This window comes from Nuphar pumila, chromosome 2, assembly GCF_984573655.1.
Source record: "Nuphar pumila chromosome 2, dmNupPumi1.hap1.1, whole genome shotgun sequence".
In the NCBI taxonomy this organism is placed as follows: domain Eukaryota; kingdom Viridiplantae; phylum Streptophyta; class Magnoliopsida; order Nymphaeales; family Nymphaeaceae; genus Nuphar; species Nuphar pumila.
The window spans coordinates 141188199-141303043 of NC_143250.1; the positions used below are offsets into that span (position 1 = coordinate 141188199).

General features: G+C 38.1%; 5 protein-coding genes and 1 long non-coding RNA gene across 7 annotated transcripts; 4 read left to right on the plus strand and 2 right to left on the minus strand.

The window, feature by feature from the left end:
• Positions 1-9932: 9932 nt before the first annotated feature.
• Positions 9933-21168, minus strand: LOC149847358 (uncharacterized). Its single transcript, XM_089998395.1, has 8 exons — positions 21018-21168; positions 20514-20731; positions 19074-19582; positions 17438-18225; positions 13155-13241; positions 12520-12737; positions 11456-11955; positions 9933-10904 (listed from the first exon to the last, which is right to left on the minus strand). The coding sequence occupies exons 1-8, from the start codon at positions 21145-21147 to the stop codon at positions 10013-10015; spliced, it is 3342 nt and encodes a 1113-aa protein (XP_089854521.1). The 5' UTR covers positions 21148-21168; the 3' UTR covers positions 9933-10012.
• A 2977-nt stretch (positions 21169-24145) lies between these two features.
• On the plus strand, positions 24146-31816 carry LOC149847359 (protein neprosin-like). Its single transcript, XM_089994007.1, has 6 exons — positions 24146-24289; positions 24394-24480; positions 25360-25584; positions 25827-25997; positions 28135-28188; positions 31436-31816. The coding sequence occupies exons 1-6, from the start codon at positions 24146-24148 to the stop codon at positions 31814-31816; spliced, it is 1062 nt and encodes a 353-aa protein (XP_089850133.1).
• A 9189-nt stretch (positions 31817-41005) lies between these two features.
• On the plus strand, positions 41006-59695 carry LOC149847360 (protein neprosin-like). Its single transcript, XM_089994008.1, has 6 exons — positions 41006-41149; positions 41261-41347; positions 48738-48941; positions 50642-50757; positions 57186-57414; positions 59315-59695. The coding sequence occupies exons 1-6, from the start codon at positions 41006-41008 to the stop codon at positions 59693-59695; spliced, it is 1161 nt and encodes a 386-aa protein (XP_089850134.1).
• Positions 59696-64747: 5052 nt separating this feature from the next.
• LOC149847361 (uncharacterized) lies at positions 64748-74139 on the plus strand. The gene is made up of 2 exons (XM_089996964.1): positions 64748-64834; positions 73652-74139. Exons 1-2 carry the CDS (start codon positions 64765-64767, stop codon positions 73870-73872), a joined length of 291 nt encoding a protein of 96 aa, XP_089853090.1. The 5' UTR covers positions 64748-64764; the 3' UTR covers positions 73873-74139.
• A 733-nt stretch (positions 74140-74872) lies between these two features.
• On the minus strand, positions 74873-98749 carry LOC149847362 (receptor homology region, transmembrane domain- and RING domain-containing protein 2-like). Of its 2 annotated transcripts, none has more exons than XM_089996963.1 (5): positions 98529-98749; positions 97819-98077; positions 91455-91685; positions 76394-76798; positions 74873-75729 (listed from the first exon to the last, which is right to left on the minus strand). In XM_089996963.1, the coding sequence occupies exons 2-5, from the start codon at positions 97973-97975 to the stop codon at positions 75134-75136; spliced, it is 1389 nt and encodes a 462-aa protein (XP_089853089.1). In that variant the 5' UTR covers positions 97976-98077; positions 98529-98749; the 3' UTR covers positions 74873-75133. The 2 variants fall into 2 exon arrangements, with proteins under 2 accessions (XP_089853089.1, XP_089853088.1); XM_089996962.1 differs by having other exon boundaries at positions 98546-98732.
• LOC149847363 (uncharacterized) lies at positions 76726-77677 on the plus strand. Its single transcript, XR_016430373.1, has 2 exons — positions 76726-76858; positions 76956-77677. It is a non-coding gene; the product is annotated as an uncharacterized LOC149847363 (long non-coding RNA).
• Positions 98750-114845: the final 16096 nt, after the last annotated feature.

Here is a 114845-nt window from a genome sequence, read left to right on the forward strand (position 1 = left end):
TTATTAATATAATTATAAGATAATGGATTCATTTCTTGTTCCCATTCTAGGCATGGACAATGGGTGACAGTGATGTCTCATTCTCCATGCTTACCTTGACCTAACCATATGTGCTCTCATGCTCTTGTAGATGAACCAATAAAATCAAACATATGGTACATAAAGTTTTCAAATATCAGGATTCATCAACTTTCAACCAACTTTACTTGCCGTTTTGGGTATTAACATTAATAAAGAATAAAGTCAACAACACCAAAATTCATAATCAAAATTGAGTGTATGTGCATAATCTATTTTCATCACATCAAGGTACCTTTTAATATACATCATATGAAACTTTGTTAGTATATACATATCATACACACTAAAAAAGTTTCCTATGATGTATATTAAAAAGGTACCGTGACAAACTTATCTAACCAACATAATATATAATCATCCAATCCTATCTTCAAGCAAAGAATATGCTAAAGTACCATGTAGATGAGTGAAAACCCAGTTAGGATACAAAAACCAAGTTTTTGAACTGCTTGGAAGCTAAAATCTTGGTTTTGTTTAACCAGGTTTTAATGAAAACGAAAACCTGGTTAGGTAAAAACACTTTGCAAACCTGGTTTATCGGGGGAGAGTGTTCCTATCCCCTTCCCAAAGTTTTCCACCACCCCCTTCCTCAGCTACACTTGACTCCAGCCATTTTCGGCCGAACTAGTATCGCCTGGTCAGGGCAGTACCATCTGGCGACTTTCTGGCTGGTTGCCGGCCAAAAATGTGTATTTTTTTTTTTGAAAAAAATTGATTGTCTGACCATTTCTCAGCTACCCACCGATTTAAAAATAGACAGCCATTGTTCTTCATTTTTAAGTTTTTGTTAGAAAGATGGATTGTTGGCCATTTTCGGCTAGTGGCTGGCCGGAAAATAGACTGTCAATATATATTTTTTCTTAGAAAATGAAGGCTGGCCGCTTTCTGGCTTTGTTTCTTGTAATGTATATATATATATATAGAAAATGAGGTGGTGGTGGTGGTGGGGTGGGGGGGGGGGCGGTGGTGGGGGTGTAGGGTAAGTGTCTCGGTTCTCAGCAAGGGTTCTAAACTTCTAATCATAAAATAAAAATTCTTTAATCAAACAAAATAGCTAAAATGCCTCATTTTGATGTGTTTAATAAAAGACTGTAAAATGACATGAGATGAGCTGTTTTATGAAAAAAAAACCAAGAATATCTCAGGCAAGTATTTGAAATGCATTCAGATAAAGGAAGCAGCTAAGTGAAACAATCCAAATGTTAGGAGACTTCTTGTAAATAACTGACTAGTTAGGAATCCTTTTATAAATTACTCTATTTTTTTTCGTTCGGATTAATATGTTAATTAAACAATCTTGTAAGCTTAGAATATATACCCCCAAAATGCACAAGGGCCATGAGGATATATTTTTGGAAAAAATGTATTGGGGGCCAACTTTTCCCTTAAAATTCAAAAGTAAGACTAGCTTTTCTGAATTTCTTAATACGGGTTGCCGGTTTCCTGAAAACTGCCAAATAGACACTCCATGTTAGCATCCATCAATAGTTTCTGAATTTCCTGATATAATAACAATAGGTATCCGTTTGGCAGTTTTTAGAAAACCTGAAGCTCATGTCAAGAAATTCAGAAATGTGAGGCCTGTTTTTAAAATTAAGGGCTAAATGTTGGCCCATAAATACAAATTTAACTTTCCCTATATTTTTCCACTCAAAGAAGAAAGCACCATTCCGTCTTTCAGGTAAGGGTGTCAATGGGTCATGTTTGGTTCAGACTCAGGTAAAACCAGATCCAGACCTGATTTAAGATGATGGTATCAAGTTTAATCAGGCCCACCGTAAGAGAAACCATATTAATCAGACCCTTTTAGTTCAAGCCAGATTCTAATCGGACCTTCTTATTTATCACCAAACCCTAAACCTTATAAGATTTGGTGCAGGTCAACCTGCCTCAAACCCGACCAATTGACAGCCCTACTTTCAGGTAGGCATGGGCATCGAGCTGGCCCAGGCCAGTTTAGAGCTCGGCCCGTTGAGCATTAAGTGTGGACCGGATCAGATATCTCGGTTCTTAATGGGCTTCCCATGTACCTTACTAATTATCTTTCTAGTTTCCATACAAATAATGCAACTAATTAGGTAAATTGTACTAGTCACCAAATTACTATGCAATAGTTATTTTTTTAATATTTTTTAATATTAAAAAATTAATAAATAACTAAGACTCATCGGACCAGGCCAGTAGCTTGCGGGCCAGGCTGATAGCCCACGGGCCAGCCCGAGCCCAACCCACATATATAACGGGCCAGGTTTCATCCTGATACCTAACGGACCTGGGCCTAAAATCTTGGCCCAAACCGGCCCATGGCCGGGCCGGGTTGGCTTCGCCCATGGGGCTGCCCTGCACATGGATTATGACAAACCAAACACATTGTACATGACGATATGGTCCTCAAGCAACACTCTAGTGTTTATGTTTTAACAGTTAGCCTCACCAAACACGCATCTCCTTTACATCAACCACTTTGGAGTAATCATGGTGGTGGTTAATAAGCATATTAATTTACCAACAACCTGTTATCTGCAAGTGAATTATAGAATGATGTACACACGCAAAGATACCTTCTGTCTTACCACGGTTCATGACCTCAAAAACACTTCAAATATTGACTATTTGTGAACCCTATGCTTCTACAACTACTTTGGTAAGTCACCTAGGATAGCCTCTATACTTTAGTAGGTGGATTGGAGTAGTTCCGATTAAGACCCACAAATTTTCAATGTAAAAATGATAAAAATACGGTTTTAGCGGGTCTGGTTCATGTAGTTTTTATCTCTGGGTATGGTTTTTCTTATAGTGAACCTGATTAAACCCAAGTCCTTGGGTCCAAGCCTGGTTTCACCGGGTTCCAAACTAAACCCAACCCGTTGACGCACCTAATTATGAGTTCTGAAGAAGGGGACAGAAATCTAAATTAGAGTGAGCACAAATGTGTGTACGTCAGTCTGCATGTCTTTGAATATATATATATATATATATATAAAGAGAGAGAGTCACTATAATATGGGAACTGAAAATATGAGAACTAATGTGTGAACCACAATTTTTATGATTTTTTTGTTCTTTTTTCCTTAAATCTAAACATACTGATGTGATCTACATGTTTGGTTTTATAAGAACCCGCTATTGAATCATCCGATTTTGATAAATAAATGAGATTTTTTTTAAGATTTTAAAATCAATGGCTCATAATCTTCATAAATATTCAAGCATTCAAAAATCACATTTTTCATCTAAAATACACGATCCAATGGTTGATTCCTAGTAAATTCACCATGCCAAGCACATCCACATGGTTGGATTTGCAAAAAAAAAAAGTATTGAAAATGCTCATATTTCTAATTCTCATATTCTAGCGACACACACACACACACACACACATATATATATATACACACACACACCAAACCCATAAAGTGTTTTTTTTCTACTTTTAGCGAGCCAAGGCCAATGAAAAGAGTGACGAAACCATGAGTTGAACTCAACCAAAAGGTGTTTAGATTCCTCTTCAACATCCAAAACAGTGAGTAATATGCAGCCAAACAGCTGAAGCTATAGAACATGAGATTAAAATATGTTGAACAGATTCCTCATGCTTCATACAAAGATAACAACGATTTGCCCATGGAATGCCTAGCCACTGAAACCGATCTTGCGTAAGAAGGCAATCCTCACATGCATGCTAACAAAACCCATGTGGTAAACAGAGTCTTATGTCAAGCTGAAGGCCCAGGATCGAATCCCTCTGCCACATGAGGCGGCTGTTATTCTGGTAGGGGTTCGCCTAACCCCAGCTTGCCTTTCAAAAAAAAAAAACCATGAAGCATGTGAAGACTCTTTAGAGGCCTAGAGATAATCTGGCCATGCTTGAACAGAAAACCTGTGTCTTACTTGATTCTAAAGAATGCGTTGAGAGATAGTAGGTACCATTTGACCTTTTAACAATAATTGATCTGGAAGGTGAAAAAGGTTGGTAGAACAAACATCAAGCCAATTAGGTGGAAGAGATAAAAGGAGGCTGTTGGTTGTAAACTTGCAAGGCCTGTAGAACTGAATAATGTAACTGATTGAAGATAACACTGTAGCTAATCGTATTCAGATCGGCAAGAAGAGGTTGATTGAGCCAAGGGTCTGTCCAAAACTTAACTGCAGACCCTTCTTGGACATGCCAAGAGACCAAAGAAGAAATGAGACCCATGCCCATATAATGTCTTTCCATGACCAAAGACTCTTAGGTGAAAAATATTTAACATGCATGAATTTAGCCCAGAGAGAAGATTTTGCGAGTATCGACAATGCCAAAAAGGCAAGGTCTGTTTATTGAAAATTATATATTGAATTGAGTGGTTTTGATTAGGGGTGTCACCAAACCCTATAGGGTTAGGGTATGGTGGTAAATTAGAAGACCCAATTAAGACATGGGTCCGGACCCAAAAGCCTGATTAATATATGGAGTCAGGTATAGTTTGTGAAATTTTATGCTAGACCCGAGCCCGACCCGAGTTCCAATTAAGACCCACAAAATTTCAATGTAAAAATGATAAAAAAATATTATTTTATCAGGTATGGCCCGAGTTTGGTTTATGTAGTTTTTATCGGGTGTGGGTATGGTTTCTCTTACGGTGGGTTCGATTAGACCCGATACCATACCCAAAAATGAAGGTCGGGTTTCACCTGGGTCCGAACCAAACCCGACCGGTTGGCACCCCTACTTTTGAAAGTAAAAACTTAAAATATTTTCTAATTATAAAATTAAAACATAATATGGTAATATTTATTAACTAGTTCATTTGTCTAGGATGAAATTGTTGGGAAGAATTTCATTGTTGGCCACGGCCTTTTGCCTATAATTTTAAAAATGGGCTGCGCTTTTCTAAAATTCCAGAAACGGTTCGAAAGGAACCTCAAGTCAATATCTATTTTCTTGGAAAACATTATTCTTTTTGGTTTCTTCTCTTGTATTGCCCCTTAAAAATTAAAAGGTATTCATTTATGCTCATTACAAATTATAAAAAGAAAAAGTAAACATTTTCAATTCATACGTACATTTGGAAGCAAGAAAGATCCTCATAGAGAAAAGAAATTTTGCTTATGAAAAATTTTGATATGATAATTTTTCTAAATGAAAAATTTTAACTTGTGTAGCATGAGAAATTTTGATAAAATAAATTTTCTAAATGAAAAATGCTAGAAAAATGAGAGAGAGGCGGTGAATGGATTTCCCGCTGGTGGGCCATCTGTTTCCGGCCAGAACACAAGAATCCACACGCACTTGAGAGGGTGGCCTTCTTGCCGCTGCTGTCGCTAGGAGGCCTCACTTCCTTTTCTTCAACGAACGATTGGGTGGTGGTGGTGCTGCTGCGGATGAAGTTACAGACATACCCAGAAAGATCAAGTTCCTTAATTCAAATTGGGTGATCCCCCAAAGAAGTTTTTACATCATAAACACGATCAAACCAATGAAAGGATGAGGCATGTTCCTTCACTGCACAAACCATGAACCCTTTTATGGAGGGGTTGAAAAGCGCGAATTGGGATCAATCTATTGTTGGTATCTTGCAATCGAGAGGATGGTTGCAACTGTTTCTGGTACCTGTCATTGGATCTGCTGTTGTTATAGGCCTCAAGCTGCTCATAGTAGATATCCACGCACAGGGATTGCACCCACCGCTGCAGCAGTTCCCTGGTAGAGGCTTCTCTGGCAGGCAATCCACCTTTTTGCTGCTCTGCGTCTCGAAGTGAGACCGCCCATTGTGTGGTGGTGCGGCCTGGCTTGTTGATTAGGGGCCGTCTTCTTCCTTTTCTTCCACAATTGGGTGGTGGACCGGTGGTGCTGCTGAAGAGAGGTGACTAGATAAGTGGTGATGGTTAGGAGGGCTGAGTCCTGGCGATGGGTGGTGGTGAGATGGGTTGGAAGAAGAGTAGCAGCAATACTGGTTAGGAGGGCTGTGGTGGACATGTGTGTTAAATTAACATTTTCTTTCCGTAAAAAACATTCCTCCACTCTCTCAGGTGGATGAATGTTTCCTATCAAAACTCTAAAAAATATTGTAGTTTAACGGTAAAAAAACAGTACATTTTTTTTCTTCCTACCTGCACTTTTTCTAAGTCTTTCTTACTTTCAAACGTGCCCTTAATGATAAAGGGTCACTATTGTGATTTGACTCCTGATTTAACCCAAGTTAAAACGACAATAATAAATGAAAGCCATTGATTGACAGTTTTCAGAAAAACAATGACTATATTTTGAATTTCGTTTCTGTTCATCATTTTCTTGCAAGGGTTTCATAATGTAGTCTCTATTTACCACCAAGAGAGAGAGAGCATTCACCATTCAACATTACCAAAATACATCCAAGAGAATATTGGATGGGAGAGACAAAAGAGAAACATAAGAGCAAAACAACCACAATTATCAGAGTACAAGCCGATCAGCCCCTCCCCCCTACTATGTAACTTAAGAGCCAGATACACATCAGACATGACCCGTTGCCAAAGCCTTCCGAAATCGAATTTGATGCCCCTGAAAAAGATGTTGTTTCTTTCGGTCCATATGACCCACCATGCTGAAAGCAACCAAACCCACCACAATAATCTCCATTTTTTTTGTGACGTACAATCCTGGGACCAAGCAAGAGGTCCCGAATAACGGAGCATGGACGAGTTTGAACAAGTGGCGCACCCCAAGTTTGAAAAAATAAGTCTAGAACGACCGGGCAGAGCCAAAATAGGTGAGTCGTGTCCTCTACAGCCTTCTCGCAAAGAACGCACATGCTTGGAAATTGAATCCCCCGTTTCCTGACATTAATTTGGGTTTGAACACGATCCAGAGCCATCAGCCACGCCAAAGCTTTTGCCCTTGGAGCTGGCTCCTTACCCCACATACAATCACTGGGAAACCAGTCCATCCCGGACGACAACAAGGAATGGTAAACTTGCTTAATGGAGAACCTATCTCCGCTCGCCATGGCCCAGTGAAGCCACGGCAGGCCATGAACCGGCCTAAGATCTCTGTCACTGAAGGATCGAAGTGTCTTCCGCCACTCCAGCCAGAGGGACGAGTGACACACTGAACTAGGTGTGGAAAGAAGGGATTCATGTAGACTACCATATTTTTGCCTAACAAACGTAGCCCAAGAAGATTGAGATGTGGAAGCTTCCCAAGCCCACTTCGAGACTAAAACGATGCTCCTCTTTCTCAGAGCTGGAATCTCCAAGCCGCCTCGCTGCCTCGGGAGAACGATCAGTTGCCAAGAAACAAACGGGTACTTTTTGTGCGACACATTCCCAGACCAAAGAAAGTGCGCAAGCAAACGGTTAATCGTCTGCTCTACTATCGTCGGTATAATAGACATGCTCATTCGAAACTCTGGTAATCTGGCTAAAACATGGCGAATGAGCGTCACTCGTCCCGCAAAAGATAAATATCAAGCCTTCCAAGCCTGCAATCTCCCTTGCACCCGCTCTATGGTAGACATCCAAGTAGAAGTTCCTGCTGGCTGCAGAGAGTGCAACGATAGACCCAAGAAATTGACAGGAAGGTCGGATATTGAGCAGTTGAAGATCCTTGCAGCAGCCGATTGGAGAAGAGGGTCAGCATTGAGTAAGACCAGAGTACACTTACTCTCGTTCAGGTGAAAGCCTGAAATTGCAGCGAAGACTTTAATAATGAAGCGCAACCTGGACATTTGATTAACATTCACATGTCCAAATATTAAAGTATCGTCTGCATATTGAATTGTGTGACCAACAAAACCAGGAATGCCCAAGGATTCCAAGAAACCTGTTTCTTCTGCCATTTTCATGAGAATAGGTAAACCATCTACCGCGATATTAAAAAGGATAGGTGCTAGAGGACAACCCTGTCGTACACCTCTAGCCAACTTGAATTTTTCCCCTCTCATTCCATTGATGCAAACTGATGATACGGATTTTGTGACCAACTCCTTAACCCATGCTATAAATCGGCTGCCAAACCCCATATTTGTTAGAGATTCAATCAGAAAATCCCATGCCAGACTGTCATAAGCCTTGTGAAAATCCAATTTTAGCATGAAGTGCGGTGATCCAGTCGACTGTAAAGAGTGAAGAAGCTCAGTTGCACAAATAAAAAATCCTTGCAAACTTCGACCTGGAATAAAAGCACCCTGGTTCGGAGAAACAAGTTGATCAATGACAGCGAGCAATCGATTAGCCAACACTTTAGATATAATGCGATACAGAGCACCCATCACTGAAATCGGCCTGAAGTTGGATATGTCTGACGCCCCTTGCCTCTTAGGAATCAAAGAGATGACTGCCACATGATATGGTTTAGGCAACCTCGCATTACGATAGAATTCATCGAACAAGTGGAGCAGGTCAGTTTTAACACTTGACCAAAATGCTTTAAAGAAGTCGATGTGAAAACCATCAAGGCTTGGTGCCTTCCATCCCGATAGTTCGCTAATAGCATTCGAAAGCTCCACTTCAGTGAATCTAACCTGCAAAGAAACAGATTGGTTTGCCGCCAACCGCTTATACCCCATATCGCCAATGACACCCCCGACGCCTAAGTCGACCGAATACAACCTGGAGAAATAAGAAGTAATAGCTGGCAGACAATTGTGCGGACCAAACTGACATTCATCGATCTCGATCGAGAGTATCCGGTTCTTACTGTATTTATTTGATGCGTTCATATGAAAAAATCGTGTATTATCATCGCCATTAGCCAACCATGCAACTCTAGCCCTCAACTTCCATCTAAGCTCATCTCGTGCTCTCCATTCTGCAACGAGAGCAAAGAGTACGACAATACGCTCCTGCAACTGAAGCACTTGACCCTCCGGTACACCAACAAGATCGACCTGACGTTGGGCCAAATCGGAGAGCTCGGCTTCCCACTGGCCGATGAACCTAAACTTGTTCAGGTTATTAAAACTTAGCCATTTCTTAATACGTTTCCGAAGACGAAGAAGCTTAGCATGGGTGCAGATGGCCACCCAAGATCCCGTAGCAGGTTGAGCCCACGATTGACCTACCAACTGCTGAAAGTCTGGCACCCGAAGCCACCATTCCTCAAAGAAGAACCTACGACACGCCTTGAAGCCTGCGCCCCACGAAACAATCATTTGTCCATGATCGGACATGGTCCATGGCAGCAGACAAGCAGTGACATCCAGAACTGCGTGAAATAGTTCTGGGGAGAGAAAAACGCGATCAAGTATCCGCAAGCAAGGGCGAAACCCCATATTTGACCATGAGAATTGCTCCCCCACATGAGGTACTGAGTAAAGTTGGTTCCGCTGAACAAACTCCTGAAACCCCCTAATGGAGGGGTTGAGAAGAACCGGTAAACTAGAATCTTGCATGGACAACAGACAATTGAAATCCCCTCCTAAACACTGAAGAGCTCCAAATGTAACCAGAACTCGATCCAAATCAGCCCAAAACATTGGTCGCGAAGTAGACACGACAGGACCATACACAAAGGTGAGAACAACATCTTGCAGCGACGACAACAAGTTTACAGAAAGGGAGATTGAATAAAGACCAATATCTACTAGAGAAAGAGAGAGAGAGAGAGAGAGAGAGAGATTTAACTCCACAAGGAATGGAAGCAGATCAGGTCATGCTGAACATGAGCGTTTTTGCTCATGCTGACATCGTGGCCATCGGATTTGCATTTTAAAAAGCTCAAAAGTCAACAAAACCACGTGGCATTCATCCAAAATGCAAACAGACGGCCACGATGTCCGCATGAGCAAAAACGCTCATGTTCAGCATGACCTGATCTGCGCTAGTCAAGTTTTTCCTATTTTGAGGAAATGACTTCAAACAATTTCTACAATTCTTACATTTCACTATAGTAAAATATTGCAATTACAAATCTATAATGAGAATCCCTCAAATTGGAATGGAAGGATTCCATCAAAGCCAACAATGCAGCTCATATATTCACATTAGTTGTGTTGGAACAAGTACCCCCATGATGGGACTCATCCTTGTAACTAAGCTGCCTGCTCTTATAAACATAGGGTTGAGCAAAGAATAGATACAAGCAAAATTCAAGAAGACTAAGGCAAGCCAAAATCCAGTAAAAGTAGTCTAGATGAGCTTTATTAAGATTGTCGGAGAACCAACTTCCTCCACTAGTTGTACTGCTCAACTTCTCTAGTAGGGAGACCAAAAGACCACTTAAGAAGTATCCCACCCCCAATGTGCTAAGATAAAGGGCAATCCCCATACTCCTCAGTGTCTCTGGCATCTCATCATAAAAGAATTCTTGCAGACCCACAACCGTAAAGACATCAGCGAGTCCAAATATGAGATATTGCGGCAACAACCACCATATGCTCATAGGCACAGTCACCATTGGCAAATCTACTAAACCTGCATCTCTTGCAACCTTGAGTCTCTTCAGTTCCACCAGAGCTGCTACTACCATACACAATATTGACAAGAACATCCCAGTCCCTATTCTCTGGAGCATTGTTATACCAGAGGGGATGCCTGTGAAATGCCTAGCAATTGGAACAAGGATTCCCTCATAGATTGGGATGAAGAGAACTATGGTGACACCAATGAAGCTTTGAAGGGTTGCTGCTGGAAAAATGAAGCTTGAACCAATTTTTCTATCCATGGTGCTACCTTGCTTTGTGAAGAAAGTTGAACATTGAGCAAAAACAACTCCATACATCAAACATGTAGCCCATATGGGTATCAACTGTAGAACTCCTTTCACCTCTTCCACTTGTGCTACAGAGCATACCATCCATTTGTTTCTTTTCAGTGGAGAAGAACAATCAGAGTTCAGTGGGATAGCAGCTTTATTTAGGAACCTATGCAACATGAGAAACAATAGTCTCTGAGATTACAATCACAGCATAAAAGCTTAAATAATGACATGTCCCCCATATTCATGCATAATTCAAAAAGCTTCCTTCAATGCTGCCCACATTTCAGCTTGTCTAAAATAATATTATGAAGAGCTCAAAGAGATCCAAGGTATATAATCTCCAAGTCGGCCTGGTTCTAAGAACAGTATCGCCTTTTCCTCGGCTATAAGCAGAGGAATATTTGTATGCTAAAAAAAAGAGAATTTTACACCTTCAACCTAAACAATGTGGTATCATCATTGAAAAATAATGGCCTATATTTCTATCAACTCAAACCAGGGACATGTTTCCCATCAAGATGGAAGCTTTGTGCATATTCTGTGCAGGAAGTGGGAAACAGCAATCTCCCATAGCTGTGCATACCCTTAATCAACAGTGTAGGTGAGGTGTGGATTTCGTGAGAGTTAGCAGAAGTACCATGATCTTGGGGGAGCAGAGAAAACTGTCATGCAGGCTAAGGATATCAATAGGCAAGTTTTTGCATTGTTTTTTACCTGTATTGCCTGGTAAGGCCAGAGGAGCACTTGAAATCTTCTATTGGCCATCTTGATTTACGAATAGTTGCAACAAACACTTCTGCAATCCTTGTAAAAGGACTTTCCTTTTGAGCAAGATTAAACCGGTAAGTAAAGGTTCCAACCAAGAAAATTGCAAGTGCCAATGCCATTGACAAGCATGGGATACCATATCCAAGTCCCCAGCCCACATCTTCTTGAATATAATTAACAACCATTATGGAGATCATACTTCCAAAACACAACCCAAAATACCACCAATTGAAAAAGGAACTTTTTGACTTCTTCTCTTTTGGATTGGTTTCATCAAACTGATCTGCACCAAATGCCTGCACACATGGCTTATGCCCACCTTGACCTATAGCAACCAAGTAGAGAGAGAAGAAGAAGAAGGCCACTTGAAACTTGGATGAAGAAGCATCACCGGCGCCATTGCAATCAAATGGAAGCACAACTGATAGAGTCAATAACACCAATCCCTGTGAAATTCATGCCAGTCCCAGTCATCAAACATTGGAAAAAGACTTTAGACCCTATAATCTGGTAGACCACACTGCCACAAACAACTTGATCATTGACAACCCTAGTTTTCATAGTTGCAGCAATCTTGAAGTATACTTAATTCAAGTTGGTTTAAGAAAGGTGTTGCAGTTCAACTCTATACACTGTACAACTATACTTGATAATAATAGCTTTAGAAAGATAGGATTGGATACAACATAAACTGTACAAATACGCTTCATGACAAAAATCTTAGAGAGATTGATCCATGTGGACTAATTGTATCTAAACTCATGCTGCCATGCATGGTAAAAATTGCCTATAGCAAATAGGGAACTTCTCTTAAGCATGCAATAACAAATATCTACATCTATTGACCATTTTCCTTTGTGTAAAGAAGAATCCCTTCCATCTTTCTTGTTTTTGTATTGCAATTTGCACGGCTAGAGAGAGAGAGAGAGAGAGAGAGAGAGAGAGAGAGAGAGAGAGAGAGAGAGAGAGAGAGAGAGAGAGAGAGAGAGAGAGAGTCTCGTTTCTCTTACTAGGAGGTAGATAACAGAGGAGAAGAGGATGGTTCTGTATCGCCCCAGGTAGGAATCAGCCACAAACGCTCCCAACAAAGGGAGCAACCACCCCACGCCCGCCCACACGTTTACGTTCTCTGCTGCAGTTGCGTTCGACAGGTGCAGCGATCCAGTGAGATACGTAATGAGATTTGATGAGATCCCATAATAAGCAAACCTCTCCGACAACTCAACACCTTCACCAATCCGTCAAAACGAATTAATCAACAATGATGCCAAACCCCATAGAACAAACAGACAGTTCTTCACATAATATATTTCAGGATAAGTGGCAGAAAACCAGGATAAGTCGGGATATTGCAATATGGGAGCATAACAAACAGACTGGTTTTTCACATAATGGATTTCTAGATGCACCCACTTATCCAGAAAATCAGGATAAGTAGGGATATTGCATTATGGCGTATAACAAAATACCCCAACTTATCCAGATTGTTTGGACAAGTGGGTGCATCCAAAACCTTATTTCAATGAGGGAAGTGAGATTTAACCCAAATTCCTTGCCTTATTATGTCTAATTCTTAATTTGCAGATACAAAGACAATAGCTGAAGTGCTGAACAGAGGGAGTCATTAGTTCTCCTTTCTTCTTACCTATTATGAAGAGGGAGGATCTCCACCCGCCGGATCTCGACCGGATGGCCGGACGGCCATTGAAATCGAGGGCACCATCGACGTAATAACCACCACCAGCACCACCAACAAGAAGAGGAGATGATGTTTCAGAGATTGCCATGAAATTTCTTCTCTCCCCACAATCGTCGTTTGCAACGCAAACCTCTTTGTGTTCTTAATTCCTTTAAAAATTTGTTTCTTTTGGCTCTTATTCTGGTCGTTTGATGTGTTGGAGTTTCTCACTTAAGCCAAAGATCGTGAATTGTGTCCCCTTGCTTAGCAGATTTTCTATTCGACGATCGAGCGCGCTTTGCGCCGAAAATTGAACAGCCAATCACTTCACTGCCCATTTTTTATTGAGAAAAAATCAAAATATTATTTTTTTTCGATTTATTACCGGAGAAACCGCTACCATGATTAAAGACTTGGTCTCACTGGCTCTGCCTGGGTGGCTGTACTGGTAACGTAAGACTCTGTGGGCTTACCTTTCACCGCTGACTCCGGCGAATCACATTGCTTCAGCTTGCAGAAGGGGGTGACACCCATAGGATTTGAACTTGGACCATTGGCCTGATGGCCTAGGCCCAACCCAAGTACGCCAGACCCCTTAGGCTAAAAATCATGCATCATTATAGCAATTCTAGATATTGTGATTTTCTCTGCAAGAAAAAACTGGTGGAATTCAAAGTTTTGTGTTTTCCTTAAGAAAATAAATTATAAAATATGAGGATTTTTTTATCAAAATATAGAAATTTTAGAAAATGAATACTTGTTCATATCATGGTATTTCCATAATATCAAGGGAAAAGTACTTGGTATTGAATGCCTATGCCGTATCATCAAGGTGAAACTCATAAGTGTAAATCGTTTTGATTTCATGTGACTATATAGATGTATTTAACATATTTGATTTGTTAGGGGACAATCATTTGATGGTTTATTTCTAGAAAAAAAAGTTTAAGTTAAAATGTTTGGTGCATTTATGACAGTTGATATTTTAATCTGAAAAAAACTTGTACATAAAAAGCAGAATTTGGTTATGAAAAAGCTAATTCCCACTCTACAAACTATGTAGATCACATCTATAAGACAAGATTCAGTCAGAAAGACCTGAACATTGAGTTATTATTCATTTCAACTTATTAAAACTATGCATGCATTCGCACCATCATGATGTTTTTTTTTAGAGTATTTGCACTATCATGATGTCGTGTCACATCTGAAAATCATAAACGCAAATTGTTTCAATTTAATCGGATCTCATGGATGAGTTCAGCATAGTCCAAATGACAGGGATCATTTTTTTTGACAGCGAAAGCTGGGGTTAGTCCGACCCCTACCAGTTATACAGCTATACCATTAGTTTTTGAATATGCAACATTCCAACACAAGGTGATGTGCAAGGGCGGATCGGGGTGCGAGGAGGGGCTCGAGCCCCTCCTAAAGTTTTGAAAAAAATCATTATTTTATTATAAAAATTTATATTGGCCCCTTTTATATTTTAGTTTATTATAATTTTTTTGCCTCCCTTTAAGAAAAATCCTAGATATATTTTATTTTATTATAAAATATTTTGCCCTCTTTAAGAAAGTTTTGAAAATTTTATTATTTTATTATAAAAATTTATATTGCCCCCTTTTATTATTTATTTTATTATAAATTTTTTAGCCCCCTTTAAGCAAAATCTTGGATATATTTTAGTTTTAATTTTATTTTATTATCAATTTTTTTTCTGCGCCCCTTTAAGCAAAATCTTTGAATCATGTTTTTTTTTTTTATTAAAAAAGAGAAAAATATTATGAGTTAGAAAAATATCATGCATTGTAGACCTTAGATTTTTCAAACCTTATAAAATTCTACGCATATATCATAATTTTTTATGCATGGATGGCATAAAAAATTAAGAATAAAAAGTGAGATCCATCAAAGTGATGCACATGCACGATGAGTGACTTCTAGGGCAACCCCCGTGGTAGTGAAGTTCCAAGTGCCTTGAAACTGATCCCTCTTGCCAATTTCATATATTTTTAGCTAAATTTGGTCAAGTCATGTCAAATCCATAACAAGAAAAGTTCAAAAATGGAAAATGTAATTTTTTCATTTTTAAAATGAAAACTTTTTATTGTTCTCGCATTTTATTGAGAAATGCTAGGAAAATGGTTTTTTTATATTTACATGGAGAAACCACCCCAGGATTAGAGAGACCTAGTCGCGCTGGTTCGGCCTGCCATGCTAGGAGTCATTGTTCTGGCAGTGTAAAATTCCATGATCTTTATTGAATAGTTACAGGTAAACGATTCACGTGAGATAAGGTAATCATGAAACTTTGACCAATGTATCTTGCAGCTCGTACTGTCTGTTGACCATATTTCATGAACCCAGTCACCATAGGAAACATATCGCGAATATCCATGAATAATTTGATGTTTCTTTCTCTTGCTTGAGAGAGGATATGAATCTGGAATATCCTATTCTGTTACAGTGAAACGAGTTGGGAAGAAGTTGTCAATAATAGATTACCGAGAGCAATAGGTAAAAGAGATTTCCACCCAAGATTTAATAGTTGGTCCATTCTCATCTTGCCCCCAAGGAGTGCTATGAAAATAGTTTAAAAATATAAAAATTAATTTTTATAAAGATTATGCTTATAGTTAAGATCTTTATTGGTTGGTAAAACACCATGTTCTTTTTCATTAAAAAAATGCTATTATTTTTTCCCCCAAAAAATACTTACTTTGGATGTCGTTATCTGTCATTATGGTCAAATATATGGTACAGGATTTGTCAACATTTTGGTTATATTCAAGACTTAAGCAACTTTGTCTGGCATTGTTTGGATAAGGGAACATGGACCCACCTTTGGACGATGTTAAAGTTGACAACAATGCATGGATAGGGTATTGGGTCCCAATCAGATCTTTTTGGATCCAATGTATTTTACACCCACATTATTTCCCATCAATGCGCTGCCTAAGCACACAGTTTTTTTTTAACATTTTCAAATAAGTGCTAACAGTAAGAGTCATAAAATTTAATTTTATTGGATATTTTCTTTTGGAATCAGGCCTTTCAGGTGTGATCTACATGTTTTGTTTAGTAAGAATTTGCTTTTGAATCAACTGAATATAACATGGGAGCAGGTTTTTATGAGGATTAAAAAAACAACAGCTTATAATTTTTATAAACTTTAAAGCTCAAAAATTCATATTTGTTTATCAAAAAAGCATTATCCAACAATTGATATTTAATAAATTGAACATGTTGAACACATTTGTGAAGTCCAGTTTATTTAACATACTTGGAACATGTTATATAACTGGTCCGGGTTTGCCTAACCCCAGCTTGTCTATAAAAAAAACTTTAACATTGAAAATCAATATAGACTACACCTTATGGATGGTTAGGAGGAAACAATTCCCACACCACCAAGTAACCAAAAGTCAGACTTTCCATGGGTGGTGGCAGAGAGAGAGAGAGAGAGAGAGAGACAGAGAGAGAGAGAGAGAGAGAGAGAGAGAGACTAACTATATATAACCTACACCCACCTATAGTATAAACCATGAGTGTAGGCTGCTTCGTCACAAACATATGCAAAAAGCATCACATTTGCTAATTTTGACCAAAATCTAGTTAAACACTTTTCAACAAAAAGGAAAGGGTTCATCTTATTCATGTACAAAATTATTTTTCATGTACATATTAGATGGTAAATTAGTGGTAGTAATATTGTTACCCAAAGTTAGCGTATGAGAGAAGTGGCTAATCCATTAGTTTCTTTAATAGGTTTTATGGGAGGTTGCGGCTAATACATTGGTTTAGTGACTTAACTTTTAGTTATTTCTTCATATATTTTAATAATCAGTAAATTACCAATAAATTAATGAAAGATATGCTCCATGTAGCAAATACTTGATATCTGGATAATTACAATAATGGTTTATTGACTTGTGACTGTGGGTAATTACTTCAAACATTTTGTATATCACTAATGTAAAACATTAGAATTGCGATCACACAGTATACATGACATTCAATAGAAACAGAATGATAGGATTCTTTATGCATATTTGGTTTTAATGAGGAGGCTTGCAGCATGAGGACTTTTCATAACTTGACTTAACTAGTACAACTATTTCCACCAAAAGTACACAACACTGCTCATATCTTCACATCATTTGTGCTGAAATTAGCCTTCTGTTGCAGGCACCCATCCATATATACGGGGTATCTACTCCTGTAAACATATGATTGAGCAAAAAACAGATACAAGCACAATTCAAGAACACTAAGCCCTGCCAACATCCAATAAAAGTAATCTAAATGAGCTCTATTTAGATTAGTGGAGAACCAACTGCCCCTGCTTGTTGCACTGCTCAGCTTCTCTATCAGAGAGATCAAAAGGCCACTTAGAAAGCTCCCCACACCAAGTATGCTAATATAAAGCGCAATCCCCATACTGCGCAGCGTGTCTGGCATCTGATCATAAAAGAACTCTTGCAATCCCACCATTGCAAAGACCTCAGAAATTCCACATAAGAGATACTGAGGTAACAACCACCATATACTCATAGGTACAGTCACCATAGGCAGGTCTATCAAATCTGACTCTCTTGCAATATTCAGTCTCTTCAGCTCTACTAAAGCTGCCACTACCATAGACAATATTGAGAAGAACATCCCAGTTCCTACCCTCTGCAGCTGTGTTATGCCAGAGGGATGCCCTGTGAAACTCCTAGCAATTGGAACAAGGATGCGGTCATAGATTGGGATGAAGAGAATTACAGAGATACCAATGAAGCACTGGAGGGATGCTGCTGGGACAAGGAAACTGAAACTGATTTTTCTGTCCATAGTGCTACCTTGTTTCGTGAAGAAAGTTGCTTGCTGACCAAAAACAACTCCATACATTAAACAAGCAGCCCATATAGGAATCAGGCGTAAAACTCCTTTCACTTCTTCCACTTGTGCAACAGAGCATACAATCCAGTTGGTCCTCTTTGATGGAGAGGAACAATCTGAATTTAATGGAATAGCAGCTCTATTTAGGAACCTATTCATCACAAGAAAAAAAAATAAAAACATATGATATAACCATGACCACGTCAGTGAAATTGATCAAAAAATGTAATTCTCCAAGCTTCATTAGTACCTCGTCACATTTCAGCATGCCTAAATATTATAATCTTCTATGGATTCACTGTACATTGTTTGCAAGGCCTCTCATAATACACCAAACCCAAGAAAAAATAACAAATGATATGTTGCAGAGAACTTTTTCTTCTCTTCTAATTATTTGTTATTAGGACATTAGGTTGTTTCGATTACTATCACATTATCCATGTCTAGTAACGCTGATGCCTTTTTTGTGATTTCTGATAGAATGTCTCATAATGTGTTAAGAGTTAATCGCAGATGAAAATTTCTTGTTCAAAATAGAGCCTTAGGATGACAATGCAGCAGCATATTTTACCAAAAGAATGATTTCATTACTCACAAGAGGGGTTTGATTTGCTGAGTTTTTATTATCTTAAACTAAGAATATGGTGCCCATGGAAAAAAATTGTGCTTGCACTAAAAAAAAACGTATGCTGCAAAAAGGGTTCTGTAAAAGGGAGAATTTATTAATGCCACATGAGGATTAATAATTATCTATAACATCATGCTCATAGAAGAAGAAGATAGGCTACCTCCCTTTCTATACTCCAACATTTGAAAACAGCTGCCAACTGTTACTGCATGTTAGAATGCCTATATGTCTAGTTGATAAAAATGCAACATTAAAAAGTGTATTCTCTTATAATGGGCAGTTCAGAATGGGAGGACAATAGCAATATCTGTGGAAGCAGATAAAACAGAGGACACTAGGCAAACCACAGGAAGTTTAGACAGTTTTTTTACCTGAACTGACTGGTAGCACCAAAGGAACCCTCTGATTCTTCTATATGCCATTTTGATTTACGAATAGCTGCAACAAACACTTGTACAATCCTTTTGAAGGGGCTTTCTTCTTGAGTAAATTTAAACCGGTACGTAAAGGTTCCAACCAAGAAAACTGCCATCGACAATGCCATCGACAAGCATGGGATACCATATCCAAGTCCCCAACCCACATCTTCTTGAATGTAATTTACAGCCACTAGGGAGGCCAGACTTCCAACCCACACTCCAAGATACCACCAATTGAAAAAAGAAGTCTTGAACTTCTGCTCTTCGGGATTGGTCTCGTCAAATTGGTCTGCGCCGAATGCCTGGATGCATGGCTTATGTCCTCCAAAGCCTATCGCAACCAAGTAAAGAGAGAAGAAGAAGAAGGCAACATGGAACTTTGACGGAGAACATGTGGAGGTGTTGCTGTCACCATTGCAACCAAATGGAAGTATTGCTGATAAAGTCAAGAGGACCAAGCCCTGAACAATTCACACTGGTCTCAGTCTTCAGACATTGGGCATCAATTTTTCACTATTTTTTTGGCTAAGCCAAGGAAAATGCCATCCCTCAATCACCAACCGCATATTGGCAGGCCTCAGGTTGGTAAAAGTAAAACCCTAGAGGTTCCCCCTGCTCATGGGGAGTACAACCAGATTCGAGTTGTGGCACACAATGCCCCCAGTACGTTTCAAACCATGAACGTCCCATGTCAGGTGACAACAACTAACCAGGAAGGCAGAACCCTGGGCTAAATTTTTCACAAGGTGACTCCCTGGGGCAAGAGGTGCGCTACGTAAGTAGCGCAGGCATAGCCGGTGTGACTGGGCCTCTGATCCCAAGGGTGGTTTCTCCGCTCTTCATATTAAAAAACATAGACCAAACCGGTGCAGAGAATGGGCCTTGTCATCCCAAATTGTAGCACAAATCACAATAGCATTGGAGTTGAAGCCACAAATCTAAGGCCAATGAAACAGGGCCCATTAACAGGATAGCGGCAAATGCATGCTCAACACTACAAGGGGAAGTCTTGCAGTGCAACTATGTAAGTTTTACAGCAAGATGCAGTACTCTTTAATTTTACAAAGCTGGCATCATTGTCACACAAAGTTTTGAATGGCAAGAGATGTTCCACAATGGCAGGATCACTTCTTTAAACTCCCTCTAAACTCTGTTTCTATTGTACAGTTCAAGATGAGCATGCCAACTAAGAGAGAGAGAGAGCCCCAAGGGGGTTGGCGTAGTGGGGTGGGGGCCTTGGCTACTAGACGGACAGTCAATGTTCGATTCCCATGGGCGTCGCTCCTCTCCCCAAGCCAACGTGTAGCATAGACCCAGGGGCAGGGTCTGGGTGCGGTTTCTTCGAGTTATAAATCCAAAAAAACTGAGAGAGAGAGGTCTTGTTTCTCTTACTAGGAGGTAGATGAGAGAGGAGAAGAGGATGGTTCTGTAACGCCCCGAGTAGGAATCCGCCACAAACGCTCCCAACAAAGGGAGCATGTCCGCCACACCAGCCCACACGTTCACGTTCCGTGCCGCTGTTGCGTTCGACTGGTGCAGCGGTCCCGTTAGGTACGTGATGAGGTTAGAACCCACCCCATAGCAAGCAAATCTCTCTGTCATCTCAGCACCTTCATTCAAATGATTTCCATTCAACTTAATCAATAAGATACCCAAAAACAGAAGAAAAAAAAAAACAAATTTTCTATGCAACCATTTATCCAAAAAACTGGGATATTGCAAGATGGGGCATAACACAACATCGTGCATCCAAACACCCAATTAGATACAAAAGCTTTTTCAATGATAGTAGTCGGGACTCTGCACAAACTATCATTTTTCATATGTCCTATTTTTTAACTAAACAAGAAAGTAATCAGACCTTCTATGTTTGCTTTCTTTCCTTTTTCTTCTTACCGATGAGGAAGAGAGAGGATCTCCATCCTCCTGATTTGGACCGGAAAGCAGGACGGCCTTTGAAATCGGTGGTGTCTTCTACATAATAACCACCACCAAGAAGAGGAGATGCTGCTTCAGAGATATCCATGAGTTCCTTTCCTCTCTCCTCAATTACTGTTGCAATGCAAGACTGTAGATTTGTAGCCCTTGTTTTTTTGTTATTTTGGAAAGTTTATAAACACAAGCCTAAATTTTGGCCAAATTACAAAAACAGCTTAAGTATTGATTGAATTTACAAATCCCGGCCAGTGGTTAGTGAAACAATTCACAAACAGCCGCTTCTTTCAACTCTCTCTCCCCCGTTCTTTTTGATATTTTACTAAAGAAACCTATTGGATTATATTACGGATCACACGGTTTCACAATCAACATCATAATATAAAACAACATATAAATCATGATTAACAGTAGATCGAAACACAAACAGAGAGCAAGCATGACATTTTTCACATCAGACCAAAATCCAGACAAGTGCAAAAGAACAAACAGATGCAAAAAACATAATAGAAACAACAAGAACATGTTTAGATTATGTAAAAGGCTAAGGCGTACAAAAGTACTCCCCTTAGAGAAGATTCACCCCCACATACAGTGCAAGACAGGGTCCGGCGTCCTTCCCCCAAGATACAATAGCCATGACGATCTGAACGGTGCATTCCGACGGATCGTCCTTCGAAAACAGCCTCTTCGAACCAATATTGCAGAATAACTCCGTTCGGGATAACTCAGGAAAGAGAGAGAGCAACAGGGGAGATGAGAAATCGCAGAGCTTCAGAAATGCGTCTGTCTCAGCCTATTCGTAACCCCAGCCCTTACCATGCTTTTATAACCCACGAACGGTTATGAAACGTGGAAGGACCCGTTACGGATTCTGAGGAGGCGTGATCCGTTAACGGACTTTGAAAGATCGAGGTCCGTTACGGAATCCGAAGAGCCATAACGGACACAGAATACGAGGAGTCGTGATCCGTTATCCTTTCTCATAACCCGTTACAGAATCCAAATCTCCAAAGAAACTTTGAGTAAAAAGGTACTTTGTCGTGATTGGATATGGCCCTAAAGGGCCAATTACCCGAACCCAAACCCGAACCCGAGCCCGGCCTGGCTCGGCTCGGCACGGCACGGCACGACACGAACCCGTTTATTAAACGTAAACGGGTTGGCGGGCGGATTGGTGGGTCGGATAAAAGTAAACGGGTTGGCGGGTGGGTCGGGTAAACGGGTTGGCGGGTCGAGTTCTGGTAAACGGGTTGGCCTGCCCGCTTAACCCGTTTATTAAACGGGTCAGCCGGGTTGGCATACCCCTAACACGAACCCGGCCCGTTTAATAAACGGGTTAGATGTCTCAACCTGTTTGCGACACGATGCAGTTTAAGCCAAACCCGAACCCGGCTAAGAAGCGGGTTGGTGGGTCGTGTCAGATTTTGCCACCCCTATTCAAACCTATAATCCAACGCAAACACACACAAGAAGTCTGAAGTGGATCACAAGTGGGGTCAGGGGTAGAGCATCGATGAGAGAGAGAGAGAGAGAGAGAGAGAGAGAGAGATTAGGGCATCATTGGGGTAGGGGGAATTGGTGAACGAAAGGGAGCCGTCAGCTCCTTTGGGTCGGGCACCAGTGCCCACCCTGACTCGCTTAGGATGCGCACTGCCCAGGTTTTACGCGGGTTAGCGTAGCTACTGCTAACCCTGACCCATATGCCCTTAAGATTTTTGTGGGTCAGGGTCGGCACTGCCCCGTAACATGACACTGTCCGTGCCTACCACCATCTTACCAAGCTTTTAAAGGGTGTTTGTTTTTTATGTTTTTCTCAAAATATGACTATATATATGTATTCTAACTATAGACTCTTGGACCATTCAATTCCGATACGTAGAGTGCTTTTTATAAGGTTTTATAATTGATGGCTTAAAATTTTGAAGCATTCACTTAAGAATGTAATGGAAGTATAGGCAGCAAAAGGGACATGGGGAATAAGATTTGGGTTGAGTGCTAGGAAAACAAGGGAGAAAGAACAAGAGGGTCAACTAGCTTGAGAGAGAGAGAGAGATATGCTGGATTGGGTTGGTTGGGGTGAGAGGTTAGGGTTGGTATAAAAATGTTATTCAGTTTGCTCTTTGAGACCCAACTAATGCATTTTCTTAGCTAAGTCTAAAATAACACCCGACCATGACTTAATTCTCCTTTCGATGTGGAACAGTTCGCTGCAGTGTTAGGCACCGTTTGGCATCCGAGTCATTTTCAGAGAATTTAGTTCCAATATGGTTGCTCTGGCAAGTGGTGATGCTACCAAGTTCTATGAATATATTACAGTTGGAGAATTTAGTTCCAATATATATATATATATATATATATATATATATATATATATATAGAGAGAGAGAGAGAGAGAGAGAGAGAGAGAGAGAGAGAGAGCTGCACATCCCTTAGTGTCAGTGAAAAAGTGCTTTTACTAGAATGGCAGTAAAAGTGTTATTTTTTGTTGTGCTATATATATATGTATTAGATTTTAATTTTTTATTTATTTAAACAAAAACTTGTTTTTAAAAGATTGAATCAACCCATCGATTCGATTCACTTCAGATTTAGTTTTTTTTTTTTTTTGGGAAAATAGATTTGGTTCAAAACTGATAATATATATAGCACACACATGCATACGCATATAACATCTTAAAATATTTTGTATTTCGGAATTCCTTGGTATTTTATTTTGGAATTCCTTGATATTCTTAGTCTCCATACAGCTGTACATTATCCCTTCCTAAACCATGTTCTTCCCTGCGGTAAATATCATATATAGTTGCCTTTTTTTTTTTGCATAGTCTAGTCTGTATATGCAGAGGTGGCTTGGGCCGTTGGGCGTTGCATAGTCTGAATTTATGGTAAAAAATTTTGTAATCTGCTGTTGTCAAACATAGTAAAGCCTTAATTAAGATATTAAGGAAGTCTTAGTATGTCAATTTTATGGAGAATCATTTCTTCCCTTTTATTCGTTGATTGTTACCATTTTGGAAGAATTATTCCCCATGTATCAATCGTTATAAATAGTTTCTCTCCCTGTACATCCTGCAATATCACACACCATGGGTGAAGCTCTAAGACTATCTATTTTCTTTTTCATTTCACTTGTTCTATGCCATGGAGTGCATGGGAAAACGAACTCCAGGAAGGCTTATGAATTGGAGAGGCCTGCAGTGACAAAAAAGGCACCAGTCAAGACTATTCAGGTCCATCTTTTTACCATGGTCATCATTGTCATCATCATCATGGTCAATTGTCATGTATGTCGACCATGATTTTGATTTGAAAAAAATAAATGTTTGTTTTGCAGAACGAAGTTGGGGATGTGATTGACTGTGTGGATATTTATAGCCAACCAGCTTTTGATCATCCTTTGCTGAAGGATCACAAAATTCAGGTAAATAGTTTTCCTTGGATTAATCAATGCCATATTTATTAATAAGTAATCGATCGAACACTATGCGAGAGTGGTTCAGAAATGTAATGCTCTTGAAAATTTCAGTTTCCGTTGTACCATTTGTATCCATGTGCCTTAAGAGTGTTTTCTTGAGAACAAATCAACTGATATATGCATTGAAATGAGTTTCTAAGATTCTACATGAATTTTAGAACCATCTGCTTGGCTCCAAAAAGTAAGGCTGTACACATTCATGTTTTTTTTTTTAATACAAAGAAAAATGACAGTTATGACTAGTTGTCAGAGGATTGAGAGATCCAGGGATCCCTTAAGTGCCTTTCTATGTGACACAGGCCAATCATGACAGATTTCTATGTGCCTCACAGAAACATAATTTAAACCCCACACAGAATGTTATATGATTGGCCTGTATCACATAGTTAGGCACTGCAAGATGAAGTAGGAGTCTCCTATGAGTTAAGGGGTGCCCACAGAGCATTATATCATTAGGACAGCAACCGTAGGTATGGCAGGCTAAGATCAGTGCGGCCGGGTCTCCTTTCTCAGACGCTGTTTATTTATGTAAAGAAAAAAGAAATTATGTCAAGTCGCATTTTGCCACAATCTCCATTTATGGTGAGATCAAGCAGCAATATTGATGACATCATGAGCAAGTTATTGTGGATCCCCATTGTGCAGTGGATGATGGATATGGGTGCTGCCAACGGCGGCGACCCCAAAAGACCAACAAAACATGATTTGGCATATCACTTGATCCGTTCTCGTATTATCTTAACCTGCAATTTTTTATGTTCATATATGTTTATCTATTAGATGATAACTTGCATGATCTTATACATTTGGAAATGTTGGATGCAGATGAGACCAGCTATGTTGTCCAAGAGAACCAAGGCCTTTGCTGCTTCATCTGAGGCACCGACATTCAGTCAGCTGGCCTGGCCCAAGAGAGCAGAGTGCCCAGAAGGGACAATCCCCATTATGAGACCTCCATCTGATTATGACCCAAAAAGCATTTCATATCCATCTGTGTACAGACATGCTCCACTCCCTACAGATTCAACAAATTTGGATCCAGCTCGTGAGGTTGAAACCCTTTATGTGTGATCACACTTAAATAAGGGCAGCATGCGTAATTTAAAATGAAGCATTTAGAACAATAACTATTTTAAGTAAACAAAGCATATTTAAGCGTGATTCCTATAAATAGTTTAGTGTGATTCTTTACTTAAATAGTTTTGCCCTTTCAAATCCAACGAATGCATTTTCCTAGCTAAGCCAACAATAAAACCAGACAATGACTTGATTTTCCTTTCTATCTGGAACAGTTTGCTGCCGTGTTAGGCAAATTTGATCAAGATTATGGCGTGTTTGGTGCAAGGGCAGACATCTCCGTTTGGAATCCGCGAGTCCTTTCCGGAGAATTTAGTTCCAATCTGGTTGCTGTTGCAAGTGGTGATGCCACCAATATCAATGAATTTATTGCAGTTGGATGGATGGTTACCTCTCTCTCTCTGTGTGTGTGTGTGTGTGTGTGGACGTGTTAGTTTTCTTTTTTTTTACTTATTTGGATGGATGGTTACTCCTCTCTCTCTCTCTCTCTCTCTCTCTCTCTCTCTCTATATATATATATATATATATATATATATATATATATATATATATATATATATATATATATATGTGGACGTTTTAGTTTTCTTTTTTTACTCATCTTTGATAAAAAGTATAAAGTTCAGATTATTATTATTTGAAAGATTTTTAGAGACAAGTTTTTGGTGTGGATAAAAAAACTTTATGACTTTGATTTGGTTTCGTCTCTTAGTTTTATGTTTTTCTCATGACAAAGAAACCCTCATTGAAAACCGGGTCAATTAATGGGCTCGGTTTATATGTTTCTTTCATTCTAGAAGGGCACGTTTGGAAAAGAGAAACTCTCATATGAAAAAACAGTTTTGCCTACGAAAAGTTTTTTGATAGAAGTTTAAAAAAAAAAAAGCTTTTTTTTGCTTGTTTGTGTAGTATGAGAAAAATAGAGTGGAAAAATGTGAAAAAAAATGAAAGAGAGGAGGGTGTTGGTGATGGTGGTGGATGGTGGTGACGCGAAACCGTGGGTAGGGGTGAGAGTGTAAAAATAAATTTTCTCTTGGTAGGAAACGTTCTTACTCTTCTTATAGAGGAATGTTTTTGTTCAAAAAAATATACTTTCTACTCTCAGCAAAAAAGTCTCTACTTTGGAAGGTCAAAAAATTCATTTGGATTTTCTATTTTTCCACACTTTTTCTACATCTTTCTCTCTTTCAAACGTGTCCAAAGTGTTTGCTGCTACAATAGTTTGTTTCTTATTTATAAACTCTTTAGTATCTAGGATAGAGCAAAGGATGACACTGTAACTAGGAGAAGATTTTCATGCACACTTTTTTCATCTTCTTTTATTTTTTATTGTTATTAGAAAGCAAAGTGTCACGGGGGCTCAGCTTGTCTGTCAGCAGTAGTTAGTGCACGTCACCTTGTGTTGAGTAGTTGCAAGTTAGAACCCCAAATGGTATAATTGTATAATTGGCAAGGGTCAGCCTAACCCCAACTCTCTATCGACAAAAAGAAGAGCAAAGTGTGATATCACATTTTTATTGTGATACTGCACTTGATCACCCACCATCTTCATGATACTGCCCTTCAGCTGTGGGGCAGATATATGGTGAGTGATTAGATGAAAGTGACACACGAGAAGTGTGCAATCACATTGCACCTGATCTGCCCTCTGGGAGGACGGGCATCACATGATCTTGAGAACTTCAGGTCAAGTTTGATGTGTCCCCAGAGGAAAAAGCGCGTCCAGCAGGACATCCATGCTTGGCATCCCCACCATCCATCCTAGTGATCAACAGTGGCTATTGATGTTATCATGTGTAGGCCCCACTATTTGTCTAATGAAAGAAAACATGTTTTGCTCTATCACCTGATCCGTGCTCTCAGCAAAGTGGGTGAGGTCCCCAAAACCAAGGCCCTCCAACCCATTTGGGGATGGGAGGATGGAGACAGGGTAGGCATCAAAATCTAGGAATTGGGGTTCTCAAATCCTTGATTTCTGCCTGGGTCACCCTTGTAGCCGCAAACTTGACCAGAAGGTGCTGAACCTTTCGTCCTAGGTTTGACTCCAACTGGGTGTGTGGGTGCCTTTAACTGATAAGATCCCTAAGATATTATTATCTGTCAATGACCCACCCAGGTTTTTTTTTGAAAGGCAAGCTGGGGTTAGCCAGACCCCTAGCAGTTATCTTTATGTGACCCAGTTCTTGGCAAGGGTTCCTTGTTTACAAAAAAACATTGAATTCATAATACACCCGATATGAGCCACATCTGTTTAACTATTTAAAAGAAGATATTCAAATTAAATTAAGAATGTAAGATCCGTACGTGCCATCGTTTATGTACAAACTGTGTGTACCCAGTAGAAACTAAAAGAAAAGGACTCCAAGCATCAAACAGTATCAGGAAATCTACTGCTCAGCGTCTGGGAAATCTATTGCTGTTTCTTTTCCATGGCTAAATTGGCTGCTCATGTATTTCCTTCTTGATCTTCATGTTGTTTGTTATTGACCATGTATCTGCTATGATAATTAAGCTGCTATGCAGGTCTATGACAAGTTATATGGTGATTCTCAAACCAGACTTTTTGCTTTCTGGCAAGTAAGTCTCTCTCTCTCTCTCTCTCTCCATACATCAAATATACCTACATATATACATACTGCATGCAGTATTGTCAGAATCAAATCTAGTTGGCTCCTTTTTATTCATTGAAGGGGCCAATTCAGACTCCATAGCTATGAAGTTCGCTGATTCAGGCTGAATCTGACCAATTTGGCTTGAATAATGTCTGAGACTACCTGCACATATATATAGGAAAATGTTTGCTACCCTTGTGGTAAGGAACCCTCTAGTGAAAAACTGTAATATTTTTATTTTTTTCAGTATTTTTGCATACCGAACTTTCAAACCCTAAAACAACATGATTTTATAACCAAAAGCTATGGTTCAAGAGTTGACCATGTTTGAACACATCAAAGAGGTCAGATGTGGTCAAAACAACCATCCCTTATGAGTTTTAAGTTCTTACTAAGAGGTTCCTTACCCAGAGCTTACTAAACTATCCCTCTCTCTCTCTCTCTCTATATATATATATATATTAGATTTTATTTATTTATTTAAACAAAAACTTGTCTTCAAAAGATTCACTTCAGACCGATTTAGGTTCTTTTTGGAAAATATATTTGGTTAAAAAACTGTATACAGCACCCACATGCATACGCATATAACATCTTCTTAAAAGTATTTTGTTTATTGCAGAATGCGAATCATACTGCCTGCTACAACATCAAATGCCCAGGTTTCGTACAAGTGAACCCTTATGTTACACTGGGAGTAACATTACCTGTCTCAATCTATGCTGGAGAATCAAGCTACTTATCGGTCAAACTATACAAGGTGATTTATGGTTTCTCTTATCATAGTAATTCATGCAATTAGTCCACATTGTAGATGAAGTTAATTAAAAAGTTAAATAATTAATGTGCTTTCTTTAACCAAGTTCTGGTTTAATTTTTTTCTTGTCAAATGTCTTCCATCATGCCCCAAGTAGTAGTCGGCATCAGGCAGTGGCTGGTCTGGCCCGAGTCCATTTAGAGCTCAGCCCGCTGGGCTTTAGGTGTGGCCCATTCCGGAGATGGCCAGGTTCTTAACGGGCTCGGGTTTGAAGAGCAAGCCATGCTCTGGCCCATTATCCCGATGAGCCAATGTGAAACAGGCCACAGGCCGGGTCTGGCTTGTTCCGACCCAAAACCATTTGTAAATAGTAATAGTGCAACTAATTATCTTCTCATGTACCCAACTAATTATCTTTCCAGTTTTCTTAAAATTAATGTAACTAATTAAGTAAATAATAATAGTTTCCAAGTTACTAAGCAATAGTTAATTTTTAAAATTTATATTATTAAAATTTTAATAAATAACTCAGGCTCATTGGGCTGGCCTGTTAGCCCATGGGCCAGCTTGGACCCGGTCTACATATATAACGGGCTGGGATTCGGCCCAGTACCTAATGGGCCTGGGCCTAAAATCTTGGCCTAAACCCAGCTCATGGCAATGCCGGGTCCGCTTGACCCACTTCGCCTGGCCCATTGCCCACCCTATCCCCAAGTGCCTACAAGGGCATGTTCCCATGATTCATCTCAACGAATTTTCTTTTCTGTTTTTGGACAACCAAGTTCACAAGGGTTAATCTGATTTAGAAAAATTTAAGCCCCCCATTCATTGGGGTTAACATTTGGTCAGGTCGCCATTTTCTTTTTCAAAATTTTTAGTTTTTTTTCTGGTGTGTTTTGAAACTAACATTACAGATGTGATCTATATGGTTTTGGTTTGTGGGAATTGCCTCTTGGATCATCAGATTACAACACAGGCATGATTTTTTGAGCCATGAAAAATCAATGGCTTGCAATATATGATTTTGCCTTGGCTCATAAAATCTTGTATTTTTATCAAATGAACACGATCCAAAAGCCTGTTTCTAGCATTTCGGCCATGTTGATTCCATCTACGAGGCTTGATTGGGTCGACATGACCTGAACCTATGATTGCTTGTTCATTGGACAGTAAGGCCAACATCATCAAATATTGCCCCCATTTTTTGACCAATTTTTTTTTGCTTCGGACATCAAGTACCCTATAAGTTATATGACTTGGTACATGAAGTATCCCAGGGGCTGGTTCGAACCCACCTGGAATGGTCCAGCACCTTGGACAAGTTTCTGCCCATTAGACGGGAAAACCTGGACTGAGTTGTAGATTGAGCTCGAACCCAGTTTGGTGCCTGCAAAAACCTTGTACGGTTCTCCATGGCCCGAGGTTAATTCACTTGCTTCATATCATCCAGACCTACTAGTCCCTGGCAGGTGATCGACTTTCAGTCCCCATTGGCCTAGGAGGCCAAGGAAATATGTGTACTAATGTGTTCTACATGTTTGATTTTATAGGAAACCGACTCTTGGAAGTAGGTTTTTATAAGGTTTAAAATATAGGCTATTTAAGATTTTTCTAAATATTTGAAACTTAAAAATTTCTGTTTTTAATTGATAAAACATGATCCAAGTGTCATTTTCGAGTAAATCAACCGTGCCCAATATATTTGTGTGGTCAGATTTAAGTAATACATGAAAAACCCTTCTCTCTCTCTCTCTCTTACTTTCGTCTCTCTCTCTCTCTCTCTCTCTCTCTCTCTCTCTCTCTCTCTCTCTCTATATATATATATATATATATATATATATATATATATATATATAATGTGTCAGCCATTTTTCTCCCAAACGACCCCTTCAAAAAACATATTTACAAGTATTTTTTTACTTAATCTAAAAGCATAAATGTGATCCCTATGCTTTATTTAGTAGAAAACAAATATCAGCTTAAACATTTTTCATGTTTAGATGTGCTTTTAGTTGAACAAAAAAAAAAACAATGGTTCATATTACACCAATAATTTGATTAATAAAAAATCAAGAATTTTATTAAAATGATCTGATCCAAAATATGGTTCTAAGCGAATAAGTAATAATAAACACATCTACAGGTTCGGATTAAGCATTAAACACATGCAAGACTGTTTTTTTAAAAGGGTGATGGTCTGGGTGAAAAATGATCTAATAACTTACACGTTACTCTCTCTCTCTCTCTCTCTCTCTCTCTCTCTCTATATATATATATATATATATATATATATATATATATATATATATAGAGAGAGAGAGAGAGAGAGAGAGAGAGAGAGAGAGGTTTGGTTTCAAACTCCGGTTCAAACACAATTTTTTTCTTAAAGTGTTATATTTTTATTGGAGGTTGGAATTCTATATATGGTGACAGTACTGCTCTTAAGCCTTTGCAGGACTGGAGAGAAGATTGGTGGCTCGAAATTAACCAAGAGTTAATTGGATATTGGCCTAATTCATTGTTTAGCTACTTGAATTTCTGGGCCAATTCAACCTTATATGGAGGGCAGGTTTATAATTCGAAGCCAGGAGGGTACCATACTCTAACTCAAATGGGCAGTGGCCATTTTGCAGAAGAAGGCTATTGCAAAGCCAGCTTCGTCAGTCGTATCGGATACCTGAACGGCGACCGGAAAGTGAAGAGAATTCCTGATGCTACAATTATACAAGACAGGCCTGAATGCTACACTGTAGATTATAATGATGAAGAAATTTTGAATGACCCGGGCGAGTTCTTGTACAATGGTGGCCCTGGTCTTAGCCAAGACTGCTTGTGAAATTTGCTGTCACGAAAACACGGGATACACCATTTGTTTGTATGAATTTTCTATTAAGAATTAGTATATAAGAGGACAAGCCTTGAGAATGAATTGGAGTATCCTGTGACATGGGAAATCTGAGCAATAATGCTGGCTGAGATATAGAATGAATAAATGATGCTCTCTTCCTTCAACGATTAAAAATTGTTTTGGTGATAATGGCACTAAAATATATTTTTCATATACTATTTATTGGTGCTAATCTTTTTTATTTTCTAAATTGATGTGCTGGTTACTTTATATATTCTTTACTGTAAGGATGCTTTGTAAATAGAATCTCCTGCAGCTAAAACTCTCATGATTAAAACATTTTAAGGTGAGATTTTAAGCATCGGTTGCTCAAATGCTTCTTGACATGATGGCAATGTTGAAGGGAAATCTGTGGTCTAACACATGGTTGTTGTTCAGCTGTTCATGGTTTCAGTTGGGTCATTTAGGCTCCATTTGGCACTCTCACATTGAGGTGGAAACACAATTTTCATGTGGTGCCAAAATATGGTTTTGCCAAAATGTGGTGCTGAAGATGGAGTTGCCAAAAACATTCGCTTGTGAATGATGTTGACATGTGGTGCTGTGGCTGCCATCTCCATTCCCAATCTAGTGTTTTGGCAACACTGCTCCCAAACAGCAGAGATCATGAGAGCATGGGTAGAAACCACAACGCACCTCTGATTCAAGGCGCCCAAGCAGAACCTTGATGATTTTTATGAGCTGAGATTCTTATGCCCACATCTGTATTACCTGTCAAAAATTAAAATCTTTATGTAATTTTTGTCTCTTAAAAGATGTGTATACTGAGATAGCATCGTGATATGCATTTGAAAATTCATGATATCTTGATCCAGCCTACTTGGTAGAGCTCCTCTCTTGTGATTGGGTTGATGCGTGTATGGTTTGAATGTATAATGTAAGTGGTAAATATAGTATGGAAAATATCAGAAAAAGGACATGTTTGTTGTGATCACAAAGTTATTTAGCAGTGAAAGTTTTGTCCTTGAGAAAGTGATTTGTGATTCACATTCTCAGGCATTAACTTTCTCTTGTTTGCTTTTAGGTTGTGAATTTGACTTGTGTAAATCTATCATGTCATGTCATGTCACTGCATTATCACATTCACAGCTAAGTTTCTAATTCTTGAGAAAGTTATTCACAAGGTAAAACTTGTATAAAACTTTCACAAGTTTTGAGGCTTCAACATTCATAGATAGAATCACATTCATGGGTTGCATTTTTAAGTGTTAGCAATGCCCTTGTGAAAGTTGTAAAACGTGAAAAAATCACAAGAAACTTGTGAAAATTACAAAATTACAGGCATTGCAAAATCCCTAAGTTGTTATTGTTTACCCAAATATCACTATCTTTTGTCTTTTTGAAAATACCATATTTGACGACTTGGTCAAACTCAATTGATTCCATAAGATTTGTCTCAAAGGGTGTTTTATGGAGGGTATCAGATCAGTGGTGTCCCTAAGTTTGCCACCTTTAGGGTCTCAATACATGCCATTCATCTTCGTGCTGAACAATTCATCCAAAATAAAAGACAAATCTTGGGGCCAACCAATTATCACCTTTGTGCTGCCACACATTCATTGTAACACCGACTTATTATTTCTTAGAGGATAGAGTACAAAGTGAGCATCATAGAAACATGGTATAATTTATTTTTTTTAAATAGCATCAAGTTTCATAAATTCAAACCTCTCACAGGTTATATTATTCAACTATAGCATAAGTTCAATAAAATAAAACATAAAGTAAAGTCTTATCTCCATCAAGCTACTTAAGAACACTTGCTAAAACAGTGACGACTTTTGTCGGTCTCTGGTCAATCACCTGAAACAGTCTATAGCTCAATAAGAAATATTTATAAACAACTAAAAACCTCAACTTACAACTTTAGTGAGTTCTAAGCGCTTAGTCTTACTTTAGTTTTTCACATCACATATGTAACACCCCAATAAATTGGACAATTTTTTTTGGATAAATTATTTTTTTTCAAATAGCGGAAGTGACAAGTCCAAGTGTCGGGCGAATTACAGGGTAAAACAGAGAAGTACTGAATCATTTCATTTATTAATTAAAAGTATCAACTACATCTCATAAATGAAAATACTAATCTACTAATCAGAGTCTGAATAGGAAAACATTGAAAAAGAGAGATCTTTTGGCAACATTCATATGCGACGCCATGATGCTCCGATTTATTTGCTAGCTGAAAAAATTTAAAGCAGAAGGGCCTCTGTCTGCGTAAGAAGCATTATATTTATATGTTGTGCTCAGTGTCCTGTGTACAAATATGTGCAACGTTTGCAATGATTACAATCACAAACTTTCATACAATGTAACTTACTAAGAAGGAATTTTCTACTGAGACATGCATATTTTCTACTTTTCAATAAAACAGAGAAAAAATACCAGTTACAAGCTCATTCTTACATGCATTACATATTTCTATCATTTCTACGATTAAATACAAGCATTTACAACATTTACTCAGAAACAATTACGAGAATACAATAAAGCTTTTATGTTTATCTTTCACTTACCCTGTGGGTACGCACAGGCATTCGACATCGTATCAGACCAAGACCATACAGGGGTCTCTTATTTAATAACCTGTATGACTAGCTGTACGGATATCTAAAGGGGACGGTCCGTGACCGAGAGAGAACTCCCCAGTTATTAGAACAAGAATTAGGATGCACCATGTAACTTCTGCAGAAGACTTGGACCTACCATTTAGGACACATTGGTAGTCCTGCCCCCGTAACTCCGTGGACTGAGGACCGGGTGAGACGCCTAGCTCTCACAAAAACTCAATTGTTCCACGAAGCTTGTACCATCTACCCTCTCCAAGGTAGACCACGGGTCTGGTAACATACACCATTTTTTAGGTGTACCTAGAGCCCAAAAAATTTAGTAACATATACCATTTTCAGGTATACCCAGATTCTCAAAAATTTTATATTTATGCATATATTTATATTTTTGTGTGAGCCATCGCACCATGAGAGTTTTGATAACATACATCGTCCTTCAGGTGTACCCAGTGCCCAAAGAGTCCGGTAACATATACTGTTTTTCAGGTATACCCAGAATCTCGCAGACTTTATGATTATGCATACATTTTTATTGTTCATTTATTCTCTTGTGCAAGCCATCGCACCACAAGGGATTTCCAAAATCTTGAACCCATGTTTGGGTTTAAGCACATAATATGCATCTTACTATTTGGGGTGTCTCAAAACTATTGCCCAGTTATGTATATTTCTCAAAACTTGGCTCGACTCGGAGCTCATATTTAAACATTCGTTTTTCAAGCTATGGCATACACATTCATACCCACTACCCATGCCATCCACATGGCATGGTTTGCTTGATTATATATATATATATATATATATATATATATATATCTTCAAGAGTGCCCTTACTAAGGTCACAGAGACTCATCGCAACAAGTCGGGCTGTAATGAGCCCTCTCATGTCGTGGCCTTGTGGCTGCCACCTCCAGGTGATGCCATCCACAAAAGGTGTTAACCGTCACTATTGCTCGTTAAGGAGACCACCTACCACCTATGTGTGCAAGGCCCAGCAAACACCCAAAGTGGATTTTCTTCCTACTGCTGTCGCACCCCTACTCGTGGTACTGCAACACCACCATTTGGATCTTGTAGGTCATAGCAGACCCTTATGGGTCAATCGACCGTCATAATCAGTGGCTTTCGCCTCTGCTGCAACCTCTCCAAATCCTGCAGCACGCTGCCTGGGTGAGATTGATCAACTCCGAAGCTTTAAACTAGCCGAAAGTAGGTTGTTGTTGTTGAATGACGAACCCAGGCCACCACATACATTTAAAATGACACAATGCACCCTAAGCACCAACTCAGTCGTATTGTTGTGGGGTTGTTTGAAAGCCGATGGCTATACTGTATACAAAATTATAACTGGGTTGTATTTTACAAATTAATTTTTCAAATATTTTATGCAGCGGTTTTAAACACGTATGCATACATTAACCCTTTTTTTTTATATGTATATCTCTCAACTGTCATGGATGATGGCATGTGTGCACATGCATCCATGTCCAACGCCCACTTTTGGACAGACCCCTACCTGCAACACCCAACCAGGTAATGCCTAATAAACCTCGACTGAATAGTATGGGGGTGGACAAACCCCTGCTTATCAGAGTAAGCTAATCACCCATTCTTTTTTTTTCATACTTGAAACCTACGGATGTTGTTCCAAGCCATGTTAGAAAATACAAAGTGCAGCATGGCAAAAGGGTCAATCAAAGATCTTATATTCATATAAAGTTTGGAACTACACAAAAATATAATAGCATAGCTATATGCAAGTGAAATTTAAAATCTTTCTTAATATGCAGGTTCACGTTTAATAGCGTGTGTTTATACATGAAACATTGTATCGATACCCCTAGGCATGTTCATATTCAACATCATGCGGCCCTGCAGATTCATGTCTATTAGCATAGGTAAAGATCGATAAACTTCTACCTTTCCCTAATACGTAAGATATGCGATATTAATGTATGCAGACCCATAAGTGCATGCCCATCATGACATTCATGTATATTACATCAGACATATCAAATAACCGAAAGTAAATGAACGGGTACTAAGTCCAGGGTAACATTTCAAATCGTTATTTCAAATTACAACATGGTTAGGCATGCGATATACATCTCAGATCACTCACTCAAATTTTCTGAATATCTAACGATAATGCACTTGCTATAGAATAAAAAATAACAAATCTAATATTGGTAGATCATTGCATCATTGTCATGTTTTTGTTTCCTCTTTTTTTTTTTTCATATGTGCAGCTTAGCACAAGACTGTGTTGGTGATGAAACCTCCATTGATGTTCATTTAGGAGAATGGAGGTTCGACATAAGCCGAACACACCCTACAATGCCTATCATCCCCCCATATCGATGGCGTCGTCCAAACTCAAAATCGACCAAATACGACATATTCATGTTACAAGGCATCTAACACATACATATAGAATAGAATACTCCTTACCTCTTTGGAGTTTCGAGATGGCAACGGTTGCGCTTTCCTTCCTTCGTTGGAGTGACACATCACCACGAGTTGGAAGGTCCTCACGGTCCAACAATGGAGGTCGAACATGGTGGAAGAGAGAGAGAGAGAGAGAGAGAGAGGAGCCCAAATCGTGGATTCATGATTTTCCCTAGGCTTTCCTATTTTATCTTCTATAAAGTAGCAATTCTAAAGTTTTGAACTCCTTCATGAACCGTCCACCAACTCCCATGATTTGTGGGCTTAGTGCATTTTTCTTAATACCCCTCTCAAAGAAGAGCTTTCCTCTCCAACATCTTACCTTTTTTATTGTTGTGGTATCCCTCCACCACTTGTGGTGGGATCTCCCTAAAATATTGGAAGAGAGGAAAAAGGTAGCTACTCCCACATGATTTTCGTGGGAGATGGGCTATAACGTAGGGATTCTTGGAGTCCACGTTTTAACCTTTTTACTGAGGTAAAAACATAGATAATTTGTGCAAAAAGGCTTCATGCACAAGGGGTTTCAACCCATGATCGTCCACCAAAGGGGTAACAAACTCCACCACTTGTGCTATTATTGATTTCATTACAAAGTATGTCAACTTTATTGTATTTATCCCTTTTTTAAACTGTTCCGGATTTCATGTAAAAAGGAAATGTGTTTCCTTTCTACATGGGCGCAAAATGGATTTTGAACTAGGGTTGCAAGTCTACACAACCATGAGTCCTACCACAACACCACTTCACCACTAGTTGTTTGATTTTGCAAGTAAATTTCCTATATGTCTTCTTGGGGCATTTTTCTAGTTGGTGGATTTTTGCATTTCCACGCGGGTTTTTCTCAAGTTTTTTCGTCTCTGCACTATCTTGTATTTAATGTGCTTCTGATCTCACTCTATTGCACTGGAATAATTGAATTCATCAATTTAGCCTTGCGAACCGGGTTGGATCTTTTGATCTCACTAAAGTTTGTATCCAAGTCTCATTTCTAGTATTCATTTTCGGGTTCACTTTAACTAACCGGTGAACATCGAAATCATATTGAATATTACAAAAATCCTATTATTTCACATAATTGCCTATTTTTATTCATTAAAAATTTCTTAAAATTTATGGGTTTTACAACATATCACACATGTTTGTTTCTTTTAAATTCCTCCATTAATCCTCTTAAAACTCATAAGCTAGCAATCCGTCGATGTTAATTATTGTACTAAATTAGCTATACTGGTAATAGCTTATTTTAGATGTAGCAACCCGTGTAGAATAACAAAATTCTACAGTGTTGGCCAAACTATGAACCACTCTATATGCTCCCACAGAAGTCACGAGGCAGTGTAGTGAAAAAGAACATGTCGGTAGCTAGTCAGAAAGTTAGACTAGAAAATTATACGTTTTCCCCAAGGTTTTTGGTTGATCCTACATCGCGATTTGCCTAGAGTCTCAAATGTTATTTAAAACATAATCCCTAAGATGTATTAACCAACTCATTGTTTTTTCACATGAACTACCTCGAGTTCATTCTTTGTAACTTAACTAAGTTTCTCAAGCTCTTTCTGTTATTTTTTTGCATTGTGTGTTTGACTATAAAAACAAGATAATCAAATTCTTCTTCGACTCCTGAATCCAACACATCAAGATTCATTTAGTTTTAAGCTTAAAGTGAAGGGTTATGCCAAATCATCGATAAGAGCAAAAATGTCATTTTACTTTTTAAATGGATCTAGATTCCTTCGAATCTGAACTTCTCACTAACCTAACCCAATACTTGTCTGGTCTAGGTTTAATTTGAACCTGAACCTTCCTGATTCAATTCTGGATTCTTTCACTTGAATTCAGATCCAAATTCATTTATTGTGGATCTGACTGGATAAATATCCAGTCTTTGCTAGGTCCAAATTTTGATACAACAGATCCAGACCTTGGTTCTTTGCTTTAGTGCAAAAGTTAAAACCAGACTGATACAGTCTAGGTTTGAGTCCGAATTGGATCCAACTAGCTCTATTCTGGTTTGGTTCTATAGGATCCAAATCTGTTAACCAGATCCAATCTTGACATGGTCTAGTCTTGGGTTCTATTGGATCTGCTTTATGGTAAAAAAAAGAGATACCCCCTTATCTCTGTTTTCTCCATAATTGTTTGTATTAATAAATACATATATATACTAATACACAATATATATGTATATATATATATATAAAAGTACATACACATGTACATATACATGTATATAATTAAGTCTATAGTTTCCTTCTTCAAGACTGATCGAGTGGGTTCCGCACTTCCTCCATACGCCCCTACCAAAAACCTGGCTCAGTCTGGTCAAACCCAATCCGAGTCGGTCTGCATACTTTTCATCAAATCGAGATAGAGAAAAAATCCGTTTTGTCTCCATGTTGTAGACCCAACTCGGTCTGGTATTATTACCAAATCGATTTGATCTGTGAGTTATACCTAAAACCGAGACATAACCATGCTCTGTCTCATTCACCTTTTTGACCAAACTCAGTCTGCTAACACCGGCCGATCATGCCTCTTAACAGTCCAAGCTTGCTCTGGTTAAACCCAGAACGAGTCCATCTATGTGCTTTTTGACGGACCGAGACAGAGAGAAAATCCTCTTTGTCCCAGAGGACTAGACCTAGCTCGATCTGGCATTACCAGACCGAGTAGGTGTGTGCGTTTTACACATAACCGGGACAGAGAGGAAAATTCACTGTCCCCACTCAATACTTGACTTGAGTCGGTCAGGTATTACCAGACCGAGTCGTGTCTACGAGTCTAACACCCGACCAAGACAGAGACGATGATTCCTCTTTATCCTTGACACACCATACCAGACCCAGTCGATTTGCAGTTTCTTTTTTTAAATAACCCCAGCCAAGGTGGGTCTGCCAGACCGAGTGGGCTAGGTATAATCTGGTTGAATCAAGTCGGAGAGCCCTGGCTCTCCATCTTGATCCTCATCAGACCAGTGCTCACGCAGATCGGTTGGTCTGGTGGTAGTCGCGTTTGTATCGACAACCATTATGGTTGCCGCTCTTAACGGATTTGTCACATGCGCTAGCAAGCACCATGGTTGCCGGAATGCGAAGTCCCACGTTTCTCTCTTCTTTCAGTACTAATCTCCTCCTCCTCTCTTTCTCTCTTTCTCAAACTTCTCACAGAATGCTGGAGAGGTTTGTGGGCCTCTAATAGAGAGAGGCCCACCTGAAATTCCTCCATTAATGGAGGCTCCTCTCTCTCCCCCACTACCAGGATCATGGGTGAGAGAGAGGCTGCCATTAATGGGCCGGGGAGTTTCCCCTTTCTTGCCCCACTACCAACGTGGGGAAGAGGGAGGGACCTCCTCCCCCACCTGCCTCTCTTAAATGATAGGCTAATACATTCATATTATGAACAATAATTAAGATCAATGCAGGGGGTTCATCCAAGTGATGGGCATCTCATTCATGCCTTCTTGGATGGTATTCATTTTATGATGAATGGCGTTTAAGGAGTTGCCATGTTAACTTGGCTTTATTTGCAAGAAAGAAAGAAAAATTGCAGTCTGATATGCTATATCACCGGGATGCCATTTTGATCGTGTGACCCTTATTTTACATTTACACGAAGAAACCACCTCAGGATCAGAGACCCAGCGGTGCCACCATTTCGACATGCTACCACAACTCAGACAGGTACAGCCATTATTAATTTACTAGTAAAACGGCCCATTTCTTGGTACTTTCTTTTGGAATTCCTTGGTCTCCATACAGCTGTTTATTATCCCTTCCTAAATCATGTTCTTCCCCTGTAAATACCATACTGAAGTAGTTGCCTAATTCATTTTTTATATGCATATTCTAGTCTGTATATGCAGAGGTGGCTTCGGCGTTGCATACTCTGAATTTATGGTAGCAAATTTTGTACTCTGGTGCTGCCAAACATAGTGAAGTATCAATTGTGATATTACGGAAGTCTTAGTATGTCAATCCATGGGACATCATTTCTTCCCTTTTATTCGTTGATTGTTACCATTTTGTAAGAATTATTCCACATATATCAATCATTATAAATAGTTTCTCTCCCTTTTCATCCTGCAATATTATACACCATGGGTGAAGCTCTAAGACTGTCCATTTTCTTGTTTATTTTACTTGTTCTATGCCATGGGGTGCATGGGAAAACAACATCCAGGAAGGCTTATGAATTGGAGATGCCTGCAGTATCAAAAAAGGCGCCAGTCAAAATTATTCAGGTCCATCTTTTTACCATGGTCATCATTGTCATCACCATCATCGTCATGGTCAATGGTCATGTATGTCAACCATGATTCTGATTTGAAAAAAAATAAATGTTTGTTTTGCAGAATGAAGATGGGGATGTGATCGACTGTGTGGATATTTACAGCCAACCAGCTTTTGATCATCCTTTGCTTAAGGATCACAAAATTCAGGTGAATACTTTTCCTTTGATTAAAAATTTAATATATATTGATTAATACTTAATCTATCGAAATGGGTCAGAAATGTAATGCTCTTGAAATTTTTCGTTTCCATTATACCATTTGTATTCATGTGCATTAATCGTGTTTCTTGAGAACAAATCAAGTTATATGCCAAATTGCAGACCCCAAGGGGTCATCTACATGGTCTCCACCTCGTCGCGAGGGAATCTTCTCATGCAAGATGAAGTAGGAGGCTCCTAGGGTTACCAATGGGGGCTCCGCTTGTCTGGTAGGAGCAGCTAGTGCACCTCACCTTGTGTTTATGATGTTGTAAGTTCAAATCCAAATGGTATTGTTGTATAACTGGTAAGAGTCTGCCTACAAGAAACTTGCCTTTAAAAAAAAAGGCTTCTAGGGTTCTAAGTTGTGCCCACAGAGCTTTATATCATTAGGACAGCAACCGTGGGTATGGCAGGCTAGGACCAGTGCGGCAGGGTCTTCCTTTCTCAGACACAGTTAGTTTGTATAAACAAAAGGGAAAGCAATTATGTCATCATATTTTGGCACAATCACCATTTATGGTGCGATCAAGCAGCAATATTGATGACATCCTGAGCAAGTTATTGTAGATCCCCATTGTGCAATGGACGATGGATATGGATTCCTGCGACACCAAAAGACCAACAAAACATGATTTGGCATATCACTTGATCCGTTCTCGTATTTTCTTACGTAACCTGCAATTTTATATGTTGTTCCTATATGCTTTTATCTGACAGAAATAAAAACATATATGGTGTTCATATGTGTTGATCTATATGTATGAGAGGATAACTTGCATGATCTTTTACATTTGGAAATGTTGGATGCAGATGAGACCAGCTGTGTTGTCCAAGAGAACCAAGGCCTTTGCTGCTTCATCTGAGGCACCAACATTCGGTCAGCTGGCCTGGCCCAAGAGAGCAGAGTGCCTAGAAGGGACCATCCCCATTATGAGACCTCCATCTGATTATGACCCAAAAAGCATTGCATATCCATCTGCAGGGGCGTAGTTAGGATTCATGTGAGGGGGGAGGGGGGGCAAACAAGGGTGTAGAAAAAAAAGCTGGTCGGGGGTTCTGGGACAGTGCCCCCGAAAAAAAAAATTGAGATAAAATAAAAAAAATCTTGCGCATGAAGTCACGATTCATCTCATGAAAAGGAATGAACAAGTCTTTAAGATCCTGAGCATGACTTCCATTAAATAGCTTATCAAAATAATTTTTTCATCTCTCCTTAATCTCCTCATTTTTTACTAAAACCCTTTATGCTTCATCTTTGATACATCTAACCATACCCAGATCTCTCGATTTCCTATCTCTCATCTTTGTAAGTTTATAAATACCCTTCTCGCCTTTTTTGGTATCCAACTTGTCATAAACTTCCTTATATACCTTATCCTTCGCATTTCAAACTACTTTTTTAGCTTCCTTCTTTGCTATCATTTACTTCTCCAAATTCTCATTATCACAACTCTTACCCAACTTTTATTCAACTTTTCATTGGTTGTGCCTCAAAAAAAATCATTTAAGCAAGTTACTTAGAGTTACCCAAAGGGGTTTGGGGACGGGGCATACGCTGCCTAGTCAGGCGGTCTAGGTTCAAATCCCATGCATGGGTGTTACTCCTTGTGCAAGCTGAAGCATGGTGAAGCAAGGGGTAAGCCAACTGAGTCTTACACTTTCAGAATAGCAACCGTAAGTATGGCAGGCAGCAGGCAGCAGGCACGCTAGGTCTCTGATCTTGTGGGTGGTTTCTATGTGTGAATATAAAAAAAAACAAAGTTACTTGGAGTTACATTTAACATCTCTACTTCTTTCCTCCGCTTTATTCAATTCAATTTGGAAGTTTTCTAATCAAGATTCAACAGGCAAATTCATGCGTCCTATGGATCTTACATCTTACATTGCACTTCCAATTGAAAATTTAAAATCTTTTTTTTTCCAATTTTTGCAGGACTTCACTGAGAATTGGTGGTTCCACTTGAATGATGAGCCAGTTGGGTATTGGCCCAGCTCTTTATTCAAATACTTGAGCTATTGGGCGGCGAGGTTTTGAACACCTGGCCTGGTGGGCATCACACCACAACTCAAATGGGCAATGGCAGATGGTCTGATTTAAATTCGAAGGGGGGTTCCTGCTTCATCAGCAATCTTGGATACATCAATGGTGACCGCAAGGTGAAAAGGATGCAGATTGGCTTATAGACTATGAAACCAATGGAGATTGTAACAGTGTGATGAATGAAAAGGACAATCCTGACGCTAATATGGGTATCTACTCATTTAATGGAGGTCCTGGACTTGGTCCAAAATGTCCCTAAGCATTTTGCAGGACAGGATTATACTCAATGACTAAATAAAAGATTTTCAGTTTTCCTTCTATAAAATGTTATTGGCTTTCGTAAAAGGACAATCAGATGCACACCTTGTTCAACTTCATGTAGTTTTTGACAATCAATAGGGATTATATATATATATGGTTCTGGTTTTTTACTTTCTTGATAGAGTTGTTGGGTTTTATGGACCGGTGTGGTTGTAGAGACCGAAGCTCTCGGTTGACAGAGCAAAAGGAAAATTTAAAAATTTGGTAAACGGCTTGCTTTAGGGGGGGGGGGTGTCGCTTCTCCTAGGCAACCGTTTTCTAGCCATAACTGTTTTATTGGATTCTCAAAACATGTTGAAAATCCAATGAGTTGTAGACCTGCCCTATTTATGTGGCTCATAACTCAGAGGCCCATAAGTAAGTGGATCATTTGGATTCCTGACCCACTACTCTGAGTTATTGGATTCTCTTATAAGATCCAATGATATACTCTCAATCGAATACCTAGATCCAATTTTGAATCCAATACCTGAATCCAACATATGGGTTCCGGTGTGAAACTAGCATTGGATTCTTACCAGGATACAACAAGAGCAGGGCCTACAACATTTTGGCAAAATACCACCTGATTAAAACATGAGGTTGTGTGATATGCCAAAACACAGTTTTTTATTCTGTTTTGAAATCCCCACCATTCATTGTGTAACGATGACAACAGCCAAATTTTTGTGGGCCCCACTGTTTACAGAAAGAATGGTCGTGATGAAGAGCAACGGACCATGGTGAATTTAAAAAAACAAAACAAAAATTGTGTTCTGGCATATTACCTGATCTGCTAGCCGAAGACATTCTCAAATTCGTGACTTGAAAAAAAATCCTACCTTATGTTATATGAAATGGTAAATCCTACCTAATTAGTTGGGTTTGGGCCAGGCCAGACTCGACCCAACCCGTTTCACATTGGCTCATTGGGCCAATGGACCGGTCATGGGCTGCTCTTCAAACCCAATTGGGTTGGGCCAAAGCCCGACCCATTAGTAAATGTGTTGGGGCATCTCGGGGCTGATCCGCACTTAAAGCCCGGGGGGCTGAGCTCTAAATGGGCCCGGTCGGGGCAGGATGCCCAGCTCTAATCAAAGGGCTCTTTGGACGACAAGGGCAAAACCCGGTTTATGGAAAACCAAATTTTTGGCAATCATGGTTTGCCAAAAATTAGCCTGCCTTAAAAGGCTGTTTGGGTGACAAAACCTGGTTTTCAATTGGCCTAAATTAAAAAAAGAAAAAGTAGAAATTTGGAAAAAAAAAAAGGTTTATGCAAGCCAGATTCTTATTTGCTCAACAAAGAGAAAGATGCAGGAAACTAAGAACACAATTTATATATATATATATATATATATATATATTATGTATATTGTATATAAAAATATGATTATACATGTATTAATACAATTCTACATTAAATATATTATAAAAAATATTGTATATTATATATAATATATTAGTAAAATACTATAAAATATAGATAATATATACATATATTTATATATTTTATATAAAATAAAAGTTAACATGACCCGGCCGAGTCACCAAATTGACCCGGCCGTGTGTCGCAAGTCATTCAAGAACGAACCGAGTGACGAGTCACTGGGGTTTTAAAACATTGCAGAAAGAAGAAAGCAATGGCGTGTGTCTGAAAGCTGACTTTGAGCAATGACATTGTTGACCAGTTTCTTTTTCAAACATGAAACATGAAAAACAGGATGAATTTTTTTGTTACATGTACTAGCTGATCTAAGCGTATCTTTGAGTGATGAACCATCTCGGAAAGAAGAAGGCAATGGTGTCTGAAAGCTGACTTTGAGGAATGGCATTGTTAACCAGTTTCTTTTTCAAACATGAAACATGAAAAACAGGATGATTTTTTTTGTTACATGTACTAGCTGATCTAAGCGTATCTTTGAGTGATGAACCATCTCGGAAAGAAGAAGGCAGCGGTGTCTGAAAGCTGACTTTGAGGAATGACATTGTTAACCAGTTTCTTTTTCAAACATGAAAAACAGGATTAATTTTTTGTTACAAGTACTCGCTGATCTAAGCTTATCAGGGCTAGGCGGGCAGTTAAAGTATCTGATCCAGGCTCAATGTGATCAGGTTCAATCGCAGGCCATCATCTTCAGTTGTTTCCACAGGCAGATGCACATGCAGAGAGAGAGAGAGAGAGAGAGAGAGAGAGAGATTTGTTTTCAAGGGTCCATTTGTTTCATTCCCGTGGAAGGGAAGAGCCTTGTAATGAATGTCCTTTCATATGAAGAGGTATCGAGGGAGGAGACGATCAGGTGCAATGTGATTGCACCCTTTTTGTGTGCTGCTGCACCTAATCACCCACCATCTCTGGGATACAGTAGTCTGTCAGCTGTGAAACCCAACATCGGATGGTGGGTGATCGGGTGCAGCAGCACACTTAAAGTGTGCAATGACATTCGACCTAATCTCAATTCCTATCAATGAATTTACACGTGAAAATAGAAAGTTGGTGAGAAAAACTGAGATCTACTTTTGTTAGCATGGCACTTTCTACCAAGATGCTCGAATGTTTGCTGCACTAATGGTAAGAAAGGAAGGCATAAAGGATTCCAACTCGGAAATTTAATTACCATGAAAACTGCATGAAACAAACGGGCCCTTAATAATCAAACTTCTGTCAGTCGAACCTCTGCCAGTTGCAACCAAAACAAAGAAAGCAATGAGAACAACCCAATTACGTACAAGGCATTTTCTGAAGAGAACCAACTACCATGACTTCTACTTCCAAATACGATGTTCTCCTGCCATTGCCAAATTAATTAATTTCTCGCTATTTTTTCATTTTTTAATATTTACATGAAGAAACCACCCCCCAGAATCAGAGACCTAGCCGCTCTAGGTTTTTATGCCGTCATTGTCATGGCAGCTTAAAACTCTGTGGGCTTATTCCTTGCCTCCAGGGAATCACCATGCTTGACTCACCAGCTTGTGCAAGTGGCGATGCCTATGGGATTTGAACCTAGACCACCTACCTAGCGGCATAGGTCTCATTGGACAAAACCCGTTTTCAGCACATGTAGTTTCATGTTTTTTAAGGTCTATTAAAGAAGAACAAATCTTTTCCTTCCTGTCATTACTAAGTTATGGAGGTCGGTACCCAAATAAGACTTTCAGGAGGATAATGTGCGGGATGTAACGGCTTTCATAATATGAGACAGAGACAGTGTGAACAGAGACTTGTAACGCATGGACTTGTTCATGAATGTGTGGCCATTTTTGTTCTGGGCTATACATTCTTTTCTTATAAAAGCCTGCCTGACCAATGACACTTCTAGTAAGCATTAATCATATTATATCATTATAAATAGGTGCCTTCTTCAAGAAGATTTCAATGGTCTGCTTGTAGCTCCTATCTCCCAGTGTGATACCACATTGTGTTCAAATCATGGGAGAAGGACTAACAATCTCAATGTTCATGATTATTCCCTTGATGTTCTTTCATGGAGTGCATGGAAGGACCATGACAACAACTGCATTTGAATTAGAGAGGCCTGCAGTGCCTCCTAACAAGACCCCAGTTAAAACCATTCAGGTTTTAGCACCAACACTGTCTTCCTCTTTTATCTTCTGTTTTCTTTTTCTTTTTCTTTTTGACAGAATTTAGCATTATCATTGTCACCATCATAATCATTGTCATTGTCTTCATCATGGTAGAAGCCTACAGCAAGCAAACAGGGGTTTCGAGGTGTTTTTTTTTTTTCAAATCTAAGCCTGAGATATGCTCGACATAGTCGATTTGCTAGAAAATGACTTTTGGGTTATGTTTTTTTTTATGAAAAACATGAATTTTTAAATTTGAATATTTATGAAAATTTTAGACTGTTGATTTTTAAACCTTATAAAAACCTGCCCAAATATCAGAATCTAACAATCGAAAGGCCTATTCCTATAAAATCAAGTATGTAACGAGTCTTCAAGGTTAGATTTGATAAAAACATGAAAAAATCCTTTTGGAACCCATACGGAATCGGAGTAAGCAGCTATATATATATATATATATATATATAGAGAGAGAGAGAGAGAGAGAGAGGTAACCTTAAAATGTGAAAAACTCGTTAAAACGCAAGTTTTCCGTCTTTAAGGCCTCATCGGTCAAAACACTGTCACTAAAGGCTTTAGTGACAGTTTTTCCACAATTTTTGCATTGGCCGTCCATACGCAGCTACCATTATATAATTATATAATGGGTCGGTGTTAAACCCATTTGGCGCTAAATCATGTGCTAAATGGGTTTTTCAGGTTTTTTCATTTTATTTTTAAATTCTTGATTTTATAGGGATCAGCTCTTCAAGTGTTTGATTACAACACATGGGTGAGTTTTTTATAAAATTTGAAAAATCAATGGTCTAAAATCTTTGTAATTTTGTTAGGCTCCAAACATCATTTTTTGATCGAAAACACATTATCTAAATGTGGAGTCTTAGTAAATCGACTATGCCCAACACATTTATAGGGCTTAAACTGCATAAAAAGCACCGGAAAAGCTGAAAAACCCATTTAGCACGCGGTTTACTACCAAATGGGTTTAGCACGGACCCATATATATATATATATATATATATATATATATATATATATATATATATTCAGGTGAATTAGGCCCAATTAATCTGAATCGACTGATTTTCTAGAGAGGGTCTGAATCAGCCCCTGCACCGAATTGAAAAGGGGCCAATTCTATTCGAGTTAGCCAATTCAAGTGATTCCATTTGATTTTGATATGATTGATTGTAAATGTTGAGTGGATTCTGCTCATTGCCTTTTTGTAGAGTGAGGACGGGGATGTGATCGATTGTGTGGACATTTACAGCCAACCAGCTTTTGGTGATCCTTTGTTTAAGGACCACAAAATACAGGTTATCTAGTTTTAATATTTAGTTTTTCTTTTCTTTTTTTTGTTTGTCACGTTATAAAGTCTGTATTAATCTCACATGAAATTTGATATATGCAGATGAGACCAGCTGTGTTGCCCAAAGGAGTTAAAAGAAGCCCTCCTTCTGAGACACCACTAGCAGAACAGGTGTGGCTCAAGAGTGGTGGCTGCCCAGAAGGAACCATCCCCATTATTAGGTTCCCAAAGCATGACCCAAATGCTATCACACATCCTTCAGTTGATAGAAATGTTGATCTGGGTGCACCCAATCCTAGAAATGAAGTAAGTTTGATTTTTATACATATATGTAAACCATAATTTCTGGATTCTTCTGATTTGGGTAGTTCCCCTGGGAACAATGTTGTCCGTATCGGTGCGTTTCGGACTGTATCGGCAGAAAATCAATACGCTTCACCCCTGAAGAGGCCGTAAATCATCCGGTTAGAAAGAAGGATGGAAACCCAACAAGCAACGGATTGAAGTTTTCTCAACTATCAAAAGGCGAAAATTTTGGTTAAGGGCGCTTTAGCACTTTTGTTTTTTTGCAAAAAATACTTAAAAATATTTTTTAAATATTATTTTAATGGCTTTAACATGTGTCACGTTCTGATTGACACCTAATATTCTTTATTAGCTTTTTTTGGCTGATTCAGAATGATTCACTTGAGTATCGGTATTGTTCCATTCACCTGAATCGTCGGCGAAACGATACATGGCCGATACCAATACTGACAACATTGCCTGGGAATACATGGCTGAACTCCCAACTGGGTGTTATTCACCAAAGCCATGGTGATAAGTTTCTAATCCAATTGAGTTAGACCAATGCCACAAATCATGTTGATCTTAAGAAAATATAGTGATACTTTGAGAATCCTAGTTTTTCTTGAGAAAATCTCGGAATGAATAAGATGTCGAATACAAAAGTAACAGAAAAACTGTTTTTATTCACATTAATATCATAATAAGAAAGTAAGATTTTCAAAATATGTTGTATTTTTTATAATTAGTGTTTTTTCAGTATTATATCAGACTTTGAAAAACTGTCATAAAAATGTTATATTTTCAAAATGTCGGCGATACTTGTGACATATGTTTAGCCCTGCCGGGATGGAAAATTTGAAGCACTCCGTGGAATAATAAAAACATAATACTTTTCACTTTGGGGCAGTTATATGTTAAATATATATCCTGATTTTTTTTAGTGGCCCACAAGGGCTTTGCTCATCTGCCGGCGGCCACTTGTCAAATGTCACCAAGTTGATGGGACGTCACTGATCATGACCACTTGCTGCTAGGGATGGCAGTGGACCGGAGGACAACGCCCCCCGCCTCGCCCCGTTTGGACCGGGGATGAAGGGCATGAAACGGGGATGGAGGCGAGAATGAAGGTTAAAATCTATCCTCGTGCGGGGATGGACTTACGCTTTCCCCTGCCCCGCCCCGCCCCATCCCCAATCGTTTAAGGAATGACTATCGACCGATGGGAAATGAGGGCCCGCCCCACCCCGCCCCATCCCCAATCCTTTAAGGAATGACTATCGACCGATGGGAAATGAGGGCCCGCCCCACCCCACCCCATCCCCAATCCTTTAAGGAATGACTATCGACCGATGGGAAATGAGGGCCCACCCCGCCTCACCCCCGTTTGGACTGGGGATGGAGGTGGGGGTGGAGGTTAAAAATCATCCCCGTGCGGGGATGGAGGCAGGGATGAAGGTTCAGATTTTGAAACGAGTCAGGGGTGGAGACCTTGTCCCCCGCCCCGGTCCACTGCCATCCCTACTTGCTGCAAGGTTAAAGCTGGGCATACTCTCCATTGGGCATGGGGAACTTTAAGGGTTTTACCAACTGCAGGCCGACCAATGTGCGGTCGGTGATAGGGGTCTTTCTATTAGACTATAAAAAAATGAAATTTTCCAGTGATTTTCAATGCAGTAATTAATGTTGTGTGATACATGATTCTCCCACGCAAAAAACAGCTTGCAGTAGTATCGAAGTTGCTTGAACCAGGCTATGGGATATTTGGGGCCGTTGGATATCTCAATGTGTGGAATACGTTGGTCAAAGTAAGGAACATCTTCACGGAGGATGGATGGTACGTTGATCTCTCTCTCAGCATATATATATATATATATATATATATATATATATATATATATATATATATATATATATATATATTGTTAGGAAAGTTTTAAAATATTAATGGTTACTACCAAAAGAGTTTTGAAAAAGTTTAGTCCCATATCTAAGAGAGAAAAGTTATTCAAGAGGTTTAAATAGAGAATTTGTTATCTATTCTTTACTTTGGTAAGCCTTGATTCTTTAGGTGGATTGCGGAGGTTGTTGCGCATCGTGCAGCAACGGACGCGCCGTTCGCGCACACGCGCGCGCGCCCGTGCGCAAGGGCGCTTGAGGCGCAATGTGGCATTTTGATGGCGCACTTTGCACTTCGCACGCTCGCAGCGGTGTGAGGTGATTATGAGGTGAAAATATCCGTTTTGCTTTTCGGTTTGAGTTATTTGGCCGTTTGAAAAGCTTTAAGTTGCATGCATATCGAGTTAATGTAGTATTGTGACTGTTGGGCGGTTTTGGAGGCCTTTGATTGACAGAAAAGGGTTTTCCACTGGTGGTATGTTCAAGATGAGCATAAATGAAGCTACTACTTCTGTTTATATGGTTGACTCCTATTTTCTTTGGCATAAACGATTAGGACATATAAATTCTCGTTGCATTCATAATATGAATAACATTGGTCTTCTTCTGTGTCATGTGAGAATAGAACATAATCATAAGTGTAAGACATGCATTCAAACTAAGCTAACTAGACTCCCATTTTCTAGTGTAGAAAAGAATTATAAATTGCTTGAATTAGTGCATTTTGATGTGTGTACGATGGATAATGTTTTGAGTCATGGTGGCAATAGGTACTTTATTACCTTTATAGATGATTACTCAAAATTTTGTTATGTTTATTTGTTGAAACATAAATCTGAAGCTTTTTCCAAATTTCTTCTTTATCTAGTTGAAGTACAAAATAGGTTTAAAACAAAGATTGTACATTTAAGAACAGATAGAGGAGGTGAATACTTAGGTGGAGAATTTGATAAATTCTATGAAGATAATGGTATTATCCATTAAACGTCAGCTCCTAAAACTCCTGAACAGAATGGAGTAGCAGAAAGAAAAAACAGAACACTTGTAGAAATGATGAATGTTATGCTGCTTAATACGGGTTTGCATTCCAACTTATGGGGAGAGGCTATACTTTCTGCTTGTTATATTCTTAATCGAGTTCCTTATTCCAAATCTAATAAATCACCTTATGAATTATGTTTTGGTAAGAAACCTAATCTTAGTTATTTTCGTGTTTGGGGTTGTTTAGCATATGTTAAAATTCCAGAAAATAAAAGAAAGAAGGTTGGACCTAAAGCATTTAAATGTGCATTTGTTGGGTATGCTGAACATAGTAAAGCATATAGATTTTTGGACATTGTTAATGATGTTATTGTAGAATCTAGATATGCATCTTTCATAGAACATAAAAATGCATTTGATTCTCTTCTTGATGGCAGTTGGATTATAGTAGATGCACTTCCTCTAAATGACATGATTAAATATTCTAATGAATGTGTTGATGAACCAGAAACTGAAGTTAGACTCAGTAAACGCATTAGAAAACCAACTAATTTTGGTTCTGACTTTTATACATTTCTAATTGAGAATGATCCTGTGTCTTTTCAAGAAGCTGTGTCTTCTCAAGATGCTGCCTTTTGGAGAGAAGCTATTAATGATGAAATAAAATCAATTATATCTAATAATTTTTAGAAATTAGTGGATTTACCTGTTGGTTGCAAAAACTATTGGCTGCAAATGGATTTTTAAAAAGAAATTAAAAGCTGATGGTACAATCGATAAATTTAAAGCACGTTTGGTTGAAAAAGGCTTTAAACAAAAAGAAGGTATTGATTATTTTGATACTTTTGCTCCTGTAACCAGAATATCTACTATTAGAATTCTGATTGCCATGGCTGCCATATATAAGCTTCAAATCCATCAAATGGACGTGAAAACGGCCTTTTTGAATGGAGAATTCGATGAAGAGATATATATGGAGCAACCTGAAAGTTTTGTAGTGCTAGGGCAACAGCGCAAAGTTTGCAAACTTGAGAAATCCTTATATGGATTAAAGCATGCCCCTAAGCAGTGGCATGAAAAATTTGATAGTTCTCTGGTGCATAATGGTTTTAAAATTCATGATGCGGACAAATGTGTCTACAGTAAAGTAGATAGTAGCTCAATTATTATTATTTGTTTATATGTTGATGATATGCTTATTTTGGGTAACAATAGTGAATGCATAAATCAAACAAAAAAATTTTTATCTTCCTTGTTTTGTATGAAAGACTTGGGTGTTGCAGATGTTATTTTAGGAATCAAAATTATAAGAAATCAACATGGCATTGTATTATGTCAATCACATTATATTAAGAAAATTCTTACAAAGTATGGATATCTTAATAGTTCACCAGCATGCACCCCATATGATCCAAATATGAAATCGACTCCTAATGATGGTGCTAGTGTTCAACAATTAAAATATGCCAGTGTTGTAGGTAGCCTTATGTATGCAATGAACTGCACAAGGCCTGACATTGCCTATGCAATGACTAAAGTGTGTAGATACACTAATAATCCTGGTCATCAACACTGGAATGCAGTAAACAGGATTCTTTGATATCTAAAGCATACTTTAGACTATGGAATTCACTATACCGAGTTTCCTGCTGTTATTGAAGGGTATAGTGATGCAAGTTGGAATACTGACTTTGAAGATTCCAAGTCTACGAGTGATTGGGTTTTTACCCTTGGAGGAGGAGCAGTTGCATGGGGGTCTAAGAAACAGACCTGTATAACTCATTCTACAATGGAATCTGAGTTTATTGCTTTGGCATCTGCTTGTAGAGAAGCTGAATGGCTTAAGAATATGCTAGTGGATATTCCACTAGGTGAGAAGCCTATACCTACTATTTCAATGTTTTGTGATAGCCAATCAGCTATATGTAAAGCAGGTAATATGAAATACAATGGGAAGTCTAGACATACTAGTCTAAGACACAGTTTTATAAGACAAATGATTGATGACAATATTATTTCATTGAAATATGTGAAGTCATGTCAAAATTTGGCAGACCCATTTACGAAAGGCCTTTCGAGAGATGTCATCAATAAAACATCGAGGGGAATGAGAATTAAGCCAATTAAGTCATCACCTAAGGATACCCAACCTAGAGCGCTGAAGATCCCACATGCATAGGTTCAAATATTGAGCATATTTATGTAAGCCCATTACTGATGTGTGCTCATGAGCTGTAACTAATATGAGGGTTGAGCTAATAGCTCTTAATGAGTTTGTAGGCCTTAAGGCTAAGGTGTGTGTTACAGTACACCTAGACAAACTCACCTATATGAGTGAAGAAATGTGAGCTGTTTCTTATGAGAATTGACAATTCTCTAGAGCACTTATGAATCCAGGAAAGCACAAGGCTCTAAATGTGCCAACATGAAATCCACACAATTGAACTTTTGGAAACCTATGTATGATTGAAAACTCCGTTAACAATATAAGAAGCTAAGTTTAAGGTAAGTCCACTTAGCACCTTGGTTAATTTAGGTTTTCTTTCAAATAGTGGGGGTTCAAGTCATGAAGACACTCTCACTAATGCATAAGTTTCTATGCAAGCCAAATATATTTTAAAACTAGTGGGGATTATTAGGAAAGTTTTAAAATATTAATGGTTACTACCAAAAGAGTTTTGAAAAAGTTTAGTCCCATATCTAAGAGAGAAAAGTTTTTCAAGAGGTTTAAATAGAGAATTTGTTATCTATTCTTTACTTTGGTAAGCCTTGATTCTTTAGGTGGATTGCGGAGGTTGTTGCGCATCGTGCAGCAACGAACGCGCCGTTCACGCACAGGCGCGCGCGCGTGCGTGCGCAAGGGTGCTTGAGGCGCAATGTGACGTTTTGATGGCGCACTTTGCACTTCGCACGCTCGCAGCGGTGCGAGGTGATTATGAGGTGAAAATATCCGTTTTGCTTTTCGGTTTGAGTTATTTGGCCGTTTGAAAAGCTTTAAGTTGCATGCATATCGAGTTAATGTAGCATTGTGACTGTTGGGCGGTTTTGGAGGCCTTTGATTGACAGTCAAAGGTGGGTGACCGTTCAGGTACTTTTTCATCCTATTTTCAAACCGTCAGATTTATGGCCATTAATCTCATTTATCGCAAAACGTTTTGGCTTCTCTAAAAGTCTATAAATATCTTCTATTTTCGTCTTTTGAAAAGGACAAGAATTTTCCGACTCTCCAAAATCTTCTTCTTCCTTCTTCTCGATTTGGCTTGAAGAGTACAAGTGTGGTAGAGATCATCTATCCTTGCGAGGCAGTGACTCTCTGGAGGTTCAAGCCTAGTTGTATCCTGGGAACTCAGTCGCATCAAACCCCTTTTCGCATCTTCGGTCTTCCCGTAGTGGGGTGATTGAAGTTCTAAAGATAGCGATCTTAAGAACGTGCCTCTAGGCTTGAGATCTCTTTTCTGAAATCCATTTTCACAAGGTTGGTGTAACAAATATATATATATATATATATATATTTATAGTCACTAGAATATGAGAACTAACGTGTGAACCACCATTTTTATGAATTTTTTGTTTTTTTATTGAATCTAACCTTACTAATGTGATTTACATGATTGGTTTCATAAGAACCCCGCTCTTGAATCAGCCAATTTTAATGCATAAACGAGATTTTTTTTTTAGACTTTAGAATCAATGGCTCATAATCTTCATAAATATTCAAGCAATCAAAAGTCACATTTTTTCATGGAAAATATACAATCTAATGATCGATTCCTAGAAAATTCACCATGCCAAGCACATTCACATGGTTGGATTTGCAAAATAAGTGTTGGAAATGCCCATATTTCTAGTTCTCATATTCTAATTTTCATATTTCAATTCTTTTTCTAGTATATATATATATATATATATATATATATATATATATATATATATATATATATATGATGTGTCTTTGTGTTTTTTTTTACAAAATAGATCCCCTGCCTTATTGGCAATTTGCAAAATAATTCCTGCATTATGAGATTTTGCAAATTAGTCCTTTCCATTTTATTAACTCTTGCAAATTAGTCCTTGGGGGTTAACAGCCATTTAAGGGAAGGAAAATTGACACTTTTGCCCTCACAGAGTGACCATTCTACATAAATAGAAAAAGAGAGACTAATTTGCAAAAAGTTAATAAAAATAACTGTTTTGCCTTCATTGAAGACCATTTTGCAAAAAGCAAATAAAAAGGGGCTGATTTGCTAAAAAGAGAGAACGATTCAAAGGGTAAAATGGTCTTTTTGTTAATATATAACCATAGTCAATGCTTAACGTTGGTGAGCTTGATGCCAATCAAAGGGAAGGACTATTTTGCACTAAGCGGGGACCAATTTACAAAATCTCATAAGAGTGCTAGTATGTTGCAAATCTTAGACTTTTACAACACATATATATAGTCAAGGAATCGTGCTAGTATGTTGCAAATCTTAGACTTTTGCAACACATATATATAGTCAAGGAATCAACCATTGGCTCGTATATTTTTTCATGCAAAAAACGTGACTTTTGAATGCTTGAATATTTATGAAGTTTATGAGTCATTGATTTTAAGGTAATAATATTTTTTATCAAAAATACATTATTCAATTATTGATTCCTAGCAAATTCACCATGCCAAGCACATCCACATGGTTAGATTTGCAAAAAAAAATATTGAAAAATATCCATATTTCTAATTCTTTTATATATATATATATATATATATATATATATATATATATATATATATATATATATATATATATATATATATATATATATATAGTACTCCCATCGTGCTATAAGACTAAGAGTCAGTAAATTTGTTAGTACCTCAGTAAGTAACAGCCATCAAGCAAGATTGTTGACTCTGGCTGTTCGAACAATTATCATAGGCTTATAGCTAGGGATGGCGATGGACGGATGCAGGGACAAGGTCTCCACCCTCGCCCTGTCTCAAAATTCTACCCTCATGCCTGTCTCCATCCCTGCACGGGTTTTGATTTTAACCACCATCCACGCCTCTATCCCTATTTCACGTCCTCCATCCCCGGTCCAAATGGTGCAAGGCGGGGTGGGGCCCATTTCTCCTCGGCCTACTGCCATCCCTAAAGGCATTTTAATTATTTTACTAACAGGGGTCGGGGATAGAGCGGGGACAAGGCAGGAGAAAGCGTAAGTCCATCCCCACCTCCATCCCCGGTCCAAATGGAACGAGGCCGGGCAGAGCCCTGTTTTCCCCCGTTCCACTGTCATCCCTACTCATAGCCAAGCGATGTACAAGTTTTTTAGCAAAAAGAAAAAATTGTTGCAGTCTGATTGTCTTATTCCGTTCTTAAACTAATACATGACTGCCTTCTGCAGGTCAACTACAACTTATTTGGTGATTCTAAAACCAGACCTTTTAACTACTTTAAGGTTCTCTCTCTCATATCATCATTATAAACTAGCTTTTTGGCAAGACATAAATGAATGCTTCATGGTTTTCTGCTCTGGTTTTGTGCAAGTAAGCCCCAAAGTTGCTCTTGGAGCAGCTCTGCCTGTTTCCACATTTAGAGGATACCAAAGTTTCATCCACGCCCAAGTTTATAAGGTGATTTACTCTTTCCCCACATCTTCCTCCTTAAGAACTACTCTTGAAGTCCTAGTGTTTTTTTTTTTATGACTCTGAGAAATCGCACTCGGCACAAAGACTTGGTCGCACTGGATCAATACTTGCGGTCGTCGTACCAGTAGCATGAAACTCCGAAGCTAGGACTCCCGCCTCCAGCAGCTTGCCAGAGAGGAGAGTCTGCCCATGGGAATGGAACCTTAACCACCTATCTAGTGCCCCCACCCCACCCTTTGGGGGCCTTAAGTGCTAGTGCTTGCCCATTGCTTTAAACAAGGCTGTTCAATTAACCCAATATAACAAACAAAGTTTATGTTTAAACCTGCTTTGGTGATATCAAACTTGGATTCATTTCCTTGATTTTCATTCTTTTGAGATTTTTCTATTCACAATTCACTTTCAAAAGTTTGCTTGCCACACTATTTATATGAACATGAATCTCGAGTCTGCTAACAACTCACTAGGCAGATAAATTTATGTTTCAAAGGTACACTTGGTCCTAAAATCATCAAGTCAATCTTTGTTTAGTTAAACAAAATGATAAACTGCCCTCACTATTGATTTCTTCAATGAAATAATATAAGTTTAGTTATTTCATTAAACAAAAAAACATTTTGCTCTTCAGGGTGTATTTGAAATTCATTGGGATAACGAAGGTGTTAAAATGTAATAACTGAGACATTGTGTAGGTTTTTATAAATTATTGTTTTTGAAATTTTGAGTATTATTTATCCCCATTTGAGGCTGTAGAATAATGAGTAGCTCCTAAATCGTTCTAAATAGTTTCAAAGGCACAAAGTTTGAGTCTCTTGCTTATTCTGAACTCATAGATGTATCCATAGTCACAAATATCGTCAGATTTATGAAAATCTTACGATAATATCGCCAAAAATTGCCTGAAAGTTTAAAACGGCAATTTCTCACATGATTTATAAAAAAACATAAATATTGTGATTTAAACATGATATTTACATTTTAAACAGTAATTTATCATGAAAAAATCATGTTTTTTATTTTTAAATAATTTTTATTAATCTTTTCTTATAAAAAGTATTTTTTATTTTTTTATTGCCAAAAAATGCAAGATTTATGAGAAATTTTCAAATTCTCACGAGTTTTTAAAAAATGATATTTTTGCCATTTTTAACGTTTGTCACTATGGACATATCAACCTACTTAGTAGAAAACATGCATGAGATTAGGCATTTTTCACATTTAAATATGTATTTTTAGCGATTGAAAATCAACGGCATATATTCACTAAAACTTGGTGAAATGCAAATCAAGATATTTTATCAAATCCATTCGATCCAAAACATGGTTCTTAGTAGTAAGCAATGATGAACTCAGCTACATGTTGGGATCAAGCAAAGGCACGTAGAACTATGTTTTCCGAAAAGTCTAGGACGATTAAGGACATAAACTGTTTAGGAGCTACTCATAATTAGGGGTGTCAACGGGTGGGGTTTGGTTCGAACCCAAGTGAAACCAAACCTGGCCCTGATTTTCGGGTATGGTATCAGGTCTGAACCCAAGTATAATCACACCCATCATAAGAAAAACCATACCCGGACCCGATAAGAACTACTTGAAGCCATACCCAGTAAAAGATTACTTTTTTATCATTTTTACATTGAAAATTTACAGGTCTTAATCGGAACTCGGGTCAGGCCCAGGTCTTGTATAAAATTTCACAAACTATACCCGGATCCATGTATTAATCAGACCTTCGGGTCTAAACCCAGGTCTTAATCAGGCCTTCTTTTTTATCACCATACCCGGACCCTATAGGGTTTGGTACGGGTTGGGTTCTGGTAAGCCCGACCCATTGACACCCCCTACTCATGATCCTATGGTTAACTTTTTCTTGGAACTTTCACAGGACAAGACAGAGAATTGGTGGTTTCTCTTCAATGATGAGCCAGTAGGATACTGGCCCAGTTCCCTGTTCACAGTCCTGTGCTTCTGGGCCAATGGGACCGAGTATGGTGGGGAGGTCTACAACACATGGCCTGGTGGGCACCACACTACAACTCAGATGGGGAGTGGTCAATTTCCTACAGAAAAAGAAGGGGTGGCCAGCTTAATCAAAAACATTGGGTACATCAATGGTGACCGTAAGGCTGAGGACCCAAATGCAATTGAGACATTTGAAACCGACTCTGATTGCTATGCAGTGGAGAACTTTTATGATGACTACAAGCAGTCATTAGGCCATCGTCTGTATAATGGTGGTCCTGGTCAGAGTCCAAAGTGTCCCTAAATGTGAAAGTTTGGATCCAAGAAAGAAAACAAATTATTGTATGCTTATTTGAAATTAAAGGTCATAACAATAATTTATTTTAATTTTAGTGAAAATAATCATCTCTTATTATGTTATTTAGAATTGTATAGAATGAATTTGGATGGAGGCTTATACTAATCATTCGCAATATATTTGTGTGGATCTCTTCACGTTTGCATAAATATGTTGCAGGCTTCTGAATAGGGTTAAAATCACTAAGGAGATTCACAATATATTTATGCAGACCTCCTCACATTTGTGCAAATATGTCAAATATGAATAAAATCAGTGAAGTGATTTACAATATATTTGTACAAACTTTCACAAATTTGCACAAATATGTTGTGAACCTTCAACTATAATTAAAAAACATCAAAAAGATTAACAACATATTTGTACGAATTTTCTCACGTTGAAACAAATGTTATAAATCTCCAAATATAGCTAAAATCAAACTAAAAAGATTTACAATATATTTGTGTGAACTTTTTGGCGTTCGTAAAAATATGTTGTAAACTTTCAAATATAGTTAAAATCAAACTAAGAAGATTCATAACATATTTGTTTGAATTTCCACACATTCGCACAAATAGGTTGCAAGCCTCTTGAATATGAATAAAATCATCAAAGATATTAGCAACATAATTGTGTGGACCTCCTCACGTTCGAACAAATATATGTGAATCTTCAAATATGGTTAAAATCATCGAAAACATTTGCAACAAAGTTGAAAAAAAAAATATAAACATTTATGAGTATGAAATCATGCAACTATAAGATGTCAAGATATTTTGTGTGAATATCGAAAGGTACATGTGAATACTTTTAGCTTTATTTTAATCTTTTAGAAGTTTGCAAGATATTTGTATGAATACCAGTAGGTCTCCGCAACATACAAAACTCCTTTAATTGATTTTAATCTTTCGTAAGTTCGCAAGATATTTGTATGAAAATCAGTAGACCCATGTAAATATCATGTGAATGTCTTTAGTTAACCATATTTGAAGATTTTGCACCAAATTTTTGTGCGCACATGAAGAGATTTGCATAAATATGTTGTGAATCTCTTTAGTGATTTAAAACATATTTAAATGTTCTCAACATATTTGTGTGAACGTAAATAAATTTTGTGCAAATATATTATAAAACTCCTATATGATTTTAACTAGATTCAGAGGTTTGCAACGTATTTGTGCAAACTTAAGGCGGGTTGCAAATATATTCGAAGGTTTGAAACATAATATTTGTGAGGATGTGAGGAGGTCTGCACAAAATATTGTGAATCCTCTCGGTGATTTTAACAATATTCGGAGGTTTGCAACATATTTATGTGAATGTAAGTTGGTTCGCTCAAATATGTTACGAATTTTCTCAATAATTTTAACTTTATTCGGAGGTTCGAAACCTATTTGTGTGAACGACAAGAGGTCCACGCAAATATGTTGTGAAGGGTAAAAAGGTCATCAAAATCAATGATTTTGAACATGTAGAGGACTTTGGCATATATATAGGTTTTTACAAGAATGGCTCATTTTTATAAGGCAGTACAATTATTTTTTCTTTAGCAAAACTCATCATTTCAACAAAACTGATATTCACCTATATAGTTTTAACGAAACTCACCATTTTAGCAAAACTTGATTTGGGATTTGCTTATAAATCAAAATAGCCAAACTCATTTTAGTTGTCACAAAACTAACAAATCTCACTTGTGAGACTTTTTTTTTTTCACTCTAACCCCCATCATCCCAGTCAACGCCACCACTTCTTTATTGTCACCATCATCATCACTATCACCACTTTTGGACCATTGTCACCACCACCAGCTGCTATCACTATTGCCATCACCAGTACCACTGCTACCAAGGTTGGCAAGTCAACTCAGTCCACTCAATGACTCATTCTAAAATAGGTACCAAATGAGAATGACTTGTTTTTTTCTTTTATGGGATATTAATTGACAGGTAAACAATTGAGGTTGGGCTTCAGACTTTTGGCCTCTCTCTCTCTCTCTCTCTCTCTCTCTCTCTCTCTCTCTCTCTCTCTCTCTCTCTCTTAATAATATGATCTTTTATTTTTTGTATATTTCCTTCATTTATTAAATATTTTTAATTTGGATGCATTTTGTTTGCTACTTTATTGAAACTTAGTTTTGTTATTCTATCCCAACTGAGTTTCGCTGGCAAAAGTCGAGTTTCACTAACACTTATAGGCAAAACTCTATTTTACTAGCGGTCCAGTTTCATTGAAATGTTGAGTTTTGCTAAAACTGCATAAGCAAATCTCAGTTTTGTTGGTGATGAGTTTGGTTGAAATTGAGTTTCACTAAAATGGTATAAGGTAAATCTCAATTTTGCTGAAATGGTGAGTTTCGTTGTTTCATGTTTTAGCGGAAGTATAAAATTAAAAAAAAAATACTTTCATATTCAACAAAAATAGAGCATGCCTGTATTAGAAGAATATTGTGATATCTTCTAGCTATTATGTGAAATAACATTGTTTTTAGTAGTATGAGCATTTTTAGTTTTGTAAATAATCATGAACTTTATTATTGAGGGGATGAAAAATTAATTAATGTAAGAATTGGGGTTTCCGTGTCAAACTTTTTTATATTTGCTGGAGTACATTCAAAAATTTTCTTTAATGACATTTTTCTTGTCTTTTTTCAAAGCTTGGTTAAAACCAGCTGAAAAAATAGGACCATAGCAAAAATACATATCCAATAACTATATTTTGTTTATATAACACCTGTGGTATTCAAACCCAGGCCACTTAGTTACGATAGAGCAACCTAACCATCTGACCATCTCATTGGAACCAGTTCAGGATTAGATAAGATAGGATTGTGGAAGTCCACCAAATATCAGATCGGGCCCTTAATGTTGAAAGTGGACTTGTTTTCTCTGCCTCAAAGTGTCGGAGCTTGATCCATATTTGGTCTTTATCCATATTTGGTCATTTTCCGTTCTTTTGCATGTGAAAAATCGCAACTTATAAATGATTTACTGGTTTTAAAATATAAAGATGTTTTTTTTTGTAGACTAATCAAATTGAATTGAAGAAAGGGTATTACTCTAATGGATAAGTCATTGGTCATCTTTGAAAGTGGCATAGGTTCAAATCCCATTGCTTTCCTTTCTCTAAAAAAAAAACAATCAAATCCAATAGATTTACATTGGCTGGCTTCTAGTTGATATAACCCTTGAGGTCCTCCCTGCCCACGAGGGAGCACACTCAGCTTCGACCTTATGGCAAGGAACTCCACCCGTAGGTTTCGAACTTGTGGTATTGCGTAAACTTGGTGACATTCACATCTCGCAAATGACTCATTTTTCACACAAAAAAAAATTGCAAGGAAACGTTCCCTAGCAAACTAATGTGAATCTCTTATTATTAGAAATGGATTGCAAATGGGTTTAGCCTAATAAGGTTTGGATTTTCAAACAGCTAACTCAAAACTCAAGCTGTCCTATAATTTTGTTTTTTATAACCCGAAGAAACCACACCCAGCACGAAGACTTGGTTGTGCTGGCTCAGCCTGCTATACCTACGGTCGTCATGCCAGCAGCGTAAAACTCCTATGCTAGGACCCCTGCCCCCAGGGTTTATGCCAAGCTGTTCTAGGTTGAAACTTTAGATTTTAGACCTGTCCAATAACTCACCAAATTTTCATGATTCAAACACTATCAAGAGTTTATGTCTGGCAGGAGTAGTTAGTGCACGTAGTCTTGTGTTGGGACGTTGCAAGTTTGAATCCTAATGTCAATGTTATGAGTGTATAACTGGTTGCGGTCTGCCTAACCCCAGCTTTCTCTATTGAAAAAAAGAGTTTATGTTAGAAAAACATGATTTTTGGTGTGATCCGTAGCAAAAAGGCCATGCTAAACATGTTTATGTGTTCAAATTGATTTGATGTCATTACACCTAATTGACCATGGAGAATATAACCGATACCCGACAATATTCCGAGTTCATTAGGAGGGTTTGGTAGCCAAATCTAGATCCGGGTTTGGTATTAAGTTTTGCATTCAAACCCGAACCCAAATCCAACTGAAAGCCTGGCCCAATTAATTGTAAATACCGGGTTTTACGCTAGTCGAATCCGGGATTGGTTTTATCTTTTTCCATCCAAATCCAAATTCAAATCTCTGATCCTGGGTGTGGTTTATCCATGTAACAAACGAAAAAAGAAGACCGGCTTAGTCTATCAGACGGTCTGGCTTGGTTAGGTCTAGACTTGTGTTTCTCTCGGGTTCGGGTTGGATCTATCCAACCCACTTATTAACAAAGCAGGAACTTAAGCCTAGGGGTGTCAATGGGGTGGGTTTGGTTTGGACCATGCATGGTGAAACGAGACCCAGGCCTGGTTTGAGATGATGGTATCAGGTTTGGACTCGGGTCCAATCGAATCCATTATAACATAAACCATACCCAGTTCTTATAAGAATTAAATGAACCATACCCCGTAAAATAATATTTTTTACCTTTTTTACATTGAAATTTTGTAGATCTTAGTTGAAACTTGAGCCGGGCCCGGGGCTAGTATGAAATTTCACCAACCATACCTGGCTCCATGTATTATTCGAACCCTTCAAGTCCGATACAGATTCTAATCAGACTTTCTCATTTATTACTAAACCCTGACCCTAAAGGATTTGGTACGGGTCGGATCCGAGTGAAATCCGATCCATTGACACCCGTAAGGCGCACAGTCCGGAATAAGAAGTCAACTTTGGGGTTACTGGGTATCGAATCGATCCAAGGATCGGTACGGTGAATCCTTAAAACATGGTAAAGTTACGTACACAAGTTAAACTAGAGCATGTGTGTACGGTTGTGAGGCATTTTAGGAATTGATTTAAAAGATCGAGGTAGTTTCTGGTAAAGTACAATGCGGTTCCACAAGTGGCTACGACAGGAGAGGCTTTTTCTCTTCGTATTCTTCGCTTTCAGCAATCAGTTTTTTTGATTCCCACTTCCGCCCTAGCCTTTCCTGCTATAAATAAAGGGACAGGGAGACGGGAAAGGGCTCTCTCGTCGAAGAAGCGATGGCTGTCAACGGGGTGAGGTCTGGGCTGAAGCTCTTGAGCGGCTCTAGTGGCGGCCTCTCCAGATCCGGTAAATAGATTATTCTTCCTGTTTGGATCAATTATTTCTCTTTGAATGGGTGGAATCTCGTTTCATGTTACAACCTCGTTTCTTGCCTTAGATCGGATGATGATCGTTTTCTTTTCTTTTTTCTGAAAGAAAGATTGGGTAATGATCGATCCCTTATTTTATGGACCCCAACACAATTCAGTGAATTCTTACCTCCGGTTGCTGAAGGGATTCTTTGAAAGTTTTTTCTTCCGTCCAATTTGTTGGTTTCTTTTCGCATTGTCGAAGGTGGCAGAAGAGGTGGTGTTTTTTTATTTCTGGTAGATGTTGAGGTAAACGGTTTCCCTGGTTCAGTAGTGTTGATTATCTCGGCGGCGGCCTGTTTATGCGATTTCATTGTTTTTGAACGTTTTCCTTTTCTTGTTTTTTCACTTTGGGTGGTTTGGAGGATGGGGTAAATGATATGCTTCGCATTTTTGTTGATGGAAGATACGCCCCTTCCTCTACTGAATAGGTGATGATGCTGGATTTGTTTTCGATGCATTTAAGATTTTGTCGATTTTGAAGGATGTGGCTATGAAAGCACCCCCCAACCGTTGATTTATTATTTATATGGGTGACCAGTAAAAAAAAATGTGGTTTTGATCAAGAATTCGACATCATGGAGGATGTGTAGCTGCATTTGTTGATTTCCTTTTTTTTTCATTTTTCTATTGAAAAATACTGATAGTTCAAAGATTCATGGCGAACAAAAGGCAGTGGCATCTGTAGGCCTTAAGATGTCATGAGTACTTATGATTCTTTCCCTTCCTCTAAAAAAAAACTATATTTCTTTTTCCTGGATGCCAGCTGGTTTGAAACGGAAGATAGTTGAGATCATGGTCACACATATAGGCGATATTTTCAAAATACCGATATTGTCGCTGTAAATTCTGCAAACGATAATGTAGGTAAAATATCACGATATTTTGAAAATAATGTCAATTTTATAATATCATGATATCATCACGAGAATATTGTGATATTATCATGATATTATCAATTAGTTTTACTGTTTTATTTTTACATTTTAAATATGTTTTCTTTTTTTTACTTGTTCTACTTATTTATTTTATTATTTATGTATTTTTTGTCTAAACATGATATTTTCCTACTTATGTTTGTTATTTTTTAAGCCTCGAGATTTTTTCTGAGCTTTTCCCAATATTTATCACCAAACCTATAATATCGCAGGAAATAGCCTCACGGAGATATAGCGGATACCATATTTGTGACTATGGTTGAGATATTCCTTGTACTGTAAACCCAAAAACTTGTGGAGAACATATGAAGGATCAACAGCACAATAGCTAACTTTCTAGGTGCAATACTTAAGAACTAGGTGCATTAGATGTGGGCTGCTTTGTTTTGTCCTCGTCTGTTCAGGTTAGTCTTGTACGAGTCGTTGTTGTGCTTCCTGGCTTTCATGTTTCTTCCTCTTATATATATATATATATATATATATATATATATATATATATATATATAGAGAGAGAGAGAGAGAGAGAGAGAGAGAGAGAGTGTGTGAGTATCTGCCTACACAGATCTGTGCTTACTGTTGCCTATGGGGCATTTAAAGGGTTATTTTTCATGTTTTTCTCGAATCTGACTGTATGGATGTGTTCCACGTGTTCGATTTTATAGGAATAGACTCTTGCATCATTCGATTCTGACGCCCAGGTATGTTTTTATACAACAACAACAACTACGCCTTCATCCCAAAACAATTGGGGTCGGCGATATGAACCAAAAAAGAAAATCATTTTGGGTCTTCCACATGAATCCTTCTCCTCCAATCATTTCTATCTAATGCCATGTCCTCGGTGAGGTTCAAAGCATTCATATCCTTTCCTATCATCTCCATCCAAGTTTTCTTAGGCCTACCTCGACCTCTTTTAACTAATATATTTTCCCATTTCTCCATCCTTCTAACTAGAGCATCATTAGGCCTTCGCCGAATATGTCCAAACCACCGTAAACGATTCTCTCTCATCTTATTTTCAATGGATGCAACGCCTACCTACTTACGTATCTTCTCGTTTTGAATCTTATCTTTTATTGTATTACCACACATCTATCTAAGCATACGCATCTCAGCTACACTCATTTTTTGAATATGATGTCTCTTGGCAGCCCAACATTCCGTATCATATAGTAAAGCGGGCTTAATTGTCGTCCTATAAAACTTTCTTTTTAACCACAATGACATTCTACGATCGCACAACACTCCAGTTGCACTTTTTCATTTCATCCACCCAACCTTTATCCTATGATTTACATCTCCATCATTTTCTTCATACTTTTGAATGATAGATCCCAAATATTTGAAACAATCATCCACCGGTATTTCTTGCTCACCAAGATTCACTACAATCTCATCACTACTTCGTTGCTTACTAAACCGACATTCCATATATTTTGTCTTACTCTTACTCAACGTAAAACCTCTTGCTTTCAAAGTCTGTCTCCATAATTCTAACTTAGCATTAACCCCAGCTCTAGACTCATCAATCAAAACAATATCATCAGCAAACAACATACACCACGACACATTTTCTTGAATTGATCTCGTAAGTTCATCTATCACTATAGCAAAAAGGAAAGGGCTTAATGCAGATCCTTGATGTAACCCAACCGTTATAGGAAAATTGTTTGTCACCCCTCCACAAGTGCGGACATTGGTTACTACTCCTTCATACATATCTTTAATTATACTAATGTACTTGAGACAAACACCTTTCTTCATCATTGTCCACCAGAGAACGTCCCTAGGTACTCTATCGTATGCCTTCTCCAAATCAATAAAAACCATATGCAAATCTTTGTTCCTCTCTCTATATCTCTCAATAAGTTGTCTAAGAAGATGTATAGCTTCCATAGTTGATCTTCCAGGCATAAAACCAAATTGATTCTCCGATATCATGACAATCTTCCTCAACCTAGAGTCAATCACCCTCTCCCAAAGTTTCATAGTATGGCTCATGAGTTTTATACCACGATAGTTTGTGCAATCTTGTATATCACCCTTATTCTGATATAGAGGCACCAAAGTACTCTTCCTTCACTCATTAGGCATCTTATTTATCCGCCAAATCTTGTTAAAAAGATTTGTCAACCATTCTAAACATTTCTCTCCCAAGCATTTTCAAGCCTCGATAGGTATACCATCTAGGCCAACTCTCCTTCTTGATTTCATTTTCATCAAAGCCTCTGCAATTTCATTCTTTTGAATCTTGTGCATGAAGTCACGATTCATCTCATGAAAATGAATGGAGATGTCTCCAAGATCCTGAGCATGACTTCCATTAAATAGCTTATCAAAATAATGTTTTCATCTCTCCTTAATCTCCTCATCTTTGACTAAAACCCTTTGCGTTTCATCTTTGATACATCTAACCATACCCAGATCCCTCGATTTCCTATCTCTCATCTTTGCAAGCCTATATATATCCTTCTCGCCCTCTTTGGTATCCAACTTGTCATAAACCTCCTTATATGCCTTATCCCTCGCGTTTCGAACTATTTTTTTAGCTTTCTTTTTTGCTATCATATACTTCTCCAAATTCTCATTATTACGACTCTTACTTAGATTTCTATAACACTCTATTTTAACCTTAATAGCTAATTTGACACCCTCGTTCCACCATGATGTATCCTTACCTAGCGGTGCACCGCCTTTAGACTCACCCAATACCTCCTTAGCCACCTTTCTCATGCTACCCGCTATCTTATTCCACATTGATTCTGAATCATCCTCGAGACACCAATCAGCTTCCTTAACTACTTGCTCTACAAACATTCCTTGTTTAGCTCCTTTCAGTGCCCACCACTTAATTCTAGGATCTATCCTATGTCTATCCCTTTTGCGGCATTGTCTAATTCTAAGATCTAAAATTAAGACTCTATGTTGTGTAGCTACACTTTCTCCCGGTATAACCTTACAATCGATGCAACAACCTCTATCTCTCTTTCTAAGTAGGAAAAAATCTATCTGACTCGTATTAACCCCACTTTTAAATGTTACTAGATGAGACTCTCTCTTCCTAAACCAAGTGTTTGCTAAGATCATATCATAGGACAAACCAAAATCTAAAATCCTTTCTCCACTTTCATTTCTTTCTCCTATACCATAGCCTTCGTGGATACTCTCAAATTCATCCCTACTAATGCCTACATGTCCATTAAGGTCACTGCCGATGAAAAGCTTTTCTCCATAAGATATCCCTTGTACTACTCCATCTAAATCTTTCCAAAATTGACGCTTAGTGAAATCATCTAAACCTACTTGAGGTGCATAAACACTAATAATATTAATAATATTTGTACCTGATACTAATTTAATAAGTAAAATTTTATCACCCTTCCTACGGACCTCAACTATATTATCTATAAACTCACGACTCATAACAATCCCTACTCCATTCTTATTCCTATTTATTCTTGTATACCAAATCTTATATCCCCAAGGTTCTATCACTTTTGCTTTCTCACCTACCCATTTGGTCTCTTGTAGACATAAAATATCAATCTTTCTCCTACACATAACATCTACTAAGTCTACCAACTTACCAGTTAAAGACCCTATGTTCCAAGTGGCTAACCTAATTTTATGGTTTGAAAATTGATGGTGTAGGGGACCTCATTCAGGTCAGCACCTACGATACCTATATAGGCGACCCCATTGCTCAATGTGGTAATCCAGGGTGTGCACTGGTTGGCACGAGCAACCGTCTATGTCTCACGGGTGTGCGATTTAGAATGCATGGGGGCACTTGTGAGCTATGTTACTTGGACATTGACACGAGTATCGATTTTGGACATGAGTAGATATGTAGACACGACTGTATATATATGTATATATAGGAAAATGAAAACCTACAAAATGGGCGCAGTGCTAAATGAAACATGATATTGGATTTTCGGTGTTTTTTCGAAATTCTGACTGTACAGTTGTGATCTATATGCTTGTTTTTATAGGAATCACTTCTTGGAGCATTTGATTCAGATGCATGGATAGGCTTTTATAAGATTTCAAAATCAGCGGCCTACAATTTTCATAAATTTTTTAGGCTCCAAATACCATTTTTTCCAACCGAAATGCATGATCCAAGTGCCAATTTCTATTAAATCAATCATTGCTGAACACCTCTATTGGGTTGGAATTTCGAGAAAAAAAAACAAATTTGCAATATCATGTTTCATTTAGCACAGTGCCCATTTTGTAGGTTTTCACTTCCAGAGTGAGAGAGAGTAATTAACTAAAAAGTAAAAGAAATATTTCAAAAGAAAAAAAAGACATCCTCGGTTCTCTCTTCTTTGTATATGGCATCACACAATTCATCAAAATTGTAAAAAATGAGAGTTAGTTCTTAGGTGAGACTTTTTACCAACTTGACTCCAACTGAGAGAGAAAGAGATTTCTTTTTGTACTGTAAAGGGGCATGCCGACTCATTTTCATGGAGTTAAGACCCAATATAATATATGGAGAGAAAATAAGGTTTGAAAGGTTGAGAAAAAAAGTTTGAGATCAGATACTTTGTGTCTTAGACACTCAAAAGTGTTGCACACACAACACTAAGTGTCCATTTTTTCCTTGGACACTTCTATGTTGAAAAATGAAGTGTTCATGATGTGTCTAAGAGTGTCGATGTCCAAGTGTCGGACACTGGCATGTTGGCCCTCCAGAAGTGCCAAGGTAACATAGTTTGTACGTGAATCTCTTGTGAGGTGCAATGCTTGGGCCAGCCAAGTAGCTTTAACCATGCATGGTAGCATGGGGTGCTGCAAGTGAATGTGGTGTGCCGGCAAGCAAGTTGACCAGCATTGCTTGCTGTGGCGGAAGCCGTCAACTGGCCTGTTATGGTTGGGGACCTTCAGGCCTTGTTGGTGAATATGGAGAGGTCATGTATATGTCACTACTTGGCCACCAAGTCAAAGTTTGTGCATGATAGTTGCAAATGGAACGTTTGATTCTGGTTTGTTGAGGTGATTGTGTCACCTCCTCTTCGGTATTGATGGCAAGACGCTTCCGCCTCATCAAGAGAAAGTGCAGCCGCACATGGGGTGGTTTGCGATGCTGGGTAGTCTGCATGAGTCAGGAGGGCTCATGCCCATCATGGGTGTGTGTGAAAAATGCCCATGCTTTTTTAGTATGATGTATTGCAACAATCTTTATTGGACACAATAGTTTCCCTCAAGTGTAGCATATTGGAGGCAGCCAACTTTCTTGACCTAGTATACAAGTTCTACTCTTGAAAATATAGTATTTCTTCTGGTTACATAGTGACCTTAGTTAACCCAACTACAAATAAGGAATGCAGTGTCTAAAAAATCAGCCAGCGATGTTGATTTTAAAGTCATTAACCTTTATCATGCCTGATGCCTGTGTGTGTAGGTATTCTATTATATATGCTTGTGTCTATGAGCTTGTGATTATTTCATTGGGTTCAAGGCTATGTAACACGGGTTCTTCTAACAGGGCACCGCACCCGCGTCGCACCCACACCCAGTTGGGTGCGATACTTGGACACAACTTTGTTTGTGTTAGGTGAAGTCAACCACACTGAGGTCCATTTTTATCTAAAAATATATTTAGTTAACCCTAATCAAGTCCATTTTTATCTATATTATATATATAAATATATAAATGTACACAAATACACGGAGTGTTAACTTAAAACTGTTAAAATTTATATATATATATGTATATAGATATATAGATATATCCTCCCCGCACTCAAGTGTTTTTAAAGTGCCGCATCCGCACCTATGTGACAGGCTCAAGGAAATTTCTTGTTTCCCCATTTTTTTCATTGATCCAAATGAACAATATCCTTGTGCATTGCAATTACTGCCTCAATTGATTTTTATAGCATCATCATGGCCTAGTGTTTTGTTTTCTATTGTTCCATTCATGTTTATCTCGGTTTAGGTCTATGAGTAGGAAATATCTAAACTGCTTTTGATTCTTCACTTGAGAATTCAGATGTATTATCAGAGACTTCAATATGTTAACTCGTGTCAAAGAAATCTCCCAGCATCATGATGTCAATGAGAATAAGATAGCTGTAACTTTCCCTTTAAAGTGAATTTCTAGGGATCTTGTTTGTTGTTTCTGAAAAATAAAATATCATAAAAGATTTGCAAATAGGAGGCAATTGACCTTGTTGGCTATATATTTCAGACTGGGTGTACGCTTGGACTGTGAGAGGTAATGTCGTATACTTTGCTTTAAGATTTGCAAAAATGACATGTTGCAAGAAGACCTCTCACATCTCTTGTAAGGAACATTGACATGGTACTAGTATAAGCAGGAAAAGAGGAAGACCACTGAAGACTCGGAAGGAGGCATGAAGGATTGTGAAGTCACCGAACTTGTAACTTTGGATAGACAGGAATGGAGAAATAGGACCTGCAAAGCCGACCCCATGTAGTTGGGATAAGGCTTGTTGATGATGATTTTCACATAGCAAAATGTATTGGTTTATTATTTTTATGATCAGGCGTAACAGTTCATCATAGAACCATCTTGCCAATTGAAAATTATGGATACATATTATCAAAATCTGTTTTAAATAGACTTTAGTCTGTCCAGCTGGCCTCAATACATCTTATATCCTTTGATGCATTAAAATAATTTTGTGATTTTTAGTTTACCAACATTACACTTGAATAACTGAAATTCACGTTTGACTTGCTAGGGATGACCTTTTTGGATAGAAAACACAGGGCCCTTCCATACCAATGATGTAAAAACTCCATCATTACCCGAACCAATACTCTCTTCAGTTATCACTTCTTCCTACTTTATAGTTCACTGCAAGGTCTTGATTGTTCTTTCTACATGTGTGATTGGCTCATCTCATTTTCAACTTCCTTGGTTAATGTTACTGGACGCTGTTCTGATTGGGAGCATCACCTAACAAATTTCTCCACTGCACTACCAAAAATTTCATGGCAAACTGAAACTTCATACTCTCTCTCTCTCTCTCTCTCTCTCTCTCTCTCTCTCTCTCAGGGGGACTTGCTGTCGTCCCCCACCCTCCATCATTTAAAAAACAGAAAAAAGAAGAAACAGTTATCCCTTTATCCAGATTGTTAGTTTCTGAATGCGGCAACTTCTTTGGTGTGTAAGAAACCCTTATGTTTTTTATAGTGAGGAAGGGAAGAACTTGCATCTTCAATATATCAGTTGTAGCATGTCTTTTAACAATATCGACATATATTTGCCCTTAACCTGAAAAATTTGCACACTTTTCATAAAATAACTTTATTAAGCTTTTATTTGAATCAACATTTGCTCTGCCACTGCCAATCTAATGAGAAGATATGAATACTTTGGAGTTCTTCCAAAAAGAACTTTGCTTATCAGTTACCAACCTCTTGGGGTTTTATATAGGCATCCTTTTAAGGTGCGTTTGGATGCTGGCTTGAGAGGATTCTCTATGGGGCCCCAACCTTTTCTCTTTCTGTTTTTTTTTGTGATAATATTTTGTCCTGAATTTCTAAAGTCAAAGCCAAAAGGTGGCAACCACCAAGATGTGACTGTTGGATCCATAGCTTTTTACTTTTCCTATGCAGTAACATGTATACGCATGTTAGTTCAGTCTAAGATGGTTACAAACTTTGTACTGTTTTATGCTGTGTTCTTAGCACATTTGACTGTCCATCTGCACTCGCTAGATTCTGTAGACTTTTTTAGATGAATTCGCAGTTTGCGTTTTGAAGAACCATTCTTACATTTCTAGACCTGTGTTTTGAAGGGGTCATAGTTAACTTGTTAACTTTTGGTCTAACAGTGACGAGGGCGGTGCACTCAACTGGTGTGAAGAGAATGGGAGGTGGGCATGGCCATGATTCAGAACCATTTTACATGCATGCGAAGCACATGTACAATCTGGACAGGATGAAGCACCAGAAGTTGAAGATGACGCTTGGTGTCTGGACTTGTTTTACCATTGGAGCAACTGTGCCCATAGTTGCTGTCATATTCCAGCAGAAGAAGACGGCTTCTGCTTGATGCTGTTGTTGGCCATTGGATCCTCTGTGAATTCCTCGGATTTGGTGTCATTCTTTCCTAGACTGAAAGAAATGTGTTTAATTTAAAGGTTTGACGTGGCGTTGCTGAATAATGCCATCTTGATGCTGACACAAGATGAGCAACACTTGAAAAAATCTTCCCTTTTTAGGATATCTTGGTGTGACTTCACCATTTATCTATTTCATTCCATTGGTTAAGATATTGGATGAAGTTTTGGAGGCATCATAACAAGTATAAATTAGTTTACTCTCTCTCTCTCTCTCTCTCTCTCTCTCTCTCTCTCTCTGGAAGTTGAATATTCGTGTTGCCCATTTCCGGATCATAGGCAATTGGGGTAAACTTTCTGAACCAACAATCTGTAAGTAAGCATGCTTACCCAGTCGCTAGCAGGAACAATTGTTTACTAAGTTCTATATACATAAAACCCCAAGGGATACCCTGCTCACCAAGAGGAGCCCCAGCTTCGGGCTTAAGGGAAACACACCGAGTACCAAACTCGTGATATATTTTAAACTTGTGACGTTGGCATACATTTTATGCAAGTTACGTCACCTTCATTGAAGGTGCTGCACCACAATTCTTACTATAGCACCATCACTGATTTTACAAACATAAGCATCGGTATACTTGCATCTCATGGTTCAAGAGGTTTGTGCCTTATAATGCTTGACGTATGAGTCATCTCGAGGAGTCTGTAGCATCAACTGCACCTCAGTCAAACGAGATAGCTGGGTTGGTGGAGTTGTACTATCTTAACTGAGGAGGTTTTTGATTTGTATCCCACAAAGCATTAGCCTCAAATATAGCTAGTGAAGGGGGTGGAAATCAACTGCAGCTTAAGGGTCCTACCAAGAATCCAAAATTTAAGTGATTGGGCTATCGCCAGAATGGATGATCTTTAAGAGTTCTCATGTTGGCCCCAATACAAGAAGGTTTCAATCATTTAAATCAGAAGGAAAATGTATCTGAAGGCTAACCATACCAACACCGAAATCATGTATATTGATATGAAGAAATTTTACAGTAACCAAACCAACTTGACCAAAAACAAATAGGGTTTAGTACATCTGCAAGCGACACACTATTTCCAGCTTCCCAAGTGATCTGTGCAACTCCAACCTCGTGGTTTCCCTCACAGCCGCCATTTACAAAATCAACAAAAACATTCTCAGAAGTATTGAATCGCCGACGCATGATGCGTGTGGTTTAAAGCTTCAGCTACTTACAAAGCAATGGACAATCAGCAACCAGGAAGAGATTGAGCAGAAGCCAATGGAGATAAGCTGGCAGTTGATTCGCTATGGTGCAACAGGCATGGCTGCCTGCTGGATGATCCAACATAGAGTGGTGATGCATTGGTCGAACCGGCAAGATAAGAGGAGCCATATCTTGAACCAGCAGGGGAAACCAAATAAAGTACGCCAAGAGAATGAGGTGAAGCAAGGTGAGAAGCACGAGATCTTTGAGATGCTAAATTTTGCAGATCTGCAGTACTTCGACTGAAACGTACAGCTGGTACAGCTGGAGAGTTACTATAAGACCTAAGTGGATGTGGAATGTTGGGAGTACTTGCAAGGGATTGACTCCGGGAAGCAGCATGAGAATGGTATGAAGCCTGAGCTATTCGTATGGCTGTTGAGGCTGTTAACAATGAGTGAGAGGATGACAACACAGAAGAAGAAGATGGAGATGCAGCAGCAGACACTGATGGGGAAAGCAATGGCGTGCACTCAGAAGCTGGAAGATTCCCCATGCTTGTTCTTGCGTCACGCTTGCACACTGGGCAGAATGTTCTCCAGATTGTAAGCCACGAATCCACACATACAGCATGAAACTCTGAAAAGTGCCAAAAGATTAGAAACTACTCCCGGGCAACATGAAAGATGGAAATAGCCAATTTCAATGTAACAGCATATGTAATTAGTTAATGCAAGATCACATAGTACCCAAACATACCGAAAAAATATAACCCACGGCAAACACCACAATATCCTCAACTTTCTGACTGTTGGCAGGTATAGAGTTAGGAGATAGGGACTTCATTTTTAATCTTCTAACCTGTAGAAACCTTCCATATCTCTGTCAAAGCCTGTTTGTTGTTATTAGCAAGACTGTTTATACAGATTTAAGACAATCTATCTTCAACATGTCAAATCACAATTTCCATTTTTATTAGTTGTTCTATTGATCTGAAATTTATTCCATTTGTTTCTCCCATTATTTCCCATCTTTAATCTAGTGTTCTTGGACAACGAATTTTTCTTTTTCAATTGTCATTGAAATTTGATTGGTATGACAAAAGGGCCTATCTTGTAGAAAGGCTTGAGACTTTCTGCATCCAAGTTGAAAGAGCAAAAAGCAATTCAGCATCATTGTCCCAGTTCATAGAACTTGATGAGGTATTTTCATGAAGATTTGTGTTTTTTCTTTATTCTAGGAAGTCAGTACTGGTGACACATGTAATGATTTATAGAAAGAAGAATATGAGAGCAAAACATACTGTGACGACAAGGAAGTACTCTTAATTTTTCCCCAGGAGCATAGTCTTCAAGGCATATTGCACATGTACATGATGTACAGTTATCTTCAACCACAGAAGTGAATACAACACTTGGCATTGCTTTCACCAGACGACGACTCATTCCATGGAACTCACGAACATGGGGAGTCTGGGGAAGATCTCTTCTTATCCGATGCCTACGTACAAAGAAGCATATTGCCAGCACAGCTGATATTGTAAGTAGAGATATGAAAGAGATAGCCATGATAGACCATGCTGAATTCTCAAAAGTTGGAATAATCCACAACTGAATATCAGGCATGCCAGCATACTTCTTCAGCTCTTCACCAGATGCCATGGAAACAAACACTGCATGGATTTTTATCCCCGCAGAGTTCCCTGCCACTGCAATTTTATTGTCAAGAATTTTGAATTAGTCACAAAGTGCAGCAAGAATATGATAATGTAAGTTTAAACCTGCAAGCTTTCTTCGTACAAATCATCATCTATAGCACAAAGACAGAAAACCCTTGGTTAATTACTTGTATCTTGATGCACGCAGATTTCTCTGTGACCTTGTTATGGAACTAAACCAGCAGACATCAAATCAAAGCACTCACTAGAACTGTCCAACTACTGGACTTTAAGAAATAGAACTGAAGGGTACCAGCAGGACCAATTGTTTCTGCAAAGTGGTGGTCTAAAGTTCCAGGATGTACTACACTAGGTTTCCCTCAGCCCAGTGACTCCAATCAAAACAGATCTCATGAAACAAGAACTATTGCCAAAAGCAAAGTGAACGCACCTGCGTGCACACACACACACACACTCGCATGTGACAGCATAAACACAAGCACACACAAGTATGCCTTCAATTACACAGTATAAGAAAAAGATGTTTTTCTTATTGTTGTACGGTTCACATGCTTATATTATGTATTTTCCTTGAAATTTGAAACTTCTGAATGAAAAACTCTGACTAATTAAGATCTTTAGATATTCCACAATGAGCTTATAAATTATCCAAATCCCTACTATCTCTATAGCTATGTGATCCATCAATGACTTCAAATTGAAGATGTTAGACTCCTTTGGAAGGGAAATAGCAGTAAGAGAGATTCTATGTGATTAACTGGAGATTTGGGATCTGATTATTTCTAAGATCCTGTGTAGCAAAGTGACTGAAGCCAATGTAGTATCACTTATCTATGTAAAATAATGATTACATACTACTACTCAATTGGACACATTCCAAAGACTTCTCTCAGGAAGGATAAGCCAAAATTTATTAATCCCTTGTATCAGTGTCATGTAGAAACATAGATAGTTTCCATATGTATGTGAATGGTTCATTTTATCTGTTGATTATCTATATACCTTTTATAAGAGAACCATTGCCTTCTCCTTTTGTATATACCCTTCCTTCCAGTCTCTAAGGTAAACTCATAGGTTTTCTTTCTATCTCTTGAAGATAGAGATTTCCTTTTATATCTAAAAGTTATCACCAACGAATTACCTCCAAAAGTGGCTTCTAAATGGCATATTTTGATGATAATCTATGTCACATGGATACCGCTGTGGATATGGGCATACAGCTATTCTCATGAAGTTTACAATATGATTGATATATAGGGAAGTACGGAACAGGAGTCAAAATGGAGTATCTATGGGACATAGATGATGTTGCTGACACTCCGAAGTAGTTGAATGATACAAAAAAGATTTATGTAGAAAACATGTTTGTAAACTACGCCCTAGAAATAGTTAGCTAGTATTGAATGCCCTGCTCATGCTCATATGATTGCAGTTGTCTATTCTGAAATTGCACAAGACCTCTTGCATTCCTTGCATCTATTACTATCAACTTATATATCTGACCCGATTTTGCCTTTGTTTTTTTCTCTGAGGTTCGGATCTGCGTTAGACCCGAACCGACACGGTGCAGTGCGGGACCCGACCTGCAGCGTACCCGCATTGCGCATGGTACCCGTATGGCAGCAGAACTATCGTGTCGCAGTTACATAGCTGTTTAGACAAGGACAATAATGTGTATAGTGTACGTACTCCACAAATACTTCCATTTATTATTAAGTTTTGACACTTATTTGAGAGATACTTCTATCTTCTTACCCCTCTTAAGGTGTTAATTTTATATTGGCTCTTCATATTTAAGAGTGACAATGAGATCAGTTTGAAAATTCTTTTTCTTTTCTTCACAAAATCCATTTCTCATCAGTAGCATTGGCAAGATCTAGTCTTGATGTGGCTTTAGTGTGTCAAGACTCCTCAATAGGCCAACTCTCCCTCGATTTGTATGCTTCTAGGGACAACATGCACCTCAAAACCTAGGGTCAACCTGCAACGATAAACAAGTGGATCAGAGTCGCATGCGTGTGAGCATTTTTGTGTGTATAGGTTGCACATGATGCAAATAGTTGTCTGGCAGATCCAGGAAGCAATGGGCAATATTGACCTGGCAAGGTAGGTGACTCGTGGGAATGGTTGTGGTAGATTTAAAAAATTTAAGAACATTGTTTCATTTCTTGAATTAATACATGCTGATTACTTAATTGATGCTAATTGTTGATTACTTAGTTGATGTTAAATGACATTTCCAACAGAAGGATTTGGCAAAAGTTGGTTCTTACTGCTGCTGGTTAATAAGGACAATGGATTGTTGCCTTGACATCCCTAGTGTAAGTCTGTAAGACTATTTTTGTCTTCTTGATTAGACTTTGTTGAATATATAAAAAGCATCGACAAGTGGAATTTGGATGATCAACCTGTTAGTCCCTTTCCACCAGTCCTTGTTGTAGCACACCTTGCTTCATCCACCTTTTTGTATTACCAAGTAAAAGACAAGTGAATTTGCATGTCACATTAAGCTTTATTTACTTTTAATATAAGTAGTCAATGAAATGAAATGAAACCACAAGTGCATAAACACAATGCCACTAAAGGGTTACAAAGAGTACACAACCACAAATACAAGGGCCACTAATTGGCCAAATACAACAAGCCACTAAGGGCTAACACACCACACTCAGAGCACAATCAAAATAAATAAGAATTGTATTATGAAGGCTTAGAAAAGCATAAGTTACATTATAGGTAAGACACCTATTTACAAGCAAAAGAGAGAGCAAAGGGGGGCAGCCCAACTAGTGGTTGGGCTAGCCCCCAACCATCATAAATATGATTGTTGGGAGTGTTAAAATATATATGTGTGTATATATATTCTTTCAGTCTTGTAATAGGTAATGCCTTATAGGGGCATTTTGGATATTTCACATGTAATAGTAATTGTTTATTAGAAACAGTATTTTTTTTTTATTTTTTTTTTATTATTATTATTATTTTATTTTTTTATTTTTTTTTGTCATTTCATTTGGCCATTGGGGTCGTTGGGAGCTCCCAACAGCTCTATTTGGGAGCTCCCAATGGCCTCCCTCTCTTGTATGTTATGTATATATAGGGGTGGTGTTCCCCCTTATTTTTTAATGCTTTTAGCTCAAGCATTTACTCAATAAAACCTTAGTTTTTAACTTTATGTTGCCACCCTATTTTTTAACTTTGTGGTGCCATTATTTGCTCTTGTATTGTCCCATTGTAGACTTGTGCTTGTATACTTTGTAATTGTGTTCTTTTAAACCCTTAGAGGCCTTTGTTTACGGTTTTCGCATATTTCATTACATGGTATCAGAGTCAATGCTCTTGGTCTTGTGAAAAGGGGGCATCAAGTGTTTGTAATTGTAGAAAAGCATCTTCATGTGTTTGTGTGTTCGTGGAGCTCGTCGATCTCATGGTGGGTCAAGTGAACACGTTCTTACACATTCTTTCTCTCTCTTTCTCTCTTCTACCATTCAAAAATGAAACATGAACAAAAAATTGACTTTTCATTCAAGCTAAATGGCTTCAACTACATGGTGAGGGATTCACTATGGAAAATAATCTCAAAGGAAATAAGCTTTGAGGAGATGTGATAGGCGCTATCCCGGAGGCTCAACTTAAACTCACCAAACGAGAAGGAGATTAAGAAACTCGCATGAAAACTATTTAAGATCATCAATCTAAGGTAAAAGATTGAGAAAGTAACCATGCAAAGATTCTTGTATAGTTTATGAATAATGTTGACCTCAAAATATGTAGCAACATAGCAAAATTTCGTAAAGCCAACGAGGCTTGGTTCTTTATGAAGGATATATATACCCAAAAAGACATTGCAAAATGATTTTTCTTGCAAGAGAAAATATGAACCATCAAACAAGGGGACATGAGTGTTCACGATTATTTTAGTGCTCTAGCTCCACTATGGGATGAGTTGACCCTTCTTAAACCCAAGTGGGTCGCTAGTGAAGATGTGGAGCTAAGAAGAAAACAAATGAAAAAGAACACTTTTTTCAATTTTTACATGGGCTTTGTCCCGAATTTAAACAAGTTAGATATCCTCTTCTTCGTAATGCCAAGAATAAACTCGTTTTGGTATGATCAAGGGAGAAGATAAAGTGTTAGTTAACCCAGCAATCATGTGAAGTTTTACAAGCCTCTACACTTTGAGAGGCAAAATAACTATAATGGTTATAGAAAAGCCATTTGTCGCCATTATCATGAGTCGAGACTAATAAGACCTAATTGTCTCAAGCTTAATGATACCTTAAAGAACAAGGTGGCTTCCATTGAAGAATCCACACCAAAGCGAGAAGACTAGATTAAAAAAGAAAGAGACTCTTTTTCACTTTCTCAACTATCAGAGGCACTTCAACAATTGCTCAAATCTCCATTAACTTCGGGTGTTGCTATAGCTTCATCCTCTTCTTCAGGTATGTATTCTTGGATCCTTCATTTAGGAGTTTTCTTTGAGAATGGTACATCTTATTTATGCACTAATTCAAAACCACCATATGTTTCTATTGTTGATGGAACATCTTTGCAAATTAAAAGTATTGAAACCATAAATTATTTTCAAAACTTTTGTGTTCCAAAAGTTAGAGTCGTTCTAAAATTCAATTTAAATCTTTTTTCGGTTTCACAAATCTTCAATCATAAGTGTAAAATCTCCTCATCTAAGGGTTACTCTGTGCAGGATCTCCGGTCCAGGAAGCATATTGGGCAAGGTCATAAAAGGAGAGATATCTACTTCATGGACTCTTTAAATTTTCCTTTAAAATCTTTTTGTAATTATGTCTCAGATATAGATATTAAAACTTGGCATAAAAGACTTGGACATCCAAGTTATTCAAAGATGTAGCTTTTCTCTTTTGGGAAAAAAAATTGTAATGAAAAAGACTTAATTTGCAAAGATTGTATTTTTGGAAAGATGAAATCTATTTTATTTTCTAATAAAACATTTGTCTCTAAAAGACCTTTTGAATTAGTGCATTTGGATATTTGGAGACCTTCTCTGGTCATATCAAAAATAAGTTATTCATATTATGTTACATTTATTGATGATTTCAATAGATAAGTGTGGATCTACTTTCTAAATTTCAAATATGATGTATTCTTTTAAAGAATTTCATATGATTGTTAAAAATCAATTTCAAGGCAATATTTTCATCCTTAGATCCAACTCGGATAGCGAATACTTATCCAATGAATTTCAAAATTATTTAAAATAAAATGTGATTTGTCACAAAAAAACTTGTCCTAAAACTCCTTAACAAAATGAGCTAGCCGAAAGAAAACATAATTATAGAGACCGCTAAAACCCTACTTATCTCTAAAAATATTCCAAAAAGTTTTTGAGCCTAGTTCATTCTAACATCAATCTATTTGATAAATAGAATGCCCTAATCATCTTTACAAAATGTTTCTCTATATGAAAAACTATTTGAAAGAACACCCGATTTTAAGCGTTTGCAAATTTTTGTTGTAAGTGTTTTGCTTTATTACATAAATGAGATAAATTGTCTCCACAAGCCATTGAATATGCCTTTAATGGGCTACGGTGAAAAACAAAAAGGCTATAGATGTTTTGATTTTAAGAACGACAAACTTTATGTTTCTAAGGATGTGACTTTTTTAGAAAATGAAAATGGACTTGTGAAAACTAAGGAGAAAAAAAAAGTAGATTATACCTTTTTATTTGATCTCTTACCACAAAAAGAGTTAACGTCTTGTGATTTTCTTTGAATGATAATGAAGAAAATTTAGATGTTGATAATAATGGGCATCCTACCGAATCACTATAAAGTAATAACGATATTGTTGATAGACCTATACAAGTTTATACCTAGCATGAGTAAAGAAACCCTCAAAGTGCTTTAGAAAAATATTCACATATTCCTCTACAGAAGAAACCCCACTTAGAAGATCCAATCGTGTCTATATCCCACCAAGTAGGTTTGTATCTTATGATACTTTGACAGCAAACTATAAAGCATGTTTAATAGCTATTATGAATCGGCACATTATAATGAAGTCAAAAACCTTCCGCAATGTGTTGAAGCCATGAATATAGAACCAGATGCCCTTGAAAAGGCTAACTACCTAAGACTTGAGAAATAGCTTTGTTACACTTAGGAAAGAAAGCTATAGAATGTAGATGGGTTTTTAAGGTTAAAACCAAGAGCGATGGGACCCTAAAAAGATATAAAGCTAGGTTAGTTGCCAAAGGATATTCACAGAAATACAAAATTGACTATGAGGAAACCTTTGCACCAATAGCTAGAATGACCAGTGTTAGGACCCTCGTAACCATTGCATCTATTAAAAAATTGTTCATGTACCAACTTGATGTTAAAAATGTTTTTCTCAATGAAGAATTAAATGAGAAGGTTTATATGGACCCTCCACCGGGATTTAGTATTGAAAAAGGTAAAACTCTTAGACTTAAAAAGGCCTTATATGGTCTTGAACAAGACCCTAAAGCCTGGTACGATAGATTTAGTAGTGTTGTGTCTCATTTGGGATTTCATTCTTACTATACTAACACTACTCTTTTTGTCAAAAGTACAGGTTCTAAAGTTATTATACTTCTACTTTATGTAGATGATATGATAATCACTAGAAGTAATAAAGAGGGAGTTAGTAATATTAAAAATGTTTAAAAAAAAAATTGATATGCCTGACTTGGTTTTTTTGAGATATATTTTAGGCATTGAAGTTGCTTAATCTCCCATAGGGTATATTTTTTCTCAAATGAAGCTTGTTGCTAATATTTGTGCTAAGTATAGCATTTCAGATGATAATAAAATGGAAACCCCCAAAGTGATCAATACTAAATTAAGGCTTGAAGATGGGAACTCTTCTTAAAGATCCTATACCTTATCGTCAATTAATCGGGTCACTCGCTTACTTGTCTATCACCATACCAAATATAACTCACGCAATTCACTCTGTGAGATAGTTTAAGCATGCTCCAACCACTGTGCACATGAGTGTTGTATTAAGAATTATCATATATATCAAGAATATCATAACAAAAGGACTTTTTTATCTTCATCTTCTTTCCTAAATTTACTTTCTTATACTGATACTGATTGGAGACGAAATCTCAATGATAGAATCTCAACTACGGGTTTTTATGTTTTTTTAAGAGATTCGCTAATTTCGTGGAGATGCAAAGAAGAAGCAAAAAGATTCCTTGTCCTTGACTGAAACTGCATATCGTGCAATGGGTACGACAACAATGGAGCTTTGTGGCTACAAAGTCATTTCAAAGACATGGACGTAATCATCTTAAAGCTTTCGAAGATGTGTTGTGATAATAAGAATGCAATCTACATCAAGGTTGTTAAATAAGATGAGGCGAAGCGAGGCGTTGAGCCTGCGCTTCGCCTCTGAGGCGTACGCCTCAGGTACTGAGGCGTACGCCTCTCACAACTGGTACGGAAGCGAAGCGGTGGGAGGGGAGGCAGTAGGAGAAGGACCATGCGCCCAGCTGGTACGGAAGCGAGGGGGGGCGCGTCCGAAACCAGCTATGTCGGTCGTCCGGTGGTCGGAGAAGACTGAGCAGCCAACGGCGAAGTTCGCCACCGGGGGCTTTCCTGACAGCGTATCGGAGAGGAGGAGGCCGCCGTCGGTGATGCCAGAGCTGGACAGGAGGATGTACGGGGGACAGGGAGCGGCGGAGGAGCAGTTGGTCGGCACGTGGCGGTGGATCCACCGGCACTTGGGGTTAGCACAGCCGACAAATCGGGCGGAGGAGGAAGACTTGGGGATGAAGGAGGGGATTCCGGAGGTTGATGAGGGGCAATTTGCGCATCACAGCAACGCCTCAGTACCTTGAGCGTGCGCCTCGCCTCTGAGGCGTACGCTTCAGGTACTGAGGCGTACGCCTCTCACAACACTGATCTACATTACAAGCAAACAGATCTTCCATAAGTGAACCAAACACATTGAGATGGATTGTCATTTTGTACGTGATGAGTATCTGAGAGGAACTATTATGTTGTCATATGTCACATCAAAGTATCAGCTTGCAAATTTTTTCACCAAAGCTCTTCTTGCACCTCGATTTAAACTTTCAGTCATTTCACCATAAGTTTGACGAGGGTGTTAATATATATATTCTTTCAGTCTTGTAATATTTAATGCCTTATAAGGACATTTTGGTCATTTCACATGCAATAGTAATTATTTATTAGAAGTAGTATTTTTTGTCATTTTATTATTTTTCTTTTTCATTTTTGTTATTTCATTTGGTCATTGGGGGCTCTATGGTCTTTTGACCATAGAGCCACTAGGACTCCCCAATGGTCATAAATATGACCGTTGGGAGCTCCCAACGACTCTATTTGGGAGCTTCCAATGGCCTCCCTCTCTTGTATGTTATGTATATATAGGGGTAGTGTTACCTCCTATTTCTTAATGCTTTTAGCTCAAGCATTTACTCAATAAAACCCTATTTTTTAACTCAATGTTGCCATTATTGTTTTTTGTATTGTCTCATTGTGGACTTGTGCGTAGGCACACTTTGTAATTATGTTCTTGTAAGGTTTCTGCATATTTCATTACCAACAACTAGTTGGGTTGTATCAACAATCACATAGGCTAAAAATAAATAAAAACAAAAGACTATCCTAATAAAACAAAAAACAGAAAGTCAGCCCCTAGTGGGCTGACCCTTATTACAAAAGAAAAAGACTAAAATACCATTACGGGTATTTTAGTTTACATAAAAGGTCAGCCTAATAAAACAAAAGTCAGCCTAAAAAAACAACACTAAACTGTCCCTAGTGGGCAGTATCTATTACAAGATCAAAAAGACTAAAATACCCCTAATAATTAGACCAATTTAGATAACACAGAAAATAGGTATATACATATATATTTGAATATATATATATAGGGAAACTGGAATATGTTTACCAACCAAATATGTTAGATGGTATGAATCGAGGTTTTCATAGCTTTTTTTTGCAAATCTAACCCTGAAGACGCATTCGGCGTGGTCCATTTGCTAGGATACAATGAAGAAATGTGATTTTTTACGCTTGAATATTTATGAAAATTCTAGGGTCTTTAACTGGTAAGTTGGTAGAGTTAGTAGATGTTATGTGTAGGAGAAAGATTGATATTTTATGTCTACAAGAGACCAAATGGGTAGGTGAGAAAGCAAAAGTGATAGAACCTTGGGGATATAAGATTTGGTATACAGGAATAAATAGGAATAGGAATGGAGTAGGGATTGTTATTAGTCGTCAGTTTATAGATAATGTAGTTGAGGTCCGTAGGAAGGGTGATAGAATTTTACTTATTAAATTACTATTAGGTACGGATATTATTAATATTATTAGTGTTTATGCACCTCAAGTAGGTTTAGATGATTCCATTAAGCATCAATTTTGGGAAGATTTAGATAGAGTAGTACAAGGGATATCTTATGGAGAAAAGCTTTTCATCGGCGGTGACCTTAATGGACATGTAGGCATTAGTAGGGATGAATTTGAGAGTATCCACGAAGGCTATGGTATAGGAGAAAGAAATGAAAGTGGAGAAAGGATTTTAGATTTTGGTTTGTCCTATGATATGATCTTAGCAAACACTTGGTTTAGGAAGAGGGAGTCTCACCTAGTAACATTTAAAAGTGGGGTTAATACGAGTCTGATAGATTTTTTTCCTACTTAGAAAGAGAGATAGGGGTTGTTGCATCGATTGTAAGGTTATACCGGGAGAAAGTGTAGCTACACAACATAGAGTCTTAATTTTAGATCTTAGAATTAGACAATGCCGCAAAAGGGATAGACATAGGATAGATCCTAGAATTAAGTGGTGGGCACTGAAAGGAGCTAAACAAGGAATGTATGTAGAGCAAGTAGTTAAGGAAGCTGATTGGTGTCTCGAGGATGATTCAGAATCAATGTGGAATAAGATAGCGGGTAGCATGAGAAAGGTGGCTAAGGAGGTATTGGGTGAGTCTAAAGGCGGTGCACCGCTAGGTAAGGATACATCATGGTGGAACGAGGGTGTCAAATTAGCTATTAAGGTTAAAATAGAGTGTTATAGAAATCTAAGTAAGAGTCGTAATAATGAGAATTTGGAGAAGTATATGATAGCAAAAAAGAAAGCTAAAAAAATAGTTCGAAACGCGAGGGATAAGGCATATAAGGAGGTTTATGACAAGTTGGATACCAAAGAGGGCGAGAAGGATATATATAGGCTTGCAAAGATGAGAGATAGGAAATCGAGGGATCTGGGTATGGTTAGATGTATCAAAGATGAAACGCAAAGGGTTTTAGTCAAAGATGAGGAGATTAAGGAGAGATGAAAACATTATTTTGATAAGCTATTTAATGGAAGTCATGCTCAAGATCTTGGAGACTTCTCCATTCCTTTTCATGAGATAAATCGTGACTTCATGCGCAAGATTCAAAAGAAAGAAATTGCAGAGGCTTTGAAGAAAATGAAATCAAGAAGGGCAGTTGGCCCAGATGGTATATCTATCGAGGCTTGGAAATGCTTGGGAGAGAAAGGTTTAGAATGGTTGACAAATCTTTTTAACTTGATTTGGCGAACAAATAAGATGCCTAACGAGTGGAGGAAAAGTACTTTGGTGCCTTTATATAAGAATAAGGGTGATATACAAGATTGCACAAACTATCGTGGTATAAAACTCATGAGTCATACTATGAAATTTTGGGAGAGGGTGATTGAGTCTAGGTTGAGGAAGGTTGTCATGATATCGGAGAATCAATTTGGTTTTATGCCTGGAAGATCAACTATGGAAGCCATACATCTTCTTAGATAACTTATTGAAAGATATAGAGAGAGGAACAAAGATTTGCATATGGTTTTTATTGATTTAGAGAAGGCATACAATAGAGTACCTAGGGACGTTCTCTGGTGGACAATGATGAAGAAAGGTGTTTCTCTCAAGTACATTAGTATAATTAAAGATACGTATGAGGGAGTAGTAACCAATGTCCGCACTTGTGGAGGGGTGACAACCAATTTTCCGATAACGGTTGGGTTACATCAAGGATCTGCTTTAAGCCCTTTTCTATTTGCGATAGTGATGGATGAGCTTACGAGATCAATTCAAGAAAATGTACCGTGGTGTATGTTGTTTGCTGATGATATTGTTTTGATTGATGAGTCTAGAGCTGGGGTTAATGCTATAAGTTAGAATTATGGAGACAGACATTGGAAGCTAGAGGTTTTAAGTTGAGTAAGAGTAAGACTGAATATATGGAATGTCGGTTTAGTAAGCAACGAAGTAGTGATGGGAGTGTAGTGAAGCTTGGTGAGCAAGAAATACCGGTGAATGATTATTTCAAATATTTGGGATCCATCATTCAAAAGTATGGAGAAATTGATGGAGATGTAAATCATAGGATAAAGGTTGGGTGGATGAAATGGAAAAGTGCAACTGGAGTGTTGTGCGATCGTAGAATGCCATTGCGGTTGAAGGGAAAGTTTTATAGGATGACTATTAGGCCCGCTTTACTATATGGTACGGAATGTTGGGCTGCCAAGAGACATCATATTCAAAAAATGAGTGTAGCTGAGATGCGGATGCTTAGATGGATGTGTGGAAATACAATAAAAGATAAGATTCGGAACGAGGAGATACGTAAGAAGGTAGGTGTTGCACCCATTGAAAATAAGATGCGAGAGAATCGTTTATGGTGGTTTGGACATATTCGGTGAAGGCCTAATGATGCTCCAGTTAGAAGGTTGGAGAAATGGGAAAATATATTAGTTAAAAGAGGTCGGGGTAGGCCTAGGAAGACTTGGATGGAGATGATAGGAAAGGATATGAATGCTTTGAACCTCACCGAGGACATGGCATTGGATAGAAATGATTGGAGGAAAAGGATTCATGTGGAAGACCCAAAATGAATTTCTTTTTTTGGTTCATATCGCCGACCCCAATTGTTTTGGGATGAAGGCGTAGTTGTTGTTGTTGTTGTTGTAAGTCATTAATCCTCAATCCTTAAAAGATTCTTCTTATACACCAAGCGTCTAAATCACATCTGTACGGTGAATTTTTTTTTAAAAAATAAAAAAAACCTATGCAAATCTTGAATCATACCCGTAAGCATATTTGGTTGGTAAACATATTTCAGTTACCCTATATATAACTATATATACAACATAGTTTAACAGCCAAAAGCACCGACTAGTCCGCCTAGCCAGTCTAGGTATAAATAAAATGCCTAGGCATTGCAATTCTTAGGTGAGTACCTTAAAAGATACCAATTTTTCCAATTAGGTGCAAGGGCAGCTTAGTCATTTTTTATTACTATTCCATGTATTCTGACATTTTTTTATATAGAAGTATATATGTGCATGTGTTTTTGTGATTCATTCTATGAAATAATGAAAACATCTTTGCTTTTGGGATTTTGTCTGTGAAACGTTGAAACCATGTACAGTTAATTTTAATTGATTATGTTTTTTATATATGTGTGTGTTACTTTATTTTTGATGATTTTTTCTGTTAAAGGCCGAAAGTGAGATATATGTGTGTGATTTTTATTTGTATATATGTGTGAGTTTCTGTGATTTTTTCTATAAAAGCCTGAAATCAACGTTTAGTATTACTAATTATGTAATATGTTATTTATATATGTATACTATACTGTGCTTCTGTGATTTTTTCTGTGGAAAGCTGAAGGTAAGATTTTTTTTTGTCTATATATATATATATATAGAGAGAGAGAGAGAGTAATGAGTCCGTGTTAAACCCATTTGGTGCTAAACGGCATGCTAAATGGGTTTTTCGGGCTTTTTTCATTTTATTTTAAAATTCTGACTGTACAGATGTGATCTATGTACTTGATTTTAGAGGGATCAGCTCTTGAAGCGCTTGATTCCAACACATGGGTGGGTTTTTATAAAGTTCAAAAAATCAACTGTCCAAAATCTTTGTAAATTTTCGAGGCTCCAAACATCATTTTTTTATCGAAAACACATGATCCAGGTGTGGATTCTTAGTAAATCGACCATGTCCAACACATTATGGGGTCGGAACTGCATAAAAAGCACCGGAGAAGCCCGAAAAACCCATTTAGCACGCGGTTTAGCACCAAATGGGTTTAGCACGGACCCATTTTCCAATATATATATATATATATATATATATATATATATATATATGTGTGTGTGTGTGTGTGTGTGTGTGTGTGCTAAAATCAATTTTTCTATGAAAGGCTGAGAGCATATGTTGTTAATTATACTGAGTATGTTATGAATAATTGAATATATGTGTATGTACAGTTATATATATATGTACATTCTAGTTATGTAGATTTTGTGAAAGCACGAATAATTTTGTACTTGCGAGATGAAAATATCTTATTACAAAAACATAAACATATTTTATGTATATTTTGTATAATTTTTTAATTTTTAATTGGGGTATCGACTAGTCCTTTTAGGGGTCTACTGCCTAGCGCTTTTGACTACTTAGCTTTTACACAAATAAAGAAGGAACAATTTATTAATAATTAAACACTGAAAAATGAAATAATTATTACAAGGATACACATACTATCACAAGAAAAATATACTTTTTGAAACCATGAATGTGAAATCAATTGGAAGATAGAAAAGGTATTAGAAAGACCCCAACAACAACTGTAAGGGCAGAGCATAAGGTATCACATTACAATGGTCTTCAAAAAAAAAGGTCTTGATGCAGCTCCACATGTGACAAGAACCTATGCATGATAAATCTTCATTTGGCCATGCAAAAAAATTCCACACCTTGATGTCACAACTCATTCTAGCATGTAGCCGTGTACATCTAAATAATAAGCGACATTCAATTCACAAATGTCTAGCATTTTGCAGTCAAAAAAGACAGACTGGTTAGAGTTGCAAAATCCTAATCGAGGAGACTTGGGTTTTGAATCCCATTGAGGGCCATTCCCCAGCCTCACTATCAAGCATTTTATTCAAGCCATAATTCCCACCACCAACTTGCTTTCATCTGCCATCTCCAAGGCTCACTCAAATCATCCCCTTTGATCTTCTTCCAAGAAGTCGAAAGGAATTCTCGAGTACATGCGTCCAAGTTCCGCCTGCCACACTGTCCAACCAAAATGCCTAAATGAATGATAGACCATCTGAACATGAATCTTGCAGTAAAAAGATGATTGTTTGAGTTTGAGGTGTAATGTGCCATTTATGAAGGAGGTGTCAAAAGGCATAATTCATGCTTTTGCGTCCTCTTCACTCAGCTGGAGGGCCATAGCATAATACTGCCTCAACATTATGACCTTTAAAAAGTTGAGTTCACAACTAGGCAAAACCAAAGGTACAGTGGTACACAAGTAGCTTTCTTGATGAAAAAATGCTCAGAATGAGAAAACTCAAATGAGAAGGTAAGATATTTAAAAAATAATATAATAATGATAATAAAAAGAAGAGAGATGGTGTGAATGTCGGTCTATCATCAAAAAACAAGTCATGAGGTAGATTGCACATTTACAATGTGATAAAAGAACAAGTGTTCTCGCATTTGTGAACAACTGCATTCATGGCAAGAGTTTTATATTCTGTCTACATACAGCCTATCAATACTTCAAAATAGAATGCCTTTCCCTTGAATGCATAACTAAAGGACAAGAATATGAGATATTACGAGAGAAAAAGAGACCAAACAACTTACTTGAAATCAAATCACCAGTGTCTTCATAATCATAGACAACAACTGCTTTGAATCCAGCATGCTGTGCATTCCTAACCTTATCTTCAAATGTGCATCCCCCTCGAATAATTAATGCAAATGGGGATCTTTTACCTTTTAATGCAGTAATATCATTAGTCAATGGAGCGCAAGCATTAAGAGGTTCAGCTAAATATAGCAACCCAAACTCTCCTGACCCTGCAACTGCTGGAGCTGGAAATGTGCAAACATAATAATCAGCTCAATTTCAAACTGTTGCATATTAGCAAGCCCAACAGGAAGAGAAATCAATTTGATGTATTTTTCTATTTAACAGAATTGCATGTGCATTACCAATATGCTCATTGCATTGTTACCAATAAACTTTCCGAGACCTTTTCAGATACATATGTATATATAGTGATTGGTTCCTCCTAATGGTAGTAGGCACGGACAGTCTTAATTTTCAAGTTTAAAGTTCTTTTTCTTTTTTTCGGAATCCAACATTATAGATGTGATCCACAGAGTCTGTTTAGCAGAAATAGGCTTTTGGATCATCTGACTATGACATGTGATCAGGTTTTTATAATGCTTCAAAAATCAATGGGTTAGAATTTTCATAAATTTAAACTCATAAAATCATAATTTTCCATCAAAAAAACTTGATCCAACAGTTTATTCCTAGCAAATGGAACATGCTGACCACATCTCTGGGGTCAGATTTGCAAACATCGCATGAAGACATTTAAAAAAAAACAGCATTGTCCGCATCGTATGGACAGTTAGGAGGAACCAATTTTCCTTTATATATATATATATATATGTGTGTGTGTGTGTGTGTGTGTGTGTGTGTGTGTGTGTGTGTGTGTGTGTGTGTGTGTGTGGATACAGGATCCATGCTAAATGAAACATTTTATCAGATTCCCTGTGTTTTTTCGAAATTCTGACCGTACAGATGTAACCTATATGCTTGTTTTTATAGGAATCAGTTCTTAGAGGATTTGGTTCCAATGCATGGATAGGTTTTTATAAGGTTTCAAAACCCAACGGCCTACAATTTTCATAAATTTTTTAGGCTCCAAATACCATTTTTTCATCCAAAATGCATGATCCAAGTGTCACTTTCTAGTAAATCAATCATGCTGAACACATCTGGATGGTTAGAATTTCGAAAAAAACACCAGAAATCCGATAAAATGATTCATTTAGCACCATGCCATATTTAGTGCCGATCCCATATCCATATATGTATGTATGCATGTATGTATCATAACAATCCAAGATTCTTCCTTTTCCATTGCATGAAGGAAAAAGCAAATGTAGCAACTACGTCCAACTTTCTGCAACTATACAGCTTAAAAAATTATCATGACAAACACACTCCCTTTTATGGACCTCTTTCAACAAATCCAAGCACTGTAACACATAACACAGTATAAATTTCTATAACACATAACCCAGTATAAATTTCTAACTCAAATCAGGGAAAGAGGCAAAGATATGTGCCCTGTAAGAGCAGCATACGAGAAGAAGCATTTCATCGTTTCTTGGACATGAATACAAGAGCTATAAACAAAATAGTTTCCTGTTAAATTGGGAAAACCAGTTCATCCTCACCGACAACTCATCCAAACAGTCAAGCAAATTTGATCATAACTACAACTAGCTTTTGGGATGGGGAAGCAGAGGAGCAGACTTGGAGGGTAAGAGTTTTGGGGTTGGATTTGAGGATATTTGAGGATATAAAGAGCCAAGGTCAGTAGAAATGAACACAATTACGAATTACCATGCCCATTCTAGGAGAATCTTAAGAGAATTAAATTTCAACATTTTGGTTCATGGTTGATATTAATATGAACAAGGATAATTGAATTTCAACCTCTCGGTTCATGGTTGATATCAAATATGAACAAGGATTATATTTTATGCTAACTAAAGCATAAGGAGATATAAGTACTTCTTCTCTAGTTATAGCCCTTCTCAACTAACACAAAAGTTCTCAATGGATCTCATTCCCATATTTCCATTGGAATTTGTCTTGCATATTCTTTCTTTTCCTGTAACCACTCTCAAATATTCTACCAACAAGAACCTTGATTTCCATGTAAGTCTTATTCATCAGCATAGGAGAACATGTTCACCATGGACATGAAGAGAAAGGATCATAAATCTAAGCATCCCTGGTGTGCCCATTCTCGTATGCCACAAATAGCACAGTTTCAGAGAATATGCTATAAACTAAAATAAAACATTCTTTAGATAACATATTCCCAAAAGAACCATCTTTCTTAAGTTAGATTATCTTTGAAGCAATGAGGAGTCTCTTGGGATCATTGAAACTGCAAGTGAGCTACGATAGCATGTTCAAGTTTTTACAAGGTAAAAGGAGAGAGAGATACATTTTTTTATTGCCTTCGCCTTTTTAAGCTTACTATCTATGTGAGGACTGGGTAGTAAAACTCGGACATTAGGGTGGTTTTCGACACGACTAGTGCCAGTCCCAAACCTGGATAAAGGAGGAGGGTTGGTATAAGTGGCAAACAACCGTGAAACTCTAGCCGTATCCTATGAAAATGAGTCCTAAGAACATTAATTAGTCCATTATCATAAAAAAAACATTAATAGTCACCAATGGCTTTGGTTCTAAAGGCTAGTCTGTATATTAGTATTGTAAGAAGCACCAATGGTCCTCTTTTTCTTTGGCCAACTGTCAAGCAAGCCTATATGGCTATGCTTCCACTGAATTTGCAGGGCTTTGACATTTTGTTGCAGATATGGTTATTGTCTACCCCATCACTGCCATTGGACCTCTCTTCTCATGTGACAAGGAGTGCATATCAGGATGAAATATTTTCATGAGGGTTAACCTTACCAAAAATGGATTTTTTGTGTTTTCTTTTTTTGAGAAGGGAAATGACAGAAAAAAACAGTAACAACTAGTCACCAGCAATACAAGCAGCAGTATAGCAGACCATTGTGGATTAGGAACTAATCTATACAAGTGAACAAAGGACCAGGCTTTGTTGATCGAATCCAGGCCAGGTCAGTATTTGGTCATTTCTTTACGACACACCCATAAATGTCCCTTTATACTAAGACAGATGTTAAAAGAAATTCTTGGAGAGTGCATTCACTTCTTTATATTAAGACTTGGTTGGTAACTTTGTTACAGTGTTCTTATTGTCACCTCATTTATCCATTCCATCTTGGCAAACCATCATCGATGTCACTGCACAATTTGCATTTACTTCTATATTAACATCTTCAGTATATAGTATATACAGGCATACTGGTAGCTAAGATGAGATTAGGGTTACAGAAATTAGCAGAATAAGGGTTTTAGAGGAATGATCAATGATGAAAAAGGAAGGAAGAATGGAGAAGGCAGTTAGAGAGAACGAGCTCCTCTTCGACGGGGAGTTTCCTCCAAAGGTTTCCCAAATTTTCACTATAACCAGAAAATCATGCCCAATACATTTTCAGTTGGGGTCTTATATCATTTTAAGCCAACATGTCAAAGTACCTATCTACACCCAGGTTGCCGACTACATTACTCTCCTTCAGGGGAAAAAAAGAAAAAAATGGTAACTATATGATAGATGACTCCTAGAGAGGGTGTGCATCTATCAAGTCCCTCCCACCTTCGATCTTCACCTTGTCCTCAAGGTGAATACTCAGGATACCTGAGCATCAATTTGTCTTCATTCTCCCAAGTGCTTCCTTCCTTTCCAATTCAGGTCCATTCGATCAGCACCTCTCTTATCATTGTTCAGTTTCTTCGATAAACTATGTCCATGCAATTTCGAATTGGAACTCTTGTTTGCATTTATGTCATGGTACATGAAATGGACCAATTAGACATGAATTGGTTCTAGAGCTTAACCAGATAGACACACGACTTGTTTGAGTACAGTGTGTGGTCTTATTGATGTTATATGTGTGTGTATTCGATTATAAACATGTGATTGTGCATATGTTGTAATTTTTTGTTACAAGGCTAAATAAACTACATGTAGTGTTCACATGCTTGAATGAGTTATGATATGCAACATGATGAAATAACTTGCAGCAACATGCAATGTGATGTTATGGTATGCATCATAATGATTTATGTATTGTTGTTATTAGACATGATAGGCATGCTTGCACGAATGAATGCTAATACTCACAATAGTGCTGGTCTTCAAAGCTTTCAGTCCATATTACGTCAGGTAACTCTTTGGCAGTGTTCCCTTGAAGGGTTTCAGCCGAGTTATGTGAAAGACAGGGTATATTGTCGACCCTTCTGGCAGCTTCAACTTGTATGCAACTTGTCCAATTCGAGCCACCACTAGAAAAGGCCCATAATACAGAGGCGTCAACTTATATTGTTTGCCCTGTCTCAGGCCAAGCTGTCGGTATGGTTGTGGCTTCAAGAGAACCCAGTCTCCCACCTTGAACTCCCTCTCCTGACGTTTTCTATCATGTGTTTGTTTCATCCGATTATGTGACATGGCAAAGTTTCTTCGTAGAATATGTAGTATCTCGTCCCTTTCCCTTAGCTACAGGTCTACTTCGTGCACTCTGGCATGTCTGAGTTCATATGTTTGGATGTGAAGAGGTCTTTCGTAAATAACCTCAAATGGGGTCATCCTAGTGGTTGAATGCATTGTCGTGTTATAAGACCATTCAACCCAGGAAATCCACCTAGGCCAACTCTTGGGTTTCTCCCCCACGAAGCAACGTAGGAAAGTCTTGAGGCACTTGTTAACTACTTTTGTCTTATCATCGGTCTGGGGATGATAGGAACTGCTCATCTTCAACCGAGTCCCCTGAAGTGCATGATACTCCCACCAAAAAGCACTGACAAAGATCAGGCCTCGATCTGAAACAATGGTTCTAGGCATTCTGTGAAGCTTGCCTACCGGTTCATGGAACAATTCAGCCATCATGTTGGCATTGTATGGGTGTGATAAGGTGCCAAAGTGGGCATATCTTGCACTTCTGGAAGTGCCTCTATAAAACCCATAGGCACGTCCTCCCATACCTGCCACAGGATCGAAAGAGGCTGAAGCAGTCCTGTAGGCTGCAGCGTTTCATATTTCTGTTTCTGACAAACTATACATTCGTCTACATATGCTCTTATATCCCGACGCATTCCTTGCCAAAAGAAACTGGGCTTAATTCGTTGATATATCCACTCAAATCCTGCATATCCTCCAGCAGGAGAATCATGATGGTGCTGCATCAATTTGGAAAGGAAGGCAGATTGTCTCGGTACCCAAATTCTATCCTTGTAAAAAACAGGTTTTCTCTAATCGAATATCCTGTCACGCCCTGTGGGTCAGCAGATAACTTCTTGCCAATGGGGGCCAACTCGTCACTACTACTCTATTCATCAATGAGCTCCTCCCAACTATCCAGCTGGGGTTCAGTCATTATCTGCAACTGACCAGTTCTTGCCGTGACAAAGCATCAACTGCATGGTTCTCTTTTAGCTGTCGGTACTGAATGTCAAAATCATAGTCGAGCAGTTTAGATATCCACCTCTCATGTGCACTAGTGACTATTCTCAGGTTCATTAGAAACCACAGGCTATGATCAATTTTAATAACAAAGTGTCGCCCTAGCAGATAAGGTCACCACTTGGTGACTTCTAACACAATGGCTCTCATTTCTCGCTTGTAGGTGGACAGATTTCGGAAGCTCGTCACCATGGCCTTGCTAAAGAAAGCGACCGGGTGATTGCTTTGTGTTAGGATGGCCCCTACACCCTGACCGGGTGATTGCTTTGTGTTCTGACCTATTACATTGCTCTCCTTCAGAAAAAAAATTGGTAAACATATGCAAGATGACTCCTAGAGAGGGTGTGCAGCTATCACATACATTTGTTCTTCATGTGCATGATAATTCCTATCATCTGGAGCTTTTTACATATTCCTATTATATTCTGTTTGTTTGAGGTGATTCCCATAATTCCTTCATTCCATGTAATATAGACTTTAGGCATTATTTTGAATAACGAAAACAGATGGACTACTTGCACTTCACATGGTCCACGTTTCAAATTAGCTATTACCTTAACCACGAACTTCTCCAAGATCATTAGTTCTATATTTTTTGGCAAACACTAAAAACTTAAAGACGACTTCGAACTCTGCCCCCCCCCCCCCAAATCTGTATAAAACAAAGAGACTCATGCGACAACTTTCTATAGAAATAGCACAATTAGATGTAGTAAACAGACGATCAATACAACCTCATGAGAATGCACAGAGAATAGCTAGTAAGAAAATAGCATGGAAGCTAAGAATAAATCATCCAATAGGAAGACAATTTTTTGCCTTAAAATACAGCCTGAAACTTAAAAAACACGCATAAATCTTACTGAAGCTCGCTTCAAGGTCCTCGAATATCAACGAGACGTTCTTCCCAATCAAAACCACGTTTGCAGTTGACATGCCCATGATCAAAGAAACGACAATGCACAAGAGAGGGAGATAAACTAGTCCCCCCTTAACGCCTATGAAAGTGCCCGATCCCATAACAATAATTACTAACAAGAAGCTCCACCTTGGTGATTGTAGGGCGTCCTTAAGGTTCCAATTCACCCAAAGATATATCAAGCTACTCACTAAACCATGACTCTGCAAGCAAGAATGGCCAAAAAAACACCATATGGAAACCATTAAGTAAGCAGAATGGCTAAAATTCAAATCTTTCTTTATTGAAGGAGAAAAGGAAAAGATTCTTCAAAAAAAAATAACTGAAGACAAAAATAACATAAAACAACATACAGCTGAGGCTTATCTACACAGACAATGAAAACCAACAAATCAAGAAACAAAGAGAAACCCCACAAAATTGACTTGAAAAGGAAAAAAAGAGAAAACCTGAATAATGCACACCCACATAAGAAAAACGCAAAACACAAGCAATAAAGGTGCTAATCCGCATAAGGCCCCGAAGAACAACCAGAAAATTCACAAAAAATCCACTACCCACAAAAACAGAGGCGAAGAATAGAAAGAATTAGAAGATGGGTATCACGCCTTCGGCCATAAAAGGCAAAAAAAAAGGTAGAGAGAGAAAGGGGACCTCAGAAACATGGCAACCTCACAGAATATAGCTCTACGCAAGACGAGAAGGGTAGCGCTCAGTGGAGGAGAATCGACACGTCCGCCTCCATTGCTTCTCATCAGCATCGATCTCTAGACGTGGGCTCCCAATAATAGACCAGAGCGACGTTAAGGAAAGAGGAAGAAGACCTCTCTCTCTCTCTCTCTCTCTCTCTCTCTCTTTCTCTCTATTTGGTCCCAGAATTTCCAATGATTGAAATATTAAGAAAAGAAAGAAAAAAAAAAGCTTCTCAAAAAAACATTATTAAGAAAAAAACTGGCCAAAATAGCGGTCCAGGACATGAAAGACTCCCGAAGACAGAGGACGTCTTGAATGACATAATTGCCCCCCTCTCTCTTCCCCTTCTTTTATTTTTTTATTTATTTTTTATTAATTACTTTTGTTTTTCCTTTTTTTTTTTTTTGTTTGGTGAGTATGCTTTTGGTGGTGGGGGCGTTTGTTTGGAAAAGTGATGGCTTGCTACATGTTGAATTTGGAAAAACCAACTCTTGGCAGTCATATTTTTGCCACCTCCACTGTGTCAATAATTCCAAAAGATTACACTGCATGTGGTTGTTTGGGACTGTAAAATTACCCTGTATTTTGACAAACAGGTAGCGCCACATGATAAGAAACAATGTCGCAAATCTCGGTGCCTGGTATCTTTTTTTCGGTGCGTAATAAGCTAAAACTTTTATTTTTCTAAAATATTAAAATTTATAATATGTAAATTTTTGCATGGAAAGCATTAAAAATTAAAATGTTAAAGATTATTTTGATTAGGTGATAACTTGTAAATATCGTGATAATGTAAAATATGTTGTAGCACACAGATTCATTGCGGAAACAAATGAAAATAATGAATCCAAGGCATTTGCCAGGCTGGCAAAGATGCCCCTGCCCTGTAAAAGTGAGATGACCTTGCAATTAGGGCAAGAAAACAAGCCGTGCTGCTTGTGGCGCAGCTCATTGTTCAGTGTTCAGTCCGTAAAGACCTCTTAATCAGGCTCGACAAGCTGAACAATGAACAGTATGTACTCAGCTCTGTCGAGCTCATTAAGTAGTAAAAAGTGTATTTTATATCTATTTTACATTGTATAGTACATGTGAAATATGATTGAACTATTTGGTTTGCAAAAAAATTAGGTTTAATGGTAAAATCTTCTTTTATTTTTAGCTATTAAACAATGCATTTTTGGTAATCTTATTTCTTCTGCAAACAAGCCAGCTGGAAATTGGTTAATTTAACTCAAGCTCATTATTAGCTTGAACTTGGCTTGGCTAGCCTCAATAATGAGCAAGCTTGAACACTTCAAGGTCAGCTTGTTTATCAACCTACTTGCAATTCTTGGAACCGCTCAAAGATAGGGATGGCAGTGGACCAGGGGAAAGCGGGGCCCCACCCCGCTGCACCCCGTTTGGACCGGGGATGGAGGGCATGAAACGGGGATGGTCTGACACTTTCTCCCGCCCCGCCCTGCCCCAGCCCTGCCCCATCCCCGCCCTTTCCTCTCCCAATAGCACACCTTAACCCCGATAAACCCTAATGCAAACCCCCTTTCTCCATTTCTGTTTACCTCCCCTCTCACGCAACTCGATTTTTTCCTCCTTCTACCTCCCCACGTAAGCTCCTCCTACGTTTGGATCCTTCCTCGTTTGCAGATCAGCCAAAGCCGCACCACCGTCATGACCACCACAGCCTCCTCCACCGTCGCGCCACCGTCGAAAGCGAACCGCTGCTGTGAGCCTGATGTTGTTGCGCCACCGTCAGAAGCCAACTGTTGCTGCGAGCCCGCACCACCGTCGGGAACCTCGATTATCGTTAGGTAACCTTCTTCCTCTCTCCCTCCTCTTCTCTGCAACCTCCATTTTTGGGTTGTCGGGGGTGCTAAGAGCCACTGTTACCCCTTCTTCCAATGCTAGCCATCAAGGGTGCACCCCCTTACTTCTAGTTTCTATTGGGAGTCGCGCGAGTGTCCAGGCTCTATCGAGAACAGAGCCACCACCCAGGAGTGACTCTCTCTCTCTCTCTCTCTCTCTCTCTCTCTCTGGGTATTTCCCCTTTCCTCTGTTGTTCCAGCCAAGCGGGGATGTGGCAGGGGCGGGGACGGGGCAGGGACGAGGCGGGGCGGGGGTGGAGGTTCAAAGTCTCCTCCGCCACGAGGATGGACCGGGGATGAAGGTTAATTTTATGAGACGGGGCGGGGGTGGAGACCTTGTCCCCCGCCCCGCCCCGGTCCACTGCCATCCCTACTTAAAGAGGGTGTTTGACAAATTCAGGATGTTCTTTGCAGGATAGAGCACTCACCCTAGGTTTATTATTAAGGAAAGGAGCCCATTAAGTGACCTCTCTTCCTCATCATAAAAAACAAAAAACATAACCAAATATTTTGTATGATTGACAAGGAGAAATCATAGTGTTTCAATAAAGTATTTTTTTAATACTTAAAAGTCTTACATAAACATTTTTTTTTTCAAAATTTAAAAAAAAAAACAGCCCCAAGGGCCTTAAGTGTTTTTGAAAAAAAATGAAATAAGTGCACTTGAATTTATAGCATATCTTAAGATACACCCCATATGGGCGTGTATAGTAAGATCCAGGAGCTTATCTTAAAATATGTACCCATATCAAGATACATGTGTGTGCCATCTAGAAAAACCTCATAAATACAATACACTACAATACTTACAATGGTGTTATAAATATGTGTATATAGCTGTACCCACAACCCTATTGTTATTTGGCTCAAAATTATGCTTATTTGGAACCAAACTTTTTGGCTAAATAACCCCTTATTTTGCCCAATTATTTGAAAAAACATTATGAAAAGAAAAAATTTACGAAAATTGTTTAGTCTCATATATATCATCTTTGGGAAAGTCCAAGTGTTTACATTGAGGAGATTTGTTTGTGAGGCTCAATGTGTTGACAAGTTGGAATGGCTATGCACGTGGCATCTCGTCTTGGGCGGTGGTCACCCTTGATGGAAGGTTGCGAGGATGAGTTCTAAAAACGAAAAAGGAAATGTGAAACTTCTTTTGGGTCTTCCTTTACTTCTCTGTTCTTGTGTTTTTCTTCTTCCTCTTCTTTTTCTTCTCCCCCATTGTGAAGTTCTTCAGGGTGATTATGTCTTGGTGGCTAGCTTACCCAATGCTAGTGGTGGTTAGTATTGCACGAGGAAGTGAGGCTTGTTGTATTCCACAAGCGAAGTTGTGCACAACCCTAATGCACCCGGGCTAGATTCTGGTGGTGCAACTTTCGTTTTTGAGAAAACACATTGTTGCATGCCTCCAAGCAAAGGTTCCACAATCGATACAGAAGGTACGAAATATCCAACAAAACCCACATCTTGGAAAGTCTGTGTCAAATTCCATCTACCAGCACGTGCACCCATACCTATGAACATCATTTTTATAATCCAAGTGCAGTGTGATACTAAATATCTACAGTAGAAGCTTTAGTCATACAAAGGATGCACACCAAAATCTATAGAGTACATCCAGTTAACACTAGTAGAGAGAGCCAGAGGCATAAGGAGAAATCAAGGCTGATAGAAGTTCATGATGGGCTTGCAGATAATTAAGTCAAAATAATAAAGCAAAAACTAAATAAAGTGATCATCTGAGTTTCTGTAATGGATGGTAGTATTCAACAACCTCAAAAAACAGGATTCTCTCCATAACACCAACAACACACAAGTAGGCACCAGTAGAGAAAAATTATGATTTCTGCTGAAGCTTGATGGTTGTGAATTCCTACAGGTCTCGGTACAGGAGAAAATTAGTATACTCACATGAAAACTTAGCATTAAATTTTAGAAGCTTCATGGATGTACATCAGGTTGTGCTCCTGAACTACAGAGCAAAGAATCAACCAAAACAAATCTGAACATTGTGACCATTGTGTTTGTGTGCATAGTTAGTTCATCTTCCATCTAAAACTAAAATGAGACTTGGAAGGATGCAGATATTGTCTTTCACCAAACAACATGACTAGACCCTAAAGGCATTCTAATCCCAAGTGAATGAACATCCTTTTACTGCAGGGAATCCCTCCCCAACTCCCTCCTCTCCCCCATGATTTTGACAAAATATCCCCAAAAAGAAACAACAAAAAGCATCCACTTCCAAATTTTGCAAAATTCCTCCCCACAGAAAAAGAACACAAGCATGACTTCTGCATACCCTAACTCTTAGCTCCTTCATTGGATGATGTGTCAATAAAGCTCAAATATTTGTTACAATAGGTACCTGACAACAACAGAAAAGGATAAGAATGATTTCAACTGATGTATAATCTTCAATGATCATGAAATCAACAATACCCAGATTGCAAATATTACCTGCATACCACGAATAACAATCTGATCTCCCTCGTTAAGCACACCATTAACTAAGACAACAACTATTGTTTTCTCTAACCCTTCAATATCCTTAACCCCCAGGACAGTGCACTGTAGAACAGTTCCATGGTAGTAACATGAACCAATCAGAAAATGTTAAATTGTTAACATTAAAAGAAAAAGAAGATAAAGGCAATATCCATAATATGCATAAAACGGTATGATTGATAAGGACAAAATGATATTTTTCAATGTAGACATTATAGCTCTAAAATGCAAACTTACCACAGTGCAAGCAAGTACAAATAATTGAACATATAAGCACAATACTACAGGCACTAAAATGCAGATATAATGATGCAAATTCGAGCCCATATAGATTCTAACCCAACATGAAAGGAAATGCACCTCTAGTTGCTCGTGAACACAAGCCTTTTTTCCATCATCTTCTGTGTCAACTGAACCAACAACATGAGAAGATATGATATGCCTTCACAATTGAAAACCAGAAATATTCAATTATAGGATGAATTAACCCTGGTAGTTCAATTTTCAAATTCTAAGCACAAGACAGCAGTTGCTATGCATCTAAAGCACCAACCTAACCGTTGCTCCATCAATTGAGTGACAATTTGAAGGAAAAGAAAAAACACTTGAAAACCATGAAATATAAATAATTTGAATAAGAGTTCAAAGAGATAATTAAGAGAAAAGAAATATGTAGAAAGAATAAAGAGTAAGCCTTGTCCCAAACTCCAAATCCACATATTTTGTTGTAAGATCCACGATTCTAATTTTGATGTATATTATGTAATTATATGGGAATCGATGAATTCTTATGTTTTGACAGCTTCTAAAGTTTTGCTTATTTTGAGAACTGGGTTATTCGCGTAATTTTATGTTAAAAGATCAATTTCGGAAAATCCAGACTGAATCAACCTTTGAAATTTTTAGAGTAAGTTTGGAATAGGGTTGTAGTGATACACTCCGGATTTGAGATCCGAACGACGAAAGAACCTCGTCAGTGCATGTAAATTATGAGTTTTGACCCAATTTTGGGCCCGAATCTTAGAACGCTTAATTTTAACGAACGAGAGGTGATTTTCTCAAGAGGCATCAACCATTCTACGTTAATTAAGGTTATAAAGAGAATAAAATAATTTGTTGGGATTAAATTATTATTTTAATTCATTAAATAAGTGTTTTCTTATGATATACATATTATGCGGGTTTTGGTTTTCGGATCCGAAGCACCTAGTGGATCCAAAACCCATGGACGACCCCTATAGTGGACGTCCATGGCCATGGTTGACCAGCTGGTCAATGCTTGACCAGCTGGTCAATGCTTGACCAGCTGGATGACAATTTTGAAAAGATCTTGCATGGATTTTTAAGCTTAGGCCTTCATTGGCCATGTATCATTCCAACACCCTCATGATGAAACCTAGGCTCCATCATGAGGGGCGTCTTTTCCAAAAGAGGGCTATAGGACTGGCGCCCTATGGAAAAATTGCAATGTTTTCAAAAGATTTCAAATCGTTAAAACCCATTGGGCACGTTGGGTGGCAGCCAAGGACGCCCCCTTGTAAAATCCCAAACTTTTAAGGCTTTTAATGAATGACATTTTTGAATTTCTGCAAAATCTTTTTTGAAAGACCAACATGCATTGGATGTTGGGGGGCGTGGAGCTCCCCAACCCTCTATCTTAGAGGGATCAAATCCCAGCCGTCCAACCTTTTTCCAATACCTATAAAACCATTACAAAAAATGGGTCCCCCCTTTTTGCTTTGGGCGATTCTTCCTCTTCACTTTCTCTCATTCTCTCTCTCTCCCTAACTCCCTCCCTTTCCCTCTCACTTGCCTTCATCCTCCATCTGTGGGAGCTCCAAGCTTGGTGTGTATAGCTGCAGCACCTACCTCGTCTCCAGCGAGCTAAGGTGAAGACTCACCTTCCTTGTCGACTTACAGATCTACATGAAGCCATTGGCGCCTTGCATCGATGCATGCAAGCCCAAGTGGCGGATTAGTAAAAAAAAATGCAGTTTTGATTATTGAATCTTCATTGTTTCATAAGCTTTTGTATTGCATGTTCTTGAAATAGATTTCTTTTTTCGATTCCTACATTGACGTTTTTTATCTTGTTCATTTGCTTTTCCTACACATGATTAGTTGTTCATTTTCCATGATAATGCTGTTATGCCATTGTTTTCCTTTGTTTGATTTATTTCATGGCACCCTCATCATAGGGGTGTGATGGACCGAGTTGGGCTCGTCCAGCTTACACCCAACCCGACAGCCCCCTTGCATTTCCTTTTTCTCATTTCTTTTCTTTGTGCATTCTTTCCTTTGGGTTTCGGCAAAACCCAGTCCCAGCACAATGGGACTGAGGTTGCAGCCTAGTCTTGGGTGTGGGTCACTATGTGACCACTTTCTTGAAGACGTGTGAAGGTCAGGCTGATGATGGTTGAGGTGTTAGCCTCTAGGGTTTCTTTTAGCTATAATGTTCTCTTTTTTCTTTTTTTCTTTTTTTCTTTTTTTCTTTTTCGGTTTTTCCTTTTGAGAACCCGGACTGGAGCTAGCTGGGCCGGCTTTAGGCGTGCCCAACATATACTCTTAGTTGTTGTGAACCGAGCCCTGGGGCTCTGGTTCACGCGGGCAAGAGTGGCTTGGTCTGGTCCAGTGGACCCAACCCCCCCCCCCCCCCCCTTTTCGCTCCAAGATGGAGTTGGCGCCACCCGGGTAGTCGGTGCATGCGCATAGGGATTGGCCCTAGCCTTCTTTTTTTTGTTGTTGTGACTGTGTTTCGACTAGACTTTTTGGTTCAGGTCTGAACCGAGGTCCAGATCTGATGTGTTGACCGCCTGAGCGTGGCACAAGGTGCCAACCCTACCTACCCTTTCGTGGGAGCCGGATGGAGCCCTGTGGTGCCAAGCACCCAGGCCCTTTTCATTCGGCCATTGTGGGTTGCATGCAGGACCGAACCAAATGGTTCAGACCTGTGCATGTGTTAGAAACCAGGTTGGCGCTTGGTGCCAGCCATGGTTTTGATTCAGGATGGGTTGGGTGCCAGCCGAATGGTGCTGGGCACCCGGGCCACGCTAGCTGACCCTTGCGGGTCCGAGTCCGAACCAAGGAGTTCAGACCTATTACTGGTTAACTGTCGCCCGATCTTATAGATCAGGTTGTTTGAGTCCAACTCCTTGGGCTCAACTCGCGGACTTAGCCACGGTTGCCTTTGTCGAGGCTGGGACCAGCCCCAACCAAACACCTTGACAGGTAGGGTCCAAACCGTGAGTTGGACCAGACCTGGATGGTAGGCACGGCCATCGGGTCCGTAGGACCAGACTACCCTTAGCTAGAGCTTGTTGGCAGCAAGTGTGTGTGGACCTTCATTTTGGCACCCTCGCAGCCCGTTATGCCATTAATTGCGGCATATAACCCCTTAACACTATCAAACCAGTCGGTACCAACCGTGATCCAAACCATGGTGGGTTCGGGTTGACCTTTGACTTATCCTGCACCCTCTTGTTAGTTGATTAGGGTTTGGCATAAGTATTCATGCCTCGGGTTTTAGAGAATTTGATATGTATATGTATATATATATATATATACATATATCTATAAATATATATGCCAATGTAATCCCCATTAGATGGGTTACTTCAATAGCACCTTCGACACGTAAGTGTGTCATGTTGCGTAAGGAAGATCCTTACGCCTTGATTTACATGCAATGGCCTAGTTAAAGAATATAGACGAACACCATTGCAAATCCACATATCTGGAAACTCCATGGAATTACAAGTTTAGTTGTAATATCCTTGCTTCGGGTCCGCAGGTGCGGCACCCCATATCGTGGAAATAGCTAATGTTGTTCCCATAAGACGGTATATCCAAGATTCACTTCAAACACCTAAGTGTGTTGAATCACGTGTAATGGTCTTTTGGGTCATAATTGCATCTTCCCTACAAGAGCAACGATCCACCTTGGGGAAAGCAATGTTATTCCCATTAGACAGGATGATTGGTTAAATTCAATTTCAAACCCTTGAGTATGAAAATGTTGATAAATGCAATCTTAACACTGAAGTATGTAATATAGTGCAATTTAATATCATGTAATGCCTCTGTGGTTATACTTATGCAAAAGATAGAAACCTGTGATATTCTTTCACTTTGCACTTAGCACATCCTGACACTGTTATTGAGTAGTGTGTACCCTAAGGAGGTACATCACTGAGGCATTGGTAAGCGCATGCACTTACCTTATGAAATGAAAAGAAAGGAAATTGAACACCATAGGGTATGAATATTGAAATGTTTTGATGTGGGCTCAGTTGGAGTCTTCGGGCAGTGGCCTTTGTGTTGTTGTGTGAACTCTTGTGTCATATACCCTAAACAGAAACAAAATAATATGGTGTTTTGACTGCTTTCACGAGCGGTGTGCTCCGTTGGCTGTGTGAGGCTGAGCACATGGATGGGCAGGCCAAGTCCTCGTTTTGCGTACCCTACGGGGACCACGAGGCAGATTCCTCATTGTGAGGTATGATTGAACATGAGCCTTAAGAAAGATAAACCTGCTTCGCCCCATTCACAAAATGGTTCACCTTGGGAGAGGGTGGATGGTACAATCCTGAGTGACTTGTCGTTACTACGACACGTGTTTGATAGGAGTTGTAGCGTCCTTTGGCCTTCAGTCACTCAGAGTCAGAGAGGTCGAGGTTGCCTTCTTAGGACCTCACTACTGCAGTAGTATGGATTGCAATCCTTGCCTATGCGAGTATTTTCTCCTAGCCGTGTGTTGCTCGCATGTGGTTGACTTGGTCTATAGCTTCCCCGGTTACCACACTAGAATTATAATAACAGACGTCGGGTGCATGTCTCACAGAATGCGAGGTTTCCTTCACATAGCCGGAGGAGTAATCAGAAGAACTTAAAGACTAACCAATCAACTGACTTACTGTAGTTACTACTTCCCTTGTGTTGTGGACTCTACTCCAGTTGCTTTACTTGCTTCAGTTGTTACTTGGTTACTTTGTTGCTCAGTACCTGTGATAGATGTTACTACCTTGAGCACTTGATTTACAGTTATTGTTGCTTTCTTAGTTATTTGTTGCTCAGTTAGTTGCTTTAGCTACTTACTTTCTCTGTTGCTATAGCTTGTTGACTAGTACTTGTCACTTTACTCTTACCCGACACAGGCACTTACACTTGTTAGCTTTCCTGTTTTTCATATGCACATGATACATGTATATCTGCTTGTGGTTGTTTCTTCACCTCCTCACAAGAGGACTGACCCCGTTTTATGGGGATGTAGGTGACGAACAGGTGTAGTGCGGATGCGGTGATACACGGTGGAGGCTCGGAGGACCCACACACTTGACCTGCAGATCTTGTACCTGGTGGTTTTTGGGGTTTTGGTTGTTGCTGGGATATATTCTCAGTTTTGTACCTTTTGTACTTTTGTAAACTCTTTAAATTGTTGGGGTGTTCCCCCTTTTTACTTCACCGTTACACTTTTGTACACACTGTTGGTTACACTGTTTCCACTTGTTGCACTTATCTGTGGTGGCCGCCCAGACTTGCGGCTTTGTTGTCTTTATTCCCACACCTGCTTTCCGCTAATTTTCCACTTAAACCCTTTAAAAAAAAATCCTTGAAATTCCAAGTTTTCCAAAGTCGGGGTTTAGGGCGCCACATTTGTAATATCGAATATTTTCATACTTAGTCATTTTGAGATTTTTCGAAAACTTTTTCTAAGTATAGAAGAAAAATCAATTGAACTTCGATATTAGACTGATGCTTTTGAGTCTGGGCTTGGACCAGGTCTCATCAACTAGGTCTAAACAAGCCACTTAAAACATGAGAAAAAAATTTAATTTTTGACTTTTAAATTCAAGCAAAATTCATATTATTTTTAAGTGAAATTCAGAATTTATATTCAATTTATATATCGTTGAATGTGTCTCAGAATTCTAAGTGCAACGATATTTTATTTTTCTTGATTCGGGTTACGATTGGCCTGAAAATCACATTTTTTTTAAAATTGAGCAGTTTGTCGGTTTGGATCCGAATTTAGATTGGACCGGATCTGATAGATTTGATCCAAATTAATATGGATTTGGACTCTATCCAAGACCCATATTAATTTGGATATTTGATCCAGCTCCGGACCCATTTAGATTTTTGAGATGGATTTGGATCTTGGGTCCAGATCTAGATCCAAATCCATGCCCAATGATTTTTTACAACTTTAAATTCATCAAAAACCTTTAAATTGGGGTTTATTAATGTTAATAAGCCTTTTAGGTTAATTTGATCATTTTTCGAAGCTTCTGAAAATTTATTTAATATTTAACATTAAATAAATAAATAATTAATTTAATGTAATTTCAAAATTTTATTTAGAGGGTTGTTTAGGACTCTTAATAGAGCCCTTAAACACACCTAGAAATATCTGAGAAGGTTGGAGAAGCATGGAGTTTCAAATAAAATAAAACTTTGAAAAAGTCAAATTTAAGAGTTCCAACATTTTCGGAAAACTCTAAGAGAGGAGAGTTCCAGTTGGGGCTGCACTCTCTTCTACAGCCCATCTAGAGATCTATAAATTGATCAAAAGAAAAGAGAGAAGAAAGAGAAAGGAAAAAATAAAGAGGAGAGAGAATGGGAGAAAAAGAAAGGAAGAAGGAGGAAGAAGATGAGGAGTTTTGGCTTCTCCAACCATCTACCCACGTTTTTCAACTTTCACCATTATTTTTCTTCAATTTTTTTAGTTATGGTATGGGTTTTTTCTCTTGAGTCAAGTTAGAAATTGATATAGATTGGATTTTCATGCAATAATTTGATGAAAATCCATGGAAATAGTGTTTAAATCAATATTTTTGTAAAAAAAAAACACATGGAGGATGATGCGTAGATCTTCCTCCATAGTTATGTTCTTAATTACTTTCACTCTTTTATGCAATAAAAACTTAGTATATGTTAAAACAGAGTGTTTATTGGAAGTAGATATAGATGATTCTCTTGGTGATTTTTGATTTACATGAATTTGTTTTGATTTTGTCCACCTTTTCAAAATAATAAATTTTGTGCATGCTTCTTTTAGGGTAAAATAGAATTTATTTCATGCTAAAATGGTCTATTATGTGTTGGTGTTATGATGTTATCGATTTTCATCATTGATTATCTTATAAACATATGTAAATCTGAATAGTTTGGTGTTAAAAGCACGTTCATGTTTTTACATTGTGTTATTTCATATGCATGTTACAGGTAATTGAAGGTTTATGATTATGAGAATGTAAAAAGGCATATAGTAGCATGTGTTACTGAAAAATTTGTATGTGTGTTTTACATGTTGCATATATACACTTTTTTTTTTAAATCTATGCATATATTTTTATGTATATAGATACATAAAAAATAGAGTTTTGGGGCTAGTCTGGTCGGCTCATCAGACCTGGCCGCAAGCTGACAGGCTGACCTATCGGGCCTGCCGAGCCTGTTGGGCTCAGTCGAGTGGGCTCAGCTGTGTAGGTTTTGAAGAAAAAAAAAGGTATAAAACAAATTATTTGTTTTTACTTTTGGGGCTGACTGCCAGTCAATGGTTGTGTGTGTTGGCTGCCAGCCCCAACCGTCTGAGCTTAGCTGGGCTGGATTCAAGCCCAGCCGACTGGGTTGGCTGGTGCCCTTAAGAAAAGGGGTTTTAATATATATATATATATATATATATATATATACATATATATATAAGCTGGGCTGGATTTGAACCCCTTGTCGATGCGGTCGGCTAGGCTTGATAGGCCTACTTCAAGGGGATATATTTTTAGCACTTGGAGCTTGTTGAAATCTGGAACTTGAATCTAAACATACATGTTAAAATTTTCAGAATTTGTTATGTGAATGTATTTTGATACATGTTAAGATCGAATTTTTTTATATGTGTTGACTTAATAGGACATGCATACGCAATAGGTTATTTCAAGTTTTTCCCTAGTGCGTGTGCACATATAGAAAAAATATGTTCAGTTATGTAACTTAGTTTCCAGATTTGTTATTTACATTAGTTTTGCATATGACAATAACATTGTTGTTATGTGGGCTAAGCATGAAATTTTTACTCGTTGGACTTGAGTATGTCATGCTTAATTCTAGGTGTAATTGCAAAGTTCAATTCAACTGCATGTGCATATAGGTGATAGACATGTTTTGCATGCTTGCTCACATGTTTAATGAGAATGATTCATGAATAAAAGCATGCATTTGACATGGATATGTGTATTAAATTAAAGCATACATTTGACATGAACATGTGCATTAGATGAAGACATGCATTTAACATGATTATATGAACTCATGAGCATACTTATGAATATTATTGTTACATGCACACAGTTAAACTTGCATGCTAATGACTAAGATTTTTTCACATGCTTGATATATCATGCATGCTTTGGTTTTTACTTAGATTGACTATCATATGCGTACATAAACTTGTAATGTTGTGTGTTTACAATATGTGCTTATATGATAGAGTGTTGTCATGCTTGTTTGGTGAATGAAAGCATGTAAGTGGCACGATGGGGTGAACACATGTATATGAATATCTTGATTCATGCACATATCTAAGATTGTATATGTGAATGTGCATTTGAAAAAACATGTGAAATCATTACATAAATAGCATGATGTTATGGTTTTTTCACAGGATGCATCAATGATTGAATAATAGATCATTGTGGGTTGTGTGAGCCTTGAGCTTGGATCGCTCTTTTACTTGTTTTTATGCATCGCAAAAATCACAGTTTGACATTTTTCTCTATATTGCATTGTTCTGCATTTTCCACGTGTTGGAGCCCCGTGATGAGACTCGCATTTAGAAATACGAATTTATGATATTAATTTGGCATGCTGAATTGCAAATTAATGAAACAACTATTAATAATAACATAAAGAAAAAGAATAGCGTAATGTACTTTCTAAGATGTCTCATCGGGAGTACGGGACTCTTAAAGTTGCGATTTTGGAGAAACCAAAAGGATACAAAAACTTCGTATGAATTGTTGTTGCCTCTTAACCCGATATTGAGGTTCTTCTTCTGGCCATGATTTTAGGGAAAATCTGTCACTTTGGCTTAGCCCAGGTCTCAATAACTAGTTCTAAACGAGCCACTTAAAACATGAGAAAAAGTTTAATTTTTTAACTTTTAAATTCAAGCAAAATTTGAACGAAATTCAGGTTATTTTTTGGCAAAATTCAGAATTTATATTCAAGTTATATATCATTGAATAAGTCTTAAAATTTTGAGCATAACGATATTTTATTTTTCTTGATTTGGGTAACGATTGGCCTGAAAATCATATTTTTTTAGAAATTGAGCAGTTGGTCGGTTCAAATTCGAATTTGGATTGGACCAGATATGATGGATTTGATCCAAATTAATATGGATTATGACTCTATCCAAGATCCATATTAATTTGGATTTGATTAAGCTCAAAACCCATTTGGATTTTTTAGATAGATTTGGATCTTAGATCTGGGTCCAAATCCAAATCCAAATCTAAATCCTTGCCCAATGATTTTTTTTAACTTTAAATTCATCAAAAACCTTTAAATTGGGGTTTATTAATGTTAATAAGCCTCTTAGGTTAAATTGGTAATTTTTAGAAGCTTTCAAAATTTTATTTAATATTTAACATAAAATAATTAATTAATTAATTTAATGTAGTTCTGAAAATTTATTTTGAGGGTTGTTTAGGACTCTTAATAGAGCCCTTAAACACACCTAGAAACATCTAAGAATGTTGGAGAAATATGGAGTTTCAAATAAAATAAAACTTTGAAAAAAGCCAAACTTAAGAGTTCCAAAATTTTTGGAAAACTCTAAGAGAGAAGAGAGTTCCAGCTGGGGCTGCACTCTCTTCTCCAGCCCATCTAGAGCTCTATAAATTGATTAAACAAAAAAGTGAGGGAAGAGAAAGAGAAATGGGAAAAGAAAGAGAAGAGAGAAGGAGAGGAAAAGAAAGGAAGAAGGAAGAAAAAGAGGAGTTTAAGCTTCTCCAACCATCTACTCACTTTTTTTAACTTTCACCATCATTTTTTTCAATTTTTTTAGTTATGGTATGGGATTTCTCTCTTGAATCAAGTAATAAATTGATATAGATTGGATTTCTATGCAATAATTTGATGAAAATCCATGGAAAGAGTGTTTAAATCTATGTTTTTGTAAAAAAAAAAAAAAAACATGGACTATGATGCGTAGATCTTACTCCATGATTGTGTTTTTATTTACTTTCACTCTTTTATGCAATAAAAAATTTGTATATGTTAAAACAAAATTTTTATTGGAAGTAGACCATAGTTTTTGGGCTGGCCAGACCCAGTCGCGGGCTGACAAGCTGACCTACCGGGCTTGCTGGGCCCAACCGAGTGGGCTCGGCTGGGTAGGTTTTGAAAAAAACAAGGTATAAAATTTTTGTTTTTTTTTCACTTTTGGGGCTGACTGTCACTCGACGACCGTGTGTGTTGGCTATCAGCCCCAGCCGGCTGAGCTCGGTTGGGCTGGAGCCAAGCCCAGTAGACTCGGTCGGCTGATGCCCTTAAGGCAATGAGTTTAATATATATATATATATATATATATATATATATATATATATATATATATATATATATATAAGAATAAAAACAAAAAGTTTTATAAAATTCTTCTGGTTGTGACAGGCGAGTGGCCTATCACACCCAACTGTTTGGGTTTAGCTCGGTTGGGTTTGAATCCCTTGCCGACGCGGTCGACTAGGCTCTATAGGCCTACTTCAAGGGGATATATTTTTAGCACTTGGAGCTTGTTGAAATCTGGAACTTGAATCTAAACATACATGTTAAAATTTTCAGAATTTGTTATGTGAATGTATTTTGATACATGTTAAGATCGATTTTTTTTATATGTGTTGACTTAATAGGACATGCATACGCAATAGGTTATTTTAAGTTTTCCCTAGTGCATGTGAACATATAAAAAGAATGTGTTTAGTTATGTTACTTAGTCTTCAGATTTGTTATTCGCATTAGTTTTGCATATAATAATAAGATTGTTGTTATGTAGGCTATGCATGAAATTTTTACTCGTTGGACTTGAGTATGCAAGGGGATATATTTTTAGCACTTGGAGCTTGTTGAAATCTGGAACTTGAATCTAAACATACATGTTAAAATTTTCAGAATTTGTTATGTGAATGTATTTTGATACATGTTAAGATCAATTTTTTTTATATGCGTTGACTTAATAGGACATGCATACGCAATAGGTTATTTTAAGTTTTCCCTAGTGCATGTGAACATATAAAAAGAATGTGTTTAGTTATGTTACTTAGTCTTCAGATTTGTTATTCGCATTAGTTTTGCATATAATAATAAGATTGTTGTTATGTAGGCTATGCATGAAATTTTTACTCGTTGGACTTGAGTATGCAAGGGGATATATTTTTAGCACTTGGAGCTTGTTGAAATCTGGAACTTGAATCTAAACATACACGTTAAAATTTTCAGAATTTGTTATGTGAATGTATTTTGATACATGTTAAGATCGAATTTTTTTATATGCGTTGACTTAATAGGACATGCATACGCAATAGGTTATTTTAAGTTTTCCCTAGTGCATTTGAACATATAAAAAGAATGTGTTTAGTTATGTAACTTAGTCTTCAGGTTTGTTATTCGCATTAGTTTTGCATATAATAATAAGATTGTTGTTATGTAGGCTATGCATGGAATTTTTACTCATTGGACTTGAATATGCAATGATTAATTCCGGGTGTAATTGCAAAGTTTGATTCAACTGCATGTGCATCTAGGTGATAGACATGTTTTGCATGCATGCTCACATGTTTAATGAGAATGATTCATGAATAAAAGCATGCATTTGACATGAATATGTGTATTAAATTAAAGCATGCAT

Bases quoted from the DNA above. Each gene is read 5' to 3' on its own strand.
- LOC149847358 (XM_089998395.1), bottom strand. From the start codon at position 21,147: ATGGATATCTCTGAAGCAGCATCTCCTCTTCTTGGTGGTGGTTATTAT. The intron at 19,583-20,513 runs GTAAGAGAAACA...TGAATTGTTCAG, and splicing joins CCTCTCTCATCTACCTCCTA to GGCTTGGTCCTCTTGACTTT. The intron at 12,738-13,154 runs GTAAGAAGAAAG...GGATTGGTGAAG, and splicing joins ATCCTCCCTCTTCATAATAG to GTGTTGAGTTGTCGGAGAGG.
- LOC149847359 (XM_089994007.1), top strand. From the start codon at position 24,146: ATGGGTGAAGCTCTAAGACTATCTATTTTCTTTTTCATTTCACTTGTT. The intron at 24,481-25,359 runs GTAAATAGTTTT...TGTTGGATGCAG, and splicing joins TGAAGGATCACAAAATTCAG to ATGAGACCAGCTATGTTGTC. The intron at 28,189-31,435 runs GTAAGTCTCTCT...AAGCCTTTGCAG, and splicing joins GACTTTTTGCTTTCTGGCAA to GACTGGAGAGAAGATTGGTG.
- LOC149847360 (XM_089994008.1), top strand. From the start codon at position 41,006: ATGGGTGAAGCTCTAAGACTGTCCATTTTCTTGTTTATTTTACTTGTT. The intron at 41,348-48,737 runs GTGAATACTTTT...TGATATATGCAG, and splicing joins TTAAGGATCACAAAATTCAG to ATGAGACCAGCTGTGTTGCC. The intron at 50,758-57,185 runs GTACGTTGATCT...TGCCTTCTGCAG, and splicing joins ATCTTCACGGAGGATGGATG to GTCAACTACAACTTATTTGG.
- LOC149847361 (XM_089996964.1), top strand. From the start codon at position 64,765: ATGGCTGTCAACGGGGTGAGGTCTGGGCTGAAGCTCTTGAGCGGCTCT. The intron at 64,835-73,651 runs GTAAATAGATTA...TTGGTCTAACAG, and splicing joins TGGCGGCCTCTCCAGATCCG to TGACGAGGGCGGTGCACTCA.
- LOC149847362 (XM_089996962.1), bottom strand. From the start codon at position 98,635: ATGCTGATGAGAAGCAATGGAGGCGGACGTGTCGATTCTCCTCCACTG. The intron at 98,078-98,545 runs GTTGCCATGTTT...TCTTGCTTGCAG, and splicing joins GTAGAGCTATATTCTGTGAG to AGTCATGGTTTAGTGAGTAG. The intron at 75,730-76,393 runs GTATGTTTTGCT...GGCACTTTTCAG, and splicing joins AGTACTTCCTTGTCGTCACA to AGTTTCATGCTGTATGTGTG.